This window comes from Thamnophis elegans, chromosome 5, assembly GCF_009769535.1.
Source record: "Thamnophis elegans isolate rThaEle1 chromosome 5, rThaEle1.pri, whole genome shotgun sequence".
NCBI classification, from domain to species: Eukaryota; Metazoa; Chordata; class Lepidosauria; order Squamata; family Colubridae; genus Thamnophis; species Thamnophis elegans.
In genome coordinates this window covers 9,387,962-9,532,140 of record NC_045545.1, presented here as the reverse complement: position 1 = coordinate 9,532,140, position 144,179 = coordinate 9,387,962, and the positions used below count along the sequence as shown (strand labels likewise).

At 38.9% G+C, this 144,179-nt stretch overlaps 1 protein-coding gene across 5 annotated transcripts; it reads right to left on the bottom strand.

Moving 5' to 3' along the window:
- Positions 1-52,380: 52,380 nt before the first annotated feature.
- On the bottom strand, positions 52,381-118,533 carry PTBP2 (polypyrimidine tract binding protein 2). 5 transcript variants are annotated; one of them, XM_032217467.1, is made up of 14 exons: positions 118,376-118,533; positions 111,667-111,697; positions 104,514-104,589; positions 87,665-87,837; positions 82,983-83,126; positions 76,914-77,078; positions 76,472-76,582; positions 68,454-68,649; positions 58,357-58,496; positions 56,906-56,939; positions 56,408-56,500; positions 54,603-54,819; positions 54,424-54,501; positions 52,381-53,686 (listed from the first exon to the last, which is right to left on the bottom strand). In XM_032217467.1, exons 1-14 carry the CDS (start codon positions 118,381-118,383, stop codon positions 53,554-53,556), a joined length of 1,599 nt encoding a protein of 532 aa, XP_032073358.1. In that variant the 5' UTR covers positions 118,384-118,533; the 3' UTR covers positions 52,381-53,553. The 5 variants fall into 5 exon arrangements, with proteins under 5 accessions (XP_032073358.1, XP_032073361.1, XP_032073360.1 ...); XM_032217470.1 differs by having other exon boundaries at positions 58,357-58,481; XM_032217469.1 differs by having other exon boundaries at positions 52,381-53,683; positions 118,376-118,532.
- Between the last annotated feature and the right edge of the window lie 25,646 nt (positions 118,534-144,179).

The following is a 144,179-nucleotide window of genomic DNA, read 5'->3' as shown; positions in this document are numbered from 1 at the left end:
AAGTCATCTTTTACATTGGGCATTCAGCACTGCCACATTTTCTACTGTAGGAAAATGGGAGGGGGGATTATATGGAGTATGGGAGATAGATAGTCTAAATAACATTCCTTTCTCAGAGAGTCAAGAACAGCTTGCCCTGCACCTGGAGTGGCGTGACTGGGAGGCATCTCCAGTTGGGACAGTGCCTGATTGGACCATGTGATGGACATGTGAGTGCTGGACAGGGACTTGAACTTTCACTTGGGTAGGAAAAACCTGGAACCTTTCAGATTTGGGTTTTCCTAGATGTGCCAAAATGACATCTCTCATAAAATGGAACTTTGAGGAAACTCAAGACTTCTTTTGTTGGGGGTGTTACTTGCAACCCTGACACTTGGCTTGCAATTAAGAGCAAGAAAGGAGGAGGAGGAGGAGGAGGAGGAGGAGGAGGAGGAGGAGGAGGAGGAGGAGGAGGAGGAGGAGGGTATGCATGATGGAAGCGTCTTTTACCTTATCAATGTATTGTTTAGCTTAGTAGGAAAATATTTGCTTTGAATACAGAAAATTTCTAACCTCTGGCATACACAATTAATAATAGATTCTAAATTATAAGAAAGTCCTATGCATGTTTACTCAGCAGTATATCCTTGGTGTAAGTCAATCATCCAAGTCAATTGTCCACTACATCCCAATTTTAAAGCCATGCTAGCTTCATCATCAGTCAGAACAATCATTCTTAAAACCATCAGCCCTCTAGCAGTCTAATGAAGGCCAGCTGTGCTACATCTCCACTGCCAGTTAAACAAAAACATATGCCATTTTTTCATCGTTCAAGAAATAAAATATTTGGTTTTTTGGCATTTCCTGGACAGTACGTATCTGTTCATGTAAATTGTAGATGATGGCATTCCAAGATTTCTGCATTTGGGTTCTTGGCATTGTCCACAACATCCCAATTTTAAAGCCATGCCAGCTTCATCATCGGTCAGAATAGTCATTCTTAAAACCACTATCCATGATAGAGAGCCGAGGTGGCGCAGTGGTTAAATGCAGCACTGCAGGCTACTTCAGCTGACTGCAGTTCTGCAGTTCGGCCGTTCAAATCTCACCGGCTCAGGGTTGACTCAGCCTTCCATCCTTCCGAGGTGGGTAAAATGAGGACCCGGATTGTTGTTGGGGGCAAATATGCTGACTCTGTAAACCGCTTAGAGAAGGCTGAAAGCCCTATGAAGCGGTATATAAGTCTAACTGCTATTGCTATTGCTATCCCAATTTTAAAGCCATGCCAGCTCCATCATCGATCAGAATAGTCATTCTCAAAACCACTATCCATGAGACACTGTTTCCATTATTGGGAACCAATTTTTGCTCATAATTGTCCCAAGGCAGCACCCAAGACATGAGAGCAACTTCCCTTCAAGAACCAAGAAAACTAACAAATGAAAATTATGTGACAAACCCATCTAGCTGGTTTGGTTATCTGCCAAGGTGAAAAAGGTATTATTGATGGTTATCAACTCTTACTGGGTTTTATTTGGGATGAGAAAGCATTACATTAAAAAGAAGGAGACAAAGCAATTGAAATATGGGTCTGATCTCACTGCCCCAAAAATGGCATAGGGTGTGTGTTTTTAACAAGGTGCGGGATATTTCTTTTTGCCATCCAACCAGTGGTGGGTTTCAAATTGTTTTCGAACCTACTCTGTGGGTGTGGCCTCCTTTGTGGGAGTGGCTTGCCGGCCATGTGACCTGGTGGGAGTGGTTTGCCAGCCATGTGTTCTCTCTCTCTCTCTCTCTCTCTCTTTTTCCTTCCTTTTGTCTCTCTGTCCCTTTTTCCTTTTTCCTTTCATCTCTCTCTCACTTTTTCTTTCTTTTTCTTTTTTTCTTTCTTCCTTTGTTTCTCTTTCTCTTTGTGTGTGTGTGTGTGTGTCAGTGGTGGGTTTCAATAGCAATAGCAATAGCAGTTAGACTTATATACCGCTTCATAGGGCTTTCAGCCCTCTCTAAGCGGTTTACAGAGTCAGCATATATTGCTCCCACAGTCTGGGTCCTCATTTCACCCACCTCGGAAGGATGGAACGCTGAGTTAACCTTGAGCCGGTGAGATTAGAACCGCTGAACTGCAGATAACAGTCAGCTGTAGTTGCCTTCAGTACTGCACCCTAACCACTGCGCCACCTCGGTTCTTTTTGGAACCTCTTCTGTAGGTGTGGCCTGCTTTCTGGTGGAACCTCTTCTAACCGGTTCGGTAGATTTGACAAACCAGTTCTACCGAACTGGTGCGAACCGGTATGAACCCCTCTCTGCATCCAACTTAATACTTTGGTCATTAGCTTGGGAAAAAAATATGTGAATGTGATCCTGTGCATTGCAGCTTTGTAGGTTTCAAACTCCCTTCCAAATAAAACCACCTCTGTCTGCGGAAGGCAAATAATTTTCAAGCACATTTAAAGGCTTGAGAGTGATTCTCATTTTATATTCTTTGAGGTGAGATCCGCTCGGCCCCCTCCCTCTCTTCTTTTCATTGCAAAAGGAGCAGCCACGGGTCACCGTACTCCAGCACCTCCTAAAAATAGCCTTTTTAACAATTCCGTGGTCTGCATGGAAGGAAAATGACAGGAAGCATAGACTACCAGCTCTGACTGAGTCAGCCTTTCCTAGCAATCAGATTTTAGATTTAGATTTTACTTTATTTGTATGCCGCCCTTTTCCCTGAGGGGACTCAGGGCGGCTCACAATTCAAGGGAGGGGAAAAACAGACAAGTTACAAACATGAAAACAATACACCGTTAAAAAACACAACAGTCATACCATTCGAGTGGGGCTGCAAGTCTTTAGCCCCAGGCCTGTCGGGACAGCCAGGTTTTAAGGGCTATGCGGAAGGCCTGGAGGGTGGTGAGGGTACGAATCTCCACGGGGAGTTCGTTCCAGAGGGTCGGAGCAGCCACCGAGAAGGCTCTCCTCCGGGTAGTTGCCAGTCGGCATTGGCCAGCAGATGGAATTCAGAGGAGGCCTAGTCTATGGGATCTTATTGGTCTAGTGGAGGTAATTGGCAGTCGGCGGTCTCTCAGACTGGTTAATGAAACCAGTTCCATGTTGTGCTGCAACAAAGGGCCAGAAGAGACACCCCCCCCTCTCCTGACATTACGCAGGAGCAGCCCCAGATCAGGCTGACCACCTGGCAAACTCAAATGCTTCAAATGCCCCGTCCGCCTTTGGGTTTCCAACCACAACATTCTTTATTTATTTCACTTAATATAGTTTTCATCTCTTTCAGTGCTGCCAGGTCATCTCTGGCATGTATGTTGAATGTTGAATGTTGATTTTATTTATATGCCGCCCTTTCCCCCCCCCCCGAAGGGGACTCAGGGCGGCTCACAACTCAACCAGGGAAGGGGGATACAAACAGAAAATTAAAAGCAACACAAAACAATACATAATTAAAAACACACAGCAGTCATACCAATTCGAGGCGGGGGCAACAGTTCTTTAGCCCCAGGCCTGTCGGAACAGCCAGGTTTTAAGGGCTTTGTGGAAGGCCTGGAGGGTGGTGAGGGTTCGAATCTCCACGGGGAGTTCGTTCCAGATGTATCTTTCCCTGGGGGTGGGGTGGGGGGGCAGGGGCATCAGAGAAAAAAGGCAAGGAAGACGGTTTGAGCTTGCCAGATGTATGTCTTTCAGGGAGTTGAGAGCTTGGTGATTAGACTTTGAAAGGAATCCCATTTTTTTTCAAGAGTCACCTGGACTTGTTTTTCTTTGAAGATGATTCGCTTCTCATCCAAGAAGCTTCTTCAGCTTTGACGGGATGGTGGGGAATGGAAGGACTGGAAAAGAATTGTTCCCTTCCCCAGCATCCAGTCAGAGCTTAATTCAGCTGAAACTGAATTAAAATTAAAACTTTCAGTTTTCCCTTGCATCAAGGCTCTCCAACAGAAGAGACTCTTGATTGCTCCAGGTTGTAATGAAGGGTCCTGGCTGCTCTCTGAGCTTGGTGGTTTTCTTGCAGACGTTTCATTACCAAACTAGGTAACATCATCACTGCTAGAAGCAGGGATGTGCAGTCAGGGGAGGCAGGGGAGGTAGAGCCTCACCACTGTCATCATGAAAAGAAAAAAAAATGTAAAAGGAAAAAGGCGAAAGCTGAGGTCAGGCTGAGCTAGTTGCTGCCAGAGTCACCGTGGATGACTCTGCTTAGTGCTTAACTGTTTAAAAAAGCCTCTAAAAAGTGCCCTCTACAGGAGGCGGCAGGAGAATGAGATGCCTCATCTAGTCTGACTTTATGATTTGAATTTGAATTTACTTTATTTGTATGCCGCCCTTTTCCCTGAAAGGGACTCAGGGCGGCTCACAATTCAAGGGAGGGGGAAACAAACAAAGTTACAAAATATAAAGACCATACACAGTTAAAAAACACAACAATCATACCATTCGAAGTGGGGCTGCAAGTCTTTAGCCCCAGGCCTGTCGGAACAGCCAGGTTTTAAGGGCTATGCGGAAGGCCTGGAGGGTGGTGAGGGTACGAATCTCCACGGGGAGTTCGTTCCACAGGGTCGGAGCAGCCACAGAGAAGGCCCTCCTCCGGGTAGTCGCCAGTCGACACTGGGCGGCTGATGGAATTCGGAGGAGGCCTAGTCTGTGGGATCTTATTGGTCTAGTGGAGGTAATTGGCAGAGATCACTCGAGCAGGGCTAAGCAAGGGTTAAAAGCCGAAAAATTCCTGATGTAATGAGGCACGTTGTTCTCCTGCCTCCTGTAGAGGGCGTTTTTTTTCCAAACTGCCTTCTACCCAGAGGTTGGCTACAAAAATTTCAACAATGGGTTTTCTGCCTAGTTGCTGGGTGGGCTTGGCATAGTTGCCCTCCTGCACCGTGCCAGGGGGCCATTTTCACCTTCCCCAGGCTCCGGAGGCTTTCCTCTAGGCTTTGGGAAGGCAAAAACTGCCTACCCGGGCTCTGGAGGCCCTCTTCCAGAACTTCCAGGAGGCCTTTTTTTTCTCCTTCCTCGAGCCTTCGGATCGGCCCTGCATGTACCTCACATCCAAATCGGGCCACGTGGAAACTCCTGTGAGGGGCAGGGTGTGGTGGGAGGGGCCAGCCAGGGGTGGGATTTGGAGCCATCAATAATGTTAGCTACAGGTTCTCCAGAACCTGGGCGAACCTGTAGCAGCCCACCCCCTGCTTCTACCTCAGGATTGGGTAAACTTATCTGCAAGTTCTCCCCAACAGTTTGCTCCTTCTTTTCTCTCCTACCAGCTTTTGCCTACCTTCCCAAAGATCAGTTCTACATATATTTACACAGTACACCCTTATATTGCTTCTGAGCACTGAGTGATTTCACCGTACCTTCAAAAAGGAGAGGATAGGGTAGGGAGGCAAATCATGCATTATCCCTCTCTTTAAATTTCAAAGGGTCTAGGAACCGATAGAATTGGCTACAGAGAGAGATCTACAATAGCAGTTTAAGATTGTGAAAACATGGATGACCACCAGATGGAAATAGACTTTTCCCATATATCTTTATTGCCATCTAATGGCTGTTTATATTTTTTGCAGTCTAGCTCTGGTAAGTCCTGGTATACAGAGAGCAGGCAGTTGAATAATAGCACACTGGCTGAAATGGTTTGATCTTTCGTTCTGAAATAAAATATTCCTTTAAAACCATTCTGAGCAGGCTTAGGAGTACCCTGTTCTTTGATATGGTGTGCTTCAGGTGTCACTTGGCACAAAATGCCTTAGGCAAACCTTGTACTGAGCTGACAGGACCAATGTCTTGAAAGATCTTCTGGAAACCTGTGGGAATATTCAGGCTTGTAACGCCAATATATCCTAGCGGCATCAGATGAGTTGATGCAAGTGCAGTCCCACCCCTAATAATACAAATGGAAATCAAATGAAAAGCTAGAGAGGGAAAAGTGATTTAGCATAAATAGATATCATTGCATTAAAAAGCACCACTCGAGGATCGCAATATTTTCTGTGACTGTTTATGTAGGTTCTTCTCAAAGGAGCCTAGGCAGGACCATTGCTGGAAAGCTTTAGGCCAGGTCAGAGGTGGGTTCCTACCAGTTCGCACCTATTCGGTAGAACCGGTTCGTCAAATCTACCGAACCGGTTAGAAGAGGTTCCACCAGTGGACCAGGAAAGCAGGCCACACCTACAGAAGAGGTTCCAAAACTTTTTTGAAACCCACCACTGGTCCTTGGATATGATTATTCTACACTATCATGCTCCTATTTATAAAACTCAGTGCCTCTGTGAAAGGTAAGGATGACTATTGCGTTTGTGGTGCAATCAGAACATTGCGTGTGTTGAAGTTGTTTTAACGCAAACCAAAGACGCCTTTTAAAAAACAAGTTTACATCATATTCTTATGCATGCCAGTGCTGTGTGTGAGGTAATTTAAGGTGGTTCTGACAAGTGTCGTCGGCATCTTCATATCCGGTCACATGGGCGGCAAGCCACTCCCCATCCGGTCACATGGGTGGCAAGCCACTCCCACAAAGGAGGCCACACCCACAGAGTAGGTTGGAACAATTTTTGAAACCCACCACCGGGCCAGGTGTTCCCTAAACAGCATACATAAATAACCTTGAAAAGTTCAGAATCCAGATATGCACAACCTTACAAGCCATTGTTATATTAACTACTTCTTCCTGCCTGCAAGCCTATTGACTGAGTTAATAAAAGAAAGGGGGTTTGGAAGCATCTCTTTTTCCTAGCTGAGGCTGAATGGTCTTGCAACCATCTCGCAGATCCATCTCCTCTACTCCTGTGAGAAGGAAAGAAGTAGTTTGAACTGTGGTAGGGCATTCAATAGTATTGGAGGCAGCAGATCATCTGCCTTCCCTGGTTAAATCTTCTAACCCTGGGGTGAAAGAGAAGAACATACACTCGGGCATAATTCCTACACTCACTGACAATTCTCCCCACCCTCCTCCATAGCTAAGCTGGCTCTTTCCACACTATTTATACCTTTCAGCCGTTACAAAGGTCCCAGGATCATCGTGCTTTTCAAGGTGTGGTCCTGCAGAAAGGCCTCATCCTGGGGAAAAAAAATTGGATTCCTCCAGTCCTGAAACCAATAACCTATCTTTGAGTTGCTTGAGGCTGATCTTTTTACTAAGGTGACCAGATTTTCAGATTGGAAAAGAGGGACACCCTTGACCGGGGGGGGGGGGGGGGGGGGGGGGCTTGATTAAAAAAAAAATTTTTGTCAAAAGGTCACCCCAGGACACTGAAACCAGAATAAATACGAATCTGTTGCCAAACAAAATTTTGATCACGTGACCATGAGGATGCTGCAACGGTCGCTAAGTGTGAAAAATGGTCACAATGGTCGCTAAGTGTGAAAAATGGTCGCAACGGTCGCTAAGTGTGAAAAATGGTCATCAGTCACTTTTTTCAATGCCATTGTAACTTTGGTCACTAAATGTTTTCCCCCTCCTCGAGACTCCTCACTTTTTCCTTCATTCCTCTTGCTGATCTACCTTCACCTTATCTGTCTTCTGCTCTTTCCCTCTCTTCCTTCCTTCCTCCCTCCTTCCATCCTCTTCTTTCCTCACTCACTCCCTTCCTCCTTTTTTCTCTTCCTTCCTCCTTCCATTCTTTATACGATATAAAATTCAATGAGGGTGAAACACACCAAATCTGGCAAAGCTGCCTTGCACCAACCTGGCCTGCCCATAGAATAGCAGCCACTTTGAGACACATAAACCTGGTCTGAACATATTGCATCACAAAGATTTGCAAAGATCACATTTGCAAAAAGGAACATTTCTTGTAGTAAATACATTTTATAAACAATTTAAAAGTAAAAATCCCCCCAAAATAATAAAAAAGGTATTCTATAAATAAAAGAAATCCTTAAAAACCATTGTTAAGTATTACACCAGCAATAATTTATACTGTCACCATTTCAAACTATCATCAGAAATACGAATCTGTTGCCAAACATCAACATTTTGATCGCGTAACCATGAGGATGCCACAACGGTCGCTAAGTGTGAAAATGGTCGCTAAGTGTGAAAAATGGTCATCAGTCACTTTTTTCAATGCCATTGTAATTTTGGTCACTAAACAGCCATGTTCCTGACTTAACAACCACCATGGTTCACTTAACGTGGCAATAAAAGGTCGCAAAATGAGGCAAAAATCATTTAACAAACGTCTCCCTTAGCAACAGAAATTGGGGGATCAATCCTGGTCGTAAGTCGAGGATTACCGGTAGCCAATTGCAAAAGGCAACTTTACTTGGAACAGGTGAGATTGTGCCCGGATCCCTTTCATGCCAACATCCCATCCTGTCCATGGGGAGAACTCCACAGGCGGACAAAAGCCCCAATCCCCTCTCAACCTCCAGCTGACTCTGCCATCCGCCATAACCACACATGCCCCTCAAAGGCAAAACTCAGGGGGCTGAATTCTACAGGGGGAGGAGTAAAGGGGGGATTTGAGGGGCAGCCCAAAGCACCATCTGTCTAAATTTGCATCAGGCAGGCAGTAACATTTTCATAGACCATGATCAGAGGAGCAGCTGATCCTATGGAGAGACTCCTCCTGCATTCAGTCCCAGGCCTACAAGTGGAAGTACCCTTCCTTCCTTCCTCCTTTCACCTTCCTTCCCTCCCTCCCTCCCTCCCTCCCTCCCTCTTTCTTCCTTCTAGCCTTCCTTCCTTTCCATTCTTTCTCCTTCCTTCCTTCATCTTGCCTATCTGCCTTCTGTCTTTCTGCTCTTTAGATCTCTCTTCCTCCTTCCTTCCTCTTTCCATCCTTTCACCAAAAATCAGGATGTTTTATTAGCATCAGCATCATTCTGCTGAAAATGCCAGATTCTGTGGTACTTCTGGATGAGATTTAGAAAATTACAGAGACATGAGGAACCATTATATAATTTCACTTGGCAAAACTCTGATTAAAATAATAGCAACAAAATGTAAGGTTTTTTAATTTTAAAACTCTAGCAAAACATAGATTTATTTCCAGTTTAGTTAATTAATGCCATTATAAACAGGAATGCAATTGATTAAATAAAAATGACTTTTTCTTTTATTAAGAATACTTATTCTACACTAAACTAGAAAATATTTCATAGGCCCTTCAACAAGTTTGTTACAAATTTTCAGGATTGCATGCATTCTTGAAACTGATACCATGTAATGTTAAAAAGCAGATAGCTAACTAAGTACACTAAAAACCATGTTTAATTATTTGCTACTTGAAGCCAATAGCAATGATGAAGAAATTTCTGTCATCCTCAGTGACAATATTTTTAGGGCCAAAAAATAAAACTCTGTATATTGGATCTGTTGAATGGAGAAAGGCCTGCCCCCCCTCCCCCAAATGAGACACCTTCCATGATAATAGGAGAGGAGAGCCTGGAGACAGCAATCACAAGGCAGAACGGAAACTTGCCTCTTGGAAGGAATGACCCGGTTTGGCTCCCACTTTCAACAATCGAACAGAGAAGCGAAGAGGCAGGACAGACGAAGTGGGAGCCAAGCCGGGCTAGAGTGTTGGGCTGAAGGAAGGAGGGATACACACACTCGTGTTCTCCCCCTTCCTCTCTCTCTCTCTCTCTCAAATGGCAAATCCGAGCCCGGCCCCATGCCTTCTCCCAACCCCCGCCCTGTTCTCTTAGCTCTCCTCTCCTATTATCGTGGAAGGCGTCTCATTGGGGAGGGGGAAGCAAGCCTTTTTCCATTTCAAGGAGCTGCCGCTCCTCCCCCCCCCACCTCTTAGAAGTCCAGCCAGCTGCCCGCCAAGCTCTCCGCGGAGACTCACCCAGAGTTTTCACCGCGATTTGCCTGGTGAGGGGAGGCGGCAGGTTGATGCAGACCAAATCCACAGTATAATAAATACAAGTATAATAAATACTTGTATTTATTATACTTGTATTTACTTCCTCCTCCTTCTCCTCGCTGCGATCTGGTTGCTTCCCTTCACATCTTTGGAACGGCTTGGCTCCTTTTTTTTTTTTTTAGGGCGCCCCTCCGTTGGGAGGAGGTGGAGGACAGGCTCCAACTCTGCCCAGAGAAGGAGTCCGAGCGCTCCGGGGAAACGCGGCAAGCAAGCCAGCACTTCAAAGTCATGTTTCGCTGAATGACGGGCAAGTTCTAAACTGCCGGCATGACTTTGAAAGGGCTGGATTGCCTTCCGCGCGGGCCGAAGTGGAAGGCAAGCGGCAAGCCAGCCCTTCAAACTCATGCTGGCACTTTAGCGTGCCCCTCAGCTGCCATTCAGCGAAACATCTTTCGCTGAATTGCGGGCAAGTTCTAAACTGCCGGCATGACTTTGAAAGGGCTGGATTGCCTTCCGCGCGGGCCGAAGTGGAAGGCAAGCGGCAAGCCAGCCCTTCAAACTCATGCTGGCACTTTAGCGTGCCCCTCAGCTGCCATTCAGCGAAACATCTTTCGCTGAATTGCGGGCAAGTTCTAAACTGCCGGCATGACTTTGAAAGGGCTGGATTGCCTTCCGCGCGGGCCGAAGTGGAAGGCAAGCGGCAAGCCAGCCCTTCAAACTCATGCTGGCACTTTAGCGTGCCCCTCAGCTGCCATTCAGCGAAACATCTTTCGCTGAATTGCGGGCAAGTTCTAAACTGCCGGCATGACTTTGAAAGGGCTGGATTGCCTTCCGCGCGGGCCGAAGTGGAAGGCAAGCGGCAAGCCAGCCCTTCAAACTCATGCTGGCACTTTAGCGTGCCCCTCAGCTGCCATTCAGCGAAACATCCCTATCACGAACGGACGCCGCCCGCAGATAACTTTCCATAACTTTCCGGGCGGCGGGACCCCCGCACGACGTTCTGTGCGGGCGGCAGCCGCTGCGCCCATGCTCTCGGAGGCGGCGATCCCATTCACGAAGAGGCAGCTCCTCGTGGGCGCAGCGCCTGCCGCCCGCACAGAGTGAATTTAATTGGGATCGCCTGCGGCCGCGAGGACCCCTGCACAAATGGACTCCTCGCGGCCGCAGGCGATCCCAATTCACTCAGCCGGGGCGGGCAATTTCTGCACGAACGGACTACTCCTCGCGGCCGCAGGAGGACAGGGAGGAGGAGGGGGCAGCCGAGCCGCCCGCACAGAGTGAATTCAATTGGGATCGCCTGCGGCCGCGAGGATTCCTGCACGAACAGAGTATTCCTCGCGGCCGCAGGCGATCCCAATTCACTCAGCCGGGGCGGGCAATTTCTGCACGAATTGCCCGCCCCGGCTGAGTGAATTGGGATCGCCTGCGGCCACGAGGAATACTCCGTTCGTGCAGAAATTGCCCGCCCCGGCTGAGTGAATTCAATTGGGATCGCCTGCGGCCGCGAGGACTCCTCACGGCCGCAGGCGATCCCAATTCACTCAGCCGGGGCGGGCAATCAATTTCTGCACGAACGGACTACTCCTCGCGGCCGCAGGAGGACAGGGAGGAGGAGGGGGCAGCCGCCCGCACGCGGTTCAGGGGCTTCTGCTGGGCGGCAGGAGCCCCTGAACCGGCCGCGGGCGGCTGCAGCTGCCCCCACCCTCTCCTCCTGCCGCGGCGAGCGGAAAATTCGATTAGAATTAGATTACTCACCAGTCAGCGCAGCTGCAACCACTTTCGTCTTTTGTAGAAAGGAAATGGAAACTCGCGCAAGCGTGCTGAAAATTTCCCATCCCAGCCAGCTCACTGATTGGCTGGAGTCCAGGCCAATCCAATCAGTGAGTGGGAGGCTGGGCTGGCTTAAATTTGTAGGTAGTAGGTAAAAGGCTAAAAGCACGCTTTTTTTGGCGCTCGCAGCTCCCGCCCATCAGCTGCTAGCTTGCTGGGCTGGCTCATCTGATAGAGAACAGAACGATGAGCCAGCCCAGCAAGCTAGCAGCTGATGGGCGGGAGTTGCCAGCGCCAAAAAAAGCGTGCCTTTTAAAAAGGCGGGCGGGACGCGGGAAAGTGCGTTGGAAAGCGGGTGTGTCCCGCCAAAAGCGGGACGTCTGGTCACCTTACTTTTTACTGCTGTGAGTTGCTTTTCTTTTGGGCATGCTTACTAACGGGAATGCCACATCTGGTAGGAGCTAAAAGATGTTCGTTCCCGATCTCCAGCAATTTCAGACTTTATAATTGGCTTGAGCAATGGCTACTGTCAGCTGAATTAAAGAAAGTAAAAGTGACGCCAGTTTGCCAGTGCAACAATACTACAAACACGATATTTCAAATATTACAAAGTCCATCCTATGTTGCCCTCACTACGACGTGAATATTTAGCCTAGCTATTTGGAGTAAAGTCCTGATGCATGCAGGTGGTACTTGAGAGACCGCCTGCTGCCAATTACCTCCCACAGACCCATTAGATCTCACAGGGTTGGCCTCCTCCGGGTGCCATCTACCAGCCCATGCCACCTGGCTATTACCCGGGGGAGGGCCTTCTCTGTGGCAGCTCCGGCCCTCTGGAATGAACTCCCCGCAGGGATTCGGACCCTCACCTCTCTCCAGGCCTTCCGAAAAGCCATCAAAACCTGGCTTTGCCGGCAGGCCTGGGGGTGATGAGTTCCCTCCCCTCTCGACATGTATGGTTGTGCGACTGTTGTCTACTTTTATTATTTGTAATTTGTCTTTTATGTTCCCCCTTTCCCCCCCCCCCCTTGAATTGTTCGCTGCCCTGAGTCCTCCCGGAGAAGGGCGGCATACAAATAATAAAATACAAATACAAATACAAATGTGAAGCACAAATCATAAATGTGTTTTCCGGATGATGTTTTGTTTATACAGCTAGAAGATTGGGCAGGGGGATGAAAATGTTCTCTTTTTTGCAGAAATTGTTAGAGGAAGTCAATACTGGGTAGGTCTCTGAATTATTTACTGCCTTCAGTGCTCTTGCTGGGAATAAACCTTGTTTGAACTCATTGGGACTCACTTCAGATAGACGTACCACCGGATTGCACCTAAAATACTCATACACAAATAAATAAAATACTCTCATAGTTAGCTTTGCCCAAGGTAAAAAGGGAAACAAAGGGATTGTGTTCTGGCATGAATGAATGTTTAGAAAGATATATGCTTCCCTGAAAATAAACTGATTTGAATTTAATGAGATTTATTTCTCAACAAGTATGGATACGAAGCAACGGAAATTGAATGCAAACAATGAAACCTGTTCTGACATCACAATACAAGCTCCATACTTTACTTTCTGGCATGCAGTGTTGTAACACAAGTACAAAATGGGTGGTGTGCTGCAACGTCATGATAAAATCCAAGCATGCCCAGACTACTATCCAGCTTTTTCATGGTGGTGCAGTACTTAGAATGCAGTATGGCAGGCTAATTCTGCTGACTGCCAGCAGTTCGATTCTCACCGGCTCAAGGTTGATTCAGCTATCCATCCTTCCGGGTGGGTAAAATGAGCGTGACCCGACAATTGCACGATAGACATATGCGCGCCGACAAAATAGCGCCGATTAAAGCGCAACGTCAAAATCGTGCCGACAAATTCGCGATGATAAAATTGCGATGACAAAAGCGCCATGACAAGCACAATAAAATCAAAAACATTTTAGGGTTAGGGTTAGGGTTATAACGTACGTATACGCATCCCACTATGTTAAAGGCCCAGCACACTCACTGGGCTGTCTATAGTTTGTTGATGACGCGATTTTGTCGTCGCGCATTTGTTGGAGCGCTATTGTCAAAAATCAATTAGCGATTTTGACGGCGCTCATTTGTCCGTCGTGGTTTTGTCGACGCGCATATGTCTATCGCGCATTTGTCGGTGAACCAAAATGAGGACCCAAATTATTGGGGGAAATATGCTGACTCTGTAAACCACTTAGAGAGGGGCTGTAAATCATTATGAAGCATTATATAAATCTATTGCTACTTTCCAGCAGATATTGCTTATGATCAGTTAATGCATAGGCAGAGGTATTTAACTGATGCAATTCCTTGCTTTGGAAGCTTTAATTCTGGCGCGCCACCCATTTTAACTTTGGCTCCATCAAAAGCCTTCATATTGGGCCATCTGCTTTAAGTATTTAGAGCAGGGCTGTCAAACTCACAGCATCACATTTTTGCCACATGATGTATTGTGTCTTTTTTCCCCCCTTTGCTAAAACGAGGGTGGGTGTGACCAGAGCATGACCCATCTGGCCCATGGGACATGAGTTTGCTTTAGAGTCACAGATAGTACTATGAAGGGGGCAGAGAAACGAGCGCTTTATGCAATCTGGTATTCAAACTCATGCCTCTGTTTCTGATTTTTAAATGTTAGCAGATAAGATGGTCAATTTCTCCCAGTCAACTGCTGCTCTTCCTCTATTATTCTGCTTCAGGATCCATCTTTCTACTTCTTCTGCTCTGCTATCTTTTAGCATCAAGAAGGCTTTAGAAGGTCTACCAAGCAGGATGGCAGTTCCAAAACACACGGATAATCTGTTATCAAGATTAACAAGAGCCACAACTGAGTTCTTGCAGAGCTGAAGGAGAGAAGCAGCTTAGAACTGAGGAGAAATTTCCTGGCAGTTAGAACAATTAATCAGTGGAACAGAAGTTGCCTCCAGAAGTTGTGAATGCCCCAACACTGGAAGTCTTTAAGAAGATGTTGGATAGCCATTTGTCTGAAACAGTATACGGTTTCCTGCCTAGGCAAGGGGTTGGATTAGAAGACCTCCAAGGCCCCTCCCAATTCTGCTATTGTATTGTATTCAGAGGTGGGTTCCTACCAGTTCGCACCTATTCGGTAGAACCGGTTTGTCAAATCTACCGAACCGGTTAGAAGAGGTTCTACCAGTGGACCCAGAAAGCAGGCCACACCTACAGAAGAGATTCCAAATTTTTTTGAAACCCACCACTGGTCCTTGGATATGATTATTCTACACTATCATGCTCATATTTATAAAACTCAGTGCCTCTGTGAAAGGTAAGGATGACTCCTGCGTTTGTGGTGCAATCAGAACATTGCGTGTCTTGAAGTTGTTTTAATGCAAACCAAAGATGCCTTTTAAAAAACAAGTTTACATCATATTCTTATGCATGCCAGTGCTGTGTGTGAGGTAATTTAAGGTGGTTTTGACAAGTGTCATCGGCATCTTCATATCCGGTCACATGGGCGGCAAGCCACTCCCATCCGGTCACATGGGCAGCAAGCCACTCCCACAAAGGAGGCCCACACCCACAGAGTAGGTTCAAACAATTTTTGAAACCCACCACTGATTGTATTGTATCAGCTGCTAATGTTCTTCTATTCACAGTAGGGTCATCTCTAGCCTTGCTTCGTAGTCCAAGGGGCCTTTGGGGAAAAATATCAACCATCACAATCTCAGAAGCTTTGGGACTTACATAGAATTGATTTGCAGGTGTATTGGATTGGTTTTACTACTTCCATTACTACTAAAGCTGTGACTTTGGGACTGCATATAGAAATGTGTCAACTCACTTGCAATTCAGAGCTTTGAATTGTGCTTGAGCAAAACACTGTTTTTACGGAAATGTTTTTAATCTTATTGCTTCATAATGTGGATTTCAACGTTCACTGTCTCCTGTACCGAATTCGTAGGTCTTACTTATTCCATATATACGGCAGTCCTTTGAAGAGAGAAATGTCTGCTATTGTCTTTTGACATATGCAAGAACTAGGGATAAGCTAAGACAGCTTATATCAGGAAATGGAAAGACACTAACATTGAAATACTAATCAATATTGATCATGTTAATTTCGTTAAAACACTCCTGTCTGGTTTAATACTCAACATTCAGCTCCAATGGTTTTTGAAACTTGTTCGAGGCTGACACTGCATGATTGATGAGATCCATCACTGCAGGAATGTTGAAATGTTACCTCAAGAATTATACTAGATTTCTATAGCATTTGAAGTGGAAAGCACTGAAAAATATAAATCTGAATGTTAGGGATTATTTTAAAAAGAAACTGAACATCCTGGTTGACCTGTTTTAAAAAACACTGGAAGAAAAAAAACCCACAATCATCTTTGTGTTTGGGGGTTTTTTCTCTCTCAAAAATTTTCCAGAAGAATTACTTTCCATCAATATAAATGTTATTACTACCTCTCCATCAATGGTGGGTTTCAAAAATTGTTCGAACCTACTCTGTGGGTGTGGCCTTCTTTGTGGGAGTGGCTTGCCGCCCATATGACCGGATATGAAGATGCCGATGACACTTGTCAGAACCACCTTAAATTACCTCACACACAGCACTGGCATGCATAAGAATATGATGTAAACTTGTTTTTTAAAAGGCATTTTTGGTTTGCGTTAAAACAACTTCAACACACGCAATGTTCTGATTGCATGACAAACGCAGTAGTCATCCTTACCTTTCACAGAGGCACTGAGTTTTATAAATATGAGCATGATAGTGTAGAATAATCATATCCAAGGACCAGTGGTGGGTTTCAAAAATTTTTGGAATCTCTTCTGTAGGTGTGGCCTGCTTTCTGGGTCCACTGGTGGAACCTCTTCTAACTGGTTCGGTAGATTTGACGAACCGGTTCTACCGAACTGGTAGGAACCCACCTCTGCCCACAGGTTAGAGATAAGCTGGTCAACATAGTCACAGTGAGACCCTGAAGGATGCAGCTCTGAAGTATAATTTGGAGCTGAAAACTAAAAATAAAACAAAACAGAATTATCCCGATTGAAAAGAAGGCAAAATCTTTCTTTCCTCCCTTCCCCATCTTCTATAATGTAATTGTTTTTAGAACAATTAAGGCTGTCTTTTTTTAACTTTTAAAATGAGATTTGTGCTTACAATTCCCCCCTCTGGGTCTATAAACCTAGCATGGGAAGCAGCTACAAAGAGACCTTCATCCAAATGAGAAGAACATATGCAGAACCAGTCCTAGAATAGTCTCATAACCTGTGTCTTTCCCCATGGAGAAATTCAGACAACCGGTGACCTATGATATATCTTCATATAGGGAGAACCATCCTTACAATCCCTGTTTGTCTCATTTGCCTATTTGATCATAACCTTAATAATGTGGGTGCATCAAATTAAACAGGTGTGCCTCTGAAAACCTTGGTGGTCTTCTAAATATTGTTGCTTAATTCAATACAAATAAAATTACTAAATATGTAAATGAATGACACACACACACATATATGTGTGTGTTGTGGCCCGGCAGGAGCCACTGGCCACCAGGTGGTGGAAGAGCATTGGATCAGAGGGAGTGTTCAGGGAAACACTTGGGAGTTGTTGCAGGATGCACCCCGTCGAAGGGTTACTCGATGGAAGGAACAACTGAGTACTTACAGGAGATGATTGCGAGCAGCTGTTGCTCATTGGGATCCTCTCCTGAGTATAAAGAGACTGCTGGGGCCACGTCCTGGTTGCAGAAGTCAACGTTCCATTCCTGTTCTAGTGATTGTTCTTGTTCGCGTTGACAAACCGAGAGAAGGCAACTTGGATAAGTGGGTTTGCTGGAAGAAGCCTCTTTGCAGTGCTGCGTTTGTTTATAGGACTTTCTGCCGGAGCTATTATCTTTGTTTATTTGGGCTTGCAGCCAACAAGTGCTTGGACTGATTAAAAGAAACCTTTTTGGTTACGTGGCTTTTGGCTTTCGTTCCTGGACGGAGAAGGGGTGTCAGAACATGTGTGTATGTTATCTTGGCCCCATCTATTTCGAGGAGGACAAATATTTAAAGGACAAATGCAACCTTATTCCTTCAAAACAGGGTTTAGTCCAGACTTCTTTTTTACAACTTGCCTTCCAAACATGCTTCGATTTTAATTCCCAGCTATCCCTAATTAATTTGGGAAGTTTGGGACAAAAAAGATAATTCCGGGCAGGTCCCTGTGGGATATGGTAAAAAGTCAAGTTGGCAAGTGTGACATACACCACCCACAAAACCCAGATGGAGCTTTGATTGTACGGTTGCAGTGCCATCTTGACCAACCCCTGGTGTCAGGCCTGCAGTTATATCCCTTTTAGGATCTTTGGCCTGCCATACTTTCTCTTATTTCATTATGCTGTTTCATTAGTGTAGTTGTGGGGAGGGGGGAATAGAAAGGGGTAGGACTGTGGAATGTGTTGTTATCATTCTTTCTAGAAGATCAAGGTCATCTTTTGTCTCCGCACCTTTGCACCTGACTGGAAGCAGCTGGGTGGAGATGCCCACGTGGAAGAAGACGGTTGGACCATGTGACGGGTTTGTGGGTGTGGGGACAAGATCATGAACTTTTAACTGGGTGGAATCCCAGGAAGTGCTTTAGAATTGGGATTCCATAGCACGATGCCAACATGTCTGTCTTACTCAATTGGAACTTTAAGGATAACTCTGCCTTGGACTCTGATTTAATTCTGCATGATATTTGGAACGCTGACACCTGGATTCAAAGGTTCTTCAGAATGCATGGATTAGATTGATCATGAGAAAAGATGAATATCAAAGTCTATTATTCTGGATGCAGGGTGATATTTAACAAGAGATCGGAGGCATATATTAATCCCCTGATGAAGACAGGCCAAATCATACCCTCCATAAATATGGCCTAAGGTCAAAATTTTTTGTTTTTTTAATTCTTGTTGCTTCTTGTAGAGATCAACTCTCTTGTCACGCTGCCATCTGCTGCTTGTTTGATATTTGGAACTTATATGTGCTCTTGCAAGTTTTAGTTTGCTTTTTACATGATGATGATCATCTTCATCAGCCAGAGAACTTAGAATACTGAGAGTTTTGGGAATAATACATGATACATATATATTTTAGCAGGGTGGGAAAAACTATTATAGGATGGCCTTTATACCTCCACAGTAGTGCATCCATTTCCTGCTGGGAATGAATAATCTCGGTGCCTGTGTTTTACTCCCTAATCATTATACTGTAGTTTCTCATTACATTATTCATTACTGTTGAACCAAAGAACAAACTATTTCCGATAAATTAATAGATGTGGTCATCAAATTGGCAGAGCAACAGATGAGTAAGGCATAATGTTGTAAGTTCACGCTCAATACTTACTGCTGCTCCGTTGTGAAATGACGCGGATGGAGTTGTCACAGCCTCAGTGGGTTTTTTTTTAAAAGGTGAGATGTGAAAAAAACTGAAGATAGACTTATAATCAGTAAAACACAATCAGGTTATTCATTTCTTCCTCGGTTTAAATTAAGGGGTGAAATGACATAAAACTACTGGAGTTAACCATGTAGTTCAAGAAAGAAAGAAAATTAGTATTGGGGACACACTATTATTCTCTTGACTGTCTTCTGATGAAAGATGAAATCACATAGGTATTTAAAGAGGAACTCTCTGAGCGGTTAGCTCAATCACCCTTATACAGACAGTGAAAATACATGCTCATGTCGTGTCAAACAGGCAAAATTTCTAGATAGTTAAATATCTATGCCCTAGAATATTTTATCAGCAGTCAACCAGATGAAAAATCATCTTGGGTTTAATCCTAGGCAAGTAGCATTGTCTCTGGATATTATTGAAAAACCTGGAAACATTGATCATAATGCTACTGAATTTAACATAAAAAAATGGAATAATTGCTCAAAATATCCCAAACAGTCATACCTAATTGCAAATAAGATGATGGTATAAAGAATGTTTCAGAGGGAATCAAATGTACTAAGTTCCTCTGTATTATTTAGGAACTGAAATGAAGAAGAAAAAACACAAAATTGTGATTTGTTGTTAATGCCTTATTTTACTGCAACAAAGAGTCGGAAGTCAACGCTTCGTTTTCTTTTTCTTAATCCTTCGTCACTTCTCTTCCCCTTCTTCCTCCCCACTGCTTTCCTATTTACTTTCGTATTTTGTATCTTCTTTTATCTTATAACTCAATAAAAAGGTTAAATGAGGAATTGTGATAAAGAAAACCTATCTAGAATACACACCTTGACTCATTCACTGGCAAAAGGGAGAACGACAAAACCATGCCCGACTAAACCGTGGTGACAAAACCGTGAGTTCTAAAGCACTCTGACGAATGAGCACTGAATCACGGCGACAACAGAGCGGCAACAGAAGCACGCTGTAAAACTGAACCTAATCCTAAACCTAAACCTAAACGTAACGCTAACCCTAAACCTAACCCTAAGTCTAACCCTAAACCTAACCCTAAGTCTAACCCTAAATCTAACCCTAAACCTAACCTTAAACCTAACCCTAACCCTAACCCTAACCCTAAACCTAAACCTAACCCTTACCTTAACTTAAATCGCCCTTCTGTCACCGTGCTGTTGTCGCCGCGCTGTTGTCGGTGCGTTGATGACGTCGCGGTTTTAGCGATGCAGTTTTGTCGGCACGCTTTTGTCGTGCACACTTTTGTCGGGTCACACCTTGACTCGAGGAATATGATACCAAATTAAAGAGCTTTTAATGGTGAATAAGACAGATCCAAAAAGTTTCTTTCTTTCTTTCTTTCTTTCTTTCTTTCTTTCTTTCTTCTTCTTCTTCTTCTTCTTCTTCTTCTTCTTCTTTCTTTCTGTCTTTCTGTCTTTCTGTCTTTCTGTCTTTCTTTCTTTCTTTCTTTCTTTCTTTCTTTCTTTCTTTCTTTCTTTCTTTCTTTCTCTCTTATAGCTACCAATCTCACCAAAAGTGACTCTAGGTAGCATACAACAAAGCTAAAAACAGTGAATGGAAATTTTGCCAGAGACTGAGAGAACGCGAGAGATACCTTTTTACAAAGAAAAGATGCAAGCAAACTGCCAAGGATGCAAAAACAAAGCAAAATAAAGCATGAATGATGATTTTTTTTTTTAAAAAAAGCATTTTAACTATATTTAAAGCAGGCCACTGAACACAGAGGTGGTGCGACCAATGAGTCATAGGATAAAAATGACCTAAAGGAAAGTAAGGAAATTGCAAAGATGACCCTAAAGATGACCTAACTGGTGGTAAGGAAATTGCAGAGAAATTCAATGAATTATTTGATCTATCTTCGCAGCTGAGGACATAAAGCCTATGTCTTCTGCATCGGAAGAAACTCTTTCAGGAGCAGAATTCTAAGAATGGAGACAACGTTATAGACCTTGTTGCCAAAAGGAACCACGGAGACCCAGTGATCCTTTAAAAAGTGTGAAATGCATTTATTTTTTTATTTTTTGCCCTCCAAAATCAGCAACTATCTCCAAGGCCTGAAAAAGAGTTAATGTGATTTCAATTTCTGAAAAGAGTGAACTGGATGATAAGGAAGTTTTAGACTAGTTTGGCAGAATGAGTTCCTGAAAAGAAAATCTTCAAACAAATGAAGGAAAACAATCATTTCGGTAAGTATGAAGACAGTTCCAGATGATGAACAGTTCCATCTGCAAAACTTTCCAATTCCAATTAAAAGCCTAGGAGATATTGCTCTGGACTGTTCATTTACAATCTCCTTAGAAATCAGGATATTAGGAGAACAGACTTGTTTATGTGCAGGAAACCATCAGCCCTCCAGCAGTCTAATGAAGGCCAGCTGTGCTGCATCTCCACTGCCAGTTAAACAAAAACATATGCCATTTTTTTCATCTTTCAAGAAATAAAATATTTGTTTTTTTGGCATTTCCTTGACAGTATGTATCTATTCATGTAAAATTGTGGATGATGACATTCCAAGATTTCTGCATTTGGATTCTTGGCATGTTAAAGGATTGCACTCAAACGAAAAAGGTGGTGAAGGAGCTTCATTCTCTCTTACAGATTCCAGAGGCCACCTTTCCTAGTTTAAAGAGGTACTGTACAATCAAGCTATTTGGAGAATATCAATGTTATTGCTATTTTACCCAAAGCAACAGGGAGGGAGGGAGGGAGGGAGGAAGTCAATTATAATATCAATTAAGGCAAAGGTAAAGGTTCCATTCACACATGTTCTAGTCGTTCCCGACTCTAGGGGGTGGTGCTCATCTCCGTTTCAAAGCTGAAGAGCCAGCGCTGTCCGAAGACATCTCCGCGGTCATGTGGCTGGCATGACTAAACTCCAAAGGCACATGGAATGCTGTTACCTTCCCACCAAAGATGGTCCCTATTTTTCTACTTGCATTTTTATGTGCTTTCGAACTGCTAGGTTGGCAGAAACTGGGACAAGTAATGGGAGCTCATTCCATTACACAGCGCTAGGGATTCGAACTGCGGAACAGCCGACCATTCTGATCGACAAGCTCAGGGTCTTAGCCACTGAGCCACCGCATCCCATCAACTGATTAGCAGGGTGCTAATAACAATTTCTTGACAGATCAGAAGCCCTACTATATAATGGTATAGCAATAGCAATAGCAGTTAGACTTATATACCGCTTCATAGGGCTTTCAGCCCTTTCTAAGCGGTTTACAGAGTCAGCATATTGCCCCCAACAATCTGGGTCCTCATTTTACCCATCTCGGAAGGATGGAAGGCTGAGTCAACCCTGAGCCTGTGAGATTTGAACAGCCGAACTGCAGAACTGCAGACAGGTGAAGTAGCCTGCAGTGCTGCATTTAATCACTGCACCACCTCAGCTCTTGATTTGAGAATGACCTTGGAATCCAGGAAGAAGAGTTATAGACTGGATCAGCTGGCACATAAAAAAATATCTCAGCCTACAGAAGCAGAGGGGGCATGAGAAGCATTTGAGATGGAAACTTTGTAGTTTTCCAGGGAATAAAAGGAGAGGAAGGAGAAATGCATTCAGTCTTGCAAGAGTCTGTTAATTTAATCTTACAATAATGACAGAAGCAGTACTCATCATTATGCTTTTTGTCTGGAGTACCTTGCAGGGGCTAGCATCTAACTCAGTGGTAGTCAACCTTTTTCTACCTACCGCCTACTAATGGATCTTTCTGGATGGAAAAATTTCCTTACCGCCCACCAGTTTTTGCGCAAGTGCGGAACATGAGCATATTTCTTTTTTTCAGACATGGGTTCTAAATTTGTTTCACAATTTAACAACTACTTTTCCTCTTACGTTTTGATCTGCACTCCACACAGTGCTTTTTTCCCTCCTCTTTTCCCTTTTATTACAAACACCAAAAACGATGCTGTATTAGGTGCCAATTTTTATTAAGTGTCACCATCAAAACAAAATTCCTTTTCCTGCCTTCTTCTTTACCTTTCTTATAGTATTTCACTATATCAAGTATCTCTTTTTCCCCTTTTTTATTTTCTCCTTCTTCTTCCTTTACTTATTTCTTTCTTTTGTTTTATAAGATAGCAAAACTTAATTTATGAGCCAGACTAAACACTGCTTACTCTCCTCCTTTATTTTATCCCCTTTTCTCTATTTTTCTTCCCTTTTTTTGTTAATTTTTTTAATCTTTTCCTTTTTATCTCCTTTTTTTTAACCTTCCTTAGGGCAATGTACAAAAGTAAGGCTGAGCTAGTTAGCCCACTTATTATTATTAGCCAACAACAATTCTCTCCTGCCTATAACTTTTCTTTCTCCTATTTTGCAACTGCTCTGCTCCGCTTCTGCCTGTCCCTGCTATCAGTTTCCACTCCTCCCCTTCCTCTTCCCACGTGTTTGCTTGTTTGCGTGCACACGCACATTGGTTTATTGATGTGTGCGCTCGCGCCTGCCCACTCGCTCAAAAGGAGGTTTTAACCTCCATAGTCCCTACCCCACTAGTGGGCGGTAGGGACCAGGTTGACAACCCAAGACCTAACTCATGCTTAAACATCTATACTATTTTGAGGGTTTCAGCAACCGTATAGCTATAGAAGTCCTTTTTGAATTATATACATTTGTGTGCTGATAAATGTAAAATACCCAACTCTGCCAGTTTCATTGCTGACACTGAATTGCTGCACAAGCCATTAAACAGCTGGTTGGCATGCTAGGCCTCCAAGAAAATTTAACAGTTGGCTCTTGTGAGTTGATACAAGCTGGCTTCAGTAGTACTACGTTACTGAGGATGTCCTTGATTTTCAAAAAACCTTTCATAAAGCTCATTACCACAAACTCTCTGGAAAAATCAGCAACCATGACAAAAAGAAAGTAAGATTCTCTCATGGATTAGTCTCTTACTCAAGAACAGGAAAACAGGGAACAGGACTAAATGGACTATCTTCACAACTAAACACGAGAACCCGAGTGCAAAGGGTGTGAGTTTGAGAAAACAGTTCACAATTCATATATAGCAATAGCAATAGCAATAGCAGTTAGACTTATATACCGCTTCATAGGGCTTTCAGCCCTCTCTAAGCGGTTTACAGAGTCAGCATATCGCCCCCACAATCTGGGTCCTCATTTTACCCACCTCGGAAGGATGGAAGGCTGAGTCAACCCTGAGCCGGTGAGATTTGAACCGCTGAACTGCAGATAGCAGTCAGCTGAAGTGGCCTGAAGTGGCCTGCAGTACTGCACTCTACCCACTGCGCCACCTCGGCTTTATATTTTAAAAGGATCTTCTAAGCCCATAATGGCGAACCTATGGCACGCGTGCCCGAGGTGGCACGCAAAGCCACATCACCCGGTATGCACAGCCTTGCCTGTTGGTCTTCTGGGTATCTGGTGCATGATGATCAGCTGTCCTTTTTGGCACAGCAGTGCCAAAAACCGGTGTGCACATGAGCGCCGGCCAGCTGATGGTCCGGTGCCCATGTGCACCAGAACCCGGAAGTTCTGCGTTTCCGGAGCGTGATCCCTACATGTGCGTAGCAGTGCCAAAAATTGGCCTGTGCATTTGCTCCGGCCAGCTGATCTTTGGGCACGCATGAGTGCTAGAACCTGGAAGTCCAGCTTTTCTGGAGCATGAGTTTGAGTTTGAGTTTAATTTTATTTATAGGCCGCCCAATCCCGGAGGACTCCGGGAGGCTTACAGCAAGGGGAAAAAAAGCAATAAAAGAAAATAAGAATAAAAACAGAGAGGTTAAAAACAACACAGATACATTCGTTTCAGTCGAGGCTGGACCTCAACAATGAGGTCAATAGCCCCAGGCCTGCCGGAATAGCCAGGTCTTAACAGCTTTTCTGAAGGCCATGAGAGTGGGGAAGGTCCGGATTTCTGGGGGTAGCTCATTCCAAAGGGTCGGAGCAGGCACAGAGAAGGTTCTCCTCCAGGGAGCCGCCAGCCGACATTGTCTGGCTGACGGCATCTGAAGGAGGCCCACCCTGTGGGATCTTACCGGCCGTTGGGAGGAGTGTGGCGGTAGGCGGTCTCGCAGGTATGCTGGCCCTAAGCCATGTAGGGCTTTAAAGGTAATAACCAACACCTTGAATTGCGTCCGGAGACCAATAGGTAGCCAGTGCAGCTCACCCTGACAAGAGCATGTGTGCCATTTCCATGCCACCTTTTCAGCACTTGGTGCCAAAAAGGTTCGCCATCCCTGTTCTAAGCTTATCAGTAAATTAATTAGAAAAAGGATTTTAGATTTCCAGTGAATAAACTGAATGTAAATGTCAGCTTATATGTCACAATTGTAAAACAAAAAAACCCAAAATTGTACAGTAGCAACAAAGCATCAGCAAAGAAGTTGAAAATAAAACTGCCAACATAGTAATGCCCATTTATAAACTGAAGACGCAAGCGCGCTATATAATATTTTATACAGTTTTGGTCCTCGCTCTGAGAACATTATTGTAGAAATTGAAAGCAAAGCCAAAATGTTTAAGGCACCAAAGCAATTCTTCTTCAATGGAAGACCAAAGCATTTGGAGCCTTTTAGATTAGAAAGAAATGGAGAACATGATTGAAACATATAAAGTCAGGCATGTTGTGCAAAAATGTCAATAGAGAAACGATTTCATCCCTCTCTGCACAATATTAGAGTCCAGAGTCTCTACTGAAGCTAAAAAGCAGGGAAATTCGGGACCAGTAAAACCAGGTACTCCTATAACTCACAATTAACCTGTGATGCAATCCATTGCCATCAAATGGGACAAGTGACAAAAGAAATTAGATCCCTAGAAGATAAGCTGTCAATGGTGCCTTGCTGTGATGGTTGCATTCCATCTCTGTAATTGAAGACAGGGTGCTATCAAATCAAGTTCTGGGGGGCAACGTTGAAAGAATGTTATGAACATCCAGGATGCATCTGGCTATTTCTGAAGACACAGAATAATGGCCTGGGTAAATGTTCCTTCTTAACCAGCATGTTGATATGATATGCTTATCACTTGGGCACCTCGAGAGCCGAGGTGACGCAGTGGTTAAATGCAGCACTGCAGGCTACTTCAGCTGACTGCAGTTCTGCAGTTCGGCTGTTCAAATCTCACTGGCTCAGGGTTGACTCAGCCTTCCATCCTTCCGAGGTGGGTAAAATGAGGACCCGGATTGTTGTTGGGGGCAATATGCTGACTCTGTAAACCGCTTAGAGAGGGCTGAAAGCCCTATGAAGCGGTATATAAGTCTAACTGCTATTGCTATTGCTATTGCTACTTCAGCTGACTGCAGTTCTGCAGTTCGGCTGTTCAAATCTCACCGGCTCAAGGTTGACTCAGCCTTCCATCCTTCCGAGGTGGGTGAAATGAGGACCCAGACTGTGGGGGCAATATGCTGACTCTGTAAACCGCTTAGAGAGGGCTGAAAGCCCTATGAAGCGGTATATAAATCTAACTGCTATTGCTATTGCTAAAGGACGCCCCTTCAGTCGGAATCTAGAAAGATAAGGTCCCTACCATAGATGAACAAATAACACTGAGAAAGTGGCAAAGCATAAATTGGGTCCATTTTCATTTAATGTGATTAATGTTGCTTTATTCATTCTGGTTCTGATGTTATTCTATTTTGCAATTTTAATAAGCTCTGAAAACATAACACTGATATTGTTTGTTTATAAGCGGCAGATAAAACAGACCGCACACGTTTACTAAACACAAATGGATAGGTCAAGAACAGTGCTTGGAAAAATAAAATAAGGCAAACAAAGAAACAATCCTCTATCTCAAATTGCCACACTGGAAGTATTAGAACAGCTAAAGAACAAAGACTGGAGGATTATAATCTTGAAATTAAGAAAAATAGGGGAAGGCATCCATGTACATACTAAACAAAAAACAGTTTTATGATTTTTTTTTTCATATTTTAATAGAAGATGGAGAGGCAGAAATACTTATTGTGGGAGATATGAATGACGTGGTAGATCTGAATTTAGATGAATATATTCAAGGGGAAAAAAGATGAAAGTTTCCAAGAAAACTCTTCTAGTCCATGGATTCATTGACCCAGTGGTGGGTTTCAACATTTTTTAGAACCTCTTCTGTAGGTGTGGCCTGCTTTGTGGGAGTGGCTTGATGGCCATGTGACCATGTGAGAGTGACTTGCCAGCCATGTGATTGGGTGGGCGTGGCCAACTTGTAAAATGTGATGAAACTCACTTAACAACGCTCTTGCTTGGCAACCAAAATGTTGGCTCAGAAACTCTGGCTTTGAAGTGTGCAAGTCTTAAAGCTGTCAAGTTACAAAACCCTTGCACCCCTAACCCTTTAGAAAAAAACCCCAGGGGTGTTCAAACTCGATAGCTTTAAGACTTGTGGACTTCAACTCCCAGAATTCCTCCTCTCGCTCTTCATCTTGATGATGTGCGGACAGGCGGGGGGGGGAGGGAGCTGGAACTGGTTCTAAACGGCACTGTAGATTTGTGGAACCTCTTCTGTAGAAAAGCTTAGAACTGGCAGGAACCCACCCCTGCATTGACCTCAATAGAAGTTTGGAGACTAAAAATCCAGAATCCATGCAAAATGTTTTCAAGAATTTATTCAAAGAACAATTAGAATTGTTGTTAGGATCTCCAAAGCTCTTTTACTGTTTATCAGGGAAATCCAGATATGTCCACTGACATACACAGATATTTTCTTTAATTTTATCATACCATAAAAAGTTATTCTACCCAAGCCTTAGACCATGTATTTCTATTCTCATTGTGCTCTTTTTCATTATTTGTTTTATTGTTCAAGTATTCTACTTTTCTTCACGCTCTTTTCATTTTCTCCCCCCTTTTATTTGCACCTATCTTGCCCTAGTAGTACTTTAGCCAGCTAAAGTACTACTAGGGCAAGATAGGTGGCAAATAAATTTAATAAATAAATACATAAATACATAAATTCCATATGTTGTGATAATTATTTTGAAATCACATACAAATTCATGCTAATTATAATACCCAAATGTTTCCTTTCCCTGCCTCCAATCTGAAACCTACTTTTTACAGACAGTTCGTTTTGATCTTCCATCTTCATGTTCTTTAGCAACATCTTTGCTTTCTCCTTATTAATTTTAAATCCAGCCAATGCTCTAAATTCTCTTACTTTTGCCATTAATACATCTATCCCATTGAGAAAGTCCTCCAGAATTAAAACCAAGTCATTGGTGAAGGCTCCTAGTGCATGCGTTTCTTTTTTAACTTTTACCCCAGCAATTCTCTCATTTGTCTTTATTCAAACTTTAAGGCCCAGAATGAATAGCAGTGGTGAAAGTGGGCATCAGACAGAGCCGAGGTGGCGCAGTGGTTAAATGCAGCACTGCAGGCTACTTCAGCTGACTGCAGTTCTGCAGTTCAGCTGTTCAAATCTCATTGGCTCAAGGTTGACTCGGCCTTCCATCCTTCCGAGGTGGGTGAAATGAGGACCCAGACTGTGGGGGCGATATGCTGACTCTGTAAACCGCTTAGAGAGGGCTGAAAGCCCTATGAAGCGGTATATAAGTCTAACTGCTATTGCTATCTTTACTTTATTCCTTTCTGTTTTTCACAGGAATAGAGTCAATTACCACATTCACAAAACTTTTGTGACGTTTTGGGAAGTATACATCTATTTTACCCCTCTAATAAAGTTATTTCCCAAATCCGTGCCTTTGAAAATTCTAAACAGAAAAGTCCAACTTAAATTGTCAAAAGCTTTCTCTGCATGAAGAAATTTTAGAGTAGTTTTTCATTCGGTTCCTCCAAGTACTTTAATACATTAAGAACATTTCGATATATTGTCTCTTGGGTAAAAAAAAATCCACCCTGATCTTTGTGGATCTGGTAAAGCATTTTTCATCCTTTCAGCTAACATTCATTGTGAAAATTTAATAATCATTGTTCAGTAACGATGCTCATCTATAGTTTTTAGGTAAAATCAAATGTTGCCCTTCTGTATTTTGTCTCTTCCAGCTGTCTGTTATCTAAAAGCCTGTCTAACTTCAAGCAAGAATAACATCCTTTTTATATTACAGAGCAAGACATGTTTATATATATATATGGATTTTTTTTTAAGAACTCAAATAGAAACTAAAAACAATTATAAATATTAGCTGCCAAGTTTAAGTCTTCAAATTGTACCTTGTGATTGCAATTATAAAAGGAAGGGAGGGAGAGAATGCAATTTCATTTCATTTGATTTTGATTTGGCCCCCACCCCATTTCTTACTATGGTTTTCTTTTGAATTTAAGTGTGGTAGACTTTTTTTCTTTCCTTTCCCCCCCCCTCTTTTTTTCTTTCTATTTCAATATTTGTCTTTCTAAACATTCTTTGTATTTTAATGTTTTATTAATAAGCATGTAGACATACCCCAAGGGGTATGAGAGAACTTTGGAAGATCTGGAGAATAAGGCATTTGACTCCTTCAGAAGTCTGGTATCTTTTGTTCATGGATTCAAGGATAGCACACAGAAGCCCCTGAATGTAGTTAAAGCCTTCCTTTGTTCCTTTTTTATTTTTTTAGTAGGGATATTGTGTATATGCCGGCATCTTTATGCCAAGAGTAAACTTGGAGCAACATAACTATTCCCTAATAATATGGTAATTCCTTAATAGCATGTTTAAGAATTCCAAGCGATTGATGCTAATTTTAAGCTAAAGAGGTACATTCTAGATGTGAATAAGGTTGGATAATTACATTGCTCTCAAGGCTGAATATTTATAGCCTTCTCAGCTTCTGCTTTTTCTTCTTGTGCATATATTTTGGACCATAGTCTGTAGCTGTTTCATACCCACAATTCCCCTGATCCCATAGTGATCAAATATTTTTTTTCCAGCATTTCAGACAGTTACTGCTTAAATCAAAATGTTTAATGATCTTTTTCTCTACTTTAGGAAAAACTTAATGAGTTATTCAAACTTTAGGTGCAATGCAAATATGAACACCTGGGCATGTAACAGTCATTAGTATGGCACTGCATTGTAAAGTATATGAAAGCATTGCACTTGTGATAAATGATCTTTCTCAAAGACACATTAACACACATTTGGAAAGCTGATTGAAAATCTCTCTCTCTCTCTCTCTCTCTCTCTCCTCTCTCTCCCCCTCTCCCCCCCTCTCTCTCTGTCTCTGTCTCTCTCAAATGTGCTTTGAACATGGCAGTCATCATTGTGGGATGATGTTACAGCAAAATTACATACTTATAGTCAAACCTTGATACACAGAATTTAAAGTTCTTTTTTGTAGCTTTTATTTTCCTTCAATAAAACTCAAATAAGAGGGCTTCTTTTCGGGGAAACACGATTTCAGGGTGATCAGCCCAGCTTGGTGCCCTGCCCCCCGCCACACACACAAGAGCCAGCAAGCATGCAGGGACCGATGGCATCCATCAGCATCTGCAGCCTGCTGGTCCCATGGCTGGCGCACCCTGGGGCTCCACAGAGTGGAAGGCATGGAGCAGAAGGCAGGTGATCCTGCCATGCTGCATGGGCTGTAGGCAAGCCGAGAGACATGAAGATGAGCATCCCACAGCCATCTGCCGCTCCGGCCCACCACTAGACTTGCCCGTGGCCTATTTGGCACGACTGGATCGCCTGCCTCCCTTTGCTGCCTGTGCTTCCACCTGCTACTTGCATAGGTACTCCTCACCTGTGCTGCAGTGGCTGTGACTACTGCCAAACACCATCGGCCCACACTTGCTCACTGCCTAGGCTGGCCACCCCCAACCCCCTTCCCTAGGGCTTATTTTAGGGGTTGGATGTGTTTTCAGGGAAACACGGTGTGTGTGTGTATGTGTGTGTGTGTGTGTGTGTGTTTAGTTTTCAGAAATGATGGTAAGTAAGTAAAATCTTTATTATGGTCAAAGACCAGCAATACACATTAGTTTTTACACTATTTTAAAAAATACTAACATTAAAATATAATTAAAAGTATTGACATTAAAAGTGGATAATAACATAGTGGTCCAAATATAGTTAGAGGTATGTCCAGATAATTGGTTCAAGATGGTACTATACTCCTGTAGCCAATTTTTTTTCTTATGGACATTGCAGCAGCACAGAACTTTACCACGTGGTAACCAGTGAAGTACGGTCAGCTTTATGGCTGGTGAGGCAGCTTTTTAGACTTGTGGACTTCAATTCCCAGAATTCCACAGCCAGGCATGCTCAGTTCCGATTTAAAGCGACAGCATTTTTCCCCCTTCCAAAATAAGTTTTCCCATTCTTTTTCTTCTCCCTCACCCTCCTTCCCCCCTCTCTCCCTCCCTCCTCCCTCTCTCAAACAGACATACGTACACAGAGAAATTGGATCCCTCTCTCACTCACTCACTCTCAAACACAAACACAGAAGTTGGATTGGATATATTTTCCAAAGGCTTGAAAGCAGCTCCTCTGCCATGCCCCCACTTCGCCTGCTGCCTTCCGATCAAACTTTTTGAATTCTTCCCCCCTCCCCACACACGCACCTTTTCCAGTTGTTTCAGAAACTATTTCAACTCTGCTTCTTCCTGCCCTCTGCTCTGAGTCAGACTGAGCTAGTTGCTCCCAGAGAACTCTAAAAAGCCTCTAAAAATGCCCTCTCCAGGAGGCGAGAGGACACATGCCTCCTTTGCATACGAAATTTTTTGCTTGTTAACCCTTGCTTAACTCTTAAAAGGCGAAACATTGCTTATGCACAGGAGGCCCCTATTTCTCTGGCCTCCTCCTATCATTAACACTAAGCACTGTTCCAAGTCACTGTGAATCTGGTAGCAACTACCTTGGCTTTAATTATTTTTAAAAAATTCTTTAAAATTCTTTCCTTTTCCTCATGACTGGTGAGGCCACGCCTCCCCTGCCTCTAGTGACTGCACATCCCTGGTGGTAACCGGGTTAGTGTCCTGGAGGAGAAAGCCTAGATAAAATTTGTCTGCCCTCCCTGGCAATCTCTCTAATAAGGGGAGAATATGTGCAATAGACTTGTAGCTTGAAAATATCCCCCCCCCCAAGAATTCAAGATGTTGATTTTAAACACTTTACAAAAGTAAAACTGTATTTGGACTTTAAGGATTCAAATGAGATGAGGTTTGCTTCAAAATATGGGATTTTAATAAAATGAAATTGTAGAAGGATCAAAGGACAATGCAATCAAGTGGAGGGTTAGGTTAATCACTAACGTTAAGGCCATCAAGTGGCCATCAAGTGGCCTTTCCTGATGGGATTAGGTCACGGGTCATGCCTGATAAGGTGCAATGTCTATATCACATATGTTGTTTATTGTTTACTCTCATGACATCACAGCTCCCACTCTCAGTATATATTATATCTAGTGGCCAACTCAGAATCTGAACCAGTGGTGGGTTGCTAATATTTTTTGCTACCAGTTCAGGTGTACTCCCGCACGCACGCAACACTTCTGCGTGTGTGCAGAAGCATCCGGGCGGGTGGGCGAAGCCTCCTGCCACCGCTACTACCTGTTCACCCGATCCGGGCCAAACCAGAAGCCACCCACCTCTGATTTGAACCAACTCTTGTGATTTCTATTCAGCATTGTGTCTCCATCAAGCCAGAATAAGTAATATTCTACTGCAAAAGCTTCAAGACAGAATATTGAATTCCTTTCCTTAGATGTGTAAGTATTTTACTAACATCAACATATTACCAGCTGAAGGCACTGTACTTTAAAAGCCTGCATTCAATTCCTGAATCTCTTATCTCTCAAGTGAATTAAGGAAGACTAAATCACTCTTTGAGTTAGGGAGGAAAAAATGGTAAGTCCAAATTTAGCAGAATGTATAAAAGGGGGAACTACATGTCTTTCTTTCTTGAAAATTACATGCTATCTGAGATTTCTACATAGGTCTTTGGGGATTTGGGGATTGCTAAGAAAATCTTGCTTCTGAAAGTGAAGATTTTTAATAGCCTTGCATTCCTGAACCTGGGTGAGCTCTGCTTTATTCTGACAAAAAGAACTGAAAGGATGCAGATGGGCAGGTAGGGAAAACCTCTAATTAGCATCAAAATACTTCCTTAAACTAGTTTCTATTGCAATAATGTCTTGGCCAATCTCCAGCCCACATTTAATTTTTTTAAATAAAAAGCTAGATGTATATTATACAGCAAAACGAGGTATAAGGTAGAACATGGTTTCACCTTGCAAAATTAAGAAGATAGGCTTCCAATGGATATTTATATTTTATGTTTTCATAACTCATAGCCTATTGAAAATTAAAGCAACTTTTTCTTGAAAAAACTGAACTAATCTACATGATTTAATCTCTAAATTAGAGGAAAGTGTCCACCCTTCTAAATATGCAGCATTCACTTAGCAGTTTTTCTCAGACTAGACGATTTTAAGATTTCTCTGGACTTCAATTCCTACAATTCCTCAGCCAACATTCATATGTAACAACTGCACCAGGCCATTTAAAACAGGGTCCAGTAACCCCTATAGGGCCCTATTTATTTATTTAAAAGATTTGTATGGCTGCTCCTTTTAAATGCAATTTTGGATGGCTTGCAAAAATAAAACTAGTAACTATAAAATTATAAACCACCAAAAAAAACCCAATGCCACTGTAACTCCCTTGGGATGTCCTATAGGCAGCTCCAGATATACGTAGTCCTCAACCACAATTAGGGTTGGAACTTCTGTTTGCTAAGCAGGTGGTCATTAAGTGAAGCTTGCCTACCTGTATCCTTTTTCTATCCCAGCACCTGTGTAAAACATCCATGTCTTGATGGCCTTCTGGAAGGCTAAAATGGCAGAGGAAAGAGACAAAGTGAATTAGTAGGTTAGTGGGATAGGAGGGACCACATTTTAATGTCTCCATGCAACAACTGGGGTGTTGTATATTCAGGACCTCCATTAATTGCTTAAGCGGGTATAGTCTGATCTTTGTGGTTTATAACTGTAACAAATTATTTTATTTCCAAAGAAGCTACTGGCATTGAGCCACTGGTGCCAACCCATGCAGCATGCTGTGTGTCTCCCCCCACCTCCCGCTCCCCTGGGAATTCAGCATTGTTATGTATGAAATTCACATGCACAACATAATAAGAGGTTTGTTTTCTGGGTTGCAAGAAAGCTCTTAAGAGAAGCTATAAAACTCCAAGCTCTGCTTAAGGAGAGTTTAAAGATTGTTCCCATGGGAGGCAGCGGGGGGGGGGGGGGGAGGGAAACATACAGTGAAATGAACAGAAAGACTTCCCATTGTGACAAGGCCTTTTGACTCCACATTTCTCTGATTGTGCATTGGTTTAGAATCAGTCTCTGAAATTTCACTATTTCTCGGGACACTCAAGGTGATTTTTTTCAAACTTACCTCTAGCTTACCTCTATTCTTCAGCGAAAGTAGCATAGCTCTTTTACAGATATGACAGTTTGATATTTCAATAGACCTGAAGAATTATTCTTAAGCGTTCCGAGTGTGGTTTTCTCAAAGGACTTCCTGAGTCTTCAGGACTCCAATTCTGCTCTTCTTCCAGAGGTGGGTTTCTGCTGGTTCGCCCCGGATTGGGGGAACCCATAGTGGCGGCAGTGGGAGGCTCCGCCCACCCACCTGGACGCTTCTGCTCATGTGCAGAAGTGTTGTGCGCATGCACACGAGCGAACCGGTAGTAAAATAAGTTGAAACCCACCACTGTCTTCTTCCCTCACCTCCATTCCCAGAGAAACCAGTTCTCTATCATAGACCCATGAGATTCACCTCTCCCTTGACCTGGAGCCCTCTGACTTTCTGAATCCAGCTTATTAAGGCAGGGTGATTTTGTTTTTTTCCTGGATCTATGGTAACTCATGACTTCCAATAATTCTTTTTTCATCTCACTAAAATCCTTTTTTGTCTGGTGATCTGTCTCATACACATTTCAAATCAAGCTTTTTAAACAGAAAACCAACATTCATCAGTTAAAATGTATTCCTTACCTATTAAGTCAAACTGTAATAATTAAAATGTGCACCTTGAATATTTTGAATACTAAGAACTCCTGTGAGATGGCAAGACAATGTAGTAGTAACACTCCAGTGGCTCCAAGATCCACATACGCTGATATATACTATTTGCATTCCTGTGGTGCCCTTGCTTGGGGTGAACCAATGTATCTGCACACCCTTCTTATGCACCCAACACTAGGTAAATCAATGGTCTATTAACTCCCTGGCAAAAATAATCAGGAATCTGTAATTGATTAATTCTTAGATCCATTAATCAGGCACTTGGAATAAGAACTCATTTTCAAAGTAACCATTAACAATAACTGTGATCAAATGAGACTTTCACACTGATTTGATTTTTATTTGCAGAGGTCATTGTTTTATTAATGAAAGGAAAATGAACTGCAGAAGATAGATTAAATAGCTTGGAATAGTGTATGGACCCAATTGCACATGATACCGGTGGTGGAAATGAACAGAAATGGGAATGAATAATGCTTTAGTATCAGTGTCAGAGATACCACCGCTGGTAATCATGAAAAAGAGTGAATTTCCCAACACAAAAAAGCAGAACAATAAAATAGAAGGGATGGAAGAGATATTGGAGTTCATTTAGTCCAAATTCATCATGTAAAATTCCCAACAGATCTGTCTCTTACAAGGAGACTCCATCACCCTGGAACAGTCCAGAACAATTCTTACTTTTAGGAACTTTTTCCTGATGTCCAACCAAAATCTATTTTCTTTCAATTTCAATCCATACCTTCTGAAATAATCCTGCTCCATCTTCATAGGAGTCCCAGGTAATCCTATAAACCTTATAAATTTTTGTTTAGATCTTGTTATGAAGGTATATATAATTTGGTGGGCAAGGATAATTGACGTGCAAAATATAGCCTCTCATTATCAAGACAACCCCTGCCTTCTCGAGGTGCCCACCGTTTTCCAACAGAAGGGGCTCTGTCGACTCTTGGGCCCGGCGAGCTCAAGTAGTATTCAGCCTAGAATCATGGATCACGTTGATTCGGGATGCATGCGACTCTACAGCGAAGGGATTGGCGATGCCGTGCCGACGCTAAAGACTTAAGTCAAGTAAGTCAAGTATATATAATTTGGATCAAAAGAGTGGACATGTGATATAAATAGCAAACAATTGGTTTTTTCTTTTTTCTTTTTAACTATAATAATAATAAGGAAATGTTAATGCATACTTTTGGTGATTATTAACTAGAAATATCAATATCTTTAAGACTGTTTTAGATTTTAAATGGTTATTTTGTTAACACTTATTAATAAATTTCTGTTTAGAGATGGTTATAAAGGTAAATCTCTTTCGGGCCTGTGGAGAGGAGGGATGAGAAAAATAAATAATCTTAGCTAATTACAATAATAACAAAGAAATGTTAATGGATAATATTTAATGATACAAGAAGGTGCGATGTACTAGTAAAAGTAAAATGGACAGAAGCATTAATTTGTGAGTTTGGGGGAGGAAGGGAGAGGAAATGTTAGATATCGTTTTAATCAACTTTTTTCTAGAATAAGTTATAAAGATGTAAAGCTATGGCAGATTCATTGAGACTGGAAAAAAAATGCCAGTAGGTGGCTGTGTCCTTAAAACCCTATTAAATGAAAATGGTGATACAGTGATAGTAAAATATATAAATTCTAAAATGTACAATTTAAACTGAATGGAATATATGTGATTGTGGAAGAAACGCACGGAATGTACCTGTAACCAGTGGATATGCTTTCTACGAGATGTAATGAAAGATGATTTTTGTGTGTGTGTTTTCCTTTAATAAAAACAATAAAAACTTAAAAAAAAAAGATCAGGTAATCCTCAATTTACAACAGTTTGTTTAGTGACCGTTTGAAGTTATAACAGCACTGAAAAAAGTGACTTATGATCATTTATGACCATGGGGATGCTGCATCACAATTGGTTCAACATCCCCATGGTCATGTGATCAAAATTAAGGCACTTGGCAACTGATCCACATTTATGACAGTTGCAGTGTTCTGGGGCCATATCAGGGGTGGGTTCCTGGCAGTTCTAACCTCTTCTATAGAAGAGGTTCCACAAATCTACAGTGCCGTATAGAACCGGTTCCAGCTCCCTCCCCCCGCCCGTCCACACATCATCAAGATGAAGAGCGAGAGAAGGAATTCTGGGAGTTGAAGTCTACAAGTCTTAGAGCTGTTAAGTTTGAACACCCCTGGGGTTTTTTTTTCTAAAGGGTATGGGGTACAAGGGTCTTGTAACTTGACAGCTTTAAGACTTGCCTGCTTCAAATGCCAGAGTTTCTGAGCCAACATTTTGGTTGCTAAGCAAGAGCATTGTTAAGTGAGTTTCACCACATTTTACAAGTTGGCCACGCCCACCCGGTCACATGGCCGGCAAGCCACCCATTGTGACCTTCTGACAAGCAAAGTCAACAGGAAAGCCAGATTTCCATAAGAACTTTGTTACTAATTTAACAACCACAGTGATTTACTTAACAATTGCGGCAAGAAAGATAATACGATGGGGCAAAACCCGCTTAATAACTTTTTGCTCTGCAATGAAAATTTGGGGCTCAGTTGTGGTTGTAAGTTGAGAACGACCTACATTGAAGGCAAATATATTTCTCTGCAGTCTTCTCTTTTGCAGAACTAAACCTATGTAGCACCTCCAGCTAAGGAGTTTTCCTTCCTTTTGGATGCTGACTATGTTGGTGGTTCTCATCCAGAAAAGCTTGGCTTCTTGAGTCTTTCTTAAAATGTAGTGGTCAGTCAGAGTATATGCAGATTAGAGGTAATGAGAATTTCTGTTGACCATGACACTTTACTTCTGCAGATACAGTTTAGGGCAATATTTTGTAACAAACTTCTCTGGTCTAATATAAATCCATGCAAAAACTCTTTGCTAATCCTGTCACACTTGTGCTCTGATCTTTAGAAAACACAATTCCTGACTGTTTAGACTCACAATGGGGACTCCTTGACAGGATCTTTGCTGTAACCCTGTTCACAGGGCAGGCACTGCAATGGCAGGTGGGATGCTAAATGTAAATTATTTTAAGAGAAATCAGAAAAATGGCAAGACGGTGCCTGTAATATCTACAGTGTAAGAATGATTCATACACCAGTGCAAAGTGTGAAGGACAGAAAGAGATGTTAAAAGGTCAGTGGTTTTTACTTCATTTAACCCCGCATACTCTTGCTGCCAATTCAGTGGCTTTTTTGAATTCTGTTCCTTTCGTGGGAATTTCTGCATCGGCTTATAGGTGCGTGGTGAAAAACGACATACCGAACAAACTTCATTGTTAACGTTCTGCCTGTAAATCTCTTCTCCTACTCAACTTGAAACAGGGCCATTGACTTTCTAGCAATATTTAGAATTCAAACCATTGCTGGTTGAATGTATTTTTTTTTCCTTTTTAAATCCCTCCCCCCTTAGCAGCATCACACTCTTCTCTGATAGTCGAAGGAGATGCAGCTGCTACTTATACATCTATAATACTTGAAAACTGAAGCACACTTTACTCAGTGGTACAAACATCTAACAGCCACATCATTTAAAAGCAGTCTGTTGGGAAAAGCAAAAAAAAAAAAAAGGATCAGCTCATGGATACGTAGAAGACCTGTCCAGTATCTTTGGTGTCATCCTTCTGCAGAATTTTAAACTCTGCATTCATATCAAAACCCAAGAGATTTTATTATGCTAGCACAAATGTATGAGTTTACTTATAAGGCAGTTGACTTAAACATGTGCAAAACTCAGCTCTGTGTTCACTGGATATAGTTGGGACCATTATTACTATTTTCATATATTGTTTTAAGCTGAATCATTTAAAAAAAAAATTTTTTTTAAATTTTTTTATTTTATTTTATCAATTTCATATATACATTCACAATTATATGATCTCATAACTGTTATTAATAATATGTATTTATAACAATTTTCCCTACTGTTGACAATATACTTGAAGATTGCTTTTTTATCATCCCATAGATCCATCTTATCTTACAACGGTCCTACTTCTTCTTCCCTCCCTCCCTCTTTCCTTCCCTCGTTTCTTCTCTCCTACTCCCCTTCCTTCCCTCCCTCCTTCCCCTTCCCTCCTTCCCCTTCCCTCCTTCCCTCCTTCCTTCCTTCCTTCCCTCCTTTCTTTTCTCCTTCTCTCCTTCCTTTCCCCCTTCCTTTCCTCCTTCCTTCCCCCCTTCCCTCCTACATTCCCTCCTTCATATATATATATATATATATATATATATATATATGTATGTATGTATGTATGTATGTATGTATGTATGTATGTGTGTGTGTGTATATATATATATATATATATATATATATATATATATATATATATATATATATATATATATATATAAAATTAGTGTCACAACCCCTCGTAAGTCCCAATTATGGGAGGAAGCTAACTGCTTCCAACATCTGTCAATCGGCTCATCACAAGAGTCCATCACGACAGAAACCCAATATTTTTACTGTTGCCTTTTTGTTATATTTGTGTTTTTATTTGTGCTGATAAATAAATAAAGGGAGACTAGTATAGATCTATTTCAAGCTATTTCAAGCTAGATCTATACTAGTCTCCCTTTATTTATTTATCAGCACAAATAAAAACACAAATATATATATATATATATTTCATATTCATTCATTCAAAGGCTTGACATTCTGTTACAATGCCTCACTTCAGAAATGAATGCTTACAATTTATATCTGGTCACCGTATTTGCTGTCATAGTTGAGGGTTTTGGCTGCATTTGTTTACAGAATGGCAACAGTTTTAACAGTTAAGAAGGGAGGTGGATGACTGAGAGCTAACACCAGATTGTTGGTTTTTAAAATATATATTGCTTCTATTTTCCTTTCCGCTACTTGTCCTCCCAATCTCTCTTCTAGGGAATAAAATCTACACAATTCTGCACAATCAATGAAAAAGTTATTTGGTTGCTATTTGCTATCTATATTAAATTTGAAACTTTAAAGCCACACAAGGCAGCTTCCACAGATGTGACAGATGATTTAACTTGTCATTTGTATTTAATACAGTTTTCTCTTTCTTTTAACGCGCCTGATGAGCTTGACATTTTCTCAAGTACCTTTGCATCTTAAGTACTATTCATCAGATAAGTGGATTGCCAAACAAATATTGGGTTACCCTCTAAATATAAATAGCAAGATTAGCTGATTTTTACTGACCAAGCTCACTCAAGACTACAGATTTCCACCTGGCAGGACAGGTGGGTTCATAGATGTGAAACCAACTTTGTATGTATAGGAAGTGGTAGCCAGGGAAAATAACTTAAGTTAGGAACATTTGTGATTCTGTGAATGAAAAGATGAAACTTTCAGTGGCAATTTTTCTTCCAGTATATCCAAATCTATATCAACTTACTGTTCTGACTCAGGCTTCCTTAAAAAGCAAGCAGCAGTCTTGCTTCCGGCAAAACCCCTTTTATTTACATGACTGTGAATTCCTTTCATTTGCAGTCAGCGAGGCTTAGCAGTCTTTCAGAGGAATGATTATCAATATGAACCTTAACTCATTTGGAGAGCTGCCAAATAACTAGTTTCCAAACGCAGGGCAAGGCAAAACTTGGCAGTGTCTCTTATAGTCACAAACAGAACTTTCCACTCTTGAAACGACTGAATGAACCAATTGTTTCCTGCAAAATCCCACTCCGTTCACTCTTTTGTTTCCTATCGGACGGGCCAATCACCTCCAAGGTGTGGCTTTACTCCTAAGTTGACCCTGCTTTCTTAGTTCTTCTTGTCTTCTTGCAGCTCTGCGCGTGCTCTCACTGGGAACAGGCTCCAGCTGTTCCTCTGCCTCATTGCTGTCTAGCTCCCTCTCTGCCTCCAATGCAGAATCCTCATCTGAGCTTTCCCCAGCCCGCAGGACTGGCCCATGTTCCTCCCGCACCTCCTCACTGTCTGGCTCTGTTGCCAGTTATGCTGGTCGCCAGCCACACTTTCATGATTTTCACGGATCATTTTTTGAGAGTAAAAGAACTACTGCACTATTGTTAGGGGAGATATAGCAATAGCAATAGCAGTTAGACTTATATATCGCTTCATACGGCTTTCAGCCCTCTCTAAGCGGTTTACAGAGTCAGCATATTGCCCCCAACAATCCGGGTCCTCATTTTACCCACCTCGGAAGGATGGAAGGCTGAGTCAACACTGAGCCGGTGAGATTTGAACAGCCGAACTAGCAGTCAGCTGAAGTAGCTTGCAGTACTGCACTCTAACCACTGCGCCACCTTGGCTCTATTTCCTCTAATGTGTTAGAGGGATGTATTACTTGATTTAAAAAAAAAAAATAGATGTTTCCTTTTGGTTGCAATTTGGAGATGTAGCTTTATAATGATGCTTCAGCAGGGACCTGTCAGCTCCTGCCAATTACCTCCAATAGACCGATTAGATCCCACAGATTACGCCTCCTCCGAATTCCATCCACTGGCCAATGCCGACTGGCGACCACCCGGAGGAGGGCCTTCTCTGTGGCTGCTCCGGCCCTCTGGAACGAGCTCCCCGTGGAGATTCGAACCCTCACCACCCTCCAGGCCTTCCGCAAAGCCCTTAAAACCTGGCTGTTCCGACAGGCCTGGGGCTAATGAGCTTTTGTCCCCCCTCGAATGGTATGGTTGTTGTGTGTTTTAAATTGTGGTATTGTTTTGTTCGTGTTCTTTTTTCCTTATTTGTACACACACACCCCCTTGACTTGGGTTGTGAGCCACCCTGAGTCCCCTTCGGGGAAAAGGGCGGCATAGAAATATAATAAATTCAATTCAATTCAATTCAATTCCTCAAGGCAGACTAAATCAGGAAGCAGTCCAGGCCTAATTTATTATAAGGCTTCCCTCCTTTCTCTTCAAGGCCATTCCCTCAGTCCTCTGAAATGGCCACACCTACTTACTCTTCCTTGGGCACAGAAATGAACTATGAACTTGGGTGAGCCCACTTAGCATTTCTCAGGGAATACCAGGTTTGGGACACTCTCTGAATTAGGTATCAACTGGGGCCAGTGATAATGCACAGCCTCAAAAAGGTGAAGGGCAAAGATCTGGATTACAATTGGCAGCTCCAACAAAAGGCCTTACTGTGTTGTCTCACTTGTTCCAAACATTGAAAGAGAAAGGCAGATTTTTAATATTGTAATTGCTGTAGCTATATTAATTTATCAAGGGGTGGCATCACAAAGTAACTGCCTCAATGGACTTTTTAAAATCTGGACAGGCTAGAGCTGTGTAACATCACTGTCTCCAGATAGGAAAACTGAAAAACATCAGCGCTAGAAATTTGAAATACACTCAATCATACTGAAAATAAGATAGAAAAACAAAACTCTCCTTAAAAGAAGACAACTTCTGAGAAACTTCAGAACATTTAGAATTGCATTAATTGTAACATGAGGGATATTACAGGGAGAATTGCAAATGGAATATCAGAGATGACGTTTGCATTGTGCTTCATTCCACCTAATAGGGTACAGTTATAGTCTTGAAAGCAGGGAAATGGGCTTGAGGCAACAGTGGTGGCTGAAAGATAGAAAACAGGTGCTACATCTTATCCTGATAATTTTCCTCAATGGGGTCAAAATGCTCAGCCTGAAGTACCTGTTCCAAAATTGAGTTTTCTTAGAGCCAGGTGACATTGACTCCTGGGTCTTATGAGTAGGTGTAAGATCAACTGATGGGGTTCATAATACTTCTGGGTGCTGGAGATTAGACAGTGAATCATAACTTTGGGGATCCTCAGGCCAAGATAACTGTTGCCTTACAACTAGGTCTTCAAATTTGGCAACAATTACCTTACTAATCTGTAAAATGTCACAGACATCAAATCAAGCTGACTCTCCACATCAAGTTGGCTATTAGAGCCGAGGTGGCGCAGTGGTTAAATGCAGCACTGCAGGCTACTTCAGCTAACTGCAGTTCAGCAGTTCAAATCTCACCGGCTCAGGGTTGACTCAGCCTTCCATCCTTCCAAGGTGGGTAAAATGAGGACCCGGATTGTTGTTGGGGGCAATATGCTGACTCTGTAAACCGCTTAGAGAGGGCTGAAAGCCCTATGAAGCGATATATAAGTCTAACTGCTATTGCTATTGCTATTTCACTTCCTCCAGACCTAAAATGGGAGATACCATTGCTTTAATTTCTGCTATTGGAGTTATGCAGGATCTTACATCCTTCTATGTTTAAATCATAAACTGTATCTTGTCATTGCAACTGAAAAAAATCATCTAGTATGAGGGATGTTGTCTGGATAGGGAGGAAATAAGCACTTTCATACTGTTGAAAAAAAGTGCTTGGAAGGGGACAGCCATGTATACTTAACGTACGTCTCTGAAATGTATCTGTGCACTGAGTTGACAAACATAATTTGCTTGTTTTAAGCTGCAAGCAATACAGCTACTACAAATGTGGAAGAATAGTATTACCGCTTGTTGGATACTGTCTTCTGTATAGAACTATAAAGACATTATGTGTATTCACAATGTACCTTCTTCAAATGTTAATAGGTGTACTCATGTAATATGAGCTATGCATTTTTTTCTTCTAGAAGTGTTAATTAGCAGCCTTTTGTCCTCTTCAAGCTACATTTAATTGTTGCTTTTGGTTCTGCGTAAATTTTACAATATGTACAGAATGCAATTTGGACTGCCAAGCCATAGCATGCAGAAATTGTATTGCCCATTACAATAATGAAATAATAAAAATAATGTATAACCAAGAAAAACAAGATTTTTCTATGCAAAGAATGAGTAGTAAATTCCATTAATAAGTAATTATCATTTATTTTAATCAGTAACTGATCAGATCTTCATTTGTATAAATCAATCGTTGCCTTTTAAGGCATCTATAAAAAAAACCCAATTTTGGCCATCTCTCTTCTGAAGAAAATAAACAAATAGCTAATATATTCAGAGTGCTGCTCATATGTAATGATACTCCAAAGGAAAAATTTAGAACAGTGTAACATTTTTATAGCAAAAGGAAAGAATTAAGCAAACTGTGAAGAGACTTGTTCAAACTTTTATATGTTTTGCCTTTTACTACCAGGCAGAAATCAGCTCTTTCCATTGTTAAATTTCCATGAAAAAACAAACTCCAACTGATGATAGCCATTACTTTTTTCCTTGCACCTTCTTTTGAAAACGTAGTTTATCCTTCATGCTAGTGCAGCATGCAATTCTATTCTTAATTTGTAAACGGCCCAGATTCAGGTGGCATATACTGGTGAAACTTGAAAAATTAGAATATCGTGCAAAAGTTCATTTCAGTAATGCAACTTAAAGGGTGAAACTAATATATGAGATAAGACTCATTACATGCAAAGCAAGATAGTTCAAGCCGTGATTTGTCATAATTGTGATGATTATGGCGTATAGCTCATGAAAACCCCAAATCCACCATCTCAGAAAATTAGAATATTACATGCAATCAATAAAACAAGGATTGTACATAGAACAATATCGGACCTCTGAAAAAGTATAAGCATGCATATGTACTCAGTACTTGGTTTGGGCCCCTTTTGTAGCAATTACTGCCTCAATGCGGCGTGGCATGGAAGCTATCAGCCTGTGGCACTGCTGAGGTGTTATGGAAGACCAGGATGCTTTAATAGCAGCCTTCAGCTCTTCTGCATTGTTTGGTCTCATGTCTCTCATCTTTCTCTTGGCAATGCCCCATAGATGAGACATGAGACCAAACAATCCAGAAGAGCTGAAGGCCGCTATTGAAGCATCCTGGTCTTCCATAACACCTCAGCAGTGCCACAGGCTGATAGCTTCCATGCCACGCCGCATTGAGGCAATAATTGCTGCAAAAGGGGCCCAAACTAAGTACTGAGTACATATGCATGCTTATATTTTTCAGAGGTCCGATATTGTTCTATGTACAATCCTTGTTTTATTGATTGCATGTAATATTCTAATTTTCTGAGATGGTGGATTTGGGGTTTTCATGAGCTGTACGCCATAATCATCACAATTATGACAAATCACGGCTTGAACTATCTTGCTTTGCATGTAATGAGTCTTATCTCATATATTAGTTTCACCTTTTAAGTTGCATTACTGAAATAAATGAACTTTTGCACAATATTCTAATTTTTCGAGTTTCACCTGTATATGTAATACATTAATGGGAATTCTATAGCTTTGTCCATTGCAGGAATCCATTTCCTTTTCTTTAAGGAGAAAAAATAAACTAGTTGGCTGTGTGGGAACAAAATTCTGGGTTAGGTAAACCTTTGATCTGATTCAGCATAATATTTTCTTTAACGTTCAAGCTCTTTCAAGTTGTTTTAAAATCTAAGTAAATCATTTTACTATAACTTCCTAAAGCAAATGCATCTTTGGTATTTACTATTTTTACTAATGCTAAAAATATCCCCCCCCCCCAAAAAAAATAGGATGTACTATAAAGTCTATCTAATTTCCAAGGTTGCTTACTTTGTTCGGTGAAAGCTGTTAAGATTTCATTCAAGCAATAAGGTGATACCAGCTCATATTGTCCAAGTACAAAAATGGAATCAAATCTAGGCTACATACTAAAATATTGTGCTCTAAGTTATTATTTTCAATGGCTTCCAATAATTGCAAAAATCCCTGCTAGCAATAATGTTCTGAAAGGTGATGATGATGATTTGGCATTTCATTGGAAGAACTGTATATAGCAAACAAGTAATTACTTACCTTTAGCAATTATTTTGAAAAGAGATTCTTCTATAGTTCTTCAGTTGGCTTTTTAAAACCGTATGTTTAAAAATTTTGTTCAATAACCAGTTCCACTGAGTATATAGCATCCTTTAATTTTATTTTAAAAATGAATGAAAGGGCAAACACTATAAATAACACATGGAAGCTCTGAAAGGGAAAAACGTATCTACTTTTATCTTTACTACAGTGTTGAAATTTGCATTTCTACACATGCCGAAGGAGGAATGAAAGGGAAACACACATTATAATGCTAGTTCTTACAGGAGTTATTTTGCAGCAACAGCCTAATATGAAATGCATATTTGTTCAGAGACACAACAAAAGCGTGTATCCCAGGTAAATGGTGGTGATAGTTTACCTTAGGATATTGATTTTGAAAAGGTAACTAATTTGTAAGATTGAAATCATGAAGAATAATTGGGAGAAAGCAACTTTTCCTTCAGAGAAGGAAAGTCACATTGATACAATGTGTATTTTAGTAACTTCAATGTCAAGAAAATGACCTACACTTGAGGCCAAATATGAAGTATGGGAGGACAGTTTTAAGCATGAAAAATAAGATTCTACCAATTAGATTTTAAGAAGATGCCAAAGACACAGTTAATAACTTTTGAGTGCTAATCAGAAATAAGATGGATGTTCAGAAAGCTGTTGCTAGGGGAAAGGGGGGGAAGTTGGAGAACCATCCAAATAATGTGCAATTCAAAAATTAAAAGTGTGATGCAATTACTAATCAGTAAAAATGATTCTAATAAATCATTCAGCATTACATTTGCTCTTCATCAACTAAAGCCAAGGTATCTGAAGTTATTTACATTTTTAAAAAGCTCACCTAGCATTGCAAGTAATATTCATATCATTTGCATGTCACCTGGCAGCACCAGGATACAATTCTTGTTTATTTTGATTTTTTTTTTAAAATGAATTTATAATGAACAAAATTTAGAAAGGACACACTCAATGTCAATAGCCAAAATGATAAAGAGAATACACTATTGGTTCCTAACTCTTATAATGAGGAGGGATAAGTAATGTATATCTTGCTACAATGGTTGCTAGAGATGGGAAGTTGGAGAAAGATAGAAGGTAGTACGTAGTCCATTGCATAGCAATGTTGAAAGAAGGGAAAATTGCTGGAAGGAAGGAAACTTGAATACAGTGGGAATGGATTAGTAAGTCTTGATGGTAAAACAAGAACAGATTGGCAAAGAATAATATGGTGAATAAAGAACAATAAGGATCAAACTGCAAAATAAACATAATAAGTTGCTTTTGGATGGAGTGACAAGATTATCAAAAAGAGATGGAGAAATGTAACGTGTGAACCAGTGCATAGATTTGGAAGAAGAGCGCCTTGCAAAAATATTACTGTACAGAAAGGACTGTGAAGGATTTAAGTCAGATTTCCTAAAAGTTTATCTCTATGGAGAGGGGGGGAGTTCCCTAAAGTTTATTGCACTATGAAAGGGAATACTGTGATTGGTAGCTATGTATGTAAATAAGTTATATTTAGTAACCTTTTATTTGTATATTTAGTATGAGTACATTTGACCGATACAATCAGTGTTAAAAGAGACTATTAGTCAAATTCTCTGTGTAATCCACATTTTTTAAAGCGTAACTGTCCACAATCTGTTTACATTTATCAAGTGATGGGGAGCAACTGGAAGAGGTGTGCAAAATAATTAAAACATGAAAGCATTTTGAGTGTTTTGTGATCCGAAATCCACATTTCAAATATTTTGTTTTGAAGATGAAACGAAGCATGCCTTTTAAAGTATTTTGTTTTGTTTCAGAAAATGTTATTACAACATTATGGTCTAGTCTCTTGCAATTAATGACTACTGAATGCAATAATTGGCCTAGCCTTCCTGCAGCAGCTATGGTGACCCCCGTTATTATGTTGGTGAGGTGGGAGAATGGCTCGGTATTTGGGGAAGGGCTTTTAGCAGCATTTGGAGGAGCTAATGGTGCTAAATGGCACTCATTTAGGTTTCTGCTCTCTGTTAGCAATCCAGGAGGCTGAAAGTAAAAGTCAAGAAGAAAAGGATCTGCCTCCTGTGGTACTCTTATCGGAATCCAAAATGGATAGTAATGGATAGACCAAGAGGAACCAGACCATGTGTTAATACTGACATAGGCAATTATTGAGTGTGTGAATGAAACATATCAAGTATGAATCAAGTTGCATTTGATTGCCCTGGCAGTCCTTATGCAGTGGAACTCCATCTATCAACATGGCAAGGCACTCAAGGTGCCTCCTCAATACCCAGGAGTGGAGAGTTAGGGTCAAGGCAGATTCTATACTTCAGTCATTCTTGCCGTGAGAGTTTGCCTTAATAGGGCAAGTTGTGCAATTTGTTTGTTAGAAAAAAACTTGGATGATCCCCCCAAAAGCCTTTGTGTTTGTGTGTCAAACTTACATTGGAGTTATGCATTGACCAAAATCCTTAAGTGTAGAGCAAGCATTAGCACCATCTGATGGACGTTTCATTCCCAGCAATAGATAAGAGTCCTGATTCCAAGCTATTGAGACTCTACACAGATTAGTGTATTGATTTGACCAGTGGTAGAGAAAGAGTAAGGCAAGAGTAAAGCTTTTGCTTCTCTAGTTTTGGACAGCCAACACCAAAATCTGCAGAGATTGGGCAATGGTTGCCAGGTAGAACATCTCTTGCCCTTCAAACTGCATCTTCAGATAACATGGTAAAATGTCAAAATGCTCGTGCAGTTACGTCCATGGTTCATTGTACACGAAATACACACTCAAGGATATTGGTTTGTCTGTTTGGTATAGTTCTATCCCTTTGGGAATTCAAATACCTGCCTCCCTATTTTGATGAGAAATGATGCCTCTGTTTTCATTTTTCTCTTCAATATTTTAGAATATAACTGAAAAAACAGCCAGCATTAGAAAACACTGGGTACTTCCTTAATCCAATCTCTCTCCCTCTCTCTCTCTCTGATAGAAACACTTCTTTCTTTTACTCATTTTCTCATTCCATGAAGCAGGAACTGCAGACCTATTTTAGGCAACCAAACAGCGAAGCTAAAGAGTAAAACATTGGATATGATAAATAAATTTTCAGATGGAATCTCCATGTAAATATTCAGGTTGAGATAATCTGGGTGTTTGAATATAAAGTTTGGGCAATGTACATTAAAAGATTATGAGGTTTTAACAGATTTTTGAAAGAAATATTTAAGTTTGTGGGCTAATTAAAATTCACTTTCTGCCTGACTGCACTTCTTAAGATACCTGAAAGGATGATAGAAGTGAAAAAGTTAAAAAGCTGATCTCACTTCACATTCTCTTGTATCAGTATTTCTCAGGAGCATATCAAATGTCGTAGGCATTTTGTTTCCGTACAATTTCTAGAAAATATTATATGATTAAAAATAAAATAAGGGCTGATTTCTCCAAAGATTCCGTGGTTGCTGGAAGTGAGCCTGAACAAACATCCTATTTATAGTCATAGGAAGAAAAGTGAGAGAGCGAAGGTTTTTTCCCAAGTTCCAAAACAGTTCTGTTTTCTAAAGTCAAACCACAACTTTCAGGGAAACACAATCACCTGTTGTGATCCCCCCCCCCCCCCCGGCCAATGAAGCACATCCAATGCAAAATTTCATGTTCTGTACTCTGGAACTACTGAGGATAGATCTTGACATCCTGTGTGGTATTTTCTCAGATATTTGAAGACTTGTATTATATTCTCTTTTTAGGCCTCTCAAAATTCAGCATGCTGAGTTTCTTCAATCTCTCTTCATATGGCTTTGTTTCCCTCACCCCAATTATTCTCAACTTTCCTTCTACGAATTAGGTTCCAATGTTTGAATTCTTCTTAAACTGCCAGAACTGCCATAATACTTGAGCTGATGTCTAGCCAATGGAAAATAAAGTGGAACGATGATTTCCTGTAATTTGGGAATATTGTTCATTCAGCTAAATTTACAATTGGCAGTATTACACTGATGACACCTACTTAATTTTTAATCAACTACCCTTCAACATCTTTTCCACAAAGTACTCTTGTCCAGCTAGATATCCCCCGTTCTGTGTAACCATATGTCTAAATGAATAATGTTGCCTTTTCTCTATTAAACTCATTCAGTCCTTATCTCCAACACTTTTCTACTTTTGCTTTATTATCCCATCCAATTTTGTAACACATGCAAATTTATTAAGCAATAGTTCTAGCTTTTCTTTGCTGCCTATTTGTGTTACATTGTCTTCATTAAGCAACTGATATACTGGCTTAATATTATACTTACTCTTTTTAATTATATTCTGAACATTTCTGATGACATTTTGCTCTGTTGCCATTGTTCTTGGCCTCCACTGCTGGACTGTAACTATTCTATCATCATTTTCTATAATTCTTGGCTTCCTGTGTAATGATTTGTTGATCTTTCTTCTTCTGTACACTCTTTGCTTTCAAAACTTTTATTACACTTTTAACATTTTCTACTGTTTTCATTTTTCCCCTCTTCATTGAAATGATTTGCTACTGCGATTGGTAATTTTTCAGGAACTCCATCAGTTCAGGGCACATAATCTTATATAATATGTAATATGTTGGGCCACTTTCAGTTTTAATTTTCCTTCAACTGTTCCAGCTACTTCCATTTCTTTTATTAGGGGTTCTTCCTATTGGTTAGAATAAATGAAACCACAGTTGATTCTCTTATGCTTTTTGTTTAAACCTTCTGAAAGCAAAAGTTTTCAGCGTGATGAATCAGGAACTCCCGGTGAGGGACATTCTTGGCACACTTAAGTCTTCTGTTAAATTCCAAAATCCTAGTTCCAGATGCTTATCTATTTTATTTTTATGTTTCAAGAAAGATAAATATAAATATGAAACCCATTTTTTTTTTATAAAAGAACACAGTCCAGTAAAAATGCTGAAACAGTAGGAATCAAAAGTGGAAGGTAACAGAAATCATATATACTGTGGGCTTTTTACTCCAGAAATCCATCTCCAGTTTTTACAGCCTTGGGCACTTTTGCAGTGTGTGCGCCTAAGAGGAATACTGCAGAATGAATGCCATGGGTTCACCCCACATCCACATCCACTTTGCAAAGCTAAGTGACTCTGCAGTACACCACTTGTCTTTTTGTCCTATAAGCAATCAAGTCAGTCTACTGCATAATGCAAAGCAGTTTGTTGTGTGTGAGAGCTGCTTTTCCAAATACGTTAAATGACAAAAGATACCTTTTATACTACATTCTTTGAAAATTATGTGCAGTTTACATTAATGTCTGCTTTTTATTATAAATCACCTAATCTTGTTTTTGAAAGGTAAAAAATAAACCCCGAAGTATATAACACTTTTAATGTAGATATTTAACTGCAAATATTGCATCATTTTTGGTGAAGGGAATTTATTATTTCCCCCCCTGTTCCTCAAATTCTGTTGACAGGCATATATGAAGACTGGCTAAGTTATTAATTGGGATTATATCTTCCTACACAAGTGAATGAGTTCTGGCATGTACCTAGGGAATAATTAGGTTTAAAAGTCCTTGATATTGTCTTTGAGTTCATGTAAAATGATTCATTAAAATGATGTTTGAATTTAAATTATTAGTTCAAGTTTCCTGAAGAGCCTCAAACAAGTCATTGATATTGCGTAAACATGAATGTGTTTCATATTTAGTATGAAATTGTAAGCTAAACTCCAGCGAAATTAATACATCCCAATCATACATGGTTGTGTACTGAGATTTAGATCAGATAAAAAGGCAAAAATCAATTGTTAAATATAGTTCTCATAAAAATAATTGGGGATGTATATACAATTAGAATTTGAACTAGTAGGATAACATATTCAGCACCTTTTAGTTGTATTTAGCAGCTGACAAGGTTTGTCCTCCGTTTTTTCTTCTCCTTCCCCTCCCTCCATTGAGCAATTTGACAGTTTTGTTTAACCCACGTAATACCTGTGATTAGTGGAAAGGCTTTTTTAGCAGACACAGAAAATGGAAGATGAAACTGCAGCAGAAGCATGGCAAATCTGAAAAGTTAATTACTGCATAAATCTATCTTAAAAACAAAAAAAGATAGAACTTACAAGCTACGATAAAAAGTTATGTTTTTAAAGCTATAGATTATATAACAGGGTGGGAAATGTTTAATATCCATTTCTATAAGCAAAGTGGTTAGACTTCCAAATAAATAAAGTGTGTATGCTGTCCAAAGTATTATTTATTTGCACAGCATTTGGTTTTTATAGATCATAAATTCAGAAGTTTAAAAAAATCAGATTATTATGCTTTTCCCACCCTGACAGAGAATAAACATGAATTCAAAAGCACAGTGGAAGTGGGGAAAAAAGAAGAAAAGAGAGAAAAGGCAGCAGAGAAAGACAGAAGAGGTGAATACAGAGCTACAGAAGTGTTTATTGAGCATGCTACAGAGGCAAGCAGCGTACACATAAGAAGAAATTAAACAACCATCAAACCTCCCAACTTTGTTAGAAAATTAATTTTTAATTGTGCCGCTTTCAAACTATACTGAAATATTACATTTCTAAAGATGTAAAAACTCAACTAATAGAAAATATACATGACCTTTTTCTACATAGATAACACATAATCTATGACTCTTGGAACTAAATACATCAATTGCAAAAAGTATTGGTCATTTGAACAGAATCAGTAAAACAGCCCAGATTGATAGAGGAACTGTTTCCAATGAACTTTTTTTTCCTGTAGATTCTGAGCCATGTTTATAGTAAAGGCAGATCCATTTCTAGATATAAAATATTTTGAAGAGATTTATTAAAACTGAATATTACAATGCAAGGTAAATTAAGACTAAAGGCACATAAACTTTGGTCCCACCTGGTTGTCAGTTTTGTTTTTGTTTTTTTTATAAAGAAAACTGCCAAAAAATTATTAATCTTTCTGCAAAAGTTTGCAATACATTTTCTTCATCCTTGAAATACATGCACCAACTCCTGAACTAGCTAGATCAGTCTGAACATGCTCAGAAATCCACAACCATATTTCAAATTGTAATTACTAACTAAAAATGGCAATATATATTTAAATGCATGTAAGTTATGTCAACTTCAAAAAACATCTACAAAAAATATTCAGCCACAAACAAGACATTACTTAGTGCCAACATTTATATGATTCGCCCCAGAGTGTGTTTACAAAAAGGTTAAGACTTTATACAACTTTTTTCACTGAGGCTAAAAGCCACAGGAACTAACAAAAAAACAAAAGAATCACTTTCAGACTTTCAAAGAAATTAACTCTTTGCATCTTTGTAGTTCTGACTAAAGCCTATATTTTCAACTAAACTAAATCTGAAATACAAAGGCCATTTTTACTGAGAGAAAAAATAATATGCTGAGTTTCTCTTGGAGAAGAGCAACTGATTTTGTTTTTTAAATGTTTCATGGAAAACTGATAAATCCCAAACAGAAAAAAGCTTAACCCTTTTTACACACTCTTGCCTAATACATATTTGGCATAATCCTGCAGAAGTTAGGTGCAACAAATTCCTCCTGAAATCAATGTTCTAATTCTTGGATTTCAATGGAATAAATGCAAGCCTAACATTCACTGGACTGCACCTATTAATTCCCATATAATGTGCCCCAAACAACCAAATTTTTAACTAGTAAATGCAACTCTAAGTTTTCCTTCTTTAAGGCACGTATGTTAACTAAGTTGAAAAACTATGGGATTTCCTCAGAATCCCCTTTAAACAAAATGGTTTCATAAACATATGCAAAACCAGCAGATAATATCACTGCTTCTTCCTTGCAAATCCTTTTTCATTTCATTTATACATAAACAATCAAGGAATGATAACAGCATGAAAAACAGATGTCCATCTCTGGTCCCCGCTTTCCCGAACAGTCATAGATGACAACACTAAACAATGTGATACAACCTTATTATTTTGATATCTCACTTCAAATGGTTGATTTGGAAAAAGAAACTCTCAGATGATGATTTTCTCCAAGATTGTAATTATGCAGATCAATCAAAGCCTGGATAGCTTCTTCTACTGTTGACATCTGAAGAAGGGCCATCTTGTGATCTCTTCTGGAACAAAGCAATGAAATTAGATACGAAAACAATACAAGGAAGTTTTAATATAAAACCTATTCTTACCAAGGACAGCTACTGCAATGTGCTCTACATGGGGCTGCCCTTGAGGAGCATCCGGCGACTTCAGCTAGTGCAGAACGCAGCCGCGCGAGTGATTGCGGGTGCCCCCCGATTCACCCGCATAACACCTATCCTCCGCGAGTTGCGCTGGCTACCTGTCGATCTCCGGATGCGCTTCAAGGTGCTATTAATCACCCATAAAGCCCTACATGGCAGTGGATCTGGATACTTGAGAGACCGCCTTCTGCCAATTACCTCCCTACGACCTATAAGATCCCATAGATTAGGCCTCCTCCGCATTCCATCGGCCAGCCAGTGTCGGCTGGCAACTACAAGGAGGAGGGCCTTCTCAGCAGTAGCCCCGACCCTTTGGAACGAGCTCCCCGTGGAGATTCGTACCCTCTCCACCGTCCAGGCCTTCCGCATAGCCTTGAAGAACTGGCTCGCCCGTCAGGCCTGGGGATAAGAATTGCTACCCCGCCCGAATGATGAATGAATGTTGCTTACTATTTTTATTATATGTTGTTGTCTTAATATTGTATTCCCCTCTCCCTGGTTTTCTGTGAGCCGCCCTGAGTCCCCTCAGGGAAAAGGGCGGCCTACAAATGCTAATAAACCACTAAACCACTGCTACCTCATTTTAAATGAAGTTTCAAAGAAAATGTGCTTACTGAAAAAATTTAAATGCTTTCACAGTGCCTCCAGTATTACCAAACAACATGCGCAGGTCATCTTCCGATACTGACGGTCTAGAAAAAGAAGTAAAAGAGAGAAGAGAAACAAGAAAGAATTAAAAGCTACATTTGGCTTTTACATGAATTTTTCAAGGAATTTTCTAGCCAAGACTTACGGAATATTAGATAAATGAAGAGTTGCAGATGGAGGAAAAATATTTTGAAAGTTTTTTGAACCAGGCTTCTTGAAACGATGAAGAGGTGAATTGCCAAAATCTTTTGTTAAGCCTTGGTCATCGAGACCTTCTCGAGGTAGCTGAACTGTTTGATGTTTGGAAAGAGTGACACGAATAATCTTGCCATACATTTTCTGCCCATTAAGATGGCTCATAGCTAAACAAAAATAATGAAGATTATGTGCTTTAGTCCTTATAACAATTTAATAATATAACTTTTTGATATCGTTATTGTTTTTAAAATGAGCCTCTAGTGGCTCTTTGTTTTATTAAATGAAGACATGAAAAAGATGCAATTTTTTTTCATCTGCCCAATATCAAAGTTATTTGAAATACTGGAGATTTCTCAAAGAGTAGTTTTTTAAATTTTAAAAAACTAATAGAAAAACAATTTAAATAATAAAAATAGCATAGTATATTCAATCTTTCTCTTTCTTTCTTTCTTTCTTTTTCTTTCTTTCTCTCTTTCTTTCTTTCATCTATCTATCTATCTATCTATCTATCTATCTATCTATCTATCTATCTATCTATTTATCCTATCTATCTATCATCTACCTACCTACCTACCTACCTACCTACCAACCAACCAACCAACCAACCAACCAACCATCTACCTATCACCTATCTATCTACCTATCATCTATCTACCTACCTACCTATTTTTCATGTATCTAGACTACCCATGAACTCTAAAATAAAATAATTAAATTTAGTATTTACGATTCCAGTGGATAGTGATATCTAATCTCAATCAAAGTAACATAATATAGAAATCCTTGGAAAAAAGGAATGTCTTAAAATGCCTAGTACTGAAAAGAGATTAACAAAGAAGCCTGGCCTTCCTATTTGAAAAGGGCATTCAATAAGCAAGACCTTGCAGGCAGGAAGGTTGATGTCTCTGTTTTACATTCCAAATTTTCCACGGCTGTCTAAAACTCTTTTTTTGTTGAATTATTACTGAATTTCAATGAATTTCTACTTAAAATCAAAACTAATTTCTAAGTTTCATTCACATCACTGTATATTCAGTAAAGAAAAAGGAAAAAAAAAGACTTATTTAATGTAAAAATCAGATGATTTAATTTCTACCAGTAATTAGGCAGATCAATTTTATGATACAAATCTAAAAAGACATGTTTCAGAACTTTATTTTATTCAAACAGTAAATGCATTTTTGTAAGTTGGTGCATTTTGGAGCAGAATCAAAAAGAATTATATAACATGACATGTACATAAAAAATTACTCTCCTTCCGCTTCTTATAAATAAGATTATGTTTAACATAAGTAGGTAAATTAATGAATTACTCTCATTAGTCTCATTCCCTTTCTTAAAGATAAAATTATTGTTAATGCAACCTCGGAAGAAAAGAGCATGAATCTGCAATATTCTGTTATTTAACTATCCATCCATCACAGGTGCAGCTTTGCAATTAATAAATTACCTCATAGGTACAGAGAGTTGAGATCTGAAAAACCGAAACATCCAGAAAAAAAGTCTGTAGCTGCATCCACTGAAAAGTAAATTTGAATCCTGACATTGTACTGTCCGATTGAACAGCTTCATGTTCAGAAAAAAATTATCTATCTGTAGAACGTATGAGGCAACTTTACAGACTTTATTCATCCCAACAGAAATCTTGCGGTTTTATAAACTGTGACATATGAACAGTTTCCCAAATAATTTTAAGAAATACTGAAAACCAAGAATGAAATGGAAGAGAAAAAAAAAACATGTTAATCTCACCAAGCTGTGACTGGTTTCCATCAGCCATCTGTATAAGAGCACTGTCTTTCTTATTGTACAAAATCTTCACACGTTGTACATCCCCATAAACACCTTTTTAGGATTAGAAAAGTAACCCAAAAGAAACAGTATTTTAAATATAGCTAAACAGAATACGTTGAAACATCAATGAAACATTCGGACAGATCTTTCACTTCTTCCAGCATTCACACAAATGAATAAGAAGAACAAGATTTTGAATAGGTGAATTTTGAAAAAAGGAAGACATTTTTGATATACCCTCAAAGCTATGAGAATGGTTTTAAATAAAAGACCATGCAAAATAAAATCACATGCATTAAAAGAAAAGTTTGCATCTATGGAGTTTAAAAATAGCAAAAGAAAAATAGCAAAAGATTTACTGTTCAACTTTAAGCCAAACTGCTAGCTATAAATAAGAATTAAGGTGAAACAAATAATTAAATCAATAATAAAAGTATAGTGCTAACGATAACATACCGAAGAGGGTAAACAGACTTTGGGGCGTAACCATCTTTAGAAGGAGAGAAGAGCAAGCAGCATAAGACAAGAAGAGAGAAGAGTCGAGGAAGAGCGGAGATGAACAGATCATCCATAACGAAGGGTGGTTCCCGCAGAATGGTGAGGTGGTCATGGATCATGGTTCAAGGCGGTTAATTGGGGCAAGTTGGTCCGAGGAACATTTTGTTCAAGCACAGAAGCAAGAACATAGGGGATGGAGACAGGGGTGTAGACAAGGAATGCAAAGGATAGGATAGGGGAGGGTGTGGGAATTTGGGAAGAGACAGGGAAAGGGTAGGTGAGCACACAGGGAGAAGATGAAATGGGGAAGGGAAACAGCAATGCAGAAGAAAAATAAGGAAGTGGGGAACAAAAAAAAATAAAATATAGGTCAGTACATAGGAAATGCAGGAATTTGGTCAGAAAATGGTTGGTTTATGTATTGTACAAGAAAAACTGAGTAAAATGTAGTCACCCAAGACAAAATATGGGTAAAGTACATCCATATCATACAGTAAATTACATTTCAATAGAACATGAAAAAAACATGCAATAGAAACTTAAAGGAAAAAAAAATCCTCTAAACCTTAACTGCATAAGCATGTCTGGTTATGAAATGCAGGGAGAAGTCTTTCAAATGGCACTCTGATTCAAGCATTTTAACACGCAAGACTATGAATGACGAAAATGAGAGAAGTATAATGGTTCAATATTAAAACAGAGGCCAGTCAAATGGAACACATAGTCAAAGTAGACAAACCAATACAAACTATCCCACATTTCATACCAGCTCCCACAGCAAGTCAAAGTAAAGATCCAAGGCAATAAAATGCAAAACTGAAAGTAACTCAGACTTCAGAGTTAAGGAAATAATAAAACAAAGGTGTTCTAAAAAGGAGACAAAATGAATAGCAACCGCAAAAGAAAAGAAAAATTACTAAGAGAGATTGAAGAGTGCTGCATCAAGATCGCTGGGAGGAACCTTCAAAGAAAAATTTGTTAGAGTTTTTCACATAGATTAATACAACAAAAAGAGCAGAGATGTGTAAGCATGAAATGAATAAGCAAAGGAACAACGATAACAACAAAAATAGCAGTTTTATTAAATTCTATATTTCAAAATGGAGCACACTCAGAGCTACAAAATAAGCAGAACATGCAGTGTTTACTCTCTCTAGTTTTTTTTAAAAATGAAATGTAGGTAGCCAAGTAGGAAAGGGTTATTTTAAAGAGGCTATACCTCTAAAATCAAAAGTATTTAACAATATAGAATATACTGGAATCCAGCCATAACTCAATCTGAAGTAACATGAATAAATAAAATCTTAAGATATGGAAGCAAGCTCAAAATAAGAACGTACATAAGAATTTAAAAATGAAGCATGATTTAAAGAAAAAAGAATGCTGAAGAGAGAGTAAGATACACTAACCTCTTCATTTAAATTGCTAACCAAAAGGACTGTATTGCCACCAGTTGAAACTCCAGGCATACCGACACGGCCAGCTGCCGCCGCCGCATTTGGAATCCCCAAAGGACTCAGCGCTCCTGGAACAGCTGCAACAGGAAGCCCTAATTTTAAAATAAAGCATATTTTACGAAACACACACAAGTCGCTCTAATATAGCCTAATTAATGCTCCCATTGCTGAAACCAATTCTTTATGATAAAGAGACACTATGGCAGTGTTCTCAACCTTGGCATCTATAAGATGTGTAGATTTCAACTTGCAGAATCATCCAGCCAGCATCCTCTTCAACTGACTAATATAAATCGAAGCAAATGATGTTATTTCTTTTACAACAAATCCAGATTAAAGCTTTTTTTATTTTTTTTTTAAAATCCCTTCTAACAAAGGGGAGGGGAAAAAAAACCCTTTAATCAATTTGAGTTTGAAGCATTTTTACCTACATATTCTATTGGAAAAAAGTAACAAATAACAAAGGGAAGAGAATATGCATTTTTGTATTTCACCATTCCTCAGAATTTAATAAATGAATAACTTTATTAAACAACTTCTTAATCTGCAAACTGCCCCAAATATACTGCAAATTATCTACCAGAAGTGATGGAAAGCTCACAGATATATAAACATCAAACTGTACAATGGACAATCACCCTTCTTAATTTTGAAGTCATCATTGCCAGTCCTGGCACAATGCCTTCTAAAGAAAAACCCTCTATCTAAGGTTTACAAACCATATTCCATGACAATATTTCTCTAGAATAGTTTATTCACAATTATCGGTCCTAAGTGTGAAATAAATCTGTATAAGTACCTTGTAAAATTATGATTCAGTATTGCAGAGATTAACATAAAAATGTGCCTGTGCTGGGCATCTTTTGGTATTGAGTGAAAAAACTACTTGCAAATAGTATCAAAGTCTGGTGATAATGGACTATGCACTAATGAGTATTACTAGGTACCTAGTACTAGTGCCATAGCCTACTCCATCCCCCAATTTAAAAGCAATAACTCCCTCCTCAAATCATGATATAAGCTTCTTTATGTATGCTAAGTTTTTTTTAACAAGGTACCATTACAATTACCATTTTTGTAATTTTAGTTTATAACATTCCTGTTATAAAGATGAATCCTTTGCCAGGAATGATGTTTTTGTTTCAAACACTACATATTCTGACATCTTATATGTCATTTAAGCAATGGCAGAAAGTTCTATTGAAGTTTGTATGGCAACAGAATTAAAAAAAAAAGGTTAAATATTAAATACTCCAAGATGCTGTCATGGATCTGCCTCTGGACCCCTCTCCAGACAGACATGAATTTGGAGGAGGAGACGGATGAGTTTGAGTGAGCAGACGACAACCCGGAGCTGAGCGATGGTCTCGATCGGGGCTGGGAGAGTGCTAGCCTGACAGAGAAACCGCAACTGGGTGGATTGGATGAGCCACAGGTTGAGACAAACGAGGCAAGCTGCAGCTGCAGTTAAGATAGCCAGGAGGCTCCAGGTAAGGACCGGGAGCAGCTGCCACCCATTAGCAAAGAGAAGGAAGTGAAGTCCACATGTCCTCCTGATCCAAGGTCACGTAAAAGGTAAATGTTCTCCTCGCACATACTGTATGTGTTAGTCGTTCCCAATTCTAGGGGGTGGTGTTCATATCCGTTTCAAAGCCGAAGAGCCAGAGCTGTCCGAAGACGTCTCCGTGATCATGTGGCATGACTAAATGCTGAAGGCGCGTGGAATACTATTACCTTCCCACCAAAGTGGTCCCTATTTTTCTACTTGCATTTTTTACGTGCTTTCAAACTGCTAGGTTGGCAGAAGCTGGGACAAGTAATGGGAGCTCACTCTGTTACACGGCACTAGGGATTCAAACTGCTGAACTGCCGACCTTTCTGATCGACAAGCTCAATGTCTTAGCCACTGAGCCACTGCATCCCTTCCTCCCAAGGTCATGTAGGGCAAAGGAGACAGGCACAATGCCAGTCAGCTGGATTATTTGTGAGGAGGAATCTCGTGAAGAGTCGCACTAGTGTCACCTACTTAATCCCACCCCGAGGAATTGAATGTTGCTGCAGAAATGTGCCCAGTTTCGTGCCTTGTGTCTTCATGCCATGTATCCTGACCCATTTGACTTGTTTTGTTGGACTTTGTGTGTAAACCAGCAGTTCTCAACCTGTGGGTCGGGACCCCTTTGGGGGTCGAACAACCCTTTCACAGGGGTCATCTAAGACCATCGGAAAACAAAGTAATTTTATGGTTGGGGGTCACCACAACATGAGGAATTGTATTAAAGGGTCGCGGTATTAGGAAGGTTGAGACCCACTGATGTAAACCAATGGACTCGGTTTACCCAGTGACTCTTGCCATGCTGAGCTCAGAATCCAAACCTGCACATCGTGGGTGCATTCTGAGGACCTGTTTGGTATTGAATAAACACCTTCGTAGAACTCTTGCTGTATATGTGTGGAATGGAGCAGCACAGACGCAAAGCAACAAGGAAGAGTTGAATTGCCACCTTGATTTTGTATTTTGCAACCTGCTATTTGATTTGGATGAGAGCCAGGGTCTCCTGAGGTGTAAGAGAATTTTAAAATTAGAGGAGCACAATCTGAGATTTGGATGGCCTGGGTTTCTTTTTTGGTATGATAAACTTAAGGTTAATGTAGATCTTAAGAATAATTATATGAGAACCATCATGCTGAGAATGTGGAATAGATATAAACCCAGACTGTGTCCAAAAATGTCTTCAGGGATCTCAGCACAAGAAGCATTTTATAGAAGAAAAAAGAACAGCAAGCAAAGAGGCTAACCTATTGAGAGGTTTTTAAGACAAGAGCATGGAGAATATAAAATGAAATTAAAAGAACAGCTGCCTGTAGAGGGATTTAATTTTCAATGGTTTTTGTATGTACAATGAAGAGAAAGATTTAAGGTAGATATGACCTTTGGAACTGAAAAGCAGAAGGCAGACTTTGTATTTAAATTCTGTAAAAAGATGAACATATAATTGCTAAAATATATAAACTTTTATTTAACTGTAAAACAAAAGAATACGTGAAAGAATGCATGATAAAGAACTATGGACATAGTGTATTGATAAACTGTGAGAAAAATGTGGTTAAAAGTTCATACATTTTACTTTTTTTGTTAGACAGGATTTGTTTTAACACAAGAGATAAAATGATTGCTACATGACTTCAGAAAAATTGTATAGTAGATATAAAGCTACTTAAAATTTATACTGGAAATGTGGACAAAAGGTCACTGTATCATGTGGTATACTTGTAAAAAAAAGCCAGAAAATTTTGGGTTCAAATATACACAATGATGGAAAGAATTTTAAAAACTTAATATTTGATTAGTACCAGAAATTTTATTTGTGCTGAGATTAATGGACAATTAGAAGAGTGCTATGGAAAGCTATCTTTACATATGATTACTTTTTGTGTAAGACTATGCACAAAAACATATATATATATATATATATATATATATATATATATATATATATATATATATATATATATATATATATATATATATATATATATATATATGCATATTTATTTCAAAAAAAAATCCATAATGAATGTATTTTGGAATCATAATAGAATTTCCGAACATGGGTAGATTGATAAGCAACATTTCTTTATAAATCTCTTTCTCTCCCTCTTTCTCTTTCTCTCTTTCCTTCCCTCCCTCCATAACCGATTTATATACTATTAAATGGATCATATAATTCAGTGATTGGAGGTCCAAGACTATAATTGCATAAATAGTTATTTGACTAATAATACAAGATATAGATAGATAGATAGATAGATAGATAGATAGATAGATAGATAGATAGATAGATAGAATCATAGATCTGCATGTCACAAATTATACAAATCCTTCACTGATACAGAATGCTAAAATCAAGTGACATATTACTGTCTTTACTTAATATGTCATGATCACAACATACCCCAGGTTTTTGCTTTGGCCAGTGAACAATATGAGATTTAGTAGCCCATCATGATTTTAGATATAATGCTTGGATGAAAGAATAAAAATAAAATAAATATATCAAAATGTCATAACTGAACACTCAATAAAATCATATAATTTCCCATGGACATCTATTATACATCATTGTATTTTTAGAAAGTTCATGGAATAAGTAAGCAGTCTCTAGGATGAATGATGAAACTGTCTGGGCCATGTTTCTTGGGAATATATACAGAGGGCATTACATTTGCAAAGCTGGTCTATTGCATCCCATAAATATAACTCTGGCTCAGACTAAAGCAAACAAAAGTAAACTAACCTAACCAAAAAACCACTCATTTCAAAAATGCCACTTGTCAAAATAATATGAACATTAAATTTCAATACTTGGAGACCAAATGAGATGAAGAAAGAAGTAACAAATGTTTATATAATCCTCAGTGGGGGGACTGTAGGGATAGAAAATGATCCAAGAGTTGATCTCTTTAAAAAAGCTGAAATCATAATACACCTGAAAAGAGTTCAAGAATGCAAATTGAATCGTCACATTGGTCAGAAGCAATAATGTAAAAACTGGTGAACAGGTTTCCAAACTCACATAGATTTAAAGTAGTAGAAGAGGTACAACAAGGAGACCTCTAGATTTTTATTCATAGCAGCACATTTGACAAGCAACTAGCCTTAATGAAATATGGATTCATTGCTAACTAGAAATAAGATTGTTATTTTTCTTCCTCACAAGCATATGACAATTCTAAAACGAAACCGCCTGAGTTGAGGCTTTGCCTTTAATAGAACATTTATTTCAGCAATCCAAGTAAACTTGAAGGAACATCTCAAATGCCACTTGTGTAACTGCCTTAACTAGGCTGGAAAATTCTTTGGGGGAAAAGGTGATATAAGAACTGCCGTGTCCTTATAACCAGTCCTTCCTCTCTGTCAAGAAACAGATAATGGAATTCACTTTCTGCACGCAAATCAATAAAATTCTTTTCCATTCAAAATGGGACTTGGCAATTTTACCTATTATTGAAACATGGCTATACTTAGGAGATTACTATTTTGTATATTCTGGGAAAAATGAGGAAGCTACCAAGAGCAATGTTTTTTTGCTCAAGATATTATGTTAAAAATTCATTATGAAATTAGCAATATCTATCTAAATATCTCTGTTCCTTTTTTGCTTTTGGGTACACTAGTGGATACTAATCTTAAAAGCTAAATGATCTCATGTGCAAAGCAAAGATTCTTCTTCATCAGTTTAATGTAATATAAAATTGACTGGGATTTCCACCCGCAAAAATACCAAATTTCCTTTTTAGTAAATACACTCAGTAGGTATGTGACTCTTAGAGATTATATGATGAAGACTCTTAACTTTCTGTATTGCAAACTTGAGATTCAGTTTGTAGTTTCATAGACACTACAGGTAGTTCTCCACTTACAACAGTTCATTTAGTAACCATTTGAAATTACAATGGCACTGAAAAAAGTGACTTATGACTGTTTTTAACACTTATGACTGTTGCAGCATCTCCATGGTCATTTGATCAAAATTCAGATGCTGGCAACTGGCTCAAATTTATGACAGTTGCAGTGTCCCGAGGTAATGTAGCCATGTTTTGTGATATTTTGACAAGCAAAGTCAATGGGGAAGCCAGATTCACTTAACAACCACATGACTAACTTAACAACCACAGTGGTTCACTTAACAAATGTGGGAAGAAAAGTAATAAAATGGGTCAAAATTCACTTAACAACTATTTCATTTAGCAACAGAAATGTTGGGCTCAATTGTGGTCATAAGTTGAGAACTGCCTGTAGTTCAAAGCATATAAAGTAATGAAACAAGCTTCTGTCCCTGACCCAATTTATGGGTCTCCACTTTCTGCACATTGTATTGGGTCACTTACATATAGACAGTATTTATGAAGTGAGAACATGTTGACTTCAAGTTATCACTGTTTTTGGGGGTGGTTTTTGTTATCTATCCTCACCTCAGCCTAAACCCACATCAACAAAAGATCTGGTCCTGCAACAGAACTTTTCTAGCTCACGTCCACATAGCAATTTACTAGATTAACATAAAACAATCCCATCTCCAAAATTAGATAGGAGAGTTAAACTTCATCAAAATGCCCTTCTATCTCTAAATAGGATCTTGGGGCAGATTTCAGCAGAGACTTAGATAATAAAAGTCACTGAAGAAAACAGATTAACAAATTAAAAACCTAATAGGTCATAAAGTGTCATGAAAAATTGTGGCAACAATTGCATACAGTCGATGTTGAATGCATTGGGAAGGAGGCATTATTAAAATAGCTGGTTAAGTGATAATTAATGAGTTTTTTCTTACTTGTTCAAGACTGTAATCTTTAGCTACTTTTGTAATTCAACCCCTAATGGTACCGTTCTATCCTCCAGTGGAAATAAATGTCAATTGTTAAATGACTTTTACTATCTCTCTAATTTTTTATTACTAAGCATGTGAATTTCTTTTGCCTAATTGCACAGAAGAGTCTCAACTCATCAGAAAAAATAGCATAATTTATTTGTCTACACTAATAGATCAAATGCTTATTTATCCTCTAATTCTATAGTCCTAATGGAAAAGATATTCTTGTCCTACATGTATAATTTCCAAATCACTTACTCAGGAAGATTCTGTAGTATTCCTTCTCTCAACTAAACATTACCTGCACTATATGGACTCTCACAGCAGTTTGACTAAAAGAAGCTTATTCATGTAAAATATAAATGGGATTTCTAGTGATAAAAGTATCCAAAAGTATCCACCTTGCAAAGATTTAAATTTACTTTTGGTTCTGAATGTGCAAACTTTTAAACACTTTCTCACCTCAAGACTAAATTATGGCACTATCAAAATGTTATTGTTCTTAAGTTACAAGCAGAGAACTAATATAGTGTCACAGTCAGTTTTCCTCCGTGTGATTTTCTTCCATAAAGTACAAAATGTATGTCAGTAAAAGAATCAAGAACTCTTCCTAACAAAACACCAGAAAGCAAGCTTTTCTATTTGTTGAAGAGCTTTTTTTTCCTCTACAAAAACATAAGAAAGCAGATTGAAATTTATCCAATTACAATCAATGAAAGAACAGACCATAGAAATACATATGAAGAAAGACCATGGTGTAACATTTACAGTTTTAAACTGAAAATCAGAAATAGTACCTTACATGCATTACAAATCTCAAAAAATTAATTTCTTTAAGTACAGTGATGCTCTTGTTTTGGCCCCAAACGTAATATTAGAAACCAGCAGATATGGATAACACAGCCCCTAACCATTTTTTTTTATTTACTTCAGTATCATTAATGCCAAATCTCAGATGGTTGGAAAGATCAATGTACAGGGCTCATGTATACTGACTTACTCATCAAAAGACCATTTTTGCTTTTATATTAAACAGGTTTTGACAAATAAATGCAATAAATATAATTAGATTTCATGCAGAATAACCTATAGCCATACTCACAGTTTACTGTGTTTTCCCTTGAAGCAATATTTATCAGCACAAAGCAAAAATATATTTAATTGCCTTTTGACAATACAATTTATTGCTCCAGTGAAGATACTGACTGAATTTGAATTATTGTAAGCAATGAGATTCTCCTATCCCAACCATATATACAACTGACAGAGAAGCAAAAGGAAGAGGGAAAGAAGTAATAGTTCTCATCTCTTGCAGGAACACAAAACTTTAAAATCTTTTTGGAAAATAATAATACAAAATGTAGTCTAGTCAACAATGCAAGACTAGAACTGGCTGGTTGCTAATTCGTTTTGAAGTGCTGCTATTCATAACATGGTACCTGAAGGATTTGCTTAACTACCTGAAGGATTTGTCAAATTACACACAGTTCTGTACAAATGTTATCACTTTCTAGTACAATGCTCTGTTGTTGATGATCAGACAGAAAGATTTCTCATCATGACATCTTACATCTGGAGTCCCATCTCCACAGAAACTTACCTGATAAATTATGTTAAAATTGTAGGAGAAAATAACACCAGCCATTTCAGCATGTTTAATAGTTGATATAACTATCTAGTGTTCTTAATTTTTATTCTTTTTATTTAATTGTTTTAATTGTAAGCTAGACAAGAAGTTTATACTTGAAGGTGCTTAGGTCTCCTACATAAATCTTTCACATTTCTTCAAATTGTTGAACTGGAAACGATTTCTGCTGGAATAATCTGTTCAATTCTATAATGCCTGGTTCATATCAGTAAATGATATACATCTTTAGAATGAAAACTGCTTTTTCAAATGGTTGTGTCAGGAACAGCAGTTTCAAATGACAGAAAGGAAAAGGGAAAGGCAACACTAAGATTTTTTTTCTTTATTTTTGTGACCAATGCCCTGTATTACATCAACTGAAAATAATCTATTCTATTAGATTTGTTACGCCAATATTTAACTGGAGAGCCTAAAATTAGCTTGCTAATTTGATAAAGAGTCAGGTGAACTTGAACATTTATTTTCACTTACATGCTCTAAAATAGAGCAAGTCTGTAAGACCTTTTTGATCCCTAATATAAAATATTTTGATACGTTACCATAAAATTGCTAAGGTTATTTATTGATAAATGCAGTTCCTCATTCAACATGTGTATTATCTCAGTTCATATGCCCTACATCAACAATACAGCATCATCTGTATCATTTCTGGATGATATCACTGCGAGAATATGATTTTATTATATAGATCAGAGATTCTGAATTGAAAATGATAATTTAGACTACTGAATTAAACCTTTCATTTAGTGCAGGAATTAAAATGAATAAAATAAGTTTTTAATATATGGCTATGCTACCACTTGAACACAACCACAAAAAGATAGCCCATTATCTCTCTAAATAACTGACTCTGTCGAATTACTCTTACTCTCAGGAGATTTTTCTTAACATGCAATTAGGATCTGCTTTGCTATGTACTGTACTATGGGATGACAGACAACAGGCGCTGGTTGTCTTCTATGTGACATCCCTTCAAATTCTTAATGAGTGCTATTATATTCCGCCTTACTATTCTTTTCTTAAAGCTGAAAATTTTCAGTTCCCTTCATTGTTTCTTACAAAATGTAGTTTCTGATTCCCTATTCACACATGCTTGCTGCCCTTCTCTAGATGCATCCAATTTGTCTGAATACTGTATTTTCTAAAGTATGATGTATCATTTTTGAAGTGTAACATGACAAATGCAGAATGGAACATTCTTATGATTTAGGAATTTATGATTCCTGATCCTATGACTCATGATTTAGGAACTATATCGTGACTGACCATGTGATATTACTGGTTTAGACTCTATAATCGTAAGATATCTCCCCCCCCAAAAAAAAAATGTAAACTAGGTACTACTAAAATGTGTGCATTTTTTAAAAGAAAACACTGCAGAATATTTAATGCTTTCCAAATTTCATTTTCAGCCTGTTCCACTAATCTATCAAGAATTTGGGAAGAAGGAAATCTAGAAAACTCTTTTCTAAGAAAAGCTATGTTTAGTATTACTTTTGTTTTGATTTTCAGTGAATTAGATAATTTAATTCAAAAGTGAGTGCTTATTTTTATTCTATATTTTTAAATCTTATATAGATAATAAAACTGGCCAATGTTCATGGCCAATTCTTTTTTTTTTTAATATCATACATAGATAACAAATTGGCCAATGAAAATACAAGGGACCGTGTAGAATAGGATATGTGTTAACATTCATTCAACAGATTCTGGATGATGCATTAAATTAATGCAATGTTAATAAAAGTACCTTCCAAAATGGGAAACTTATTACCTGAATATCAGAAGCAGGTACTCAGATTGAAAAGACTTGAAATGATATAAATAAGTAATTGCTTAAGAAAGAAAAGAAAAAGCGGTGAGAACAGTAATCAAATAATGTTATTCTTAGGAACCGATTAATTCAATAAGCTGATTCATGTGTTTGTGTGTTTGTGTGTGTACATAAACCACAAATGACATCTAGTTTATAAAGCACCACTGAACATATAGTACAAACAACTAAGAAAGAGGAACAAACAAAATCATACCTAGAAGTGAAGTCTCCTTTGCAAATGCAGCAGCAATAGCTGGATCCAAAGCTGGCTGACCATCACCAGATGGAAGGTCAGGACGAGTGTAATCTCTACTTTTATCATTATTATACTTTACATTCAAGTTGACCAATTTGGAAAAATCAATCCGTAAGGTACAGCAAGCATTATAAATATTCTGACCATCTAATGCCTGGAAAACCAGAAATATGGAATAAGATGATACAGCAAAATTTATAAAAGAAAATTAAATGTCCACTGAAATTAATCTCAAAATATTTTAAAATGTTTATATCAACTAGATCTTGCTTTATTTGTCTCTAAACTGGCAAGTGACATTTCCTCTCATGATATAAAGTTCCAACTGATACAAATGCTACTTAATCAGACTGTTTCCAGCTATTATTTTACCAATCTGCATTATATGGTGTCTCATTGAATTTTTCCACATCCTCCTTTAATACCTTTTCCTCTCAATTTAGTAGAAAGGCCTTATCTCAATAATTATTTTACTCTCATTTTCCAGAGACATCAAACAATACATGGTAAATCCCAATGTCATTTTTAAATGTTTGGCAGAGGTTGGAATGAAGGATTTCATAAGGAGCCAACTTGGTTTCTAGGATAAGTAGGCAGAAGCAAAGTTAAAGTTCCTACTAAAGAAATATGTGCTTCAGTATTTCTAGCAATCTACCCACTTGGAGCTGGCTTAAGAATAAGGCTAAAGAAAGTTAACTATCAGAAAATAAATTATACATTATTTATTTATACATTATTTATACGGATGTAACTACCTACCCATAACATTTTATAGATTTATTGTTAGAAGATTAGGAAATCAGGATAGAATAGTCAAATAGTTGGAGCAGTTTCAGAAACCAAATAAAAAGAGAGAATATCACAAGAGGTGTTACTGCTCATGACAAATTCTCTTCTTTTCTGTTATTACCAAATTTATAAACACCAAAAAACTGGGCATGTAATTTTATTGTTATAGATAGATGGACAGATTCTTATCATTTGCCCCAAAAGGAGAAAATAAGACAATACAAAAGTTACAATCCATACTATCATATAATTGTCACTATACTGTAGTTTAAGAAAATTAAAACTATGAAACATTTGTACACTGGGTATTTTTTTTATAAAACAGCAACTGGCAATAGATCCCCATTTCTTAACAAATAAGGGATGTAAAAGAAACCATAACTCCTAAAATGGCAGTTGTAGACATGAAATGTAGCAGTCCATTAAGATTACCTAAATCTAAGATCAAACATATTTTAATTACTTTATTCTCATCTTTATTTTTTCTAACAAAACAATCTTAAAACACTTAAAAAGTAAAATACAAACTAAAAAGAAAAATATATTTATCAACAGTCATTGGTTTACTAGAGAATTCACTACTATATTACGATATTATTATAAGATATCACAATCTCTGCCATAGTAACACATATTGCTGCGTTATTTGATTGGTAGAAAATATTGCCTTTTAAGATCAAAACATATATACATGTCTAATCCCAAAGTATTATAGTGAGAATACACTCTGTGATCTTAAAAAGCAACTGAAACAGGAGAAAATATAGTAATAATAGTTGAAATCCCTATGACTTCAGCTACCCTCCATTTGTTAGATAGATAAATATTCTGGTTTCGACTGATACATAGTATTTCTAGATATAAGAAATTAAGTTGTCTTGGAATGACTGGGAAGTTCCTACAGACAAACCAAAGCAATGAAGAATTTATTTTGAAATGTTTAGCATCTGGTGCTAAAGTAATTTGTTGAACAATTACTTTGGTATTATTAAATTCAACACATTTTAATATTTAAGCAGCTTCTTAGAATTGAAAAGTATAGATAAAGAGAATAATCACTTCAGGATGCGTAAGATAATTTAAAGTTTTGAAAGGTCAGATGGTATAGATAAATTAAAATGCCATGGGAACAGCATAAAGTGGTATTCCACACTATCCAAAATATTGAGAAAATATGTTATTTTAATATATCAGAACCAAAAAATAAATTTAGCCATTTATGGATATAAATAAATGGATAATATCACAGAGCAGCTGAATTTGGAGCTTTATGGTCTTCTTTAAGAAAGATGTAGATCCATCCTTGATGGTGTAGGATGATGTCCTACAATTCCAAATCACATCACCACCACTCCAAGCAAAAACCAGGTTTAGTGTGTGACACCTCTGCACCTTACTGCAATGTCAAGCCTGCTATAAATTAAGATGCTGGTTGCCACGGCTGCCACAGTGGGTATGAATTCAAAAAGTGCCTCTGAATCTGTACCCAGGGAGGATATGTTGAAATCCCTCTGGCCATAAGCCTGGAGACCGCAGATGGCAACCTGGAGAACGCATCAAGCAGCACAGGCAGAAAAACAGTAGGGACCTGGTCAACAACAGCAATCCCAACTGATCCCTAAGGCCTAGCGTCCCAACTAGAGTCTCCCATCTGCCTATTTCTGGGATAGCAGCACTGATGACCCTCAGAATTTTGCAAAAGACAATAGTAAAAAGCTATCTGAAGCCTTGTTTCAACTGTTTTATACGTTTCTAACACTGGTGTATTTAAATATTATTTTAGATGAACCACACTTTTTTCCCCCTTAGGAATAATTGATAATGTTATTAGAACTTGATTGTATTTTACAACAGAAACTATATTGCAATTATCTAACAAATGAACTAAAGGTCAAGATACGAAAACAGGTCTGTATGCAACTGAGCAAAAATGATGTTTTTATCATGAGGGATTTAAAGTCATTATAATTCATCCAATTAAACTCTATAAACAAGCTTGTAATATTTTCCATGTACAAGAATTATGCTTAGTTAGAATAGCATGACAACCTTATAGAGGATTTAAAATTTTATTAAAATTTTAGCCATTAACTAATCCACCATTAGAATAGAAACACCGGGGTAGTCTTTGTAGGGCTAGAGTAATTAAAAATGAATACAGTTGTCAGAACATTTAATCAGCAATAATTAAAATAATATCCTGATTACATATTTCTAGATCCAAAATAAATTATGAAGATCTGGTATTCAACCTTATTATAATCATACTGGTAGACCTGAACTTACGACCACAATTGAACCCAACATTTCTGTTGATAAGTGAGACAATTGTTGGGTGAGTTTTTTCAGTAGACATTGAAGGTCATGGTTGTCATGTCAGTGGGTGAGTGTGGGTGGTCATGTGAATGGGTAGGCATGTCACTCCTACCCAGTCACATGACAACAACCCAGCCACACCTACCCAGGTTTTGTAGCTGTGTTTTCTATGGGAAATGGGTCATGGGTAGGCGTGGCCAACTTGATTGGTCTCACCCTTAGGAAATCTCTTTTTAGTCCAACTGTCAATAAAATAGCACAATAAAATAGCACTGTTCCAGTATTTAGAATAGAATAGAATAGAATAACAGAGTTGGAAAGGACCTTGGAGGTCTTCTAGTTCAACCTCCTGCTTAGGCAGGAAACCCTTCATACCACTTCAAAAGAATGATTATCCAATCTCTTCTTAAAAACTTTCATTATTGGAGTATTTACAACTTCCGGAGGCAAGATGTTCCACTGATTAATTGTTCTGTCAGGAAATTTGAGGGGCTCCTATAAAAATGAAGGAGTCAATCTATTTTCCAAAGCACCAAAAGGCACAACAAGAAACAATGGATGGAAACTAACCAAAGTGAGAAGCAACCTAGGACTAAGGAGAAATTTCCTAAGGGTGAGATCAATCAACCAATGGAATAGCTTGCCTTTAGAAACTGTGGGTGCTCCAAAACTAGAGGCTTTCAAAAAGAGTGAGGGAAGTACACCCCAGAAGGACAGTGCCAGGCACCACTAAAATAATGTAGAAAACTTAAAATAGCCATTCCCCCTTTAAAAAAAGCAAACAAACCCCAAAACAAACACAACAGCTGAGAAGGAAACTAAGAACAACTGCTCAAGCTAACTAAAGCCTGGGTATGCTGCCATTAACCCTTCCAACTCTATTATTCTATGTTATCTATGTTCTAAATTGAGTGCTTCAAAGCAGAAGCAATACAGCTGGCTGGACCACACATGCATTAAATTCACGGCCTATATGATCAAGCCGCATCATTGTCCCCAGTGTAGCCAACACTGCAGCACCTATAAAAGGTCTTGGGAAACTCCAGGGAGTATCAGCTGATCACAGAAGTGTTCCTTAATACTCTTTATAATGAAAATGTTTGCAATCTTGTCCTTCTTCCTGAACGGAAGAGGTTATTACCATCCCTAGATGGGTGATTGATGGGTTTCCCTGCCCTGCATGGCAAATGCAACTGTTAAGTGGAGCTATTAACTGAAGGGAGAGAGAAGAGGAAAAAACCCTCACTTGCACTTTATTTTTAACCTGTTCTCCGAACTCATAAGCAATTAACTAATGGTTTGGGCAAACTGGTGAGAACCGGTTGAATCCCACCTGTTTGTGTGCATATGTGTGAATGTTTGTATGTCTACGCAAAATACTTCCTTGATTGTGTTATAGCCAAAATAATGTTGAAGATGAGAGAAAGTTAGACATTTGAGAAGTGTGAGGAAGGAAAAACCTTACAATAATCACTATTTGTAAGGTCACACAAAGTTATTTTTCAACGGTTGAATTTGTTCCCTTGAGATCCCCTGAGCACATTTCAATTTTAGTAATATCAAATGGTTGGTGCTGATATTGATAGGAATAATTACCATGTTGATATAGTATATATATTCTAGGGATTGACCCCTAGGAAGAGACAACTTGTGGAGTTTTTATTTAGTGTCCAGCTTGCCTCCCATTGACAATGGTTTACCAAGCACTAAACTGAACCGTCTGCCACAGGTGACGTACAATTCGTTTCCTAAGTACTCCTGGAAACAATTAACTTCCATTAGACACCAGAATTGGACTATCCAAATTGGTTCTGTTGCCTCAGAAAGGTCATAAGTGGTTCTCATATATACACAACTATACAATAGATGCACTAAAAACCTTAAAATGTATTGTTCAACAAATTATAAAACAGAAGAGATGACACATTAAAATGATCTGCCTATTTGAAGACAATAAAATACAATTTTAACAAGCATAATGGTAAAGACATTGAAGACAATGTAAGTTCTTCCCAAGGTTAAAACATGCATGCAGGTTTACTCACAAAAAATTAAGAAATAGTTTCAAACAATTCTGGATCAAAACTCATAGGGACCAGTGTCTTCTGACAGGAATTTTTGTCCTTTATCCCTCCTTATGCAGAGAGGCTTTTACTACCCTCACTGCTACAAATATGAAAGTCAAAACAACCATTATCCACCTCACTCAAACCTCACAGAAAGTTACAGCTAGAGGAAAATTGAAGTGAAAAAAGGCAAATCTATTCCTGATATCCATGTTTTTATTCCCTACAGATACACAAAGTTTAATCTGAGATGTTTTTATTATACTATGACCTAATTTTAGAAAATGAAACTAATTTATTTGTTTTGGTGGCTCATACAAGCTAATGATAAATGCTTCTTTACAATGTAATTTTTAAAGAGTAATTTATGATATAAACACACACACATACACTCATAAATTAATATAATAATGGAGGGAGGGAGTCATTGTGAGAAAAAAAATAGAACAATTGGTGCCGATATTCACCTTTGCCACCTGAATAACATGCTAAAAATAACCAGTACTTTATAGCAGGAGGTTGACAACAAAGTTATTTTCATCAGACTTTTCAGAAAAAGTTTTTTAAAGTTTTCCTTATTAAATTTTAAACACCTCTGAAGGCCATATTCTGATATAGATTATTTGCAAAAGAATTTTTGCTATTAACCTTTATAAGTAAGAAACCAGTGAACACATTTGATGATTTCTCACCTGAATTATATTTGACCCCTGTCAACTGTTGTATATTTCATTTTTATTTTACTTATTTATGAAGAAAATGTACATGACCACCCAATTTACTCATGATGACTCTGGGCAGCTTATTTTATACTCTGGAGGCAATCTTATTTTTAATTTTTTGACCTTATATCTACATTTTTTTCTTTCTGTACCTACATCTCTTCATTAATTCAGTTAAAAAGTACACATTGTTCAAAGTTTTAAAATAGTGCAACCAACGGATTAACCAACATTGCGCGGATACAGGCGGATACTCTTAATTTTTCAGGTTTGGTAGAAATGCTATTTATTAAATTTGCATCCTCCACAATCTGCAATATCTCTTGGAGATTTACAAGAATCATATATATTACTGCAATATTGTACTAAAGATAATAGTCTACTGATTGATGGTAAATTCATGTGTAATATAAAATATATTCTCAGGATTTCACCAGCAAGTCCTAGAAATAAAAGTGGCACAAATAGGTACTAAATATGAATTATCTCTGAAAAATTAATTGCAAATGAAGCTATTGTTTATAGTAATGGCTACAGTAAAAAGTAAACATTATTTCTAGTGGTATCAAAATCCAAATTACTTTGCTTTCTTTCTCCCATCCAAAGTATGCCAAAAGCTTGAAGCTTCTCTTTTTTGAAAGGAAAAACCATTGCCATCTGTCCCTAATTATGTAACAAACTGGGCTAGGATTAGGTTGGCTGCATCTGAATTTTTGCCAGAATTAGATCTTACATGTATATTATTCGAAAGTTATTTTCCTGTGAAATTTTAATCAGTTAAAAGATCGTCCAGTACAAGTAGCCATCCCAATAATTTAATTTTGACTATGTTATGTATAGTACTCCAGAGTTATTCATTTTGTTATAAAGTAATTTAAAAATGAGAAAGTGTTATTCAAGAATCACTGCTATGCCACAGATATTACATAACTATGTAAATTGGAATTATAGAATCCTCTCTTGAAATCTGTATTAAGATATTTAATTTTCATTATTTAACTTTTGGAGACGTAACACACGGTATAAGCGTGCAAAATTCAAGGCAATGTCTTTTCTCTAGTCATCTTAAATATAGCCTATTACATTATTTCCTAACACCAGAGAGAGTCTTCATTTAATAATTCTGATTGGGACCAATATTTCCATTGCTAAGTGAAGGAGTCACCAGCCAAAAATATCCTGTAACTATACCTCTTAGCACTGATAGTTCTGGTTGTGATCATTAGGCATGGACTTTGCCTTTAGGTGAGGATCTCATGTTTCTCCTGCTGTCCTGCACTCACCTCTGCTTTACCCCCCCCCCGCCCCTTTCAACTCTACTGTCCTGCCTATCAACCTGATCACCTCCAGCTGATTTTCTTTCTCTCACTACTGAGGGATGCTCAACTGAAGCAGCAAGGCCTTTGTAAGGAGTGCAAATGGCCAAAAAGCAGAGATGGGAAGGGATGGGGAGGAGATAGGCAGCTGCTGCAAAGAAGATGGCAAAAGTCAAAGGGGGGGGGGGGCAATAGGGGTGGTAGAGTGCAGGGTATCCAAAAGAGCATAGATGGGGGAAACAGGTAGGTGAGAATTGTAAATTTGTCATTTTGAATTACACTTCGAAAAGCCAGAACAGTGCAAAACAGTGGTGCTACATGGAAAAGATAGGATATACTCATTATTATTCCTGTTACTGTATTCTGGATTAACTGTAATTTTCAATTTTCAAGGGTGGCCCGCACATAAAGTACCTTAAATAGTCCATGCAGAGTCCACACCGAGCACACTGTAATAGATATATTCAAACTAGGGACTATGACAAATTGCTCGTAACATTTTATCAACTATTCTTCAACAAAGCAAAATAGTGGCTTATCTTGATATGAGAGACATATGAAACTACACTATCTGTTTTGATCCAGTATAATAATTAAGAAGTCACCAAAATTTGCATTTAAGCTAAAGTCTATATAGGATGACTTATTTATAATTTAAAGTTGTGTCCATTCTATCCAACAAAACAAAATTTTGAAAAAGTACTGTCAATAGATACATATATACTTATTTATATAGGCTAAAGAGAAGTATTTGAAATCATACTTACAAGCTTTGCTTGTTGGGCATTTACAGGATCACCATATTGTAACAATGCTTGAAACTGGTTGTTTTTTGTGAAAGTAATTATTTTCAAGACTGCACCAAATTTAGAGAATATCTGTTGGAGGGGGAAAAAGTAAATGAATATTCATATATTCAATAAACATATACATAAAGCATACTGTGCTTTATTAGAAGACAAAAATGGGGTGAAATATCATCTTTTCATTTCTACTAGGTCTGCTGCTACCCTTTGATTCTTTCTTCATGTCACTTAACAGATTACTTGTTGTATGTCCACTGCAACCATCAATCTCAGGTAGGAGCAAAAGCCCTGATCTTGCTTGCTTGCCACTAAATTGGGAATCATCATCATATTAGCACTGTCGTTTTCTGGCTAATGAACCATGTAAAAAAGAGAATGAAAATTACTCATAAAGACAACTTACTTGGTGAAGAACATCAAGAGTTACTGGGTAATACATGTTGTCAATAATTATTCTAAGGACTGGACTCTGAGCTGGAGTTACTGCACTCTCACTAACAGTAGTTCCACTTATGGGAGTATTTGTTGTCTGTACAGCAGTTACTGCTTGCAGGACAGCTTGAGCTCGCTATATGCAAAGAAAAAGAAAAAAATAATGCATGTGGATTAAGTTTAGAAATCAATATATTCAATAATTGCCTCAAACCATGCTGAAAAATAAATTAATCACAATAAGCAACTCTTAACCGACTATATCTAACCAAAGAAATATCACCACTCACATTAGCGGAAGAGAAGCTAAAAGTCAATTATGCATTAAGTCTGGTTGCTCAAAAACAATAAATTAGAACTATACTGAAGGGTTAGCGACTAGTAAATAGAAAAAAAATCTAGAACATATTGTAGATTTACAAGCATGCATGTTTGATGTTTGTATTTCTTCCCATGGGCATGGGACCCACTGTTCTGCAACCTATTCTGTAAAGAAAATGGAGAGAAACAAGCAAAATACTGCCATTTTTTGTAAGATACTCTCAAAATCTATAATTTAAATTTTTAGTAATCTATTTTCTTGTAAGAAAATATTTATAGAGAACAAATCTTTAGGGCATAATTTTATTTGTTAAATCTGTTTTTTTATTCACCTTTTCATTGGAATAGTTGGTTTTTGCAATAATCTTATGAATTAATATCCCTCATTTTTTACCAGATAAACGACTTGGCCCCCCAAAAAAATCACATTAATTTTAATCTCCTTATTTAAAAAAGAATTCTAAACAAAAGCTAACATTAATGCAGGAAGTCACTGTAAAACAAAATCTAGAACAATTACAAATGAATAGAACTCTAACATTTATTACAATGTGCAAAGGTTCAAAGAAATGAAGTTCAATTCAATGAGACTTCCATTATCTCAACAAAGCAGATCAAAGTGAAGGCCTTTTTCAAAACAGCAACTAAATGACATGCCTTCAAAGTGCTTTATATTTCAAAGTGCTTTGCAGATTTGATGGCTTTTCTTCTGCTTCTGGGGTTGCATCCTTCAACTTTCATTTTCATATATGGAGCACAGTAGTAGTTGAATTCTATGATGAACTCTATGACTCAGATACTGGCACACGTATATTTTGTTTCCTTCAACTCTCCACTTGATTAACAGACTAAAATGGGCCATGCGAAGCATTGCAGTGTGTTTCTGGGAGTCTGGGAGGGTGAAAACGTGATGTAGGGAGGGCATGGGAGACCAAAAACAGCCCCCTTTTTGGTGAAAATGGGATGTGTGGAGTGCTTCTGGGGGCTGGAGAGGGTGAAAACACAACGCTTGTAGGGTTCAGGAAGCCAAAAATGCCTGTATATAGTGTATAATACGCACCTAAATTTTCACCCACTTTTAGGGGGTGTCTTATACTCTGAAAAATATGGCATATACAGGTGGTTTAAAAATTATTACCCTCTCCCCTACACAAGGTCATCTGTGGTTAAGCCAAATGCAATTTTGAGGATGTGTTTGGGCATCTAGGCTTATTTTGCAAGCAAGTATAGTAAATGTTTGTCATACATTTTATTATGGGCAATGACTTTTATGGTAGGGAAAGCCAGATTTTCAAACTGAGGTAAGACGAATTATGTCTTTTTCTCTTTCACCCTTCTGGACATTCCTGGTAGCGCTGAAGATTCAGCTGCAATCTCTTTGTTCCGATTAGTAAATGCTTTAAGAATATTTGAATCAGTATCAAGAAAAATAGACTAGCCTGATCTGTGTAATGCCAATTTAGTTAAAAGAAAAGAATGGCATTTTGTTAAATATATTTGGTTGGGAACTTGAAGCTGACAGACACTGCATAAATGCAATCCCACTGCTGAAATTTAGGAGATTTTAATTCTGTTATGATAAAGTTCCTTAGGAAAAGCTCAGGATACTATGGACTCTATTACAACTATGTGTTTATCACTCTTGAGTTCAGCAGAAGCAGGATTTATTCACTAGACCTCATATTTGTACAGGTTTAGTCTTAATTATTGAAGCCAATGATTTATTTATCATGGACAATCATTATTTGACTGCAATTAACAGCAATAGTACTTAGACTTATATACCACTTTACAGTGCATTACCACCCTCTCTAAGCGGTTTACAGCATCAGCATATTGCCCCCAACAATTTGGGTCCTCATTTTACCCACCTCGGAAAGATGGAAGGCTGAGTCAACCTTGAGCCTGGTGAAATTTGAACTGACAAATTGCACTCTAACCACAGCATCACCATAAACTCCAAATTGATGGAAAATCCAAATATAAATGTCTACCCTGGAAGATTCATGTATATTTTCTAAGATCTCTCATTAAATTTCTTATAGGCTGCGATCTTCTCAAGGCACTAGGTTGTGATATAAGATTTTGTTTGCCAAATGTGCTAGGACAAAATATGTTTAAATAACTTGTGTCACTCTGGGTAGTTAATTTTTGGTGCTGTGTCTAATGAATTGGGATCATTCATTAGATCATGGTTCAGTTATCTAGGGATCAGCACATTATATAAACACAGCTGATGGATCTGAATGTTTTCAATTCAAAGACATTCTGGCTCCTCTGGCATTCCTGAGAGCTGCAGACAACTAAATGATGGTGTTTGACAGCTAGAGTGCAGGTGGCATGACATGATGATGAGCATGTCTAAATAACAAAAAATATTACTTGTTTTCATTGTTGCATATGCCCTAATGCTGGCTAGTGGATAATTTGTGTGATAAAGAGCCTTTTGTGCATGGACCCCAGGTATCCTGCTGTGCAAACCAGCTGAAGGATTGCTGTTACTAATTTGCAATGCATTTCTCATATAAGTAATTTGCATTTACAATTATATGGATATGACAGTTTTAACCATCAGAGATAGATGCAGACATGACACCATCTGGTCCTACATTTTGGCTTATCCAACCTGAGGATATTAACTTTGGAGGATTGAGGCATATAATTGTTTTCTTGATTCTTATCTTTTAAAAATTTTGGAATCTTAAAACTTTGGCTTATTATATGAAATTTAGGTAATGTAAACACCTCATTGAAGAAAGCTATAGTTATCACCATATTGACAAAGACAAAAGTAATAAATCTTGTTAGAAAAATGTTACATGTAATTTAAATTTGGTTTAACTATAGGGACATAAATATCTGGTTACAATGTCTTGCCAAGCACAAGATAAAATGTAATTATTTTTTTTAAAAATCATACGAAGCCCATTCCTACTTATGGCTGTAGGCACTTTACAAATAACCATGTGGAATAAAAATTTGTAAACCTCAACTGAAAGACCTGGGTAAATAAAAGATTTTAATTCTTCTATTAAATTGTAACACGGAAGAGTTAACTTTAGCTTCAGCAGCAAATGACTGCAAAGTTTAGGCTCCTCCATGCAAAAGACAAAAATATTTGTTGATGATAGTATGTCTACGAAAACAAATAGTACATAATAGTACATCAATAGTACTATGATAATACTGTTGAATCAATATATTGAATCTCAGGTGAGAAGAGCTGATATAAAAGTGTATAGTGTAAAATATGTATTTCCTATACCAGTAGCAAATCCTCAAATTTAGAACAGGTTGCAGGATTTAGGCATGATATTTTACCCTATATACCGTATTTATCGGCGTATAACACGCACCGGCGTATAACACGCATCCCCCATTTTAACACAAAAATTTGAGTAAAAATTTTTTTCATTAAAAATAAATGACTTGGAAGCTCGGAACTTAATGTTGGATTAAAATTTATAACATTAGAACATGAATTATAACATTAACTCCTCAACATAAAGTGCCTTCCTTCCTTCCCTCCCTCCCATCCCTTTCTTTATGTTTTCTTCATGCTTTCTTTTCTTTTTCCTCTGCTCTTTTTAAATCCCCCCCCCTTCTTCTCCTCCTCTACATTTAGGTTGGATTAGTTTGTACAACGGTCATCAAACTTCTGAAGTAAAAATAAATAAATAAATCATATTTAAGAAGAAGAAGAAAAAGGAAGACGTTTTTAGTTAAGTCAAACGTTTTAATAAAAGTTTCATCTTTTAAGATTTGTCCAACACATCCAATTGTAACCTTAACAGTAAAGAATATCACCCCAGCTGCTAAAGGTTCAACCAGTCTGAGAACCATTGAAAAGACAACAGTGCAAAATCCAAAAGACACAACTTCCTCACCGCCATTGCTTTGGTACCAAATCTTTGAGGAAGGGGCTCCAGAAAGGAGGAGGAGGAGGAGGAGGGGGAGGGAACCAAAGAGAGGCTTTTACCGAGTCTGCGCCCCACAGCCAGGACCGTCCTTGCGCCTCAAGCCGCGTTTCTTCCCCGCAAAGCCCTTCGGGCAACCCGAGAGTTCCTTTTGGCGCCAGAAGGGCTTTGCAGGAAGAAACGCCGCGTTTCTTCCTGCAAAGCCCTTCTGGCGTCAAGCGGAACTCTCGGGTTGCCCGAAGGGCTTTGCAGGAAGAAACGCGGCTGGAGGCGCCAGGACGGTCCTGGCTGTGGGGCGCAGACTCGGTAAAAGCTCTCTTTGGTTCCCTCCTCCTCCCCCTCCTTCCACAGTCTGTGTGACGCTGCCGCCAGGCTGAGAGCTGCCGCTGAAACAAGTTTGGGGAGGTCCTTTGCAGGCAGCCAGTTCTAGCTGCCTGCAAAGGACTTCCCCACGTTTGCTTTGAAAGAAACCTCTGCACGGGAGTTAGAAACCTCTGCGCGGGGGTTTCTTGCCATGTGCGCGGCCGCGCGGCCGCGCACCTTAGAGGGAACAGTGGACCCGGCGTATAACACGCAGTATCGGCGTATAACACGCAGGCAGGGTTTAAGCTTGCAATTTTAGTTTTAAAACTGCGTGTTATACGCCGATAAATACGGTAAATAGGATAATTATATATTTTTCAATTGAAGCAACTTTTAAATACATTTCAGCATTAATTTAACCCATTTCTATTTGGGTAAAAATGTAATCCAATCAGTCTTTAATGAACAGAATCAGGACAATCAAGAACCAAGCATTTTTTTCTTTAATTAAATTATTTTGCAATTTTTAAACAGCTTCTGAACACTTTTAAAAATGAACTGCTGATGGTTATATCAATGTAGCGTTCTTGAAGATGCTACAAAAATTTGTCAGTACCTTCTTCCAAGACATTTTTTAAACTTTAACATCTATCATATAGCCTTGATATTCTCAGGCAATGCCCCATCAAAGTACTAATTGGGTTGGTCCTGTTTAGTTTCTGACATAACCCAAGGTTAGCTGGATGCTGCCATTCACTGAGGCACCCTTACCACTGAACCAGTTTATTGTGATTGACATAGCTGCTATGGGAAAAAAAATCCAATTGAAAACAACTTTGCTTCTATATTTCAAATGAGAAAAGTCTCTAGGCTAGGATTAACAGAGAAGACTGGAACAGAAAAACTCTTAATGCTTGTTAAACCATTGTTCAGAATGATAAAGTAATAGAAAAAACAAAGATGAAGTTATTACCATTTGATATAGCATGGGTCAGTGCTGCTTTTACATTCCTTCTTGAGCAAATAAATATCATATACTTAAAATGTCCATGAAGTTACTACCTGCATAACTGTAGTTTTACTGTTGAAGCATGAATAGTGTCTTGATCTAAAATAATACATTTTAAATATCTTCAAAATCAAGTAACTATGTACTTAGTTATTCCTGCAGTGAATATGAATGTCTTTTCAATAAGTTCATTTATTAGAAGAGCAGATCATAGTAAGGTGAGGTTGAGTTTCAAAACTTGAATTATTTAAACATACCAGAAACATAGTTCCACATTATCTATTTAACAAAGTAACATTTTTTTACAGGTTAACTTGAGTTCTTGGGCCAAAAAGATTATTAATGATAAACATGCTTAGATCCTACTAATACATGCCATATTTACTACATAACTATAAAATAATTCCCAATATTCTTAAACATAAGTACAGAAAACCTATACTGGTAATCACATATACAGATTAGTCACATCATTAAAAACTAATGTTACCTGATTAAGTGTATTATCAGTCTTTAATTCTTTATGATTTGAATATTGAATATATATAGGTTGATTGCGAAGATGAGGTGTCACGGCAGAATAATAATTCACCATAGTAATAGCAGCTTCTTCTGTTGCCAGCTCTAAAAAAGCCTAGAAAATATATAGATATATATATATATACACAGATACATATATAAAAGAAATTACTATCACATCCATCAGTCCATTCATCTATTCACCCACATTCCTAGTTTAAGAATGATCATCTGGTAAAGTATTAAAACTATTTACCAAAGTTATTTAGAATTTAGATTGGATTTAGAATGTACAACTTATAAAGAACCATGTGCTTCTTATTTGCATACACATGCAGAGTCAATATATGCCACCATCCCTGGCTTCTATAACATGCTATATGCTCTCCCTTTATGCTGGTCTACCACCATAATAAAAATTTAATTTATGCTCTCTGTTATGATCAGTATTTCTTATATCATAATATCTGTAATCATAAAATCAAAACTGTGATTATAGTTCAGGAACACATGAAGCAAACCTAAGCTTGAGAGTATAAATGAGATTGCTGACATCATTCAGAACAACAGGAAAACTCTAAGGAACCAAAAAGTCTGAAAGGCACAATCTAAGCAGGCGCAAACCTCTAAAACTTTTATTAAATTAATAATTTCTATATTCTTGATTTTTAAATTTTAAATACCTCTTCTAAATATAATTTCAATGTAGCAAAAAGTTGAAAAGTTCTTGTTTTGTTTTTCCCACACTCACCCATTAATATGTAACTTTTATTATTTATCATGGGTGCAACATCCACTTGTAGTGATGTTAAAATATTCCAAGCTTATAAACTTGTAAGCTCAAAACACTATTTTTAAATGTACTGAGCACAGAATAAAACTGTGATTTCAAAAAATCTTCCTTCAGAATAAGTTCATTTCAAATATTCATATTCTGAAATCCTGAAGATATCACTTCATTTATACATTAAATTATAATTTTATACATATAACTTGTATAATTACCATATTTTTCAGAGTATAAGACACTCCAAATATAAGATGCACCTAGCTTTTGGGGAGGAAAACAAGGGGGGGGGATCTGCCCCTGCCTCCCAGCAATTTGCCTCCTTGCAACAAACAGCAAACAGTACAGACAATATACACTGTTTGTGGTGTATTTCTGTGCACATTTTTCTAACTCATTGAAATAGCAAAGAATTGGAGAAATGTATATTATGCCAGTATATTAATGCCAGAAAGCTTTCTTAAATGTAATTACACTAACGCCTCCCAATTATTTAAATAGAACTACTCAAAACATGACTAAGTCATGGTCTAAGTAGACAACAGGACACTGTTACATTTCAGGTTATATTTGTACAGAAGCTGTTAAAATTGATGTGGCTTTCTGGAAGTATATGTTATTCTCTGCTATTTAAAAGAAGATACCATAGCACTGGGCCTCTTCAGATCAAGGATTTATTTTAAAAAGCTTCTTCATTTTGTTCAGTTGTCTAGAACAATAATTAAACATTCTATAGGCATTTATAGTTATTCACTTACCTCCTTGGAGCAAACAGTCTGATTAGCACAAGAAAAAATAATCTGTCTCTGCCTCCCAGCAATTTGCCTCTGTGCAGCAAATTGCAAGTTTCCCTTTCAATTTCAGCATGGGCCTCCCGATCATCAGCTGCTTCGGGGCGCAGGGATCCTCCGCAAGCCCCATTTTCCCATTTGCTGCAAGGAAGTAAATTGCTGGGAGGCAGAGGCCAAAGGGTGGGGACTGGCGGGTGGATGCGGCTACATTCAGTGTATAAGACACACCCAAATTTTCACCGTCTTTTAGGGAAGGAAAAAGTGCGTATTATACTCCGAAAAATGCAGTATGTAATTTAATTATAAAATACGACAGGGTCTTACATTTTTTGACCCACGAAATATGGCCTTGGGCTTATTAAAAGGGGGGGGCTTATTTTTGGGGGGTTACCGGGTGGCTGCTCCCTTGCGACCGGGCTCCCAAAGAGCAGGGCACAGCCTCAGGGTCGAATGGCTGTGTTGCGCTGTCGCAGCAGCAACACAGCAGCCATGAGGTGACCACACCTGCAAGCGGCCGCCCAGCAACCCCCCTTTCCAGCCAGGCACAGCGCCACTAAACGATCTAGCAGTACCCGGAAGGCATCAAGCAACGCGAGCGTCTGTTCGCTGCCCTCTGCCTCCCGCAGCTCGGCGCTTTCAGAATGCCCCTAGGTGAGTGAATGGGGCTCTGCATCGCTGGAGGAGGGGTTGCGCGAGCAACCGCGCAACACAGCCATTCGACCTTGAGGCTGTGCCCGGCTCTTTGGGAGCCTGCTCGCAAGAGAGCAGCTGTCCGGCAACCCCCCCCTCTTCAGCTGGGCACAGCGCTGCTGACCGACCTAGTGGTACCCTGAAAGCACCAAGCAATGCCCGTGGCTTGGTGCTTTCGGGATACCGCTAGGTCGGCGAGCGGTGCTCTGCCTGGCCGGAGGAGGGGATTTTGTCCAGGGGGCTTATTTTTGGGAGTGGACTTATATTTTTGCCCACGTGAAAAATGTGGCAAGGCTTTAGTTTCAGGACAGGTCTTATTTTCGGGGAAACACGGTATTTTCCACAGCATAACCATCAAAATAACAGTAGCTGCATCTGTTATTGCTGGCCCAGACTAGGAGGCAAGAGGAAGAGGGGGAGGAGGAAATGACATTTTAACCCATTCTTAAGAGGCAGACAACAATATCACTGATTAAATGTAAGATAGAAGATCGGAATAAACCCATTAACTTCAAAGAGTAGGTTGCTTTTACTGCATGTGTTGAGTTTTGCTTGTAGACTGTGAAATGGAAAGGTACTGTATTTTTCAGAGTATAAGACACACCTTTTTCCCTCAAAAAAGAGGCTGAAAATCTGGGTGTGTCTTATACATCGAATACAGCATTTTTTGCCTCCTGAAGCCCCCGCCCCTTCACCAAAATGGCCGTGCATAGCTCTTGGAGGCTTTCAGAGAGCTCCTGGGGGCTGGGGAGGGCAGAAATGATGAGGGTTCAATTTTGCAGCCCCCCCCCAGGAGCACTCTAAGTCTCCATAAAACTATGCATGAAATTTTCTTGACAAAAAATGGGCCCGTTTCCATGAAAAACAGGACATTTTTTGCTCATTTTCCCCCCTACCTCACCCCCAGGAGCACTCTGCAAACCCCACAAAGGCTAGGATGCCTTTTAAAAAAACCAGGCCTGTTTTTGTGAAAACCAGGCCCGTTTTTGTGAGCTTTACAGAGGGCAAAAACTTTTTTTCCCTTTCGGAAAGCTCTTTCGTTGGTGTGATTGATGAGAATTAGATTGATCAAGTGCTGTGCCAGCAGAAACAAAGTCTTAGGTGCCGCAGATTGTCAGCGATTTTCTTCTCCAGCACATAGATAAATACACCTGGAAAAATCTTCCTACCTACCTACTTTCTCTCTCTCCTTTCCTACCTACTGTATTTCCCCCCCTCTCTATTTTTCTCTCTATATCCCATTACCTACCAACCTACCTACTCTCTCTCTTCCTATCTACTGTATTTCTCTCTCTCCCTCCCTCCCTCTCTCTACCTACCTACCTACATTTTTTTTAAAAATTGCCTCTTCAAAACTTGGTGCGTCTTATAGTCCGGTGTGTCTTATATTCCAAAAAATATCAGTTTATGCACTAAGAAAGAAGCCAGGAAAAATACTTTAGTTGCACTTGTCATTATTGTTCACAGATTGAAGTGAATCATGCTATTTTTTTCTAGATTTCAGCAGCTGTTTGTGTATAGGCAGGCTGTGCAAAATAACAGTGTTTAAGCTCTTGGTTCCATTGTTGCCTATTGGATTTTTTTGATGTTTTAATCACTCTCATTGCAAACTTTTGTGCCTGTTAAATGAAAAGCAAAAGTCAGCCTGTATATCAAATCATCCCATCTAATTTTGTGGTTCAAAAATGAAAGAATGGGGCATTTTTTTCAAGTTCCTATTATTTTCTATTTTTATAGAAAATAGTTTGCGCTATCTGAAACAAAGTATTTAGAGATTTGTTCAGATGTAGGCAACTCAATAGATTTGTCCAGAGCTCAAAACAAGTTTTGTCTTTTTCCTACACTATACACACCATTATTTGCTGATTATTTCAAGTTTCACCCAGTTCAAAGTAGTTTTGATACAACTTGCCAAGTCAATCTAGAATTGAACCATAGAGTGCTATGTTGCTCCCATTTTAAAACATTCATGGAAGGAGACAGATAGTCCCCTATAAAAAAAACTATATCACTCTGTGAACAGGATACCACAAGACATAGGAAATGTGTCCAGTTCCTTGTACTTTCCAGTTAATTGGTGCTATAGCTTATAGCTAAAAACTAACAGTGGACCATTCTTGGTTGCAATATAAGAACAACATGTTTAAGATTTCTCCTCTCTCCATTTTTACAAAGCAAATGAATAAAAATCTTTGCTGTCACATTGTATTTGATTTTGCACTTAACATCCTAAAATACTTTTCCATCTCTCAGTGGATTAAAAAAGTTTCCTGTAATTGGTATATTATGGTAAAATGCATACATGGTAAGTGTAAAACTTAAGTGTCTTAGGATGGAAAAAAAACTTCGGACCTTGAAAAAAATAAGACAAAAAAGAGAAAATACCTGATTTTTTCCTTTCAGCATGAGAATGTTGGTTACCTTACCAAAAGGTAAGCCCAAAGCAATAACTTCTGTCTCTGTCACTTCTCCTGGTAATTTCCTGATATGAAGAACACGAGAGGGAGCTCCATCCATTTTATCTTCACCCTTGAATTTCTTGTTGTCGTTACCATTGGCTGTAAGACATTTTTTAATTAATTTCATTTCTAAAATTTATTATAAATTCAGAGAAAGATACACTTAGTATACATACACATTTTCAAATTAGTATATGAAAAGTGAATTTGAAATATTTCAATTAAATGTTTAAAAAATAAAAACTACAAATAATAAATTACCAAGACCAAAACAAATCAGGAAACTCTAGCATTACATCATACAGAAAAAGGGAAGACATACTAGCATAGTTTCTATAACTAATTATCTAAAGCAAAAATAAGTTTATAATGAGTGACAATTATTTTTTATATTTGGATTATCAAACAATTCTCATGTGTTGAGTCACATTGATGTTTCATGAACATAGTCTATACCTCTCAAAATTATCTACCAATCCCATTAGCGATGCTGCCTGTAGGATTTCTTTATAATTTACAGTATTAATCTCTCAGTATAATCTGCATTCACTGCTCCACAGAATATGAAGTTATGCTCCATCCAATCTCCACACAACATAATTGCATTTTTTTAAAAAAATAAAGGCTCCTACTGAGTTTTTCCATGAGTCACAAACATTTATTGGCCTACTCTACTAATTAAATAGAGAAAAGTACTTTGGCTATAAATGTGAAATTTGTGTTCTATTTTAATTTGAAAAATCTGGAACAATTCAGCCATGAAACACTTACAAAATATAAAAATACATAAACTTAAAGTTGTCAGGAAACACAATTTAAATCCATGAAAATCTTATTTCTTTCTCAACAGAGATAACATTACAGCAGTTGCTTTAGTCAGACACTTAAAATTGTGCCATATGTTTAAGAACTTTGCTCAAGATTCAAAAACATACTTTCAAGAGATTTGATTTATGTACTAAGAAAAAGAACATGATCATAATTAGGATGTAATGAAATGCCCATGGAATTGTAGATGCAAACTGATGGGGGCATAGGTTGGACTTAAAGGGTTTGCAAATGTACTGTACTATGCATGCTGCCACTAAAGGTGTAGGATAAAAAGGTATCAGATGCCAAATGGGATGCCAGAATGCTGAAAGGATACTGGTAATGACCATATTTAGCAATGTTGAGCATATGAAAATTGGGGTGGGTGGGTGTTCAGTAGACCACTAAAATAACAGACCCACAGTGCAGATCCCTTCTTCTAATCCATTGCTCCAGGCTTGTACCTAAATGACCAAACTGCTGATGATAGTTTTAGTGTTCAATCCAGAGAGCAATTTTTTTTAAAATTTGATTTCAGGATCTCAAGATTTGACCAACCAGGTTTCAGGTCTTGTATGAGTAGCAATGATGGATAAGAAGGACAGGATATACGAATTTGAAAATAATCAACAATGCTACTTTGGAAATAACTGGATGTGTATATATATGAGAAAATGGATTGTAAGGATAAACATGAGCTAAAGCTGGTGTACAAAATGATCTGTAGAAGATCATGGACCACATTTTTGGATTGTGAGTTCAACCTCGTGATATAGTCCAGACAAGAACCATACCCAGGTGAATAAATTCTACTCTTTTATAAGGTTACATTATCAGAATCCTGCCAAGTCTGAAAATAAATTTCTCCCCCATTGCAATTACAGTCTCTAGTTTCTGCAAGGGCCTAAAGGGTCCTTTCTGAGATTATTTATTATTTCTATAAATTCTTTCTGCAAGCTAAGCTGTCTCTTATCTCACTGTTCTCCTGGTTATGGCTCTTTTCCTAATTTCTCAAGATCATTCCCACATTCTATTACATGACATCTCCTAGACTTCTGGTTCTGATGAATTTTAATCTCCATGCTTAAGAATTGGCTTTGGGTTGGTTTGCAATTTTATGGTCTATCAACCCCATTATGTATACCAGACTGTGAAAATATGTGCAAAGGAAGGTTACTTTATTATACTAGTTATAGAAACAGAACCTTCCAAGCCTGATTATGCTTTCCACACTTACACCAATACTCCTGGAAAATTAAAGAAGTGTCAATCTGAGCTATTTCTTCCTCTCCTCATATTGTTTTGGGGTGAGTCACATTTCTTCCCCATCACTCTGGGAATGGTATTCATAAAGATCCTCTTCTTTAATTTCTACACAGATTTACTTGTAACGATGGACCTGTGTTGGTAAACTAAAACATAACTGCTGAAGACAAGCAAGGATTGGATTTAGTTTAGATTCACAGTAAATGAGATAGGATCTACATATGAAGGATTTTGACATGTATCTGTCCTTTACTACTGTCAGATCATTTTTGGTCAGGATGCATTCTAGGCAGCAAATAAATGCTGATGGTTTTCTGAAGACATTCAGGTAATTTCCTGACAATTTGGTGGATAGTTCAACCTGTACTTGATCAGTCTGTTATAGACAGACAACTGGATAAAATTATTCCTGTGTGGCTTCCTCCCTGTCACAGATCTTGAGCAACTCCATGCTTTGCAGGGGAGCTGTAGGAGATAAAGAGAATGAAAAGCTGCCAAGACTGGTATAAGATTTAAAAACATATTTTATTTATTTATTTATTTATTATTTATTTATTATTTATTTATTTATTGAATTTATATTGCTGCCTATTCACACATGGCGACTAAAGGCAGCTTACAGAATGTAAAACCTCATTTAAAACAATAAAAAAGAATCAAATAAATTAATATAATATAATAAAATCACCCCCCACCCTGGCGACAAATCACACAAGGTATTTAATTGGCTCCATCCTGCTCTGGGTTCTACAGGCCCACTGGCAGAACCAGGTCTTTAGCGCCTTCCGGAAGAGTGTAGGGTGAGGGCCATTCTAATCTCTGGGGGAATGATGTTCCAGAGAGAGGGAGCAACTACGGAGAAGGCCCTTCTTCTGGGTCCCACCAGGTGTATCTCCTTAGGAGATGGGACCCGCTAGATTTTGCTAGATTTAGGATAGGGTTAACATTTCTCTGAAGAAAAGTGTGATGATACTACTATGAAAAAGACAGTGGTGTGCTTTCCCTTGAAAAGGTCATCTATCAACTTCTGCCTAGTCCCCTTGTCTGGACACACTAGATGGAAGAGTAAGGCATGCTGGGTCTCCTCAGAGCTGGTGACAATTAATTATATCATCAACTATAGCAGAATTCTGGATCACCTGCATGGAAAAACGTTTCACAACAGCATTAACAGTCAGCTATTGTCATTGGGTAACGTTTATTTCAACCATAGTTTTTATGGCAAATGATGGTTATTTTAGTGGGATGTTTTATGATGTTTTATTGCAAACAATCCCAAATCATCTTAATGAGTGATGCAAAATTGTTATAAATCTATAACAAAACAAGAGCTGCTAAAAACTGATATTGGTAATTCTAAAGAGAAAAGCCAACAAGAAATAAGTATTTGGATTAGAAAATAGGACAAAAAATTGTCATGCTATAGACAACCACTAGTTTGTGTGTATACATGTTTCTCAAAAATAATCTGATTGTTGAAGTTAAGGAATCATAATGTCATAAAAACCAGAATACTGTCCATAACCTGGTTTTAAAATTTGTGCACACATTGGAATTAATCACATTTAAAAAGAAATAAAACAAATGTGTAATGATTAAGTATTATCACTTACAGTATTAATCTTCATGGCTGCATGCAAGCTATCTCTAGAAAACAGCATGCCTATAAATTTAAACTGAGGAGGAAGAATAGCTATTACTTCCATGTTTTGCCATGGACCACCCAGTGTTATCTTACTGACCACAGCAGGAAACAGAATGTTGGATTTGATAAGCCTATGGTCTGATCTGCCACACACCTTTAAAGTAATGGATATATTGCAAAATATTCTTTCTCTGAAGGAGTATGATTATATAAATTTTGCAGCATGGTTTGATATATGTCTCTTTTTGTTTTTCTACATTATGTGACTATGTTCAAAACTGGGAGGGAAGATTTGTTACATTTGGGTCTGAGGTAGACACATTTAGTGCACAACCAGTAGAGGCTCCTGTTTTTAAATATGCATTGGGAATGAATGAATGAATTTACACACACACACACACACACACACACACACACGGGTCTTGTTGTATTCGGGTCTTTTCCCGTGTAACATTGAGATTGTCTTAGCAACGTTTCAGCGAGATCCCACTCGCCATCTTCAGGCTGGTGTTTTCAGCTTTGTGCTTGTGCAAGTAAAGCGTGGTCGGAGCTGCCGTCTCTCTATAAATCTTGGTGGGGGTGTGTGGAGTGCTGGCTTTGTTGCTCTAAGTGGGTTGATTGGCTGTGTAGTTGCATCCTGATTGGTAGATGGAGTTGATATTTGTAGATTGGTCGGCTGTTTCGTATCATCCTGTGTGGCTGATGTGCTGGCTATGTGTCCGTTGCTCTTTTGTGTTGTAACGATCTGGGTGGTGGGTGGAGCTCGTTTGTTGACTAGGGCTGGTTTCCAGATGTCTGGTAGGCGGGAGGTATCATCACATTTATTCATGTTGTGGGGGTGTTTTTCTATTTTGATGGCTTCCATAATTATTTATTTATTTATTAGACTTATATACCGCTTCATAGGGCTTTCAGTCCTCTCTAAGCGGTTTACAAATTTATTTAGCAAATTGAGTCAGCCACTTGCCCCCACAGTCCGGGTCCTCATTTCACCCACCTCGGAAGGATGGAAGGCTGAGTCAACCTTGAGCCTGGTGAGATTTGAACCGCTGAGCTGCAGATCACAGTCAGCTAAAGTGGCCTGCAGTACTGCACCCTAACCACTGCGCCACCTCGGCTCTTAAGGTGCTGGAAAAGGGAGGAAGTTTTTTTCTTTTTTTCTGACTGCGTTCTTGTGTTCTGCGATGCATGCATTTATTCTCCTATTAGTTTGTCCAATGTATGTGGCAAAATCTGTTTGTGGATCCTAGATCTGACCAACCACTGCGTAACCAACACATACTTCATCCACAATGGACAAATATACAAACAGATAGAAGGAGCAGCTATGGGATCACCCCTCTCACCCGTCATCGCAAACGTATACATGGAACACTTTGAAACCAATGCCTTAGATAAATCTGAACACAAACCCAAACTCTGGCTTAGATATTTAGATGACACTTTCGTAATTTGGCCACATAGGAAACAAAAACTGGACAACTTCCTCACACATCTCAACAGCCTACACCCCAAAATACAATTTACTATGGAAATACAAGCTAACAACCAACCTCCCTTTCTGGACATCCTAATCTACAAAAAACCCAATGGCTCCCTAGGACACACCATCTACCAGAAAAAAACACACACCAACCGCTACTTAAACGCAGAATCCCATCACCACCCTGCACAGATCAAATCTGTAGTCAAGACCCTCATCTCCAGAACCAAGCGCCTAACTGACAAAGACCACCTGAAAACTGAATTACACACCCTCACAAACGTATTAATTTCCAACGGATTCAAAAAAAAAAAATACAATTACCAACCTAATCCAAAGGGAGACACCCCCCCCCCCAAGAACTGAGACACAGAACAGGACAACGGTATCGCCCTCCTCCCTTACATCAAAGGCACCACAGATAAAATCAGCAAAATTCTCCACAAACACAATATCAAGACAGTCTTCGGCACTGACCAAAAAATAGCCAACATCTTAAGAAACCCCAAAGACAAGATCCAGCTAGAAAACCAAGGAGTCTATGAAATACCATGCAAAATCTCCCCAGCCACATACATTGGATAAACTAATAGGAGAATAAATGCACGCATCGCAGAACACAAAAACGCAGTCAGAAAAGAAGAAAAAACTTCCTCCCTTTTCCAGCACCTTAAAGCAACGGGACATGAAATTGATTTTGAAGGAACCAAATTACTCTCCAAAACTGAACACTTCAACAAGAGAATAATTATGGAAGCTATTGAAATAGAGAAAAACTCCCACAACATGAATAAACGTGATGATACCTCCCGCCTACCAGACATCTGGAAACTAGCTCGTCAGTAAACGAGTTCCAGCCACAAAAACCGACACAGGACCCAGAACAACACAGGACACCATCACCAAACACCCTCACCAAACATCAATTCCAGCAACCAATCAAGATGTGACAACACAGCCAACCAATCCGTTTAAAGCAACAAAGCCAACATTCCACACCCCCACCTATATTTATAGAAAAACGGCAGCTCGCACAAGCATGAAGCCAAAGGCACCAGCCTGAAGATGATGAGTGTGACCCCATCGAAATAGATACTGTTAATCTTATCCAGGAAAAGACCCGAATACGCCAAGACCTGCATACCTATACCCATGAAAATCTATGAAAGCACACACACACACATAAAACTAGCAAAGCAGAAGAGCTTATTTTCAATGATTTCTTCCAGTCCAAAGTATTAATCCAAATGACAAAAGTGTTAGTATTGTAGCTCTCAAAAAATAATAATTAAAAAAACCCTATGTCTTCTGAATCCTTGAGCTGATATATTTATGACCGTGTGCTAATTCACATGATAACACAGGAATAAAATAACTAAAATTCAGAATGAGTATCTACAAACTACTCTGAAGCAGGTACCTGAACAAAACCAGTCACCAGAGTCCTGCTCCGTTTCTTTCTTTCTTTTTTTCTAAATTTCCAGGTTGGCAAAGAGCAAAAGCAAAGCAACACGCCCAGAATTTATATTTCCTTACAAAGGATGAACTCAGGGTTATGAGCTTATTGGTTTTTACTTTCTATTTAATAAATATACATTTCTGTTCTTATTGATCGTACCAGGTTACTTTTAAAAAACACTTGCACAGAAAATTCCATAGCATTCCACAGGCCAAGCATGCAATATTTTATCCATGAGAGGAAACTTACATAGAGCTTCTTCTTTTGTACCATGTTTCCTGAAAATAAGACCAGGTCTTATTTTCTTTTGGGCACCAAAAAAGCACTAGGGCTTATTTTCAGGGGCTGTCTTTTTTTCCTCATGTATTGAAGGCCCAATTCTTCTGCTTGCTCATGGCAGGGCAGGAGGCCATATAGCGTACCAGTGTCGCCACCACAAGACAGGGGGGTGGAACTAATCCTGCACTGGCCTACCTCAGGGCCCCTGCAGCCAGGACACCCACGCTCCAACACCTGCCTTGCCTTGCAGCTGCAGGTCCGCCAACCTTATCCAGAAGGACTTGCATGGCTTGGGACCCACGCAACATGGCTAATGGTCTATGAAAGAAGATCCCATTTCCATCCTGTACACGTACTGGTTCCTAGTTTTATCCAGTTTCTATAAATTTTAATGTTTCTGACATTTTAATGTTTTTATATTCTGGTTTTTATGCTGTTGTAAGCTAATAGTGAGATGGGTGGCACATAAATTTAATAAACAAAAAAGGATCAAACATGTATCAGCCTGTCAAACTAGCACCCCAAGGGTCAAATGTGTCATGTGCAGGCCACGCCTACTCCGGCTCCGCAAAGGCAAAAACATCACAATGCTTCACAATACATCATGTGACATGATCGAGTTGTCACCCGTGCCCTAGATTCTGTTACACTCTATTAGTCATAACTGATTTTTATTATTTGCTATTATGAGAACATATTTCTATAAAAAATAAACCAACAGCAAAATCAATAAGGTTATTTTATAGAAATAATTTGATTTGTTACAATTTTATGATTTTTTTATTGTTAATACTTTTTAATAAAATAAAAATAAAAAAATCACACAACTAAATAATGTTTGAAGAAATTCTCCTGAATAATAAAATAAAATCATTATCGTTTTTATATATGTACCAAATTCCTCCATTGTTTAGGTATCCTTATTTCAAGTACTATTTCTTAAATAAGAATAAATATTAAATAAATAATTACTGAATAAGTATAAAATCATTAATAGATTTATCTGGACACTAATTGATGAGATTAAAACATATCCTTTGAGATGGGATAAATGCTCTAAAAATGAATGTAATTCCCATGATCCTTTATCCAGGAAATATTTTAAAAAATTGTTTTGTACATTTTTGTGGGTTTCCTCAATTCCAAAGATACCTTTGAAAAAGATGCAATTTTAATTATTTTCCCAATAATTGAGAATATAGGAATATCCTTTAACAAATTTATAAAGAAAAGGAATGTAAATCATTGTGTTGGTAGAGATACAAACAGAATAACAGTTCATAAAATATATTTTTCAATGGTGTAAAATAATTAAGTTCTGGGAGGTTGCAATCATGTATATACTGTCCACATTTGCACTGAGAGTGAGATGGACAGCCTCTAAATTTGTTAAATAAATGGATTTGATTTTGAAATGAAGTTTTAATACTTTCAGATATAGACATTCTTTTTAATGATATACCTACAACATGGAAACTGGCAGGGGGACAAAATAGATTGTCTGTGTCCTTGCTACCAAGAAATGAGTTTTTCAAACTTAAAACACAAGTTTATGGCCTCAGTTACACAGACCTAAGACCATGTACCCTATGAACAACTTGCTTACAAACAGATTATTCATGGACAACTACAATGAAATGTGGATTTCTTTTAATAAAACTATTATGTATGTAGCACGTTTTCCTGAAAATAAGTCCCAAACGTAAAATAAGCCCTAGCATGATTATTCCAGATGCTTCTAATATAAATCCTACCAAAAAATAAGCCCCAGTTAAGATCATCAGCCAGACAGATGCAATTTAGTATTTTTCCAAAAATAAGACCTAACTGGAAAATAAGCCCTAATGTGTCATTTGCAGCAAAAATTAATATAAGACCTGGTATGTGTGTGTGTACATTTTACAATATATACATGTTTTAATACAGTATAAAAACATTTAAATCATTTTTCCAGTCTAGGATGAAAATAAGGTAACTATTAACTAAATTATGATTAGTTATAGTTGATATTAAAACTAGGTACAGCATTAAAATATTGTTACTACAAAAGTAACAATATATGTTAAAGTATTCTATGCTATAAAAAGAATTTAAAAAGTAATGAAATGCTAATATAATATGCTAATAAGCTTTAATATTAAAACTGTCAAACAAGGTGAGTAGAAAACAAAGCATAATGGGACAGAAATACAACAACGCAATTATATAACTGAGGATTTTGATGAATCTACTTAATTCTCATTAGCAGTCAATTCCCAACATATTTACAAGCTTGTAAATATTGTATGCTAGAGTAAAATTATAACCAGAAAAAAGTACAAAGATATAAAATTTATCAGTATATCTAATCATCCTTTTAAAGGTAAGGGTGGGATATTTTGGGATGTTTTCCGAATATGATCAAAGAAAGGGACTATTTGACAGTCATCTTGAAGGCACAGATACTCCAGGACACAAATTCTCATACAGTATACTGTATCTTCTGTCAAGGTTAACACCAGGAAAAACATTACCAGACTGAAGTCTCTCCTAATTTCAAGAACTTCTAGTTCTCTAACATAACCATATAGGCCACTTACTTTTGACATCCATAAAACTCTATGGCCAAGATCAATCTTAGTCAAAGATTAAATATGGACCGTCAACTTTGTTTCTCCTTTTTCCAAATGTTTCCATACATTGTTTCACCATGTGAATGTTATTAACATATATTCTGCCATAGCCCAATAAAACTGTTCGCTATATTGATTACATATTAGAATTTGCATAATTAGGGGAACTCCAAACCCTTCCCTTTAGGCTTATGTCACCTTTGTTACCAATCAATAAACTAAAACATACTTGAAATATGTCAATCAGACTCAAAACCTTTCCAACAATAATAATATTTTGATTATAAACATTTTAGGAATGCTAATTCTCAAAGCATTTTGAGCAACAATAGTAATGATGTATGTTCATTACTATTAGAGGTAGAGACAACATATGACCTACCCAGATGTACGCCCATTTATATGCCAGCAGCATTCTTTAGTCTTCAAACAAAACTCATATTTTTAGTTCTTATCTTATTTATGTACAAACAATTCTCCCTGAAAGATTCTCAATGGTTTGTAGAATTCTTCTAAAACTTATAGGGGTTTCTAGACATGCATACAGAAGGATGGATATAAATGGCTCTATCAACTTTGGAGAATAAAAGTCCCATCCAAGTAACCTACTATGTCATTTATGCAAAAGTTAAACAAAGCAGAGGTAACTTACAATCTTGTTTGATTGCCTCTCAGGTTGACATAGCATTTGATAGATGGCTTTGGGGGTTACCTCTGACTTTCAAATACATCATAAGAGGCTCAAGTAGGAAGTAACAGGTGATAATCCATCATGGTTGCTTTCAGTTTTCCCAGTTTTATTCAAGAGATGGAATCAAAAGGCAATTTTAAAACTTATAAAAGCCAAGTATAAGGAGACTGTGAAGTGACAAGTGTATTTCTCCATTAAATGTAATATTGCTAAGCCTTGTTTCATAGCAGATCGGTTTCTCCAAATTCTACCTACTCCTCTGCTTTTCTTGTTCTAGCTAATGCTTCTGTATCTAATCTACATGTCTAGCATAGAGCTAACTGTAATAAGCAAACTAATGTACAGGTTGTCCTCGACTTAGGACCACAATTGTACTCAAAATTTATGCTGTTAATGAGAGATTAAGTGAGTTCTGCCCCATTTTACAACCTTTCTTGTCACAGTTGTTAAGTGACTAACTTCAGTTACGTTATTAACATGGTTGTTAGGTGAATCTGGCTTCCCCATTGACTTTGCTTGTCAGACGTTTACAAACGGTGATAACATGACCCTAGGACACTACAATTGGCATATATGAGTCAGTTGCCAAGCAACCAAATTTTGACCTCATGACCCTAGAGATGTTGCAATGGTTATAAGTGTAAGTCATTTTTTTTTCAGTTCCATCGTAACTTCAGTACTAAATGAACTGTTGGAAGTTGAGGACTACTTGTATTTATATATAGTTTGCTTAATTATTCTACCTTTTAAAAAAAAAAATATGAATTATGACTACTGGTTTCAGGCCCCACTCTAAATCGTTATCTATTAAGAAATTATCTAGATGTAGTTAATTTATCTAACTTTAGTATGTATTTTTCCACTGTCTCCAAAATCTAGATTTTAAATTCTCCCCACCCCCCACCCCTTAAATTGCAATAAATCGCTGTAAAAACCTGTTTCCTAAGAGTGCAGGAATTCCTGATAAGTTGACATGTCTGGTCTAAGCACAGACCGAGCCAAAATTGGGCCAGAGAAGGTGACAGGGGGCATGGCCACAAAGTTGACAGCTCAGTCTCTAAGCAAAACAGACGAGACAACCCATTCTTGCACTCTCCCGGGAACACTCAGGAGAAAATAATGGTTATACAATGTTCTGAAAAGAACACTGCTTCCCATTTACAATTTTTAAAAGACCAATTGATAAGCCACAAGGCTATTGGAAGAATGCTTTGTGGACAGATGAGTCCAAAATAGAACTTAGAGGTTTTGAATGAAAAGTGTTTGGCAAAGGCAAACATTGCATTCCAATATAAAAAACCTTTTCCCATCTGTGAAACATGTTGGGAGTTGAATGGCCTGGCAGATTTGCTAAATTAAATAAAAAAGTGATCCGACTTCCTCCTCTTACCCTCCTCTCCAATAATATCCTGAATATACAGCAGCAGATGGCTTCTTAGACCATTTTTTTCAAGCTCCCTAATAACCATCCCAATTACAGTCCACTCAGTACTGTAGATTCCATTCTATGTTAATTAAAATTTGCTACAAATATTTACAAAGACCAAACATAATATAAACATGCACACAGCATTTAACTTTCAAATATAAATGATTACTTGGTTCTTTTCCAAACAAGGTAATGAGGGAAAACATTACAACCTTTAAAAATATAGTCTGATGCTCTGAAGGAAAAGGGTGAAAAATGAGGTTGCAAATTAAGGAAAACAGCTAAAATCTGGTATTATTCCTGATTGCTTGTTACCAGATTAACTAGATTTGTCCATTGAGTTAAAAAAGTTGCAATGACACCTGAAGAGTTTTTTTTATTATAAATAGCAAGGGTTAATTGCCAGAAAACAATATGCTCAGGCTGCATGCAGCTTCTACTCTCTTTCATGATAGAGGTTGCAAAATTTTAACTTCTATAAACTATTTTTTCATACACAAAAAATATTCAATAAACAACTAATATACTCTAGGCCGAGCCTAATCTGTTTGAACTGTTTTCTGCTATTAGAAATTACTAATGCCATTTCTATTAAGTCAACTTTAATTCAAAACAGACATAAGCATTACCTTTTTTTGACTGAGATCCCTTTCAAAAATAACTTGCCATTTGGAATTATAGTATTCTTCAGGATAACAAAATACTGCATTTTTCAGAATATGCACCTTCCCCCTCCTAAAAGAGCATGAAAATGTTGGTGCATCTTATACACAGAATACAGCCATTTTTGGCCTCCTCAAGCCCAGTCCACGTATCCCATTTTTGCAAAAAATGTGAAAAAATGTTCCATTTTTCACAAAAACAGAGGCTTTTTTGCCTTACCTCAGTCCCCAGCAGCACTCTGCAGGCTACAGCAGGGCTAGGGCAAGGCAAAAGTGCCCCCGTTTTTGTGAAAAACAGGCCATTTTTCACAAAAACTGGGACCTTTTTGGCTTGTCCCAGCCCTGCTGAAGCCTGCAGAGTGCTGCTGGGGGCTGAGGGAAGGCAAAAACTTTTTTTCTTACTTACTTCTTCAAAATCTTTGTGTGTCTTATACACCTGTGCGTCTTATAGTCCAAAAATACGGTATGTGGATTGTATACTTTTAAAATAAGTAACTGAATCTTGGTCTTGGCCCTTTTTTTACAGTAGAAATGATCAAAAATACATACTTAATTCTCTAGCAGTATGCTAGAGCAAAAAGCACAGAGCCAATGTATAAATCAGGATCAGTAAATTACTTAGTCCCAACTCCTGCTGAAAGAATCTAGAACTAAAGCATACTGATGTTAGATACAATTTAGCTTCCCTCTGAAGACTGTGAAAGAAGAAACACTCCTTTTCTAACACTTGATAAACTAGGAAAGTGATCTTAAAATAGTGTTACTATACTTCTTCATGATGCCAGTTGATAGAATTGCTGAGGCCTCACTTGTGGATGCTTGGTCATAATCTCATCTGATTTATTTCACATTGGATCTATGCCAACATGCTGTGTTGCCTGCAGTAAGGGAGATGGGCTGCAATTTTAAAAATGCTGTGACTAGATTTCTAGGACATTTGGTAGAACTGCATTGTTCTCCATAGTTCACCACAGCCTAATGACACTGCCACTTGTGATCTGCGACTACACATTATTTGGTCTAAATCCCACTTATACTATAGGTAATCTGGTCATCCCACTGTCTGCTAACTGAAGATACACTATGGTTCCTCATGCTGAGATTTGGCAAAAGCCAGAGGAAATCTTGGAAAAACTAGGGAGCTTAATACAAAATTTCCAACAACAGGTGGGAAAGATATACCGATATGTCTGAATTCAGAATGTAGACAAAGAGAGTAAGAAAGGCAGAACAAAACGTATTTTATAGAAAATTATAGCAATCATGGGGACACTCCAAACTTGTTTCAATTTAATAAGGAACAATGTAAGGATTTGATCACATTAAATTGTTAATGTGATCATGTACATATAATAGCAATCAGTATACATGTGTGTGTATAACTTGTCCAACTTGTTATGACGGATAAACGATGATGGAGAGGCTGAGGTGGCGGCTCGACAGACCTCTTCTATCGAGGCCTGCGTTGCCCATGCCGCGGTCGTGGCTGCACTCCTGGTGGAGTGGGCTGTAATGTGTCTTGGTAGTGGCAAGGTCCACGATTCAAAAGCTGTCACAATGCAGGCCCTGATCCGGCAACCCAGAGCGGATGGGGTTCCCTTGTTGCCCATTGTGGCTGGCTGAAAGGAAACGAACAAGGCTCCTGTGTGTCTCAGCGAAGAGGTTCTCCTAATGTAGATGTGGGTCTGCCAGGTCTCCTGCCTTGGTTGACTAGTTCCCATATTGGCCACCTAGCCTTGAAAAGAACGTATCTGAATAAGGAGGGCCGAAAGAGGCCCATGAAGGCAGGTTGGTCAGGGGTCAGCCCCTCGTCCTCAGACAGGTCCGAGTCCCTGCAAGCCTCTTCCTCCCCGATAGGGAAGCCTGACTGGGGGATACTGAGGGAAGGTGATCCACGTGAGGGCAAGAGCCCCTGGGGGTCCTCGGTCTCCCGAAGACTTGAGCCTATCTGATACCTGAGAAGAGGCTCTGTGTTGCAGGCCTGCAGCAATCCCATCTGATGGCCTCAGTGATAATGGCCCCCATGTTGGGCGGATGTACAGTCTCTGAAGGCAGAGGCCTGCTGCCATCGGAGTGAAGACGGCCTCTGGAATGGGGCTGTTATGCCTGGATATTTGTTGTCTGGTGGGTGGAGTGCCAAAGAAATCTGCACCTTCCTCAGGGTGGGATAAAGAAAGTTCCTCCTCACTGCCGGGTGACATCTTGACCTGCTAGGAGCTGTCAAAAATGAGGGGCAGCTCTGTGAAGGGCTGGGGGCTGACCTGCTCCATGGAACACTTCTGGCTGCTTCCCTCTGGGCTTTGGCAAATTCCTGGTCTCGGGCCCTCTGGCTCTGGCTTTCCGCCCTTTCCATGGCCTTAGAGGCCTTCTTAGAGTGGCCTCTGGACGGTGACTGAGGGGCTGCTTGCTTCCTTGCAGGCCTGAATCCAGAGGTCCTGAAATGGCTGCCGATGCTGAACTGTGCCTCAAAATGGTGCCCGTTGTATTTGTGCCTCTTCAAAATGGTGCCTGTTACCCTCGGTGAAGCAAAATGGCATCTGTTGCTGTTGGAGGCCTGAGGCTGAGGCCTCATCGGGACCGCTACACAGCGTTTCCTGTGGTCCTAGGGTCAGTGTTCTGAATTGCCACTGAATGAGGCTGAAGCCCTGGTCGCTGGATTGAAAGGCTGCTCTAACCTGATCTTTAAAGGAAGCAAGCCTCAAGTTGTTGAAGATAGAAGTTGTTATTGTTGTAGAAATGTAAGTGAGGAGAGAAAAACACATCTAGTCCTAAGATAGACTAAGTCTAAAAGCTAGGAGGAGCTACCAGAGGAGGAGTGTCATCACAGATTGCAGACTCAGTCCGACTGGATGACGGACAGAGTTAACTCAGTCCTGGATGCTGTCTCCATCAACTATAGAGAAACCATGAGTTCTCATTCTGCCTTAGGCATGACACCAACCTCATGCCAGTCACACTCACCAATCTTAGGAAGCGGGCAATGTCAAACTACTTTGGAAATCTTGACAAGAAAATTACAGGACTTGTCTAGGCAGTCACCAGGAGTCATCCCTGACTTGAAAGCAAACAGACAGACAGACAGACAGACAGACACACACACACACACACACACACACACAAAAATAGCACATAATCCCATCATATACAACAAGAATGAAACAGATATCCCTGTGCAGGTTATTGTCCAATCAAAGATTACCTACTTATTGTAAGCATGCCATCCAAGAATATCTTCTCTCCTAATTTCATTATACTCTAGTTTCAGTTCATTTGTTCATTACTACTTCCTCAGCAAAAAGTCCCATGATAACTTAAAACTAAAAGAAATTCTAATGCTACCTGTCAAATTTAGGATAAATAGAAGCACCAAATAAAATGAAAATATACCTTAATGTATAATTAAGAACATTAATGCATAATTAAGGAAAACACTAAGATTTCAACACACTGATTGCAAAGTTGCTAGATGCTCAAGCAAAATATTATCTGAGTATGAAAATCCTGGGAACTTGTCCTTTTAATATTATTTGAAAAACGTACATAATTATTCAAGGGCATACGTTTTTTTGATTGCACATTTAATATATTCTTGTATGTGGCAGAAAAAGTAGAATAGAAATACCGCAGTAAAAGGGATAAAAGAGTAACAGGTCTGGAGAGTGTGAAGGAAAATAGGTAAATTTCAGCATTAATTTTCTGTAATACAGGTAATTCTCGACTTACAACTGCAACTGAGCCCAAAATTTCTGTTAAGTGCGACAATTGTTAAGTGAATTTTATCCCATTTTATGATTGTTCTTGACAGTTGTTAAGTGAATCACTGCAATTATTAAATTAGTAGAAAAATTGTTAAATGAATCTGGCTTCCCCACCGACTTTGCCTTTGATTTTAAAAGGTTATCACATGACACTGGGACATGGCAACTGCCATAAATATGAGTCAGTTACCAAGCATCTGACTTATGATCACGTGAGCATGGGAATGCTGCAATGTTCTTGAGTGTGAAAAACAGTCATAAGTCAGTTTTCAGTGCCATTGTAACTTCAAATGGTCACTAAATGAACTGTTGTAAGTCAAGGACTACCTGACTATTGTAGCTAAATAACAATTGTAGGTCAGGCTGTGACAAAGGAAGAATAAGATAATATAATTTCAAAGAGATTGTTGAAGAAACTTCCATTTGTTATCCTGCCTTAAAACACACCAGAATGAAAGATTTTTTCCAATTTATTCATTTATACACATATACACACACATGCACATCACATGAGTTTAGTTGAGGCATTTATTGCTGGTTTTGTTTTGTTTTTAAAGTTTACTGTGTCATTATTCAAATGGCATCATGAATATTCTTTCTGCCATATATTTTAATCTATTCTTCAGGATGGATATATTTTGATATTCAAATAACAATGATCCTTTAAAATGCATCACTTACCAGTAACTACTATGCTGCTCATATTAGAGTTCGGGCTATTGAGTACACTGCCTGAAAGAAGTTCGTCAGATCCTCTCTAAGAAAGAAAGAAACAATAAGCAGTTTGCCATCTAAACATACAAAATTGGTATTAATAATGTCAAAATGACATTAAGTGAAAATCTAAAGCAAGGAAACTATTTAGAGAGTTATCAATTTTTTCACTAAACTTTCAGGTGTCCTTTTAAAAGATATTAACTTATTTACATCTATTTTTTATTCAGATAAATAATCTGGTCACGTGAGATTAAAACAAAATTTACTTATCCAAATCCCCATGAAAATAGCAGATAAGAGATCTAAATTAGAAACCTCCCATTTGAAAAATGAGAAGCAACTAAATTAACAATTTCCAAAGTAGTGAAGGCTCTCGAAGCTGTAGATATACAGTGTTTTTTAAGTTTGCAAACCCTTTTGAATTTTCAGTATTTCAATATTTTTCAATATTTCTGCATAAATATGTCCTAAAAGGTGATTTGTTCTTCACACTAGTGCTAAAATTAGACAGAGCGAATCAAAGTAAACAAATGAGTCAAAAACAAATGAGTCAAGAGCATACTTATTCACTGATTTATTGAGGAAAATGGTGAAAACGAATTTCTTCTGCTTTAACCATTTTTTGGTTGTATGCCATGTGTTTTCAAGTGTCTCGTTGAATTACCCAGTTACCCGACAGATACCTTGACACTTTCCTGTAGAACCTGCTGATACAATTCAGAATTCATAGTTCTACCAATGAGGGCAAGCTGTCCTGGTCCAAAGTCAGCAAAGGCGGCCCCCAAAGCATGATAATGTTACCAAGTTTCACAGATGGGATAAAGTTCTTCTGCTGTAATGCACTGCTTGCCTTTCGCCAAAAAGAAAACTTTTCATTCAAGCTCAAGAGTTCTAGTTTGGCTTCATCTGGACACAGAACATTCTTCCAATAGCTTTCAGTCTTATCCAAGTTGTCTTTCATAAACTATAGATGGGCAGCAATGTTTCATTTGGATACTGGTAGAGTTCAAACTCTTTTGGAGATTTTAATCTTTTGTTAGTTTTGTAACCTTTTCTAAACTGGTGAGCATTAATAACTGTTTTTTGTAGTCCACAGGCATTTCCTCTATTTGAGCCATGCCACACTTCCAAATACCTGTGGTGGTGCAATGTTAGAATGGTTGCAGAGTGGTTACAATGTTAGAGTGCAGTGTTGCAGACAAACTCTGCCCACAGCCAGGAGTTTGATCTTGACTGGCTCAAAGCTGACCCATCCTTCCATCCTTGAGAGGTTGGTAAAATAAGGACCCAGATGGTTGGGGCAATATGTTGGCATTTGTAAACTGCTCAGAGTGCTGTAAAGTACTAGGGAGAGGTACATTCATACTCATAATCAATTATTATCCCATTGATTGAAATACATGACTCTAATTTCTCCTTCAGAAAAAGTTTAAGTAATTATAGAGTTTCACATACTTTTGCACTATGCAAATATGTGGTTTTGGATCATTTTCCTCAATAAGTAAATGAACAAGTATAATATTTTTGATTCAATTTTTAATTGAGTTCTCTTTATCTAGTTTTATGGTTTGTATGGAGAACTGCTCACATTTTCAATCATATTAATGCAAAAATATTGAAAATTGAAAAGGGTACTGAAACTTTTAAGCACCACTGTATCTTCATCTTCTTTTGATTTTCATGGCAAAGAAAAATGGGGAAAGTTTTAAAAGCTACCATTTTGCAGAGATTTTGAAAGACTCAAGAACTGAGGTCAGATTTAGCCCATAGAGATTCCATATTTCCAATTTAAAGCTGCAAACATCAAGAAAAAAAGTCTAGTGGTCAAGGAACCAGACAGAAAATAGGAGCTGTGAATTCAACTCCTGCTTTAGCCATAAAAACCAGCCTGGGTTAACTATGGACCAGTCACTGCCCTCTTGACCCAACCCACCTCACAGGGCTTTTATTGTGGGGAAAATAGGAGGAAGAGGAGGGTGTGTTGGATATGTTCACCGCCTTAAGTTATTTCTAAAAAGAAGGCAGGATACAGAAAAATAAATAAGTCTCCAAAAGCAAATTAAGACCAAATGAAGCACTGGTTATACAAACTGATTAGGCACTTAAGACATCTTTCCCTTCCAGAAATGACTACAGCACTTTAGTGTTTTGATTTTGGAGCTAAAATAAAGAAGGAAGATATCACACTGGGATATAAAATCATACATTTGTATAAACAATATGAATGAAGAGGAGCTTTCTTCCTCCCTTCAAGAAACAACCCACTAAAACAAAATATAGGTGGAAACAGATAAAAGAAGTATTTCTTTACCAAATGCATCATTAAACTACAAAGGTTGATGCCATAAAACCTGGTGATAACTATCAACACTGGAGGATTTTTATTATTAATATTATTTAAATTTACATACTGCCTAATTCTCAGTAATTCTGGGAAATTTATGAACTGTTTGCAACATTGAAAATAAAACTTTAAAAACATCAAGAAACAAAAAGGGTGAAGAATAGGATTATTAATAATTAAATTAATAGTTGTATAATGCTTCCTAAATCATAGATAACTGTAAAGTCACATGGTTGTCATTTTCTTGTTCATGACTGTGAACTTCCAAAGAATCGGTTGACCAATATGTAACGCAAAATACTGAAATAAAAGAGCTTTTCCTTTACAGGTAGTCCTCAACCTATACCTACATACAGCCTTAGAGAAAGTGACTTACAACCCATCCTTCAATTATGATCATCACTTCGCTTCTATAGTCATCTGATTGCAATTTGGCTTAGCAACTGGCTCATGTTTGTGATGGTCGCAGTGTCTTTTGAGATCATGATTTGTGACCTACCCAGTCAACTTTTGACAAGCGAAGTCAATTAGGGAAGCTGGATTTGTGTGAGTCCCTTAACTGAAGTAAAAAGGATCCAGTCACATGGGACTTGCTTAAGAACCATGCTTAGTGATTGAAATTCCGGTCCAATCATGACCATAAATTGAAGACTACCTGTATTATTCTTAATTGATAGTTCTGGGATTATGTTAATATTCATTCCCACTTAATTGCCATATTCCACACTATTTGGATTTCCACCTACTTTATTGCATTGTTTTTAACATGTAACAGGCTGAACAACAGGCACAGCAACTTATGGGTTTCATTTGCACATCGTGCAATAAAGACATATCCAAAAGCATCCTTTCCCACAAGCTAGGGCTATTTAATTAAACAGGAGACACCAAGTTGTTGAAAAAGAGAATCATAGATTTTCCCTGACCTGATATGCCATTATTAGACAGTAGCAAAATTGTTTTATCTTGACTGAATTACTTTTGTTAAATATGCACACTCTTTTTCAGGGTAATTAATTGTGCAAAGCATAGAATAAGAATCAGAAGTAGTAATAGCCTGTCTTCGAACCCTGGTTTGTCAAAGGAGGGACAAAGCAGGACGCTAATTTTGTATGTAACATTTGCTTTTTCAAGCTTTACTAAATTCACAAGAAAACTAAAGAGTAATGATTCTGTCCATTGAGCTCAACTTCTGTATGAGCAACTGAATATTTGCACAATTATCTTCACTACAGCATGGAAATAGTTCAATTTTGCTTTCTTCTAGGAGGTTTTTTGACATCCCAATGAGGCCTTCAGCCCAATTCCCTAACGGTCTCCCATCCATATACTAAGTCCAACTGCTGAACTTCCACACCTGGATAGGATCAAAGATGTAACAGTTTCCATATGCAAGAGTCAACTTATTAGGCTCCACACATGAGCATATTTTGTCATATGAATGCAACAATTTGGTTTGAAAGATGATGTTTTTAATAAATACTGAAGGTTTGATGAAGATTTACCCAAAATTTAAGATAGGAATATTTGATAACCTTCACTTAGCTTTATAGAAAACTGTAAAATTGTTTTTGTTAGCCTCAATTCCATGAATATACTGAGTTGCCATTGTATTTTAAAAAGAAGGTTATATTGACAGTTACAACTGCTTCTTAAAATGCTTTTTAAGGACAGTGTAAAAAGTTTGTAGTATAACTTTCCAAGATTTTTGGAAACCATTTAAATAATTTTCTTGCAATATAGTTGAGTCACTGATTCTCCTTTAGTATACACTTCTACACTATAGACTTTCTCCTTGCCATTCTTTCCAATGCCACAAAAATATTAAAATTAAGCTGATTGTGTTTTCCAGTTTTCAACTAATTTCTTTAGAAAGTAAAGTTGAGATCAATATGAAAGTCAAATATTGATTTTAAAAGGTATCTGACTTCATCTATAGCAATGATTACATGGAATCTCTGAATATTTGTACAATACTTAACATTGAAGAATATGATATAAAGCTTATAATAAACTACCATGCATACACTAATTCCTATGCTGATAAATAAGGAAAACTTGGCATGCACTTGTAAAGTAGAACTGATCATTTATTATGGGAAAAGAGGGGCAAGAGATTGGTAACAATTCTAGGCTAAATGTGACAATAGCAAGCCTGCAACCAACAACAATCCAATCATCCCCTATTATCTGACTTTGTCACATCAGATATATAGTCAGCTCAAGGAGTTTGCCTCATTCCAAAAAGGGCCAAAAGAAGGATTAGAGATTATTTATTCTAGATGATTACATTTACCATACACTCATCATTCTTGGGGATGAGACCAGGCTGTCAAGAAAGTCAAAGTGGCATGTTTGATCAAGTGATTGAAACCATGTCTCAGTGCTTCAATACATCATATATACATAAAAAGGGCTGAGACTTTCACTGCCTTATTGCATCCACCATTTTGACACATTCCTTTTTACAAACACCAGTTTATTTATATCCTTAAAGAACTAATACCACAATTTTCTGAAAATTTCATAGATTACTCATTGGAGCACAGAAAACTCTTCCAATGGTTCTGCTTAGAGGAGTTCGATTAAACCAAATGATTTTCCTTGAAGAAAGGTACTACAGCCACCCATAATAGATACATGGGCCCAAAAGCCTTGTTTTTAGTTTGATTGCCCTCTTTAATAGTTTAGAATTATTCAATTACTTCACTTCTTTCTTAGTTTCAAAGGAACCAAAATGTTTTGCTTTTTTCTAGTATTATTACTTTGCATATGTTAAGTAATTCACAGTTAACAGTTACTGTTAATTACATAATTACTCTGTTGCTTATGGAATAAAGTGGATATCTTTCCTTACCAGTAATTGATTATCAGTGATGATGTTGACAAAATAAACTATCCACTCACAATTGTCTGAACATGACAAAATGGACAATTCTTTCATTTGTATTTAAAAGTGTCCAATAAGTTCTACAGTATTATTTAGAGATATGGATTTGTGGGGGGGTTGAGTTTGGTTGTTGTCTTGCAGACATTTCATTACCAAACAAGGCAACAGTAGAGTTTACAGTTCAAAACTTCTGAATATGTTATAATCCCCCAGAAAACCAAAATTTTCATTTCAAAAATCTAGTGCCTCATGTAAAACTTTAGTCTGCAACCAATATTAGCATAATGTGATGCTTTGTTTTTTCTCAGTGGCTCACAATGTAATATGGTTTATCCTTATAGGTAAATCACACCAGTATGATTTGTTTCAGAAAACAGCGAAGTATTTTGGCTATGTATTCTGTGCAAATCAAACTTTTATTTAAATTAGGGTTATGTTATATGTAGACTAGGATTACAATTTCTCTAAGATAACAACCAGAGTTGTTTCAGTGGAAAAAAAGTAAGCCTAAAGGAGAGGTCAGAAATAGATATACCTGTAATGTAACTGAAAAGGAAAGCAATGTGTTAAGACCACTTTTTTCATACAATACAGCAAGCCTAAATTTTACTTACTACAGCGTAAGCTCTAATTTTAGAGACACATTGTTTAAGGACAGTATTATTTAAAAAAATCAAAATTAGCCCAAATTTAAAAAAAAACCTCCCTTTTTACGACCCTGTAATTTCTTAAGTCAAGGTAAATAATATTACAAAAGTTATTCTCCGCACTCTAATTATACTATATTCTCCAAAAATGCCCCTACTTACACAAGTATGTGCATATATCATATAAAATCAAAATGTGGCTTACTTTTTTCTGATTTTGTATGCTATATGGATCCAATCTAACAATTTATGCCTCATTAGAAGGTATTCAGCAGTTACAAATTCTCTTTCTTTGGTATGTTGTTACATTATACTTCATTGATTTAGATATAAAAAGCCCCTTCCTAATATTAATATTGTAGTATTATTTAAAAAAATCTTTACAATTTTGCTTATACTGTATTTCAAACTCTGATTTAAGGAACAAGAGTCTTCAAAAATGGTGAATATGCTTTGGATATTGATCCTAACTTACTCAGAGTGAAATTTTGATCTACCAACAGTTTGCAGAAGATACAAAGTCCAAAGTTAAATTAACCAATCAAGACAAGGAAAAAGGAAAAGCAAACCAAAGTTAAGTCCATAAAATAATATGCCAAGCTGTTTAGTGAATAAAATTGTTTGGAGCATGTCTCCACACACTCTTAGACATAAATCATGATTTACAAAGCATAATGACTAGATTTACACTCCACATCAAAACCAAACATGACAAATCATGGTTTAATACAATGTGTGAACCAACAGATGTCTGAACTGTTAAGTATTAAAAGCACAGGGCAAGAAAAATTGTGCAGGCAAAGGAGTATACATATTTACAGCACCATTCCATTACTTGAGATATAAAAATTGCAAAGGCTATGTCTAGACAAGGCCTCTAAGAATAATAAAAATAGAAGGCCTTAAAAATGTTGTTAATATTGCTTAGAGATTCTTTCCCCCCCAGTACTATTGTAAAAACCCTGGATTAGAAGTGTGAAAATTCCTTATCAATTATCTCATTTCCTGCAAGCTTTTCAATGTTTTAATTCATTTCATAGTTGGCTGCAATTACATTTAGATTCTGATGCTTATGATAAATAATTTGGGGGGTTTCTACTAACTTCTAGGTTGCTTGAAGTTTCTAGAAAAAAAATGACAACCAGTCACCAAGATAATAAAAAACAAATTTAGAAATAAATATTTTTAGACCAATGCTTTCATTATTCAACATTGTAATTTAAATTGATTACATACCTTCACACCAACTGCAACATCAGTAACAATGCTGGAAAGAAAGAAAAATAGATTTTAGAATAGGAAATGTATTTTTCTCCACCAAGGCAAATATTTTTCATAAAATCAAGTATTCAATTTGCTATTTAACTTCCTGATTACTTAAAAATAGTGAAATTTGAATACATTTGCATTTATATTTTCATATGACATATTTATTACATTTATATGCCATCCATGCCACTGATTCAAACAGCACTATCATATTAAAGGTAAATTATTGTGTTGAACAAGAAACAAATTTCTTCTTCTCTGCTTTTTTCTTAGAACTTTCTAAAGAGCTTTTCAAAATCTGTTGTGGTGGCCCCCATCCTCCACAGCAGATTGGATTTATGGTTAGCTACATAGAGAGCTTCCATACAACTGAAACTGGTACAATGAGAAAACTTGAGGGGTTGCCTTTTCCCAAGAAAATCTGCCTGTCCCACATGCTCACATGGGGAGGTTCCTTCTTTTAAATATGAATAAATAGCGTTTTCTATAATTGCTCTTGTTCTCTGAACAATATTCCAGCTGATGTCTGACTGGGCCCCAACTTTGCTTGCATTTAAGACTTGGCTTTTCTTCCACACATTAGGGACCCGTTTAGTTATTCTGTTGTGGTGGTCAGTCACCATTTTTTCTGCATTTTATGTTTATCTATTTTAATGTTATGTGGGGTATTGATTTATGGTTATTTTGTTGTTGTTGTTGTATGCTGCTGTTGTCCCTATGAAAGACAGGTCCAGACAGGAAACCAGAACTCATAGTTTTGGTATTTCCTTTATTCTCAGGTTACAATAACAGAATATTGCAAGACTGAAAGCACTTTCCCAATCCTCTGCCTTTACTTTTCCACAGGAACAGGGAGGGTATCTTCTGAGATGTTTTTTCCATCCTAACAATTAAATGGTATATGGTTTTCTGCCTAAAGATGTTGGACTTGAAGACCTCCAAGGTCACTTCCAACTCTGTTATTCTATACTGCTTTGTACTGTTTTCATTGATCAAACCTTTATCTAGGCTGTGGCTCTTCCTTCTCATTCCCAATGTTCTTCCTCACAGCCCACTATATCTGCCCAGAATCATATTGAGTTGGGTGTCCTTATAAACTTAGTTGATTAAGAAGTGCAATTAAACAGACTGCTCTAAACCAAGTTTTTTTTAACACATTGTATTAAATGCTAACTTTAAGTGTTTTGATTCATGGCACAGTAAATAGCATCAGAACAAAGAATACCCTATATGACACAAACCCATATAAAACAGAATTATGATAAGAAAAGGGGTTGAAATTAATATATTTTAAACACTGTAATTATACTGTAAAACCTAACATCTTGAGTTCCCTTAAATTCTATTTAAATGAAATTAAATACAAACAACCAATTCCTTTAAAAATTGGGGGGGGGAAGGGGTTGTCATCATATACCTAAGGGAGATATATTTGACCCCAAGACTGGGTTTTGATAACAGTCTTATAGTATAGCTATCACAGAATCAGTTTTTGTATAAGATCTCATTTTATGAAAATCATCATAATCATGCTTAGATACTTCTCAAAATCCCATAGTGATTATATACAGGGTGGTTAAAAATTGATTTTTTTTAAAAAATCAGATGTTTTTATTTAAATTGGATTTTTTAAATTTAAATTGGATTTTTTTATTTAAATCAAATTTATTTTAACAAAATCTTTTTGGAATAAATATCTATCTAAAGATAATTTTCTATTTAAAGTATATTAATAATTTAATTTATTAGCATGAAATGGAGCTTAGTTATGTAGCACGAAGCTGTATATTCTGCAATATTGGGACTGTTGGTAAGTCAACAGAAGGTCAGAGGCTGTCGGACAGAATGACGGTTGCTCTTTAAAAATTGTGATTTAAATCGAGTTGATTTAATCAAGCCTTTTTATTAATGATTTAAATCATGATTTAAATCAAATCTATCCTATTATCAAGTTACACTGAATTATCTTAGAAAACACATCTGAATAATGAAATCATTGTTACCAAATGGATTATCAGCAGCATGTCAAGCAATAATCATAATATCATGTTATGAAGGTAACTTGCTAAATTTATTTACCAGCATGTACTAGAAATCTAACAAACCAAGACCATGATCAAGGAAATTAAGTTAACATTTATTATTTATTTATATAAATGTATTGGCTACCCAACTCTAGTGGATTTCTGGCAGTGTAGAATACTAGGAGAAAAAAACCTAGCTAAAAACATAAAATCAGACACACAGTCCAGAGTAAAATAATCTGAACAATAAAATCAACAAAACAAAACCAAGACTTTAAAAATATCATAAGAATCAAGCCTGGCCTGGGACCACACTTTCCAGAACCCTAGAAAAATGCTGTTGTCATGGCAGGTGGGGGGGGGGGATAGGTTGTTCTAGAAGGGCCTGGGATAGGTAGATGTTGTCTAATGGTGCGAAGGTTATCACTGCAGCATGCAAGCTGTCCCAAATAAAGCTGTTTTTTTTTTACAATTGATTGATGGTGTTCAAGTGATGCTATACATGTTTTGAGATCACCTATCGCTATTGCTACTACCTTTGCTTTCTTTTACAATATATTATTTTGAAAAAATTGAAATCAAAGCTGAATGGTAGGATTATCATTAAAGCAATTAATACCTAGGCAGTCCATTATTCTATATTGATTGGACCCAAATGGAACTTCATAACTTGGATTGGAAACCAAGAAAAAATGACAATGCACAAACCTTGCACCCCAAAAATGGCATTGATCAATTGTATTTGGCAAGAGTTGAGGAGTATAGAATTCCTACAAGTGAAGCAAACTGGAGGATGAAAAGTATAGCCTGAATGACTACATTAAGAAAAGCCAGAAAGCCTTGCTGAAGGAAGTCAGTCAAGGAAAATTATTGAAAACAACAAAGGTGAAGACTGAATGTAGAAAAGAAACAAGTGAAAACAGATTTGTTAATTGGAAGAACAAGGCAATGCATTGTCAATACTTGAAGAAAATAGATTCAAAACCCCATATGGAGTTGGTTAAAATCAAGACTGTTAAACAAAGAAACTGAAGGCTTTATTTTAGTGACTCAAGAACAAACTTTGTCAACTAACTGCATTATGGTGAAAATACAACAAGCAACAAAGAATGGCAAATGTCACTTCTGAAGTAAAACGTATGAAACAATTGACCTTTTGATCAGTGATTGCAACAGGAGCAAAATTTTACAAATTACAAGTAGTGTCATAACTGAATTGCCCGAGGTTTGGATTTAAATATAGTAAAAACTACTGGTACCATCGGACTTGAGAAGGTTTTGAAAAATGAGCAGGTCAAGTTATTATGGGACTTTAAGATCCAAACAGAGAGGAATCTGTTCATAATAGCCATAAGACCAGAGGGAATTCTAAGAATAAATGGCAGTAGAAATTCTGAACATGGAAAACCAAACAAAAAGGAAACAATCCAGTTTTGAAAAGATCTATAAGAAACCCCAATAGACTATAATAAAAAGCTGGATGGATAAAAGAATATGAAGATGAATTTAGTAAAACCAAAAAAACTAATAATTACAGCAGAAATGATTAAAAATTAAGAACTGGGCATCTCTTGGAAATTATCAATTGCATGGCTTTTGGCTCAAATATCTGATTAACTTACATTCAATTATAGCTAAATATGTTAATAAAATATTGCACAAAGGAGACATCAGCAACTAGTTATTCTGGTAAAATGTACCTGATTCAAAAATACCCAGCAAAAGGGACACCACTAGTAAACTATAGGACAATAACATGTTTTCCTACAATGTTGAATCACTGGCCTAGTAGCGGACAATATCCAAGGTTATTTAGAAGAAAATAACACTCTTCCAATAAAACAAAAAGAAATAAAAGGAAATACCAAAAAAAATCTTATAAGGTACTTAGAAAACCTGCACATTAATAAAAATTTCCATCTGTCAATTACAAAAGGCCACACTGCTTGGATCAGCACATATACCATGCCAAAAAATTAGGACATACTTAGAACTTGACATGTATGAAGACCAACACCAGCTAAAGAACTGGCAGGTGTGATTTCACATTATTGTGTATAGTTAATAATAATAATAAGGGTACCTCATTATTTTCCCCTTGACCAATTTTAAATCACTGATAGTTCTCAACCATTAATTCCCTAAGGCCCACCTTCAAATACTCCCGCATCCTCCTGTTTAAAGGGATATAGAGCTAAATTTAAATACTGTAGAATTATAAGGGTGATTTTTTCTTAAAAAAATACATCTTTCTTGATGTCTATGGCTGGGGCTGCTTGACCTCCAATAAAAAAAATATATTTTCCCCTTGACCAACCAATTTTAAATCACTTGACAGTTCTCAACCACGAATTCCCTAAGGCCCACCTTCAAATACCCCGGGCATCCTCCTGTTTAAAGGGGTATAGAGCTAAATCTAAATACTGTAGAATTATAAGGGTGGTTTTATTTTTTATTTTTTTTTTAAAAAAAAACCATCTTTCTTGATGTCTATGGCTGGGGCTGCTTGGCCTCCAATAAAAAAAAAATATTTTCCCCTTGACCAACCAATTTTAAATCACTTGACAGTTCTCAACCACGAATTCCCTAAGGCCCACCTTCAAATACTCCCGCATCCTCCTGTTTAATGGGGTATAGAGCTAAATTTAAATACTGTAGAATTATAAGGGTGATTTTTTTTAAAAAAAAATACATCTTTCTTGATGTCTATGGCTGGGGCTGCTTGGCCTCCAATAAAAAAAAATATATATTTTCCCCTTGACCAACCAATTTTAAATCACTTGACAGTTCTCAACCACGAATTCCCTAAGGCCCACCTTCAAATACCCCGGGCATCCTCCTGTTTAAAGGGGTATAGAGCTAAATCTAAATACTGTAGAATTATAAGGGTGGTTTTATTTTTTATTTTTTTTAAAAAAAAAAACCATCTTTCTTGATGTCTATGGCTGGGGCTGCTTGGCCTCCAATAAAAAAAAAATATTTTCCCCTTGACCAACCAATTTTAAATCACTTGACAGTTCTCAACCACGAATTCCCTAAGGCCCACCTTCAAATACTCCCGCATCCTCCTGTTTAATGGGGTATAGAGCTAAATTTAAATACTGTAGAATTATAAGGGTGATTTTTTTTTAAAAAAAATACATCTTTCTTGATGTCTATGGCTGGGGCTGCTTGGCCTCCAATAAAAAAAAAATATATATTTTCCCCTTGACCAACCAATTTTAAATCACTTGACAGTTCTCAACCACGAATTCCCTAAGGCCCACCTTCAAATACTCCCGCATCCTCCTGTTTAATGGGGTATAGAGCTAAATTTAAATACTGTAGAATTATAAGGGTGATTTTTTCTTAAAAAAATACATCTTTCTTGATGTCTATGGCTGGGGCTGCTTGGCCTCCAATAAAAAAAAATATATATTTTCCCCTTGACCAACCAATTTTAAATCACTTGACAGTTCTCAACCAGGAATTCCCTAAGGCCCACCTTCAAATACCCCCGGGCATCCTCCTGTTTAAAGGGGTATAGAGCTAAATTTAAATACTGTAGAATTATAAGGGTGATTTTATTTATTTATTTATTTTTAAAAAAAACCATCTTTCTTGATGTCTATGGCTGGGGCTGCTTGGCCTCCAATAAAAAAAAAAAAAATAGGGCCTCGTCGTGAGTCTTAACATGTCTACAGACTTATCCACCCAAATATCAATGAGAGAGCCCTGGTGTGTGTGTTGGTGTGTGTTGGTGTTTTGTGAGTGTGTGTGTGTGTGTGTGTGTGTGTTGTCGTCTCCATATGGCAGACCACCCCACAGCCGTTTCCTCCCTTTCTCGGCTTTTTTTGACAGGCGGCCTTCCACGACTACAAAGGCATCTTTTTTCTCTGTGTGTGGGGATTGGGGGGGGGGGGGGGAGAGAGAAGAAGAAGAAGGCCGCGGAGCAGCTCCAAAAGGGGGAAACAAAAGAGCAAAGGCGTCTGCCTCCTGCTGGATCTCCGGTCCCCCTTCGTCTGAGGGGAGAGGAAAGGGGGGGGGGGGGGTTGGCTACTATAAAAAAGGGGGGGGGACTTGTGGGGCGCGAGCTTCCTCCCCCCCACAAGCCCGAAGGTAAAAGAGGGCCGCTCTGAGAGGGAGTTGGGGGGGGGGGAAAGAATCCACTCTTTTCGGCATTGAAGGCCTTGTTCTGGTTCAACAACCCCCCCCCCCCCAAAAAAAAAAAAACCCTCTCCTCCGGCTTGGATAACCCGGCATCTCAAAAGAGACCCAGCCATAGGAGGAGGAGGATGCCTCATGTCAGCGCCTCAGTCGCTGCTGCGGGCCCAGTCCCTGAGAGGAACCAGAGGCGGGAGGGGGAGGGGAAGGAAGCCGCCTTCCCGTCCACCTTCCCGGCCTCCTCTTCTTCTCCCCCACCCCTCAAAAAAAAAACACACCCCCTTTTTTTTAATCCTCATCCCGAAACCTCCTGGCTCGCACACCGCGAACCAACCGGCCGAGGATGAAGGGAAAAGCCTAGCACAACAAGGGATGCGCGGCCAGTTCTCCCGTCAGCTACGAGAAAGGCGGGAGAAGTGGCGGCGGCGGCGGCTGAGGCGGCGGCGGCACCACTCCCTCCTCCCTGCCTTATTCCCCGGCCGCCGTCCCTCATTCACTCCCTCACTCACCCGTCCATCGCCGAACAGGACAAAGCGCTGGCGACCAGGGCAGGGAGCCGCGCAGCTAACGAGTGAAAAAGAGAGGGAGCGAGAAAATGGCGGCCGGGCCCCAACGGAAAACACCGAAGGTTGCCGAGCTCTATTAGGTTCTGCTCCCCATCAAATCGGCGAGCTCGTTTGTTCTCAGTGAGCATGCGCGGAGGTGGCTCGGGCATGCTCAGTCAACAAGACTGAGGGTGTTTTTTTTTCCTTTTGCCCTCAAAAGATTAGGAAGGTGTAAAAGACAAGGGAAATGGGATGTGCATACACGGGAATGGGGGGAAGACAGCGCTTCGGTTATTATAATATTGATTGAGGCAAATGGGTTTATTTACTCCTTCCGATTTATATTTATTTATATAGAAAATGCCTTTCAGAGTAGCTCATTTTGATCTGAGAAACCCCTTCATACCTATACCAGGCCCTGCTTTTCTTTGGTGCAGTAAATATTGAGTAAATCTCTATAGGATTTTGCACTTTTTGTTAAGAGTCCCACCACATCTTCAGTCAAAAGAGACAGTTTCTTATTTATGATTAGCATATTTGTGACCCTAACCGGTAAAGGTGTTTGCAGTATTACTAAGACTCTATACTAATGTAGGAAATTATCACCCAGCCCTCTCCCAGAAAAATGAAATATCCTAGGAAATATTGAAAAGGCAGAATATTTTTCTGGATGTGAAAAGAAAGAAACGTGTTTTAAAAGACAGAATAGCTGCCTGTAGCTTCCTGCCCATCCCCACTTTGTCAATGGGCCATTAAGAAGGTCAAGCTAGTCCACTTTACATAATAAAGGCTTCTCCACTTCAGCTACAGGAAAGCATGATATAATATTGGCCCCAACTCACCACATGGATCTGAGAACTCAACCAAACCTGGATTCAAAACGCAGCCTAGAGAGTTGCCCCTGCATGGCCCCATGGGAGTCTGATAACTCAGAATACAAGCTCAAGATCAAAGGCCAGAGAGCATAAAATCAGGGACTCAGCATCTCAGCCCTTCGCTTCTCCACCAACATTGAAGCACGTGATCACCTTTTCTGTACAGGACTCAAGCCATGTGGTCCTGTCCACCATTAAAACCATCTTTCCAAGCAATCTCCATGTCTCCAGTGTTTTTTTCCCCACTTGAAGCCGAACCCAGAAGGACATTTCTTCCAACACTAAGTAAAAGTTTGTGAAAATGCAGGGAACACTGAATCAAAAGTCCTTGAATTTGCCATTTAAAAACATAGGAGTTACTTTAAGGCAAGAGATAATCATTGTGGTTGCATTTGTATATCCCTTCCCATCCAATTTTTAGAGGCATTTCAAACACAATTATATATCAATTACTCCAAAATTGAATGTTTAGTATTATAAATATGCTCCAAACCCAACTTCTAAAGCAAATTTGATTATCTGAGTGGTAAAGAGGCTTAACTCAACACAGTTAAGTCCTGTGTTTACGTGTTTACTGTGTTTACGTTGTTTCTCCTCACAAGGGCTTTATTTTGGGGTTGATTATGCAACATTATAATAGGCATGTGTGGACATGCAATAACGTGATACCTATTTACCATTATTCTGTAATGCTTACATGTTGCTACAGATAGTCCTTGATTTGCCACCACAATTGAACCCAACATTTCCATTGCTGATCAAGACAGTTGTGAGTTTTGCCCAATAACTTGCCACAGTTAAGTGAATCTCTAGATGTTAAGTTAGTAACACGGTTCTTAATTAAGTGAATCTGGCTTCCTTATTGATTTTGCTTGTCGGAAGATCACATAACCCTGGTTATGACTACATACCAGTGTTGGAAGAAATGTCCTTCTGGGTTCGGCTCCAAGTGGGGAAGAAGACACTGGAGACATGGAGGCTGCTTGGAAAGATGGTTTATTGGTGGACAGGACCACAGGGCTTGAGCCCTGAACAGAAAAGGTGATCACATGCTTCAATGTTGGTGGAGAAGAAGAGAAGGGCTGAGGGAGGGGCTTGCTAGACTTTTTATAACCTGTTCAGTCCCACCTCTCTGTTTCCTGTTCCTGTGTAAGAAATGTATTCTGATTGGTTGTCAGACTCCCATGGGGCCACGCAGGGGCAACTCTCTAGGCTGCGTTTTGAATCCAGGTTTGGTTGAGTTCTCAGATGCCATGTGGTCAGTTGAGTAAAGGGCCAATATTATCATGCTTTAGTCCCACCCCCCCTGGGGCTGCAGTGGAGAAGTCTTTATTATGTAAAAGGGACTAGTTTGGCTTTCTTAAAGGCCCATTAACAGTGGGGATGGACAGGAAGCTACAGGCAGCTATTCTGTCTTTTAAAACACGTTTCTTTCTTTTCACATCCAGACAAATATTCTGCCTTTTCAATATTTCCTAGGATATTTCATTTTTCTGGGAGAGGGCTGGGTGATAACTTCCTACAATACAATAGTGGCTGTTTGGAAAGATGGTTTTAATGGTGGAGGACCACATGGCTTGAGGTCCTGGGGAAAAGGGGGGATCATATGCCTTGAAGATCTTGAAGGGAAAACAAAGGAAAGATGCTTTACCCTCTCTTGGGCCCTGCCTTGGAACTTCCTGTTCCTGTTAAGAAATGTATTCTGATTGGTGGTCTGACTCCCAGGGGACAGGGATCTTAGCTAACTGTAGGCTATCCGTCTCTCATCCTTGCTGGATGATGTAATCATCAGGTGCCATGGGGTGAGATGGGTAATTCCTACTATGGCTCTGCCTGAAGGAGGTAGATCTTATGTAGAATAGATAATGGGCCATTAAGGGTCCGGCCTTAATGGCCCATTGACAAAGGTGTGTGGGGGAGGGGGGATGAGTTTCTGCCTCACTTTTAGGGGAACTATTCTGCCCTTCAGGGACATGCAGACAGGGGAGGCAGAGCCTCACCACTGTCATCATGAAAAGAAAAAATATGTAAAAGGAAAAAGGCGAAAGCTGAGGTCAGGCTGAGCTAGTTGCTGCCAGAGTCACCATGGATGACTCTACTTAGTGCTTACCTGTTTTAAAAAGCCTCTAAAAAAGTGCCCTCTACAGGAGGCGGCAGGAGAACGACGTGCCTCATCTAGTCTGACTTTTTATGATCACTGGAGCAGAGTTAAGCAAGGGTTAAAAGCCGAAAAATTCCTGACGTAGATGAGGCACGTTGTTCTCCTGCCTCCTCCTGTAGAGGGTGCATTTTGTGTTTGTGTTTGTGTGTGTGTGTTTGAGAGGGGGGAGGGAAGGAGAGAGGGAGGAAGGAGGGGAAGGGATAAGAAAAAGAAAGAAGGAAACTTATTTAGCAAAGGAGAAAAACAAATGCTGTCACTTTAAATCGGAACTGAGAATGCCTGGCTGTGGAATTCTGGGAGTTGAAGTCCACAAGTCTAAAAAAATTGCTGCCTCACCAGCCATAAACCTCACCGCACGTCATTGCTGCCCTTTCAATATTTCCTAAAATGTCTCATTTGTCTAGGAGAGGGGTGGGTGCTAACTTCCTATACCAGTTGCTAAAGCATCAGATTTTTGGTCAAATGACTAAAGTGGGTTCACTGACTAAACCGTGCCCGACAAAACCGCGCCGACAAAACCCCGGGGACAAAAGCGCGAGTTCAAAATAGCGCCGAAGAATGAACACAGAAGTGCGCCGACAACAGCGCGCCAAGAGAAGTGCGTTCGAAACCTAACCCTAAAGGTAACCCTAAACGTAACCCTAACCCTAAACCTAACCTGAACCTAACCCTAAACCAAACCCTTACCCTAAATCTAACCGTAAACCTAACCCTGAACCTAACCCTAAACCTAACCCTTACCCTAATCCTAAACCTAACCCTGAACCTAATCCTAACCCTAAACCTAAACCTAAACCTAAACCTAAACCTAAACCTAAACCTAAACCTAACCCTTACCCTAACCCTTAACTTAACTGGTTCACCGACCCTTATCTTAACCGTAATGCCGCTTCTGTTGGCGCTCTTTTGTCGGCACACCTTTGTGGGCGCGCTATCGACATCACGATTTTATCGCCGCGGTTTTGTCGGCACGCTGTTGTCAGGCGCGCTTTTGTCGGGTCACGCTAAAATGATGCTGCAATGGCTGTGTGGTGAAGAAAGTTAGCACCCGCCCCTCCTAGAAAAATGAAATAATTTAGGAAATATTAAAAAGGCAGAATATTTCCCCTAAAAAAGAAATAGAAATATTAAGGGAAACAGAAACTCAGCTCCCTGCTTCCAGCAGATATTTGGTGCCCATTTAGAAGGACGGGGCCAGCCTATCTACCAAACAAAAGACCTCAGCTCCAGGATAATGGGATTAAGACATGACCCTCCAGGACATAATAGGGTTATCTATCAGCAGAACTCATCACATGGCACAACCAAGCCAAGGTTCAAACAACCTTAATTCAGACAAACATGACTCCACATAGGAGTCTGACTAATACATTCCCTTGCTACAGGAACAGGAAGTTCAAGTTCAAAGCCCAAGAGAGGGTATAAATAACACTTCATTCTCCACTCGATGTGGTCAGCTACCCAGAATAACACGTGCTTTGTGGTTCTGCTTCACCATTAAACCATCCTTCCAAGCAGCCTCCATGTTTCCAGTGTCTTTCTCCCCACTTGGAGCTGAACCCAGGTGGACATTTCTTCCAACAGTGGAGGGGAAACAGTCATAAGTCACTCTTTTTCAGGACAGTTGTAACTTTGGTCATTAAATGAATGGTTGCAACAGGGGTGGGTTTCTCGCCCCGTTCCAACCGGTTCGATTGGACAGGGCCGGCGGTGTCCTCGTGCACGCGCGCAGCGCATGCATGCATACTAGCGTCTGTGCGATGCTCCAGCTGTTCCTGGAGGATCGCGCAGGCACTGTATGCGTCCTGCGCATGCGTGGAAGCGCAGAACTCGTCAAAACCGGGTAAGGAACGCGGGCGGGTGGGTGGGCCCTTCGCCGTTCCCGGAAGTTACTTACTTCCGGGTTCGCCGACCAACCGATTCGTGGGGACCGCGCGAACCGGTTGAAACCCACCCCTGGGTTGCAAGTCAAGTACTACCTGTATTTGTATTTTGACTTGGATGCTTCAAGGAACCAATTTTTATTGGCTCTTTTTTTATTGTGTTGGAAGAAATGTCCATCTGCAAACATATCTAATACTCTTCCCTCCTATTTTCCTCCCAACAACCCTGTGAAGTGTGTTGGGTTGAGTGATTGTTCCAAGGTCACCCAGCTGGCTTTCATGCCTAAGGGAAAACTAGAACTCAAGAGATTTCTCCTTTCTAACCTGGCTCCTTAATCACTAGACCAGCATCCTTAACAAATACATAATTACTACGCTGTCTAATTAGTACATTTTTAATTCTTTGACCCTTATTTTATCATTTGTATGCTTCTGAAAAACCAAAGGTCTGCAATTATTGAGGCAACTTTCTCTATTCTTTTACACGTTCATTTGATTTGGGATGAATGTTTCCAAAAATAGGCCAATTTCTTTCAGCTGTTATGTTTTAAAAAGAAACTACCAGAAAATATTTCATCCGTTTTTTTTTACAGTTGTTCAGAAAAAGGATTTTGCTGCTATTTTTTTTTTACCCCTATAGGCCTTCATATTTCTAGGCAGGAGTAAGGTTTCCCTGAGCCAAATGGCATTTCTGAGCAAAGATGACTTGAAAAAGGTTTTTAGAATAGAAAAAAAAAAGGAATTACCATGTAGAAATAATTATTACTCCTTCCCTCTCTTTCTATATTCAGATGTTCTGATTGCTATTCAGTTCTGACTCTCTGGCCTCCTGCAGCTTTTAGAATTAACACTGTCCCAGGAACGGCTGCCAAAAAAGACAGCTTGGGTTTTCTTTATCCAGCAGATGTTGATGTCCCTTGCAATTTTTTTTCCTGGTCCTGATAGCAGATGCAAAAGGCATTGGGAAAGAATAGGTATTAGATTGAAATGCTGCCAAAAAAAACTGCACGGATATGTCCATGTGACTGTTAGGAGTCAACTCTACTGAAGGAAGTTTTTATCTTTTAAATAGGGAATGAAAAATTAATTCAGAACTAGTGGGTTTTTTTAGGGTAACTAAAAAAAAAAAAGAGCTGGATTCCCACCTCGGCAAAGCTACAGTTTGTTATATTTTGTAGATTCACCAAGGGACGGCTTCTCACCACACACAGTTAAAATAGGAATAAACCAGAACTGACTTTATTTGCCCAGCCTATTAAGCCACAAGGCACAATTGTTGAGTACATACACCACACCAAAAATAAACCGCATTATGGCTTTAGCGAGAAGTGTGAATCCAGCTAATAGCTGTTGAAATTGCTTCATGTTTGACAACTAAAGCTCTGCCTGATTCCTTACTTTGAAATACAATCCTGTCAATTCCTCTGCCCGTGTGGGCATGGCGGATACTTTTACTCACTGAAATGATTCATTGGTGATCACGGGAAGAAATACTGACCCAGTGAAAAAAAGCCAGACTGGAGGGAAAGAGGGGTGTGAAGAAAGTTGTAACAATCACGTTATGTCTGCCTTGGCATGATACTCTTATTCTGGGTTGAAATGTGCTCAGCTGGTTTATGGATTATGCAAACCCCAATGAAGGTATTTGCATAACACACTTAACCAGGGAAAAATTGCTTACCAAGAGACCTGGAACCAGATCACCTAGCCAAATGGAGGACAATCTGTTTTTTTAGAGTGCAGCCATTTTGATTAACAACCTACCAGCTTTACAGAGCCTGCCTGGCTGTTTCTGTTGTTTTTTTTAAAAAGGAACAGTTCAAACTTAAAAACAAACAAACAGTGGCCTTAACTGTGGTGACCGGAAGGAGGTGAAGTCACCATTGATGTTGATGTTGTTGATGTTGATTTTATTTATATGCCGCCCTTTTCCCCGAAGGGGACTCAGGGTGGCTCACAACTCAACCAGGGAAGGGGGATACAAACAAGAATTTAAAACGACATAAAAACAATGCATGATTAAAACACAACAGTCATACCAATTCGAGACGGGGGCAACAGTTCTTTAGCCCCAGGCCTGTCGGAACAGCCAGGTTTTAAGGGCTATGCGGAAGGCCTGGAGGGTGGTGAGGGTACGAATCTCCACGGGGAGCTCGTTCCAGAGGGTCGGAGCAGCCACAGAGAAGGCTCTCCTCCGGGTAGTCGCCAGTCGACACTGGCCGGTGGATGGAATTCGGAGGAGGCCTAATCTGTGCTATCTAATTGGTCTTATTGAAGACTCGAATGAGGGACGCGACAGCCAGGGTCTCCGAACAAGAACTTCTTTATTAACAGACATAGAACAACGGTGACAGCGATTCAAAAGGGCGCTGTCCGCGCCAAGGTATTTATATTCCAAAGTAACAAAGTATCTAACCAATAGGGAGCCGGGACTTGGCAGTAACACTCTGACAAGTCCCTCAGCCAATCAACAGGTCTTGTCGGCTAGCAACAGCTCCTGCTGCGTCCTGGCCAATCAGGAAGCAGCAGGCTGTTGCCAGCCTTGAGCAAGGTTCTGAACTAACATTACATATGCAACAGGACTCATGAATATGCAACACCCCTTCCCCCCAGTTCTGCGCATGCTCCCGTGGTGAAGCATACGTAGTCCTGTAAGTAGGCGGGGCGGCGCCGGACCCGCGCAGACCTTCGCAGTTCTGCAGGAGTCGTCAGCGGAGGAGGACCTGCTTGTTGTAGCTCCTCCCTGAAGGGGGTGCAGCTCCAAGGGACGCCATCTTGGGAAGGCCCAGAAGGCGGGCTCAACAACGAAGGTAGGCAGGGCTGTGGAGGCGCGTCCCTAGCTACAGTGTATGGAATGGGAGGAGAGTCACTGAGGGTAGGAGTGTCTAGTGGAGGTAATTGGCAGCAGGCAGTCTCTCAAGTACCCAGGTCCAATACCATGAAGGGCTTTATAAGTGACGACTAGCGCCTTGAAGCGTATCCGGAGACCAATAGGCAGCCAGTGCAGCTCGCGAAGGATAGGTGTTACGTGGGTGAACCGAGGCGCACCCACGATCGCTCGCGCGGCTGCATTCTGGACAAGCTGAAGTCGCTGAATGCTCTTCAAGGGCTGCCCCATGTAGAGCACGTTGCAGTAGTCCAGTCTAGAGGTCACAAGGGCAACATAGAGATTCAATACTGATTATAAAATAGAACACGCAAAAAAGGAGCGTGTCTAATTAAATCAGAGTCCCAACTTTATCTAGAAATTGGGAGGTTATATTAATTTCATACAATAAATTATAAACTTTGTCCTGGTGAAAAGGAAAGCAGAATGGCGACTGTCTACTGCAGGGGTGTCAAACTCGTGGCTCGCATCCTGGATGTGTCATGCGCTGGCCACGGCCACTCCCGGTTTAGTGAAGGGGAAAACAGTCACGATACATCACATGATGACGACATGATGATGCCCTTCTGACACCCCTGATCTACTGGAACTCAGGTTTGGACCGATATTTAATTGGTTGATTAACTATACTATTCTGACAGGATTGAAGGTAAAGAGCCATCCCCATATGGGCTGAGAATTGAGATCTATTCTGTTTTCCTTGGTTTAGTTTATTTAGTTTTCTAACAGCGCAAATAGGAGTTCCTTCCAGCTGCATCAATGAATGCAGGTACAAAGGATTGTTGGAAGAAAAATCTGGTCCAGGCCAGAGGTGGGTTCCTACCAGTTCACACCTATTCGGTAGAACCGGTTCGTCAAATCTACCGAACCGGTTAGAAGAGGTTCCACCAGTGGACCCGGAAAGCAGGCCACACCTACAGAAGAGGTTCCAAAATTTTTTGAAACCCACCACTGGTCCTTGGATATGATTATTCTACACTATCATGCTCATATTTATAAAACTCAGTGCCTCTGTGAAAGGTAAGGATGACTACTGCGTTTGTGGTGCAATCAGAACATTGCGTGTGTTGAAGTTGTTTTAACGCAAACCAAAGATGCCTTTTAAAAAACAAGTTTACATCCTATTCTTATGCATGCCAGTGCTGTGTGTGAGGTAATTTAAGGTGGTTCTGATAAGTGTCGTCGGCATCTTCATATCCGGTCACATATGCGGCAAGCCACTCCCATCCAGTCACATGGGTGGCAAGCCACTCCCACAAAGGAGGCCACACCCACAGAGTAGGTTCAAACAATTTTTGAAACCCACCACTGGTCCAGGCACTGGGAATAAAATGGAGGCTGATTGGAAAGAAAGACCTTCTCTATTGATGAACAGAACCAACAACAACGTGTAGTTCTGGGGCAGCTGGCAAACTGGTTTGATGAGCACATGGATTTTTATAGGGTTCTGAGATGCTCCTGTGGGGTTGTGGGATTAGTGAGCCTGGTGCCTTTTTCTATTCTAATGGTAATGGGTTAATCCTATTATGTCCTAAAGGTCATGTCCTGTTCTTAGAGCTTGGGTGGGGCATGTAAATTTTAATCCCATCAACTCAGTGGTGGGTTTCAAAAATTGTTGGAACCTACTCTGTGGGTGTGGCTTCCTTTGTGGGAGTGGCTTGCCACCCATGTGACCGGATGGGAGTGGTTTGCTGCCCATGTGACTGGATGGGAGTGGCTTGCCGCCCATGTGACCAGATATGAAATTATGAATTAGTACTTAGGTCGGTCCAAGTAGCTATTCAGAAGTTAGTGGTTAGAAGCAATCGTAAAGCAAGATATGGAATTAAAACCAGAAATATTTTGTTGGCTATTTGAAAGGGAGTATAATATATATTTAATTTTACACATGTTAGCAGCTGCTGGAATTGTGTTTGCACAACAGTGGAAAAACAAAGATATGTAAATAAATAAATATTACAATGTGCAGAAATAAATAAATTGACAATTAAAATCAAGAAGGCTTTGAATACTTTTTCACGTGGGATTGGTTTTAGCAATTGCCAACTAACGGAAACAAAAATTAGAAATCCAAAAGTATGAAAGAAAACATCAATTATGTAAGGAAAGGTCCCTAAAATGTATATGGAAATATTACTAGATCATTATTAATGCGTGGATAACTGTGGGACATTACACACCCACCAGTGGTGGGTTTCAAAAAATTTTGGAACCTCTTCTGTAGGTGTGGCCTGCTTTCTGGGTCCACTGGTGGAACCTCTTCTAACCGGTTCAGTAGATTTGACGAACCGGTTCTATCGAACTGGTGTGAACTGGTAGGAACCCACCTCTGCATCAACTGGACCTGAAGGTGTTTTGTTTGTGAATAGGCTGGCCTGGATTTTTTAATGGGCACAAAATATCCATCTCTAAAGACTTCAGGCATCTGCTGGAGGCTGTTGGGGCTGCTTTATGCCTTTGTTAAGGTTTTTTTTTTTGTTCTCCATTTCTGCTTTGGGTAAATATAATATTCTGCCTCTTTTAATATTCCCCAAAATATTTCCTTCTCGGAGATGGGGGGGGGGTGTGTCGTACAATATGACTTCTACATATATTTACTGGATAAGAGTCAGGGCAGCATTAAGCCAATTCAATTAAAGTTCTAATGCGTTCTTCAAATTCTAGCCACATTTTCTACAAGTGTTACAGTAACTCTCTGGTTAACTTGCCTTACTATAGTGTACTGGGTGGTTGATTAGGCATGCCTGTGATCTGGGGTTGTGGTTTGATTGCCTGGGGCTGCCTGTAGGTGTTTTGCTCTTGGAGGCTCCTGAGAGTTACAGTAGGTCTTATAAAAAGGTTCAAGAGAGCAGCGTCAAGCTTGTGACTCCGGAGTCTTTCCTTTGTTAGCTGGAAACCACACAATATTTTCTATGAAATATATATCCAGAGAACCTGTTGTTAAAGGAAAAGCAAACTCTTTGCTGAGATAAACTACCAAGCCATTACTTTAAAAGGAGTGCAGTAGTCAACGCTGTAAATCAGCGTTTCTCAACTTTGGCAATTCCGAGATGAAGGGAACCCAACTTTCAGAATTCCCCAGCCAGCAATTGAATCGCCCAGGTTGAGAAACTACGGCAGATGAAGAATTTATTACTGAAACAGGGGTAGCCAATCTCTTGCATGAAAATAAGAACTGCAATGGGGCTTCATGGCAAAAATAGAATAGCAAAATATTACCAGTGGATGCTGGTTTTGCTTTCACAATGACTTAAAGTAAAGGTAAAGGTTCCCCTCGCACATTTGTGCTAGTCGTTCCCGACTCTAGGGGGCAGTGCTCTTCTCCGTTTCAAAGCCGAAGAGCCAGCGCTGTCCAAAGACGTCTCCGTGGTCATGTGGCCAGCATGACACCAAAGGAGCACGGAACACTATTACCTTCCCACAAAATGTGGTTTCTATTTTTCGACTTGCATTTTTTACGTGCTTTCAAACTGCTAGGTTGGCAGAAGCTGGGACAAGTAACAGGAACTCACTCAGTTATTTTTTTTATTGAAAATCTTTTTAAAAAATACTTTTACAAATGTTTACCCTCCTCCCCCTCCCCTCCCCACCCAACCCCCCCAGCCTCCCCCCCCCCCGCTGCTTCCCAGAACCAATACAGGGTATAAATCTTTAACAAAGATATTCTAAGATAAACTTAAAAAAAAGTTAGTATCATCTTTCATTTGAGCTTTAACTCCTCTTTGCTAGGCTAACTCTAAACAAATTATATCATTCCTTGTTTCTTCAGTCATAAACTATCTGGAATTTCTTAGTCCCATATTTGTTTTGAGTATAGTCAATCCATCTTCTCCACTCCAGTTTATATCTCTCATTTGAATGGTCCTTGAGATATGCTGATATTTTAGCCATCTCTGCTAGGTTTGTTACTTTTAATGTCCATTCTTGAATAGTAGGCAAATCTTCCTTCTTCCAGTATTGCGCCACCAGCAGTCTTGCTGCGGTTATTAAATGCAAAATCAGGTTAGTCTCTACAACTGTACAATCAGTAATTATACCTAACAAAAATAACTGAGGGGTAAACTTTATCCTTTTTTAAAGAACATTTTGCATAATCCACCATATTTTTATCCAAAATGCTTTAACCTTTTTACAAGTCCACCATATATGATAGTATGTAGCATCAGCACAATCACGTCTCCAGCATTTAGGTTGTAAATTCGGATACATAGAGGCCAGTTTTTAAGGATATAAATGCCATCTATACAACATCTTATAAAAGTTTTCTCTCAAATTTTGGGCTTGTGTAAACTTTACATTTCTTACCCAAATCTTTTCCCATGTATCCAGCATTATTGGTTCATCAAAATTTTGTGCCCACTTTATCATACAGTCTTTAACTAATTCTGTTTCCGAATCCATTTCTATTAATACATTATACAGCCTCTTTATATGCATTGGACTTTGATCCCTAATTTGTTTTAGTAAATTATCCTTGTTTTGCGTAAAACCGTTTTTTTAGGAACTTACTCAGTTATGTGGCAGTAGGGATTCAAACCGCCGAATTGCCAACCTTTCTGATCGAAAAGCCCAGGGTCTTAGCCACTGAGCTACCACATCCCTTCACAATGACTAGCAGCATAAATTTGAGGAGTGTTTAATAATGCTAAAACAAAGCCACAAGAAATACAGTTAAAATTAGTACTGGCAAAAAAAATCACAGTGTAGTATCTGTCAGTGTAAAATACACTGATCAGAAAACAGGTGAACAACATTCAAGCACAGCTTTGGTAAAATAGTTTTACAAGAAAGTGTCAGTCCCAAGTTTCATAAAGCATGTTCACTTCCATATACTACATTGAGCTGTATGCAAACATTGAGCTAGTGGGAAGCTAAGGGTGAACCCTGTGGTTCTTCTAATTAAAATTCTGATATTGTCAGGATTTGTGCTGATTTAAAAGTTGCCATTCATCCGTGATTACATGCCAAGCAATACTACTTGCTGAAATTAAAGACATTTTTACTAGCCTCACTGGAGAGCAACATTTCAGCAAAATAAATTTAAAAAGACTTTCTCTACTGTTCTGGAGGAGAAAGATTTCAGAGTGTTTCTCACCATAAATACAATTAAATTTATCAACTTGTTTCTGGACTAGCATCTGCATCAGCACGTTGATAAGGTGTTAAATCAGCACCAACCTGTTAACTCAGCCCCAATTTTTACAGACAGTGCTATAAAATCAATGCATTATGGGAGGGACTTTTCAACTTTTTTTTTCAGGCCATTAAATCTGTGAGTTTAAGAAAGAAATCCCAGAACTGATCAAAAGTCAGAACTTTAGTGATAGGAAATTAGTTGTGTTCTTGTTAACTTGTTTGTTTCTTATTAGTTCCTTAGAGAACCTCACCGCATTCTCACAGAACCCTGGAGGTACAACATATTGTTGAAGGTTTTTTTTAAAAAATCTATTACTACTGCAATGTGCTCTACATGGGGCAGCCCTTGAAGAGCATTCGGAGACTTCAGCTTGTCCAGAATGCAGCTGCGCGAGCGATTGTGGGTGCACCTCGGTACACCCACGTTACACCTATCCTCCGCGAGCTGCACTGGCTGCCTATTGGTCTTCGGATACACTTCAAGGCGCTAGTCGTCACTTATAAAGCCCTTCATGGTATTGGACCTGGGTACTTGAGAGACCGCCTGCTGCCAATTACCTCCAATAGACCGATTAGATCCCACAGATTAGGCCTCCTCCGAATTCCATCAACTGGCCAATGCCGACTGGCGACCACCCGGAGGAGGGCCTTCTCTGTGGCTGCTCCGGCCCTTTGGAACGAGCTCCCCGTGGAGATCCGGACCCTCACCACCCTCCAGGCCTTCCGCAGAGCCCTTAAAACCTGGCTGTTCCGACAGGCCTGGGGCTAATGAGTTTTTTTTGTCCCCCCTCGAATGGTATGGTTGTTGAGTGTTTTAAATTGTGGTATTGTTTTGTTTGTGTTCTTTTTCTTACTTGTACCACCACCCCCCCCCTGACTTGGGTTGTGAGCCGTCCTGAGTCCCCTCGGGGAAAAGGGCGGCATAGAAATATAATAAATTCAATTCAATTCAAATTCAATACATATTGTGTTCCTACTATTTACACCCAAAGCATACCAAGGGGTATAGAGAAAATTCAGGAGGTTGTGAAGAATTTTACAGGCACAGCATCTTACAGTGAGTATTTTTTTTATGATCTCACATTTATTAGATTAGATTTCTGCAAAACTGAACCACCATGTAACATCCCTTGAACACTACACTGGGGAGGACTTAGTGATAGACAAATACTGTGAACAAATTTTCATGTAGCAAAGAAAATGAGGAAGCGATTAAATGTGTGCTGCTGTAAGATTATAACTTGGAAATTCAAGCGACTTTAGAGTCTCCTCACTGGCCATTAAAAAAAAACACACACACATTACTGTAATCTGCAGTCCTATAAGCATTTATAAGAGGTAGAACAGAAAGATTTATTTGAATGTAATGTGCTTACGGTTGGTATGCTAAAGAAGAGCAGTGGGTTTGGATTGAAAACCCTGATTCCTAAGTATAGATCAGTGGTGGGATTCAGCCAGTCCGCACCTATTCGGGAGAACCGGTTGTTAACTTTCTAAGCAATTCAGAGAACCGGTTGTTGGAAGAAACCTCCTTTTGTTTTTTCCCCACTTTGCAGGGCTAATCCTGTAAGGAAGGCAGGAAGGAAACATTCTGGTGTTGTTTCTACCTTAATCTTTGATGTAAATGTGTTTTTATTTTCCATTTTCATTTTCGTACAGTCACATATATACTGTGCATAACCGGGGCCATATAACATTAAACAATAAACACAGCCATTCCTCTTATCAGCAGTACCCCCCAAAATAAAAACCCAATGTACCTCTTCGACCCTCCATACACCCTTTCTTTCGCCCCCCCCCTCCAACTTTCCATCTTCCCTCCATCATTCCCCTCTACCCTACTTCCCCTCCCCCTCTATCACCCCTCTCTCCTGATACACTCCCTCCCTTCCTTCTCCCCCTCCCTCCAGTCCTCTCTCCCTCCCCCTCTATCACCCCTCTCTCCTGATACACTCCCTCCCTTCCTTCTCCCCCTCCCTCCAGTCCTCTCTCCCACCCTCTCTACCCCTCTTTCTTCTATCCCTCTACTCCTCCCTTCGGTGTATTTCTACAATCTATTAATATATTCAGCTTGCCCTATTTTTACAGTGGAATTAAAGAGCAACAGTATACAAGTGCAGTCACGTTACTTTAAAATCTAACACATACTATATATCCCCTCTCCCCCCACTCCCCCCTAACACCCCACCTCCCTTCCCCCCTTAACTCTACCTCTACCTTAATCTTTATTGCTCTGCTTATAGAAACTGCCTCTCCGGTTAACCCTTATTACATCGTAACAGCTAAAACGAAGAGCCCATCGACGTGAGTGACGTTGAGTAGGCCACGCCCACATGACCACTGAGCCACGCCTACCCAGCTGGTCATTAGGGCAGAGGACCGGTTGTTAAATTATTTGAATCCTACAACTGGTATAGATATGTTTTTATTTTGTTTGTAACCTGCCTTATTGGGAGCTCTTTCAGTCAAAGTTCAGATCAGGTAATGGAACAGAAACAGCATTGATTGCACACTCAGATGACCTCTGGCAGGAGTGGGATGTGGACTGTGTGACCATCCTTGATATTCTTCACGTCTCTGCACCATTTCCCTCTGGATTAGCAATAGCAATAGCAGTAGACTTATATACCGCTTCATAGGCCTTTCAGGCCTCTCTAAGCGGTTTACAGAGAGTCAGCATATTGCCCCCAACAATCCGGGTCCTCATTTTACCCACCTCGGAAGGATGGAAGGCTGAGTCAACCCTGAGCCAGTGAGATTTGAACCGCTGACCTGCTGATCTAGCAGTAGCCTGCAGTGCTGCATTTAACCACTGCGCCACCTTGGCTCAATTACTGCAATGCACTCTACATTTTCCCACAATCTGGACACTCACATGGCTTCCCTCCCGTATGAGTCATCTGGTGTATTACCAAGTGTGAATTTTGACTAAAACTCTTCTCACAATCAGAACGTTCAAAGGGTTTGTTGCCTGTGTGGGTCCTTTGGTGGTTCACCAAGTTGAAATTCTGATTGAAACTTTTCCCATACTGTGGACATTTAAACAGTTTCTCTCCTATGTGAGTCCTCTGGTGTATCAGTGGATCAGAATTCCAACTGAACCTTTTCCCACAATCTGGACATTCATATCATTTCTCTTGTGTGAGTCCTCTGATGTTTCACCAGTTTGGAATTCTCACTGAAATTTTTACCACAATCAGTGCATTCAAGGTGTTTCTCCCCTGTGTGAGTCTTCTGGTGTACTACCAAGTTGGACCTTTGACTGAAAATGGACTGCCCTTGAAAAAGCATCGGGAGGTTCCAACTACTGCAGAATGCAGCTGCATGGGTAATAAATTTGTCCGATATTTGATACATGTCACACACGACTGTTACATGAGCTACAGTGGTTGCCACGGTGCCTCTGGATGCAATTTAAGGTGTTGGTTGTCACATTTAAACCTCTCCATAGCTTGAGACCATACTGTCCTGCTTCAGGTTTCAACCACAGATGCACAGATTGGTAAACTTCTTGGGAAATTACCAATTTCATTCTCAGGCAATTGAGTGAGCTCTACAGCAAGGAATGTCAAACAAAGCAAAGGCTTGCCTGTGAAGCTTGTATTCAGAAAGGGATATGCAGAAGAATCATTTCAAGTTGGTCCAAGTTTCAAAAGCTGGTTGTCAGCCAGCTCAAGATCTAAATTCTACAAGAGTAGAATTCACTCACGGAAGACATGCACAAGTCAGGCATCGTTTCCAACAAGAGAACAGAAGTAAAGCAAGTCTTTCTTCTTTCTTTTTATAAGCTGAATCCTGCTGTCACTAATGCTTACTTTCTTGCTCGGCAAGTAGCTTAATAGAACTTCCTCTGTTCTGCCCTCTTTTTTGATGCGTGGACCAGGAGTTCCTCAGTCATCCTCACTAGGTCCAGCTGCAAAGACAGTGTTTATGATTGATCAGCCATATGTGATGTCCAGCTTAGTGCTTCGTGAGAGTGACATTCCAGAAGCTAAGCTGGAACAACTTCTTCAGCATCAGAATCTGAGGCCAGAGCATGGGCCTGGGTCATGTCACTGGGCTACCTAAGGCACGATGGGTTTCAAAAATTGTTCGAACCTACTCTGTGGGTGTGGCCTCCTTTGTGGGAGTGGCTTGCTGCCCATGTGACCGGATGGGAGTGGTTTGCCGCCCATGTGACCGGATATGAAGATGCCGACGACACTTGTCAGAACCACCTTAAATTACCTCACACACAGCGCTGGCATGCATAAGAATATGATGTAAACTTGTTTTTTAAAAGGCATCTTTGGTTTGTGTTAAAACAACTTCAACACACGCAATGTTCTGATTGCACCACAAACGCAGGAGTCATCCTTACCTTTCACTGAGTTTTATAAATATGAGCATGATAGTGTAGAATAATCATATCCAAGGACCAGTGGTGGGTTTCAAAAAAATTTGGAACCTCTTCTGTAGGTGTGGCCTGCTTTCCGGGTCCACTGGTGGAACCTCTTCTAACCGGTTCTACCGAATAGGTGTGAACTGGTAGGAACCCACCTCTGCTAAGGCACCATCTTCTCCCAAGAATGTCTTCTACCAGTTCAGCTTGCACCAGCAAGTTGAGTATGTTATGATCCCATCAGCCAAGGAATGTCAGCTGGCAGAAATTAGGAGACATGCCATATGCTATAGTATAGTATAGCCTTTATTGTCATTATACCAAATGAACACAATGAAATTGGTTTTAGCCTCACTGGTGCAAAATTATAGCAGAAAAGAAAAAAGAAAAAGAAAAACTAGTCATACATTTCCGCATGTACATGGAGTGATTGTGGTTGTGTTTAAGAGTCTAACAACCCAAGGATAGAAACTATTTTTAAACCTATTTGTTCGGCTGACTATGCTTTTATGTCTTCTGGTAGAAGTGCGAAGAGACTCTGACCAGGGTGTGAATCATTTCTGAGTGCCTTCCTTACTCTCCTAAAGCAGCAAGATCTGGCAATGTCATCTTGTGGTGTTAGAGGGAAACCAATGGTTACTTGTGCCAAATTAATCACTCTCTGTAGTGCCTTTCTGTCCACAGAAATTAAACCAGTGAAACATACAGAGGTGGGTTCCTACCAGTTCGCAACTATTCGGTAGAACCGGTTCGTCAAATCTACTGAACTGGTTAGAAGAGGTTCCACCAGTGGACCCGGAAAGCAGGCCACACCTACAGAAGAGGTTCCAAAATTTTTTGAAACCCACCAATGCCACACACACATACACACAGAGAGAGAGAGAGAGAGAGAGAGAGAGAGAGAGAGAGAGACAGACAGACAGACAGACAGACACAGAGAGAGAGAGAAAGAGAAAGAAAGGAAGAAATAAATAAAGAAAAAAGAAAAAAGAAGGAAAAAGAGTGAGAGAGAGATGAAAGAAAAAAGAAAAAAGGGACAGAGAGACAAAAGGAAGGAGAGAGAGAGAGAGGGAAAGAGAGAGAGAAAGAGAGAGAGAAAGAAAGAAAGAAAGAAAGAAAGAAAGAAAGAAAGAAAGAAAGAAAGAAAGAAAAGAAAGAAAGAAAGAAAACAAACACATGGCCGGCAAGCCACTCCCAGCAGGTCACATGGCCGGCAAGCCACTCCCACAAAGAAGGCCACACCCACAGAGCAGGTTCCAAAAATTTTTGAAACCCACCATTGGTACCATACTATAATGCAATATGGGAGGATACTTTCTATTATGGACTGATAGAAAGAGGTCATCAGCCATTGTTCCACCTGATTTTCTTGCAGGACTCTAAGGAAATGAAGTCCACCAGGGACATGTTGTTAGTCCCTACCCCCTGGAACATTCTTCCTGCAGAAATCTTCTACCACCAAATATTCCCAGTGCATCATATTCCATTGGTACACCTCTCCCTAATCTTACTACCACATTCCTTCCATCCTCTCTCTTCTTTCTGCCATCAGTGCTTCTGATGTGTGACATAACACCGACTCACCCATTCTCTGATCTATCCAGCATCTTCTCTTCCCTTGCTCCCTTCATTTGCTGCTGCTGTTCCCAAGTATCCACACTTGTTATCACAAATCCCTCAGTGTTGGCCTTGTTCTTATTCTTCTTCCCATGCCACTTCTGCGTAGAGATTGAAACCATATTTCAATCCAGTGGTGGGATTCAAAAATTGTTCAAACCTACTTTGTGGGTGTGGCCTCCTTTGTGGGAGTGGCTTGCCACCCATGTGACTGGATGGGAGTGGCTTGCCGCCCATGTGACCAGATATGAAGATGCCAACGACACTTGTCAGAACCACCTTAAATTACCTCACTCACAGCACTGGCATGCATAAGAATATGATGTAAACTTGTTTTTTAAAAGGCATCTTTGGTTTGCGTTAAAACAACTTCAACACATGCAATGTTCTGATTGCACCACAAACGCAGTAGTCACCCTTACCTTTCACAGAGGCCCTGAGTTTTATAAATATGAGCATGATAGTGTAGAATAATCATATCCAAGGACCAGTGGTGGGTTTCAAAAAAATTTGGAACCTCTTCTGTAGGTGCGGCCTGCTTTCCGGGTCCACTGGTGGAACCTCTTCTAACCGGTTCGGTAGATTTGACGAACCGGTTCTACCAAATAGGTGCGAACTGGTAGGAACCCACCTCTGTTTCAATCCCTATCCAGATCAAAACAGCTTCATTTCATTCTTCTATAGCCAAAGCATCCCAAACACATTTCCGTTTGAGCACAGAACGAAAGAGCTGGAAGGTTTAGGTTTAGGAAAGCTTAAGAAGAGAACATATGCACATAGACAATGCTTCTTTAGTGATATATTTTCATTTTATTGACTTTTTAAACACAGTAACGTTTTTAATCAATGTTTAATTATTGGCTGCACTGTTCTTGTTCTTTATTCCTTTCTCTTTTTTTTAATCTTTATTCTATCATGGTTTCTATTTTGTTTGGCTGTTTTGTACATTGTCCCCATTCAGTTTGCATACATTGAATTGCACTGTAGTGGGGGGGAAAATAATCTAAAGGTAATAAATAATGTAACATCCGTATTTCCTCTTTTGTTGTGATGTGAATGCAGTACTGATGAATTTGTTTCAAATTCCATCCCCTCAAATATTTTCTTCTTCTGTGGTCTCATTTTTAGATATTTCCTCACAAATTCTTGCAAGCATGGGTAACTTAGTATTTACTAAATTCAAATAAAGCAGAATTGTTTGAAATTAAGAATGAATCAGGCTCAGGGACCCAAGAAACTGGAACATGCCAGCCATGAAAATGGAGCAGGTTGAAGGTGGAAAGCAAGGTCTTTATCCACTGATGAAAGAAATGTCCTTCTGGGTTCGGCTCCAAGTGGGGAAGAAGACACTGGAGACATGGAGGCTGCTTGGAAAGATGGTTTATTGGTGGACAGGGCCACATGGCTTGAGCCCTGAACAGAAAAGGTGATCACATGCTTCAATGTTGGTGGAGAAGAAGAGAAGGGCTGAGGGAGGGGCTTGCTAGGCTTTTTATAACCTATTCAGTCCCACCTCTCTGTTTCCTGTTCCTGCGTAAGAAATGTATTCTGATTGATTGTCAGACTCCCATGGGAGCATACAGGGGCAACTTTCTAGGCTGTGTTTTGAATCCAGGTTTGGCTGAGTTCTCAGATGCCATGTGGTCAGTTGGGGCCAATATTATCATGCTTTAATCCCATCCCCCCTGGAGCTGAAGTGGAGAAGTCTTTTTTATGTAAAGTGGACTCGCTTGGCCTTCTTAATGGCCCATTGACAAAGTGGGGATGGGCAGGAAGCTACAGGCAGCTACTCTGTCTTTTAAAACATGTTTCTTTCTTTCCACATCCAGAGAAATATTCAGCCTTTTCAATATTTCCTAGGATATTTCATTTTTCTGGGAGAGGGCTGGGTGATAACTTCCTACACCACAACATGGTAGAGAGACTGAGGAACTAGGAAGTGAGTAGTTTGTGCTGTGCATTTCAAGGGATTGGCATTTCTTCTATTGTGCTTTCCTTCCCTTGACTTCATCCATAATTCATTGTATTGTTATTTTTAGACTGGTGGGCAGAGGTTCTTTTTATTTTTGGACAGCACCTGCTGATTATACAAAGCAATCCTATTCACATGGATCAGAAATAAATTAATTCCCAAGAAGTAAGTTCGTTCCAAGTCAGTAGCTATATGACCGCACTGTTAGATATTGTATTATCAATAAATGGCAGGAGTCACACTACAATAACCCCAAACTAACTAAACCATATTATAACTTAATGTAAAGTATGGTCCGGGGTCATATATAGAAAAACTACAAATAATCTTTTTGGTGGGAAATACATATACAATAACACATCTCAGATAAAGATTTTATTTCCAAGACCTTAAATCCTAAAGAGATTTGCTAAATAGTTTATTTAAAATTAAGTTTTGCTCTTATTCGTGGGCCTTAAAATTAGGTAAGTCTACAGCACTGAACTCAAGGGTTCTTGCTTTTGAGCAAGGAAGATTAGATGTGAACTGTAACTAGGCTAATAATAATACATGTATTTTGAGCATCTGAAGTAACTCTAAGCATGTCCTTTAATTGGCAAAGTAATGTTTATAACAACTGTATTGTTTTTTTTAAATTTTTATTTTAAACACATAAACACATCAACAAAAACAAACACATGACTTAAAACAACATAGGAACAAGAAGTTCCATCGTATATCATACAGCAGTTCCGTATCGGTTTCTTTACAGTTAGTGTTTTCCCTTCTATACATTTCTATCTTGCATTCATGGTCCCCTTAATCGTTATCCATTTTTATGTGCTATTCTATGTTTATTTATACTTAGCTATTTATAACAAAATATTGTTTACCTATATTATGCTTTATATTCTTACTATCATTTATTCTCTTACATACAATTACAGATATACATTTACATAGTTATTCTTTTTCTTTGCCATTCTTATATTTTTGTTATTCCATTTAAAATGTTATAACATACAATTTGGGTTGCTTTGTTTACCATCCCTAGCGCCTGTTGTAACACCACCTTATTTTCCCTTTCTTTTCTCCTTACCTCTCCTTACCTCTTTCTTCTTCCCTTGCCTCTCCTCCACTCTTCCTCTTCCCTTCCTACTATCTCTCCTTCTCTTTCTCTCCCTTCCACCCTCCTCTCCTTTCCCTTCCTTCTTCCCTCCCTTCCCTACTTCCTTCCTCCTCTCCTTCCCCTTCCTTCTTCCCTTACCTCTTCTCAGTCTGCTCTCTCTTCCTCTTCCTATCCACTCTCCTTCTCTTTCTCTCCTTTCCACCCTCCTCTCCTTACCTCTTTCTTCTTCCCTTACCACTCCTCCACTCTTCCTCTTCCCTTCCATCTCTCCTTCTCTTTCTCTCCCTTCCACCCTCCTCTCCTTTCCCTTCCTTCTACTGTATTGTTAATATAACACTGAAGACAAGACCTCACTTATCCAAAGAGAACATTACACGAAACTGAAGCTATACCCCAGAGGGGTAAAGATCAGGAGTGAAAATGACAGGATATAATTCAGATTTTTAATTCATAACATCATCTGATGCAGTTATCTTACCCACAGTGCTCATTTAAACTTACTGTTACAGCTTCTATTAAAACTTTTCATTTGTTTTTATTTTATTAGGGATGTTTTAATGCCATTTCAACTATATTGGCTCCAAGTAAATAATAATAATAATAATAATAATAGTTTCCTAACATTGAGTATTTGCTCTGTTGCCATGGGCTGCATATAGCCTCCAGCTCTATTTTTATGTCTTGCAAAACAAAAACAAAACAAAAACAATTTGCAATTTGTTTTTTTTTTTAAGAAGTTAAAACAAGTACATGAAACTTCTGATCCTCCAACCTCAGGTAAGGACAAACTTTGAACATTCCGTCCTGTGATGTCCATATTCCTACTCTAGGCATTTTCCCCTACCTAAAATTTAATTCACACGGATCACGTAAGGCTTAATCATGCCATGTTTATGTACGATGCAGACTAGGTATTAGAATGATATATGAATCCACCCAGAGGGTTATTCTTAGTTGAAAAGTTACTTCCGATACCTTCTGTCTAAAAGTCAAAATAAGATGCAATTCTTCATATTTCAATTTCTGAGGTTGATTGGAATAAATATATCAGGGTTATTTCCTCCCATTGGTTTCAGATTCTGGAGTAAGTTAAAATTGTGGTATAATCCTGTCTTTTGCAACATTGAATAATCCAAAGATTATACCTTCTTCCTAGTAAAATTCAAATTTTCACGACTTAATCCGAAAGGGTAATTTTACAACAAGCTCTTAGCTACAGCCTCAATATATTGTTCATTGTCAACATTTTCAAGAGAAATAGATGGCTGGATGGAACTCTACTAAAAACAAAATTATGTTGTGAGATGTTTCAGAACTGCTCTGAAAACAGAGGAATCCATTTTATCTGGAGATAAAGTCCAGGCTCTGGACTCAGATTCTGACTCCGAAGCTATGCATGAATCCTGTTTCAATTACAGTTTTATAAATAAAATGTGTAATTACCAGAAGAGGGGTGATTTTGGAGAAATTTGGGGTATATATAATTCACAATTTGTTTGATTATGACTTTATATGTTGTATGAATTCAGTCATTTTGGTTGATAAGCCACAGTTGATCACTTAATGCATTTTTGGTGATGTATTCAGACATGGGATGCTGCGGTGGCTCAGTGACTAAGACACTGAGCTTGTTGATCAGAAAGGCTGGCAGTTCGGCTGTTCAAATTCCTAGTGCCATGTAATGGCGTGAGCTCCCATTACTTGTCCCAGCTTCTGCCAACCTAGCAGTTTGAAAGCACATAAAAATGTAAGTAGAAAAAGAGGAACCACCTTTGGTGGGAAGGTAACAGCGTTCTGTGTGCCTTTGGCATTTAGTCATGCCAGCCACATGACCACGGAGACGTCTTCGGACAGCGCTGGCTCTTCGGCTTTAAAATGGAGATGAGCACCATCCCCTAGAGTTGGAAACAACTAGCACATATGTGCAAGGGGAACCTTTACTTTTACTATTCAGACATGTGGGGGGAAGGTATTGTGGAGCAATTTAGATTCCAAATGTGAAGTTTATCCAAAATAAAGTTTACTTTGTAAATGATTAGATGAATCAAAATGTTTATTTCAAGATAGTAAAACTCAGTTAAAAATAAGCTCAGGAAGTATTTTAGAATTTGGGGTTCTTACACATGTCTGATTACTAGGTACTCTAGACAACAATGGAAAAAAAATTGCATTGGCATAGAATATAAAAGATAAGGAAGCATCCCAATTAAGATTCTCCTCAGACATATCAATCATAAAAAAATCCCTCATGATAAACATGTTATTCAAATTTGTTCAAAATTTATGCATGAGCATTGAAAGGAAATTATTAGGGGGAAAAAATGAATTGAAGAGCTATAAAAAGTTAAACATCTATTATCCTTGATAGTTAGAAGGCTTTTAGCTATTGTAAGGTTTCCAGGCTTCAAAGGGTTGCTTACTCACACAAACTTCATTCAGAATAATTAGCAAAACAAATATTGGTAATTTAGTATCATTTCGTACAGAGGCACACATCTGTAAACAGAAAGTTACAGGCAGGGCCGGATTTTCCTATAGGCTAACTAGGCTTCAGCCTAGGGCCTCAAGATCAAGAGGGGCCTACATTCAAATTGTTAGCAAAATTAAAATTACACTATTCTAAAAACAGTGAACACTAAAACACTGAACCGAAAATAAGGAGAAATTCTACGCATATGACTAATAAACAAACATAAAAATGTATTGGTTAAGATCGTTCCAGCGCCGCAGCAGTTGGGGAGCCCACCCACATTCCCGGCACTGGCGGTCGGGTGAGAGGCGTGGCCGCTCCCAGTAGCCGCCCCGTCAATGCAGAGCCCACCAGCGGCCAGGCAGATGAGGGTGAGGGGGCCGAGCCGGGCAGCTGAGCGCAGCAGGGGAGGCAGTTGGCCTCGCTGCCTTTGCCGCAGAGCAGAGCCGCCCTCCGTCGGGAGGCCAGCTATATATATTGATATATATTGATATATATCACAGTAATGATGTATTTTATTGTCTCTCATGTAATTTACAAACTTAAAAATGGGAGGTGAAAGGGCCTCATAAGTGGAATAGCCTAGGGCCTCTTTTCATCTAAATCCGGCCCTGGTTATAGATAAAAATTGCAAACATTTCTTTGGCTAAACCAGGGTGCCTCCAATAATGGCCACTGGCTTCAAAATAGAAGATGTAACTGGGTGATTCTAGCTCTGCCTTTTTTTACATATGTCATGGATGTTTAAAAAAAGGAACTGGGCCTTAATAACCCAATTGTGCCAATGATTTTGAAGTCAGTGATCAACACCATGGAGATCACTGGGCTAAACCAAATAACAGGATATTTTCATAATAGTTTTTTTCTGATAAACATGACATTAAATATTCACATCCAACATGCAACTTCTGAAACTTCAGGCAAGGATATTCTTTCATTCATTTATGTTCTGTTTCTTTAGAAAGCTTAAGATCTTGTCAAAGAAGAATTTTTTAAAAATCTAATTAACTTTCCAACCCCTTTAGACAACACGTCAGCAATTCTGCAGCCTAGAACTAGAGAGTGCTGTTTGTTTCTACGGTAAATAATAATGATGGTGTTTTTTAATTGTTTGTTTGTTTGTTGTTACTGCAGTTAAGAATTCAAGAAAGATGCATCCAAACTCATAAGGTGTCTGGGGGTAAAATCATTCATGGGATTCTCTCAAAAACCATTTTAAGAAGAAGTTTATTTCCAACACAGGTTAAGTATTGAGAATTTCCAAATTATCTCTGATCC

What these genes read in the sequence shown, in the direction of transcription:
- PTBP2 (XM_032217467.1), bottom strand. An exon ending in CTGATAATACACTTAATCAG is followed by an intron (nt 77,079 to 82,982) that starts GTAACATTAGTT and finishes CTTTGCATATAG; the next exon opens with CGAGCTCAAGCTGTCCTGCA. An exon ending in AAAGGAGACTTCACTTCTAG is followed by an intron (nt 58,497 to 68,453) that starts GTATGATTTTGT and finishes TTTTAAAATTAG; the next exon opens with GGCTTCCTGTTGCAGCTGTT.